This window comes from Dendrobates tinctorius, unplaced genomic scaffold, assembly GCF_039654945.1.
Source record: "Dendrobates tinctorius isolate UK_male_01 unplaced genomic scaffold, ASM3965494v1 ptg000001l, whole genome shotgun sequence".
NCBI classification, from domain to species: domain Eukaryota; kingdom Metazoa; phylum Chordata; class Amphibia; order Anura; family Dendrobatidae; genus Dendrobates; species Dendrobates tinctorius.
The window spans coordinates 13,170,654-13,314,832 of NW_027361669.1; the positions used below are offsets into that span (position 1 = coordinate 13,170,654).

General features: G+C 45.1%; 1 long non-coding RNA gene across 1 annotated transcript; it reads left to right on the plus strand.

Moving 5' to 3' along the window:
• Positions 1-11,417: 11,417 nt before the first annotated feature.
• Positions 11,418-118,119, plus strand: LOC141082757 (uncharacterized). Its single transcript, XR_012230583.1, has 5 exons — positions 11,418-11,550; positions 63,899-63,986; positions 91,693-91,764; positions 116,026-116,082; positions 117,883-118,119. It is a non-coding gene; the product is annotated as an uncharacterized lncRNA (long non-coding RNA).
• The last annotated feature ends 26,060 nt before the right edge of the window (positions 118,120-144,179 follow it).

Below are 144,179 nucleotides of genomic sequence, written 5' to 3' on the forward strand. Positions count from 1 at the left end.
TAGCAGTTTCGTCAGTCAGCTGTGAAACACGCGTCGAGGTGCTAGTAGCATGTACATATTTTCCAATATATCAGCAGGCAACTAATTATACTAGTAACTATACATATGGTAAATTCATGACCAACCAGCATGTTTAGTGATATGCACGGTAGTACATAGATCCATTCCTTACTGGACCAAAGACAACACTTACTGTGGTAGAGATTCATTGTGCTTCTCTTTATAGTATATCTATGTTGCCATCTGGGTGATGTTTATTGTTATGTAGCAGTCTTTTGTGATATCTTATGATACAATTACCTTGCTATTATAATATACAACTATCTAGGTTCCTGTATCTTTGGCAGTGATGATATGGCTCATGAAATAGGTTTCTTCCTTCCATTATGTTGCTTTTAGCGGCATGCAGTCACTTTATTCTATACTTTAATAGATACAGTTGTGCTCAAAAGTTTACATACCCCCGCAGAATTTTTGCTTTCTTGGCCTTTTTTCAGAGAATATGAAAGATAACACCAAAATTTTTTCTCCACTCATGGTTAGTGATTGGGTGAAGCCATTTATTGTCAAACTACTGTGTTTTCTATTTTTAAATCATAATGACAATCCAAAACATCCTATCCAACAACCATTAGTGAAGAAAAAGTATTGGTGTTATCATTCATAGTCTCTGAAAAAAAGACCAAGAAAGCAAAAATTCTGCCGGGGTATGTAAACTTTTGAGCAAAACTGTAATGTACTATGCATATTATGACTATTGCAACATGACTGCCATTTTGGGATGTTTAACTGTGTTTCTGTTTATTTGTGTTTAAACCCTACCATTTGTACGTGATTTTATTGTGTCTATAGTCCTTCTATTATGTTTTATTTATTATAATATATTTTCAATAAAAATGTTTTGTTTGAGCACACCTCAAGCAGTGGTGGAAGAGTTGATAAACAATAGCAGTGGCTCCCCACAATTCTTCCAGGCAGCAATGTCCCTTTTAGATATCATAGTCAATGTTGACCACATCACCAGAGTGACCAGTTTTGAAAAGTATATAGAAAAAGGCAAACCTGTATTTTTGGACTGTAAAATGCACTTTTTAGCAAGAAAGAAATCTTGCTAAAATGTGTTTGCATATTATAGTCCAGAGGCAACTTCCTTTGATCAAGGAGAACATTGGCAGTGCATTTCCTGATCACAAATGTAACTGCTCTTTCTCCTCCTGCATAATCTACAGTACATCATTGGTGCATGGCTGGAGAGAATGCTACTAGGACTTTCACAGATATTTGATATCCTGAGTAACCGGAGGGCCTCTCAGGTGATCAGCTTGGATGAAACTTCAAAATGTGTTATTGCATATATTATGTTGTGTATGTATGCAGAAGTGCCGTATGTGCATATAGTAGAGCTACATGTGCATGTAACAGAGCGACGTGTGTATGTTGCAGAGCTGTGTGCATGTAGAATAGCAGAGCAGTGAACATGAAGCAAAACTATGAACAGTACATGTTTAGAAAGGTTGTGTGAATGTAGCAAAGCTGTGTGTGTATGTTGCAGAGCTGTGTGTTTAAAGGGAATCCGTCACCTATTTTTTTCGCATATAAGATGCGGCCACCACCATCAGGGGCTTATCTACAGCATTCTGTAATGCTGTAGATAAGCCCGCAATGTAACCTTAAAGATAAGAAAAACGAGTTAGATTATACTCACCTAGGGGCGGTCCGGGTCCGGTTTTGGTCCAATGGGTGTCGCGGTCTGGGTCCGGTGCCTCCCATCTTCATGCAATGACATCCTTTTCCTTGCTTACCGTCGTGTCTTTGGCACAGGTGTACTGCTCTGCCCTGTTGAGGGCAGAGCAGAGTCCTGCAATGCACAGGCACCGGACCTCTCTGACCTTTCCCGACACCTGCACACTGCAGTACTCAACAGGGCAGAGCAGTACACCTGTGCCAGAGCCGCGATGGGAAGCAAGGAGGACGACGTCATTGCTACAAGATGGAAGGTGCCGGACCGAGACAGCGACACCCATCGAACCCAGAACGGACCGCCCCCCGTAAGTATAATATAACTTGTTTTTCTTATCTTTCAGGTTACATGGGGGCTTATCTACAGCATTACAGAATGCTGAAGATAAGCCCCTGATGGCGGTGGCCTCATCATATGTGCAAAAAAAATAGGTGACAGATAGGAGAGGTGTGTGTGTATGTAGTAAAGCTGTGTGTGACTGTAGCAGAACTGTGTGTTTATTTGAGAATGTGTGTATGTGGCAGATCTGTGTGTGCATTTGTATATATAAATACCGTATATACAGTACATATATATATATATACTAGCTGAAGAGCCCGGCGCTGTCCGGGCATAGTAACTAACTGTGGTTAGTTATGGCAAATTATAATTATCCTCCATCCCATAGTCCCGTGCCCATATACCCATCCATCACACATCCTCCATCCCATAGGCCCGTGCCCATATACCCATCATACATTTCCTCCATCCCAAAGTCGAGTGCCCATATACCCATCACACATCCTCCATCCCATAGTCCCGTGCCCATATACCCATCATACATATTCGCCATCCCATAGTCCGATGCCCATATACCCATCATACATATTCGCCATCCCATAGTCGAGTGACCATATACCCATCACACAGCCTTCATCTCACAGTCCCATGCCCATATAGCCATCATACATATCCTCCATACCATAGTCCCGTGCCCATATACCCGTCATACATATCCTTCATCCCATAGTCCTGTGCCCATATACCCGTCATACATATCCTCCATCCCATAGTCCAGTGCCCATATACTCATCACACATCCTCCATCCCATAGTCCCGTGCCCAAATACCCATTATGACATCATCATCACCATGGCAACCGTTATGACATAACCGTCACCATTGCAACCTATGATGAACCAGCGTCGCCATGGCAACAATTGTGACATCATAATGAAGGGCGGGGCTTGATGCACACACACTTTTTCCCCATTATGTAGATAGGGGCAAAATTGTTTGGTGAATTGGAATGCGCAGGGTTAAAATGTCACCTCACAACATAGCCTAGGACACTCTCGGGGTCCAGACGTGTGACTGTGCCAAATTTTGTGGCTGTAGCTGCGACGGTGCGGATGCCAATCCCGGACATACGCACATGCATACATACATACATACATACATACACTTGAGCTTTATATATTAGATATATATATATAGTTGTGTCCAAAAGTATTGACACCCCTTCAATTCTGTCAGATAATACTCAGTTTCTTCCTGAAAATGATTGCAAACACAAATTCTTTGGTATTATTATCTTCATTTAATTTGTCTTAAATGAAAAAACACAAAAGAGAATGAAGCAAAAAGCAAAACATTGATCATTTCACACAAAACTCCAAAAATGGGCCAGACAAAAGTATTGGCACCCTCAGCCTAATACTTGGTTGCACAACCTTTAGCCAAAATAACTGCGACCAACCGCTTCTGGTAAACATCAATGAGTTTCTTACAATGCTCTGCTGGAATTTTAGACCATTCTTCTTTGGCAAACTGCTCCAGGTCCCTGATATTTGAAGGGTGCCTTCTCCAAACTGCCATTTTTAGATCTCTCCACAGGTGTTCTATGGGATTCAGGTCTGGACTCATTGCTGGCCACCTTAGAAGTCTCCAGTGCTTTCTCTCAAACCATTTTCTAGTGCTTTTTGAAGTGTGTTTTGAGTCATTGTCCTGCTGGAAGACCCATGACCTCTGAGGGAGACCCAGCTTTCTCACACTGGGCCCTACATTATGCTGCAAAATTTGTTGGTAGTCTTCTGACTTCATAATGCCATGCACACGGTCAAGCAGTCCAGTGCCAGAGGCAGCAAAGCAACCCTAAAACATCAGGGAACCTCCGCCATGTTTGACTGTAGGGACCGTGTTCTTTTCTTTGAATGCCTCTTTTTTTCTCCTGTAAACTCTATGTTGATGCCTTTGCCCAAAAAGCACTACTTTTGTCTCATCTGACCAGAGAACATTCTTCCAAAATGTTTTAGGTTTTTTCAGGTAAGTTTTGGCAAACTCCAGCCTGGCTTTTTTATGTCTTGGGGTAAGATGTGGGGTCTTCCTGGGTCTCCTACCATACAGTCCCTTTTCGTTCAGACGCCGACGGATAGTAGGGGTTGACACTGTTGTACCCTCGAACTGCAGGGCAGCTTGAACTTGTTTGGATGTTAGTAGAGGTTCTTTATCCCACAGCCGAACAATCTTGCGTTGAAATCTCTTGTCAATTTTTCTTTTCTGTCCACATCTAGGGAGGTTAGCCACAGTGCCATGGGCTTTAAACTTCTTGATGACACTGCGCACGGTAGACACAGGAACATTCAGGTCTTTGGAGATGGACTTGTAGCCTTGAGATTGCTCATGCTTCCTCACAATTTGGTTTCTCAAGTCCTCAGACAGTTCTTTGGTCTTCTTTCTTTTCTCCATGCTCAATGTGGTACACACAAGGACACAGGACAGAGGTTGAATCAACTTTAATCCGTGTCAACTGGCTGCAAGTGTGATTTAGTTATTGCCAACACCTGTTAGGTGCCACAGGTAAGTTACAGGTGCTGTTAATTACACAAATTATAGAAGCATCACATGATTTTTTGAACAGTGCCAATACTTTTGTCCACCCTCTTTTTTATGTTTGGTGTGGAGTTATATCCAATTTGGCTTTAGGACAATTCTTTTTGTGTTTTTTCATTTAAGACAAATTAAATGAAGATAATACCAAAGAATTTGTGTTTGCAATCATTTTCAGGAAGAAACTGAGTATTATCTGACAAAATTGCAGGGGTATCAATACTTTTGGCCACAACTGTATATATATATATATATATATATATACAGTCATATGTAAAAGTTTGGGCACCCCTATTAATGTTAACCTTTTTTCTTTATAACAATTTTGGTTTTTGCAACAGCTATTTCAGTTTCATATATCTAATAACTGATGGACTCAGTTATATTTCTGGATTCAAATGAGGTTTATTGTACTAACAGAAAATGTGCAATCTGCATTTAAACAAAATTTGACCGGTGCAAAAGTATGGGCACCCTTATCATTTTCTTGATTTGAACACTCCTAACTACTTTTTACTGACTTCCTGAAGCACTAAATTGGTTTTGTAACCTCATTGGGCTTTGAACTTCATAGCCAGGTGTATCAAATCATGAGAAAAGGTATTTCAAGTGGCCACTTGCAAGTAGTTCTCCTATTTGATTCTCCTATGAAGAGTGGCATCATGGGGCTCCTCAAAACAACTCTCAAATGATCTGAAAACAACATAGCTTTTCAGGGGAAGGATACAAAAAGTTGTCTCAGAGATTTAACCTGTCAGTTTCCACTGTGAGGAACATAGTAAGGAAATGGAAGAACACAGGTACAGTTCTTGGTAAGCCCAGAAGTGGCAGGCCAAGAAAAATATCAGAAAGACAGAGAAGAAGAATGGTGGGAACAGTCAAGGACAATCCACAGACCACCTCCAAAGACCTGCAGCATCATCTTGCTGCAGATGGTGTCACTGTGCATCGGTCAACAATACAGCGCACTTTGCACAAGGAGAAGCTGTATGGGAGAGTGATGCGAAAGAAGCCGTTTCTGCAAGCACGCCACAAACACAGTCGCCTGAGGTATGCAAAAGCACATTTGGACAAGCCAGTTACATTTTGGAAGAAGGTCCTGTGGACTGATGAAACAAAGATTGAGTTGTTTGGTCATACAAAAAGGCGTTATGCATGCGCTGTATTGTTGACCGATGCACAGTGACACCATCTGCAGCAAGATGATGCTGCAGGTCTTTGGAGGTGGTCTGTGGATTGTCCTTGACTGTTCTTCTCACCATTCTTCTCTACCTTTCTGATATTTTTCTTGGCCTGCCACTTCTGGGCTTAAAAAGAACTGTACCTGTGTTCTTCCATTTCCTTACTATGTTCCTCACAGTGGAAACTGACAGGTTAAATCTCTGAGACAACTTTTTGTATCCTTCCCCTGAAAAGCTATGTTGAATAATCTTGGTTTTCAGATCATTTGAGAGTTGTTTTGAGGAGCCCATGATGCCACTCTTCATAGGAGAATCAAATAGGAGAACTACTTGCAAGTGGCCACTTAAAATACCTTTTCTCATGATTTGATACACCTGGCTATGAAGTTCAAAGCTCAATGAGGTTACAAAACCAATTTAGTGCTTCAGGAAGTCAGTAAAAAATAGTTGGGAGTGTTCAAATCAAGAAAATGATAAGGGTGCCCATACTTTTGCACTGGTCAAATTTTGTTTAAATGCAGATTGCACATTTTCTGTTAGTACAATAAACCTCATTTGAATCCAGAAATATAACTGAGTCCATCAGTTATTAGATATATGAAACTGAAATAGCTGTTGCAAAAACCAAAATTGTTATAAAGAAAAAAGGTTAACATTAATAGGGGTGCCCAAACTTTTACATATGACTGTATATACACATACAGCTCTGGCAAAAATTTAGAGACCACTGCAAAGTATTATAAAAATCAGCTTCTCTATATGTCTGACAGCCATTCCATTCCAGTGTCAGTTGAATTCCAACCAGAGGACACCTCATTCTACTTAATGTGCTTCTGATTAGGTGATCACCTGAACCAAATCTTATTTGACAAAGTATAAAAACCCTGCTGTGGTGTTCACAATCCTCTTGCAATAGAACAAGGTGGATGACAAAACAAGTGCTAGTAATATCCCAAAAGTAATAGGAATGAAAAAATAACTTTTAACCATGTCAAAGGAGTTGAAAAGAAAAGTCTTGTGTGAGGAAGGCTCAATTCTGGGTTTACTAGCGGAGGGATACAGGGAGCATTTTTTCGGTCCTGTAGATACATTGGTGGTATCATGCTGTGCCTTTCCCTTCTCTTTTTGGAGGTTTTGTTGCCCTGTCCTTTTAAAACTTTTATTATGATGGATTTTACTATGAATGAATAAAATTTGCTTTTAATTCTATTTTTTGAGCTGGAATCGCTTCTTGTCTAGTGGGAATACCACAAAAGAACAATTGATGCATATGATTTGTAGTGTCTAACAATTATGATATCTTGGGACACACTGTATTCATCCTTACTAGTGCCAAATGTTCCCTAACCAAATGACACACACAAACTGGCCACCTTTTTACAGTGCCCTATGGTTTAGTTGTGATGTACATCTACTTATTCTAAAACACTTTTGGTAGGGGTCAGCCAGCACACACCGACTGATCCAGAAGCGGACTAGACAGTTAGATCAGGCAGAGATACAAAGCGAGGAATGTGTGACCAATCGCCAAGAGTGGAGAATTGGAATATTGAACTTGGGGGGGCGTAAAGGTGCACCGAGCCTCATTTACATATTTAATAAAACAGGGGTTTTTCTTAAACACATTTACTAAAATCTACAATACCAGTATCATTTTTACAGAGGTTACAACTAGAGTTGAGCGATACCGTCCGATACTTCAAAGTATCGTATCGGATGGTATCGGCCGATCTTTAAAAAAAGTATCGGTATCGCCGATTCCGATACCGGAAGTCCCATTCAAGTCTATGGGACTTCCGGTATCGGAATAAGAAAAACCCTTTCCTGCCCTTGTACAGCCTCTCTGGGGTCTGTACGGGCCTTTCGGGGGGCTGTGCCGGCCTGCCAGGGGGTCTGTGCAGGCTCCGGTGGTCTGTGCTGGCCTGCCGGTGGTCTGTGCAGGCTCCGGTGGGCTGTGCCGGCCTGCCGGGGGGCTGTGCCGGCCTGCCGGGGGGCTGTGCAGGCTCCGGGGGGCTGTGCCGGCCTGCCGGGGGGCTGTGCCGGCCTGCCGGGGGGCTGTGCAGGCTCCGGGGGGCTGTGCCGGCCTGCCGGGGGGCTGTGCCGGCCTGCCGGTGGTCTGTGCAGGCTTCGGGGGTCTGTGCAGGCATCGTCCGATGGGACTACAAGTCCCATCGGGCGATGCCTGCTACCATGACAGTGATTGACACATTAGCCAATGATGGGACAGTAGTAGTCCCATCATCCGGCTAATGTGTTAAATGTAAAAAAAAAAAAAAAAAAAAAAAAATTACATGCTACATACATACAACATGCATACTACATACATGCTACATTCATACTACATACTACATACATGCTACATTCATACTACATAAATACTACATGCAACATACATACTACATATATACTACATACATACTACATATATACTACATGCATGCTACATACATACTACATGCTACATACTACATACATACTACATGCATGCTACATACATACTACATGCTACATACATACTACATATATACTACATGCATGCTACATACATACTGCATGCTACATACATACTACATATATACTACATGCATGCTACATACATACTACATGCTACATACATACTACATATATACTACATGCATGCTACATACATACTGCATGCTACATACATACTACATATATACTACATGCATGCTACATACATACTACATGCTACATACATACTACATATATACTACATGCATGCTACATACATACTGCATGCTACATACATACTACATACATACTACATGCATGCTACATACATACTACATGCTACATACATACTACATATATACTACATGCATGCTACATACATACTGCATGCTACATACATACTACATATATACTACATGCATGCTACATACATACTACATGCTACATACATACCACATATATACTACATGCATGCTACATACATACTACATGCTACATACATACCACATACATACTACATGCATGCTACATACATACTACATATATACTACATGCATGCTACATACATACTACATATATACTACATGCATGCTACATACATACTGCATGCTACATGCATGCTACATACATACTACATACATACTACATACATTCCACATATATACTACATACATACAATACATTCATACAATACATACATAGACATACAGTACATATAACATAGAGTAACATACTTACCAATACTTGTCACATTGTTCCCCGAAGCCATTGTCGTCTACGGAATAAATATTAACATAACAAACCACAAAAATACTCACCCACGATCCGAAGCAGTCCACGAGTGTGTCCCACGACGATCTTGGGTAGAGAACTGCAGCATCAGATGATGCTGCCGTTCTCTACGGGCTGCAGGAATCCAATGACGGAAGGTAGGTATCCTTCCGCACTGTATTCCTCCGCCACTTAAAAAAAAAAAAGTCCCTAGTCTCACTTTATGCCATTGCTGCGTGGGAAATTCCCACACAGCAATGGCATAAAGTGAGACTAGGGACTTTTTTTTTTTTAAGTGGCGGAGGAATACAGTGCGGAAGGATACCTACCTTCCGTCATTGGATTCCTGCAGCCCGTAGAGAACGGCAGCATCATCTGATGCTGCAGTTCTCTACCCAAGATCGTCGTGGGACACACTCGTGGACTGCTTCGGATCGTGGGTGAGTATTTTTGTGGTTTGTTATGTTAATATTTATTCCGTAGACGACAATGGCTTCGGGGAACAATGTGACAAGTATTGGTAAGTATGTTACTCTATGTTATATGTACTGTATGTCTATGTATGTATTGTATGAATGTATTGTATGTATGTAGTATATATGTGGTATGTATGTAGTATGTATGTAGTATGTATGTAGCATGCATGTAGCATGCAGTATGTATGTAGCATGCATGTAGTATATATGTAGTATGTATGTAGCATGCATGTAGTATATATGTAGTATGTATGTAGCATGTATGTATGTGGTATGTATGTAGCATGTAGTATGTATGTAGCATGCATGTAGTATATATGTAGTATGTATGTATGTATGTAGCATGTAGTATGTATGTAGCATGCATGTAGTATGTAGCATGCATGTAGTATATATGTAGTATGTATGTAACATGCATGTAGTATATATGTGGTATGTATGTAGCATGTAGTATGTATGTAGCATGCATGTAGTATATATGTAGTATGTATGTATGTATGTAGCATGTAGTATGTATGTAGCATGCATGTAGTATGTATGTAGCATGCATGTAGTATATATGTAGTATGTATGTAGTATGTATGTGGTATGTATGTAGCATGTAGTATGTATGTAGCATGCATGTAGTATGTATGTAGCATGCATGTAGTATGTATGTAGCATGTAGTATATATGTAGTATGTATGTTGCATGTAGTATGTATGTAGTATGTATGTAGCATGTATGTAGTATGTATGTAGCATGTAGTATGTATGTAGCATGCATGTAGTATGTATGTAGTTTTTTTTTTTTTTTTTTTTTTAACATTTAACACATTAGCCGGATGATGGGACTACTACTGTCCCATCATTGGCTAATGTGTCAATCACTGTCATGGTAGCAGGCATCGCCCGATGGGACTTGTAGTCCCATCGGACGATGCCTGCACAGACCCCCGAAGCCTGCACAGACCACCGGCAGGCCGGCACAGCCCCCCGGCAGGCCGGCACAGCCCCCCGGAGCCTGCACAGACCACCGGCAGGCCGGCACAGCCCCCCGGCAGGCCGGCACAGCCCCCCGGAGCCTGCACAGCCCCCCGGCAGGCCGGCACAGCCCCCCGGCAGGCCGGCACAGACCCCCACAGGGTGCACAGACCACCGGCAGGCCGACACAGCCCCCCGGCAGGCCGGTACAGACCCCGGGCAGTCCACACAGCCCCCCGGCAGGCCGGCAGAGACCCCCGGAAGGCCCGAAATGACGGCGCATCATGATGCGCACACACCGCGCATCATGATGACGTCAGTCTGTCAATCAACTTTGAACTTCCGATTCCGATGCCGAATTCCGATATTGAAAAAATATCGGAAGTCGGTATCGGAATTCCGATACAGCAAGTATCGGCCGATACCCGATACTTGCGGTATCGGAATGCTCAACACTAGTTACAACCCAATAGGAAGGCCCAGACACTTCAGCTTAAGTTTTGGGGAGACAGACACCCTTTAAAACATGTGATCCAGAACTGGGGTATTGTCTATGCATGACCAAAGCCCTGTGTAATGAGAAGATCTTATGTTTGTACAAATATTATTTACAGACATATTAGACTATTTCCAATATGACGTGTTCAATAAAAAAAATGATTTATAACCCTTATTGCTTTCCTAAAAGATCACCATTTCACCAAATGCATAGATAGGTATGATAGGTAGATGGCATGAAGCCTGGGATCAAATGATCAGGCAGTTAAATTAGGTATACATCCGACAGCACCCTTGGTCTCCTATGTTTGCGAAAGGTAAATGGGGGGAAAGCATATTGGTATAGATCAAGAATACAAAATAGGGTTAGTGTAGAATCAAATGCATTGTTCCACGACGTGTAAGGAGCCAGCAATGTAGGTGTTAATAGTAGTAAGAGCCATTCTGTTGATTGGCCTTGTACAAGCATGTGATGGCTGAGAACCTGCCTGTGCTGTCTGCTAGCTGGGAGCATAGGAATCTGTAAGAAGAATGCAGAAGAGAGCCAGCAGGAAACCTTAGGAGGACACGCTGCCTTGCAGGTAAGGATGCTGCAGTCCTCCCACTGTGCAGGTAAATGCTTCATGATGGACTGTTAGTACTAGGCTTGATATTAAGATATGTAATGATTTGGTTCAGAAATATGTATGTAAGGAGCCAGATATACAGAGACAAATGATTCTGCACATGTATGTAAGACAGCCTGCAGCATTGATGAGATTGCACATAGCTTTGTGCTGCTGAAGCTTTCTCTAGAGTTCTCCATCACAATACATTAGCAAACAAGCATGTCATCTAAATTGATAAGCGGCAGCCCCTCCATTCTCAGCACCGCCAGCACCCCTGCTGCTATATGTACTTAGTGGATGAGGGAGACTCATCAGCTGGCATTCCTCTATATCCACTTACACTATGGGAAATATTAGCTTCAAATGAAAATTGGTTATCAAGGAACACGTACAGGATTTTTTTTAATTTAAAAAAGAGAATTTTCTTTTAATTCCCTACTGTCATAATAGACTTTGTACTATGGAGTGAATCAGGTTCCTATGTGATCCGGAGCTCATCTGAAAATACAGTTCACATTGACCTGGCTATGAAATGATTGGTTACAAAGCACGTCTAAAGGCCTGGAAATAAGGGATAAATGAAATTATGAATAATAGATAACTGTCAAGAATTGAAAAAAAGATCATGCATTGTTAACCCTATACTGTTATTGGAGGCGGCCTTTATTCATAAGAACATGGGCACGTAACCTTGTTGGTCATATAACATGTTGCAAAGGTTGCACATCACCAATGCATTTCAAATATTTTCGAGATTAGGTGACAGACCCATTTTGTGGTAAAAATGTACTTCGTAGATATTTGCCACACCTTAGCCTTACTATTACAAGCATATGTAATCCTCTACAGAGCACCATTTTAGTTATTAGCATTTTACCCAATATATTAAAATGTAAGCAACATCTATATTGGGTTTCTAGATTACATCAATCTGACCATTAGTTTAAGCAATTAAATAACTAAAAAAATTTTGTTTGTTTTTTAAGAGTTTGTCTCTAGTGCTGAGCGAGCATGCTGAGATAAGGTGTTGTCCGAGCATGCTCAGGTGCTAACCGAGTATCTTGGACATACTCGAAAAATAGATTCCAGACCTCGAGGCTGCATGTCTCGCGGCTGTTTGACACCAGCAACTCATGCAGGGATTGCTTGTTTGTTAGGCAATCCCTGCATTCGAGCATGTTCGCTCATCCCTATTTGTCTCACAAAAACAGCCTGATTCCATATACAGTGGGGGGGGGGGAAAGTATTTAGTCAACAAGTGTGCAAGTTCTCAAACTTAAAATGATGAGAGAGACCTGTAATTGACACCATAGGTAGACCACAACTACGAGATTCAATATGAAAAAATAAATCCAGAAAATCACCTTGTCTGATTTGGCAAGATTTATTCAGAAAATTATGGTGGAAGATAAGTATTTGGTAATTAGCAAAAATTCATCCCAATATTTTGTTATATATCCTTTGTGGGCAATGACAGAAGTCAAACATTTTCTGTAAGTCTTCACAAGGTTGGCACACACTGTTGATGGTATGTAGGCCTATTCCTCCATGCAGATCTCCTCTAGAGCAGTGATGTTTTGGGCCTGTCGCTGGGCAACACAGACTTTCAACTCCCTCCAAAGGTTTTCTATGGGGTTGAGATCTGGAGACTGGCTAGGCCATTCCAGGTCATTCATATGCTTCTTATGAAGCCACTTCTTCATTGCCCTGTCGGTGTGCTTGGGATCATTATCATGCTGAAAAACCTATCAATGTTTCATCTTTAATGCCCTTGCTGATGAAAGGAGGTGTGCACTCAAAATCTCACGATACATGGCTCCATTCATGCTTTCATGTACACGGATCAGTCATCATGGTCCCTTTACAGAGAAACTGCCCCAAAGCATGATGTTACCACCCCCATGCTTCACAGTAGGTATGGTGTTCTTTGGATGCAATTCAGCATCCTGTCTCCTCCAAACATGATGAGTTTTGTTTCTACCAAACAGTTCTACTTTGGTTTCATCAGACTATATAACATTCTCACAATACTCTTCTGGATGATCCAAATGCTCTCTAGCAAACTTCAGATGGCCCGGACATTAAATGGCTTAACCCCTTTATCCCCAAGGGTGGTTTGCATGTTAATGAACAGGCCAATTTTTACAATTCTGACCACTGTCCCTTCATGAGGTAATAACTCTGGAGAGCTTCCATGGATCCCGGTGATTCTGTTTTCTCATGACATATTGTACTTCATGATAGTGGTAAAATTTCTTTGATATGACTTGAGTTTAGTTGTGAAAAAAACGGAAATTTTGGAACCAAATTTTTTTTGTTAGGAAGTTATAAGAGTTAAAAGTTAAACAGCGATTTCTCATTTTTACAACACCATTTTTTTTAGGGAGCACATCACATTTGAAGTCACTTTGAGGGGTCTATATGATAGAAAATACCCCAAAGTGACACCATTCTAAAAACTGCACCTCTCAAGGTGCTCAACACCATATTCAAGAAGTTTATTAACCCTTCAGGTGCTTCACATGAATTCTTGGAATGTTTAAAAAAAAGAACATTTAACTTTCTGTAGCAAAAAATTTATTAAAGATCCAATTTGTTTTATTTTACCAAGGGTAACAGGAGAAATTGGACCCCAAATGTTGTTGTACAATTTTTCCTGAGTACGTTGATACTCCATATATGCAGGTAAACCACTGTTGGGTGCATGTCTGCTCAAAAGGGAAGGAGCGCCGTTTGACTTTTCAAAGCAAAATTGATTGCAATTGAGATCGGATGCCATGTCGTGTTTGGAGAAACCCTGATGTGCCTAAACAGTGGAAACCCCCCACAAGTGACACCACCTAAGAACTTATCTAGATGTGTGGTGAGCACTTTGAACCCCAAGTGCTTTACAGAAGTTTATAATGTAGAGCCGGAAAAATAAAAAATCATATATTTTTTTCACAAAAATGATCTTTTTGCCCCCAATGTTTTATCTTCCCAATGGTAACAGGAGAAATTGGACTGCAAAAGTTGTTGTGCAATTTGTCTTGAGTATCCTCATACCCCATATGTTGGGGTAAACCACTGTTTGCGCGCATGACAGAGCTCGGAAGGGAAGGAGCACAGTTTGACTTTTTCACCTCAGAATTGGCTGGAATTAAGATCAGACGCATGTCGCATGTGAAGAGCCCCTGATGTGCCTAAACAGTGGAAACTCCCCAATTCTAACTCCAACCCTAACCCCAACACACCCCTAACCCCAATCCCAACCCTAACCCTATTTATAGCTTTAGCCCCAACCCTAACCCTAATTTTAGCCCAAACCCTAACCAAAATTTTAGCCCCAACTCTAACCCTAACTTGAGCCCCAAGCCTAACCCTAATGGAAAAATGGAAATAAATACATTTTTTTATTTTATTATTTTTCCTTAACTGAGGGGGTGATAAATGGGGGTTTGATTTACTATTTATAGCGTGTTTTTATAGTGGGTTTTTATGTTTGGCAGCTGTCACACACTAAAAGATGCTTTTTATTGCAAAAAATAGTTTTTCATCACCACATTTTGAGAGCTATAATTTTTCCATATTTTGGCCCTCATGTCAAGTGAGGTTTTTTTTTTGCAGGACAAGTTGATGCTTTTACTGGTACCATTTTTGGGCACATGACTTTTTTTGATCGCTTTTTATTCTGATTTTTGGGAGGCAGAATGAACAAAAACCAGCAATTCATGTATTTCTTTTTTGGGGGGAGGGTGTTTATATCGTTCCACTTGTGGTAAAATTGATAAGGCAGTTTTATTCTTTGGGTTAGTACCATTACAGCGATACCTCATTATATTTTTGCACAAAAGAGAAAAAAAAAGTGATGGCACTCATCGTTCTGTCGTGAAAATTCTTTATTAATTAAAAGGCATTGGCATGGGAGGAACGCACAGAGAGTGGACAACGGCCGTTTCACGCACTTGCGCTTCAGCGGGTCCTGCAAGTGCGGGAAACGGCCATTGTCCACTTTTTTTTCTCTTTTGTACAAAATCAGATTACACGTTTGCTTTTCTGGATTGAGCACCCGTTCTGACAGTATTTTGGCGGTCGGTCCAGGTGTGTGATTTTCGACTTGAATAGCAGTCATGGAACTGCTTTGGGGTTAAGGAGCAGTGCCGAATCTTCTGTCTTTCTTATGTATCTCATTTATATTTTTTCATGTTTTGGTGCTGTTATGCAATAAAAACTATTTTATATAAAAAAATAATTATTTTTGCATCAATTTATTCTGAGAGCTATAACTTTTTTATTTTTTTGCTGATGATACTGTATGGAGGCTTATTTTTGCGGGACAAGATGACATTTTCAGTGGTACCATGTTTATTTATAACCGTATTTTTGATCGCGTGTTATTCCACTTTTTGTTCGGCGGTATGATGATAAAGCATTGTTTTTTGCCTTGTTTTTTTATGGTGTTCGCTAAAGGGGTTAACTAGTGGGATAGTTTTATAGGTTGGGTCGTTAAGGATGTGGCGATACTAAATATGTGTACTTTTATTGTTGAAATTTTTTCTTAAAATATTGATTTAATGATACAATAAATATTTATTTTTTAATATTATTTTTTATTTTTTTTATATTTTTACAATTATTTTAATTTTTTTTTTTTCATTCTTACCTTTACACTTTGTCCCACTATGGGACACTCCTTTTGTGAAGGCTGATTGCTTCTATAGCATGCAGATCTGCATGCTATATAAGGTGTCAGCGCTGCATGGATTTTACACTGAACTGAGAGACTTCCTGATCATCAGTGCACATGACAGGAAGTCTATCAGGTCTGGAGACCTGGATGTCATCATGACAACATCTGGTCTCCATGGCCGCGATCGGGACCCCGCGTCATGCTGCGGAGTCTCCGATACAAAGACAGAGGGGCTATCAGGGTTCCGAGGGTAAAGTGCCGGGAGCGGTCTGTGACCAATTGTCAGCTGTTAGAATCAGCTGACACCCGGCCGCGATCAGCGGCTCTCCCCCGTAAGCGTGGCTAACCGCCTTTGACATCCTATTCTGCTCATAGGAATTAAGTCCCAAGGCACATGGATGGAATAGTAAGTCTAAAGATGGGGGCTGCAGTAGGGCACAGCCTGAGGGGAAGCCCCCCATGACTGCAATGGGTGGGAAAGTTTTCAAATTTGTTGTGGTCTCGGTGACCTGAATGGCTGGGATGGGGTATGGGAGGAGTTTTGGGTGGGGGCAGCCTGGGGTAGTGGGGAGAATGTGCGGGAAAACTGCATTCTTTATAGGGAAGCAGGAAATAGAAGAACCCACCTCGGCAGCGCTGAAAGAATGGAGACCGTGGATGCGCTTATGTCCAGGCTCCAGGACGTGGCCCAGTCCAGGAGGGGAGGATGGCTCCAATCACAGCTGTCCTCTCTCTTCAGGGCAGCTGACAGACCAGGAACAAGCCAGCGGGGCAGGAGGACCAGGCCCCCGGAGAGATTGTCACCAAAGGTGACGGCGCGCAGTAGGCGCAGGCTGCGGAGCCCCTCCAGGGACCCTGCGGGTGATGCGAGTACTGGTGCAGCTTCCCCCCAAAGCGCCCGTCCCGGCAGGAATCCGCCCAGCCGGCCTGCGGGAACTGGAAGCCAGGGAGCGGGAGCCGCGCCAGAACTGCAGGCCGGTCAGGAAAGGAGGAAGTCATGGGCTGAAACGGAGGTATTGCGGGACTCGGCGGTGCCAGGACGGCCCTCAGGCGTAGGAGCAGGTCGCGGCAGGCCTGCATTACAGCATAGGGAAATGAAGCGGACGGAGGCGGCGACGGCGAGGACAACGACAGCGGCATACACGGCAGGTGCTCCCGGGGAGGTCCGCTCCGGGGGGTCTGCCAGACGGGGTGCCAGGCAGAGCACTATAGTGGGCAGGAGTGGGCAGTATGAGGACGTCCTGCCAGGCCTCAGCACTTCATACGCGGCGGGGAGAGTGGCGGGCAGTATGCGCAGCTGTCCGGCAGTCGGTCGGATGGCGCTGCGGACCGGACAGGCCGGTCTGGGTCTGGGGATCGATATAGGTCACGCTCGGGTCGGAGATCGATGGAGAACCATGGTTCACGTGCTCAGGTCCCCCCTAGTGACGAGGAGATCAGGGACGCGGGCTGGGAGCAGCAGAGAGTGTCGGATGGATCTGACTCGGACAGTGAACATCAGGATAGTGGAGGACGTCGGGACTCCGGACATACAGCTGGCGGGGACACAGCACCCGTGCAGCTATGTGAGTAATAATATGTCACAAATTTTGAGGAGACTTGAGGGGGGAGTAATAGGGGAGGCAGCCCCATCTCCGGTGGGGGCATGGTTATTGGGACAGGGGTCCGGCACCCAGACAGAAGGGGAGGTGTTGCGGCCGGTTGAGTGTGATGGAAAGACATCTGTGGGGGTATCGGTTTCGGTTCAGACAGAGACAGACAAAGGTGACAAGATAAAGCTGGACGATAGGGCTAAGGGAGAGGTTTATGTGTGCTTTGAGGGGCCTTTGGGTGCCCATTTAAAAAAAGAGGTAAAGGAAAAGATTTGGCGGGATGAGTATGTTGAGATATTCTCCCTCCTTCCGTTGGAGAAATTTAACTTAGATAAGGGGAAAAAAGACGATAGTAAAAAAGAAGAGGAGGAGAAGACGAGGTGGCCGCTGATTCCACAGACGTTTGTAAACTGGATGCAAGCATTCGCTATTTTGGCGAGTGTCACAGGTGAAAAGTTTCCGGAAAACTGTTCGGGTCTGTTTTGCTATCTGGACGCTATTGGGGAGGCACATCGTGTTTATGGGGGTCAAGCGTGGCAACTATGAGCAGTTTAGACAGAGGAAGGCGGTGTGGTCAGAGATAAAATGGGATCAGAAGGATCAGAAGGCGGCCGACATGGGTTGGTCGGCTTCTAAGGTGAACAAATTTGTGGCGGGTTTGGCATTTGGCTTCAAATTGCAGGGATCGACGGATGTTGCAAAACAATTTTTGGTTAGACAGGTGTTGCGAGGTTTTCGCAGGGGCAATAAAACTTTTGACAAGCGTAGGCCTATTTCGTTCAGTCTGTTGGAAGGGTTGGGTAGAGTCTTGGAGGGTATTTGTAGTTCTGGGTTTAAGTTGGCATTGTTTAGGTTAGCTTTTTCTTTGGTCTTTTTCAGAGCAATGCGAATCAATGAGGTAGTGTCCCATATCAGGGACAAGGCCGGAGGTGTGTTGGCAAATGATGTGGAATTTTGGGCGGGGGAAATTGCCTTTTGGATTCGACGTTCAAAAACAGATCAATTGGGAAGAGGTAGGCGGGTAGTGTTGGGGCGAGTTGAAGGATCGCTAATGTGCCCACGGAAGTGTTTGGAGTTGTATTGGGTTGAGTGGTCAGGTAGAGTGGGCCCTTTGTTGTGCCATGCAGATGGTACCTATTTGTCTCGTTTTCAGTTCATCGCGGTCTTGAAGAAGGGATTGTTGGGACTTGGCCTCTCCCCGGGCATGTACGCGTCCCATTCTTTTAGGATCGGGGCTGCGTCGGAGGCTGATAGTCTTGGTTTGGGGGCTGAGGTGATCAGGAGAATTGGCAGGTGGAGGTCGGATCAGTATTTATTGTATGTTTGGCATTAATTATGGTTGTTGAATGTTAAGGAATTTGTTTTGCATATTCTGCTATGTTTTTTCGGGTGGCGACCCTTTTCTGGCCTGGATATTTGGACATCTGTACGTGTATTGGGGTGCGCTACGAGCTGATGCAAGGCCGGATGGTAGGCAGTTGGGCTTTAGGAGGGAGCAGGTGGTGATTCGTTGGCTGGGTTTTCAAGGTATGGTGTGGAGTAGAGTGCTCCCAGAATTGGCCAAGTCCCCTCGCCTTGATAGACCTCCTGACATTCTTGTCATACATGTGGGCGGTAATGATTTAGGGGTCAGGCCTGTGAGGGAATTGATCAGGGACATACGATTTGACTTTCTGAGGTTGTGGACGTTTTTCCCGAATGCGTTGACCGTGTGGTCAGATATTGTACCCAGAAAGAAGTGGATGCAGGCGAGGTCTTTCAAAGGGATTAACAGGGCTAGGGTAAAATTAAATCAAGCAGTATCTGGATTTGTATCTAGGAATGGGGGTATTAGTGTTAGGCATTTTGAGTTGGAATCGGGTGTCGGTAATTTTTGGTGGGATGACAGGGTTCATTTAAATTCAATTGGTATTGACTTGTGGATGTTGGCAATACAGGAAGGGATAGAGAGGGCCTTGGTGGCTTTGGGGCACTCATGAGCCTGAGGTGGTCAGGGCTGTTCGTGGTTGGCAGGGGGTGGGGTTCTTGGAGTTGACGAGGATTGGTCGGGGAAGGAATTGGAAGTAAAATTCCCGGCAGTTTTAAAATGATATGGGGGATCTGGCTTTTTGGTTATGAGCTCTGGACGGGGTTTTTACCTCGGGAGCTCTGGTGGTTAGTCTCCCGGAACGGGAGTTACGGTGCCCTCGAGCTGGGGATGGACGGCTGAGGATAACATGGTGGTCGAGTTTTTCCCATTGGTTTTGGGCCAAAATGTTTTAGCCAGATCTTTTAGCTCCAAGAACCCTCCCCTCATATTTTACATTATGATTATATATTATTGCTTATTGTTAAATGTTATTGTTTATTAATAAACTTGGCCGCTGTGGCCAAAATTATAAAAAGAATTCAAGTTATAGCGTGTTTTTTATTTAGGAGCAGGAATATCGGTGGGAGTCGGTTTAGGATTGGAAAATGGCAAAGGGAGAAAGCTAGACTCGCCATATGCGGTCATGTCAGACAGGGGTTAAGCAGGGGGAAACGTCTGCACTGCAAGATCTGAGTCCCTGGTGGCGTAGCGTGTTACTGTTGGTAGCCTTTGTTACGGTGGCCCCAGCTTTATGCAAGTCATTCACTAGGTCCCCCCATGTGATTCTGGGATCTTTGCTCACCGGTCTTGTGATCATTTTGACCCCACGTGGTGAGATCTTGCGTGGAGCTCCAGATCAAGGGAGATTATCAGTGGTCTTGTATGTCTTCCATTCTCTTATTATTGCTCCGACAGTTGATTTCATCACACCAAGCTGCTTGCCAATTGCAGACTCAGTCTTCCCATCCTGGTGCAGGGCTATGATTTTGCTTCTGGTGTCCTTCGACAGCTCTTTGGTCTTCACCATAGTGGAGTTTGGAGTGTGAGTGAGGTTTTGGACAGGTGACTTTTATACTGATAACAAGTTCAAACAGGTGCCATTACTACAGGTAATGAGTGGAGGACAGAGGAGCCTCTTAAAGAAGAAGTTACAGGTCTGTGAGAGCCAGAAATCGTGCATGTTTTTAGGTGACCAAATACTTATTTTTCACCATAATTTGCTAAATAAATCTTGCCTGGGCAAAAGTTTAAAGTTGGGCCCCATATTGCACCATCACACAAACATTTTGGTTGTATTTACATGTGCTTAGTTCAGGTCGCCAAATTAGCATGATAATATTGAAGCTGGCTTAGAAACAATGATGGGTACAGAATGATCACTAGTAAATCAATCTGGCCCAATACCGGATGAGCAGGTTACACCAGGTTAAGCTTCTGAGAACAATAATTTTTGTTTCGGCATAAACAATCCAATCACTCGATGAATAGGCAGCATTTTGCTTGTTTAGTATAATACACCCCATAATCCTCCACATAGTATAATGCACACCATAGTCCTTCAAAATGTATAATGTACACTCCACAGTCCTCCATACAGTGTAATGTGGCCCATAGCACTCCATATATTATAATACATTCCCCATAGCCCTCGATATAGTATAATGAACACCCCATAGTCCTACATACAATATAATGCACACCATAGCGCTCCATATAGTAAAATAAATATTATATACAGCCACTAAATAGAGTATAATGCAGCCCCCCTCATAAAGTATAATGCATCTACCACAGAAGAGTATAATGCATCCACCACATATAAAATAATGCAGCCACCACATAGAGTATAATACAGCCACCCCTTGGAGTAAAATACAGCCCACTCAGAGTATAATGCAGCCCCCCTCATAGAGTATATAGCAGCCCTCCATAGAGTGTCATGCAGCCCCCATATAGTATCATGTAGCCCCCCACATAGAGAATAATGTAGCTCCACAGTCCTGTAATATTATGGCCATTATGTACTCACTGATATATATACGGTATGTATATATATATTGTAAGGTAGCGCTCATTGAGTGTATTGGGGACACTCACTTGGCTGCAGATAAACCAGGTCCGGCACAGGCTTTTCCACAAAAAACGTCCATACGGTTTATTATACACGGCATAAACCATAGCAGCATGAAGAAACGATCACAGTCTTACAGCAGACCAAGCGAATATTCACAGTGGAGCACCACTCCCTTAGCCCTGTGTTCACACAGGCGGCGCTTTGTCCAGCAATCAGGCTCTACAGTCTCTCAGTTAATTCCCCCTGTCTGGGGTTACCTCTTAGCTGCTTCTCAGTCCTGACATCCCTTCCCTCCTGGGGACTGTCCAGTACTCACAGGCTATTACACACAGGCCACACATGGTCAGCAGCGTCCACATGTGCGCTTCAGGAAGGTAGCACACCTTCTAGCACGTTGGCCTTCTGGGACCTTCCACACAGACCAATCAGATCCAGGCATTCACTCATGTGACCTACCCTGGTCACCTTACATGGTCCATAGCCACACCCACAGCATCACATGGCTATGACCTCATTGCAGGTCCTTCAGATTCACAACCACACACATAGGCTTTACTTCAGACACACGCCCCTGGGTGGGTTTGTAGGTGACTGGTCCCACCCATCTCACCAGCCACCTCAAAGCCTTCCCTGATACTTTGTAACAAAACCCTGAGCAGTACCTCTGCTGATTAACACACATTCAAGCTTCCATCCCGGGGCCACCCACCCTGGGATACATAACGGTCATTTACCACTCTGCCGTTCATCCTATTTCCATTACCACAATGGACATGCCTGTATGCCTGTCCAGCGGACACAGTGGTCACAGCACCACATACCTCCCCCCTCTGTTCAAACTTGTGGGGTTGAACACATGACATCACCCAGGGGTCTCGAGACCAGGCATCGATGTCACCTTGCCCTAACAGTTGAGAGGACCGTCTCAGTCTGTTTTGGGTGTCATATGGCATAATTTTACGTTAGGCCTCCCCCGCCCCCAGAGGTCAGTATATCGGTTTTGGGCTTTGGTCTTCCAGTCAAAGTCGTCTGCGTCACCAGACACTCTTTAGTCTCCACCTTTCTGCAGTGCACTCCGTCACCCGACCTTTCTCTCACTGGCCTGCGCTCCCAGTGGGTACAGTCAGAAGTCCCACTTACAGTCGCGTCAACTGTGTGGCCTGACCCATTTAGTGTCTCACAGGAGCTAAGGTCTCTCAGTTTCGTATTGCCAGTAGAATTGCCACTTGCTGATTTTTGATGTTTTTGCCTTACTAACAGTCTTCGGCCACCTGCCATTTCACTTTTTGGAGGAACCCTTCGGGTCTGTATACAGTGGGTCGAAGGCTGCCGCCATCTGATGTTCCGCATCTCTTTATTGATCTGCAGTCGGTCAAGTCTCAACTGCTCAATCTCCAGCAGGTACGTCACTTGGTATTCCAGGAGCATCCGGAAGTTCCTTAGGCTTTCCATGAAACCAACCACAAAGATGGGAATCATGCCCTCTTCACCAGATACCTGGACTTCATCATCAGGAGGGATCCTCACCCTATCCACACCGGAGATATCCACAAGGTTTTGCATCACTTTACTGTGCCTTCCAACGACTCTCTCCACCAGATATTTGGGTACCGGAATTACATCTTCCCCAGCCGATTCTTAGCTTCCCTTACCAGCTCTAGACGTCGAGCAGATTTCACATTACTCCGCCTGAACATCTGTTTAGCGTGGAGACATTGCAGATGCATATCTGTCATGACAGCTACCCGCCTTGCTGTGTCTTCCCTGGCTGATAGTACCACCAACTGCCGAGTCTTAGGTGCCCAGTGCACCCTACACGCTTTGACCGCCTTTTTAAAAGCCTCATGCACACCTTCACCGGTACAGGCTTCTTGCACGTCTTCGAGTACCTCGATCACGCACTTGAAGGTCGTGGACTTGCTCTCTTCCTGGACAGAAGGCTCTGGGTTTACTACAGACACTTCCCTCAAAACAGTTGTCCCGACCGGGGGAATATCTTTTCAGCTTTCCACTCCAAATCCTCAGGAGATTTTACCTCTTTGAGACCCCTTGCCAAGATGGGTCCTGGCAGTTCTGTCTTGTCATCACTCGGGCCCGGCCGCTATAAGTCTTCGTCCACCAACTTCTTCTCTCGCAGAAGACCTCTTACAGTTTCTTTAAGCACTTCCACATCTTCTCTGAGGGTCTTATTCATATTTTGCCACATTGACAGGTGACCTCTGAGCTCCAAGACTTCTTTCTCCAGCTCATCCACTCTGTGCTCGGCCGTTTGTCTCAGGGCCTTGACTGCCGGGAGCTCGGACTCTAGGTGGCACAGCCGCTCCAACTGCGTGGAGTTGGCTACTTCCATACTCGCCACCTTTAAACATTCTTTCGCCAGCTGTTGACAGATCTCTTTGCGCTCTCTCTCCGAGTTTCGTATGTGCGCTTCTACCTGGTGAAAACTGTCAACTCGCTCTTTCCACATGCAAACTTCCTTGGTCAGGTTGTCAACTTGACCCTCTAGCTATCGGGTGATAGCGGTCAAATTGGAGTCACCACTCACCCTGTCATCCAGGACTAGCAAACCCCCACTCACACAGGTGTCAGACCCCTTTCCTGGAGGTACCCCGTTTCCTACGGTCACATGTTTAGTCACCCCAGCCAAATCCCCAAGTTGGTCACACCCACACTTTCTCTTGGTCACCCGGAGCTCTGGATTATTGTTCTTAGGTGGTGCTACCTCCTCCTTTGAGCCACCCCACACTTCATCAACTTCCCATGCATCTTCAAACAAGACAAAGTCCCGGCCCTTCTCAAAGGGATACACTAAGTTTGGTGGTATACTGCCACCTTGGCAGTCAACCCTTTTGGACACCTCAATCATTACTCTGTCCACAGTATAGTCCACAGTGACCCGATGGTGGCAGCGAACCTTGACCTTTTTCTCGGTCAGACAGAAAACAAGAGTTTCTGTCAGAGTCACCTGACTCTGAGTCCAGTCGTCCAGAGACTCCTTCATGGTGTAGCATCATGATACACACCTGTGGCCCTTCGTCATCTGGAAAGAATGTACCGCACTCAGAAAAAGTCAGACACAAACACTGCTGTTCCCCAGACATGTCCACTGAGGTAACCAGTGCTGCCCCTTTTGAAAACTCCGCCCCTTTTTGGACCACTAACCCTTTTTTGGACTTCGCCTCCCCCTGGGACTCCACCCCTTTTTGGGTTACCACCCTGATTTGGGTCACCACCCCCTTTCGGGATTTCCCCATGTCCCTTCTACAGGCCTTTTTAGACCAAAGTTCACACTATACAGTTTATATCTTTTGGGCTTATACTGGCCCTTTAAGCACGACACCACACCAGCTCCTACTGGCACTGCTACAGCTCCTGCTGTCTTGTCTTCGTGGACCCGCCGATCCACAACAACCTTCGTAACCCCGCCGAGTTACAGTCAGCCGATTGTCACCTTCGTAACCCCGCCGAGTTACAGCAAGCTGCTTGTCACCTTCGTGACCCCACTGGGCCACCGCAAGCTGACTTGAGAGGGAGAAGAAAAAAAACAACACAAAAACACACGTGGCCTGTCTGTGTGCTATTCAGGACGTCCGTCCCTACTTTGGAACTGTCCAACAGACCGGACTCACCAGGTGCTATTCAGGGATCCGACTCTCCTCCCAGGGTTTCCCAACACACCGGTGTTAGGCATCGGGTTCCTGCAGCGTCTCAGCGGCAATCCAGAGCCTCACATTCTGCGGTCTCTCATTGTCTATCTACCGCAGAGGAGATTGTTCAGCAGTCTCAGCATCCCGGACGCTCTGCCCAGACCTGCTCTGTGGGTCTGGCTGTTGCTGCCACCTTTGGGTCAGCAATAGCAATGCAGGCTGCTTTGCAGCAAAATGCTCCAGAGGTGAAGTCCTCTTGTCGTGCTTCTGGACATGCTCACGAGACGATCTCACATTGGAGATCGGGAGTCACGTGCTCAGGTCCTTCTCCTGATGTGATTGGTCCATCTCAGAGATCTGGAAGGTTCCAGAAGCACACGGCTATAAAAGGCCCGCATGGCCGCTCGGCCATGCGCTAGTATAGTCTCTAGTTGCTACTGTGTGAATGATGATGGATGCATGAACCTGCAAATGACTCATTAAGATCCCCTTCCTCTGATATTACGAGTGTGTATAGGGACTTAGCTTTAGAGGCTGCACCAGCCAGTGGCAAGCTACAAGCCACAACAGCATCCTCCACAGTGCTAGCATCCGGCAGTGCGCCTGCTACTGGGCATTGTCGATTAGCGGCGGTGTCTGTCGCCACGCTGCAGCCTGCAGCTCCTGTGACCACATACCGTGCGTGCACTTCTCTGTGACCTGTGAGTCCAACAGGCTCAGTATTTATGTTAATGCCTTTGGCGTCTCTGTGAAGCCAACAGAGTACGCCCAGTGCACACCGGGTGACGTCCAACCCGCGTGCAATAATACCGCCATATTTAGTGTTCGCCATTATTTAGCATCAGTGTTAACACCTTCTGCACGGTGGACCCCGAGCGGCGAACACACTTTATTATTTATTTATTTAGTGCATTCTGCCGTTAGTAACTTTATACTAGCGCCAGGGTCTGGCTAATAATGGCGGACCAGCAGCAGCTACAGCGGTACATTCGGCAGCTGTAGGACAGGTTGGCGACCCTCGATAGTTCCACCTCGGCAGCGGATGCTGCTGCGGTCGCTGCTCAGACACTTGCAGAAGCTGTATCCCGTGCGTCAATGTCCACGCCCATGCCGACAATTTCCCGCCTCCCGTTGCCCGATACATTTTCTGGTGACAGCGCCACCTGTAGGAGTTTCGTGAGCCAGTGCTCTATCCAGCTCGAGTTACTGGCCACGTGATTCCCTGCAGAGCGGGCTAAGGTGGGGTTTATCATCAACCTCCTGTCAGGCAAGGCGTTGGAATGGGCTACACCACTCTGGGAGCATGATGACTCTGTGGTACTGAGCGCTGCTAATTTTCTAAAATCACTAAGGCTAATTTCACACTTGCTTTTTTTTGCAGCGCGTTTTTCCCGCAAAAAAACGCATTGAAAAAACGCATACATAAGCATACAACTGCTGCGTTTTTTTCAAGCATTTTTATGAGCATGCATGAAAAAAACGCAGCGTTTTTATGCGTTTGTATGCGTTTTTAGTGCGTTTTTACCGCGTTTGCGTTTTTTTCCAACATTTTTAGGTGGCCCCTCACACTACCCAAACCATGACTTTACTAACCCTAGCCCTGACCCTAACCCTAACCCTAACCCTGACCCTAACCCTTAACCAAATCATACTTAAACCTAACCCAAACCCTAAACCCTAACTAACCCTAACCCTAACCCTAACCCTGACTCTAACCCTAACCCTAACCCTAACCCTGACCCTAACCCTAACCCTAACCCTGACCCTAACCCTTAACAAAACCATACTTAACCCTAACCCTGACCCTAACCCTAACCCTAACCCTAACCCTGACCCTAACCCTTAACAAAACCATACTTAACCCTAATCCTGACCCTAACCCTGACCCTAACCCTAACCCTAACCCTAACCCTGACCCTAACCCTTAACAAAACCATACTTAACCCTAATCCTGACCCTAACCCTGACCCTAATCCTTAACAAAACCATACTTAACCCTAACCCTGACCCTAACCCTAACCCTGACCCTAACCCTAACCCTAACCCTGACCCTAACCCTAACCCTAACCCTGACCCTAACAAAACCATACTTAACCCTAATCCTGACCCTAACCCTGACCCTAATCCTTAACAAAACCATACTTAACCCTAATCCTGACCCTAACCTTGACCCTAACCCTAACCCTAACCCTAACCCTGACCCTAACCCTAACCCTAACCCTAACCCTGACCCTAACCCTTAACAAAACCATACTTAACCCTAATCCTGACCCTAACCCTGACCCTAACCCTTAACCAAACCATACTTAACCCTAACCCTGACCCAAACCCCAACCCTAACCCTGACCCTGACCATAACCCTAACCCTAAACCCCCTTAACTAACCCTAACTCTAACCCAAACCCCTAAATTCCATGGTTTAAAAAAAAAAACGCATATGCAAAAAAACGCATACATGAGCATGCCAGTGCGCACATATGCGCATCCATAGGCTATAATGGCCATTTTTAGCGCAAAACATGCGCATATGTGCGCATGCGCTTTTTTGCAGGGCCAAAAAATGCAACATGCTGCGTCTGGAAAATACCAACGCACACCCCAAAAAAACGCAGCGCATGAAAATCGCATACATGCGCTAACCAGCGCGCAGGTATGCGCACCCATGTTAAATATAGGGGAAAAAACGCATGCGCAGGTATGCGTTTTTTTCCAGCGCTAAAAAACGCAAATGTGAAACCAGCCTAAAGCAGGTCTTTTTGGGGCCCCGGGTCACTCACGACACCTCTCTCCAGTTACTTGTGTTAACGCAGGGATCCCTGTCGGTCAGTCAGTACGCCGTCCGTTTCCGGACACTGGCTTCCGAGCTGGAGTGGCCTGATAAAACACTCATCCCTGTGTTCTGGAGAGGGTTGGCAGAGCATGTCAAAGATGATTTATCTACCATGAAGATTCCCGTAAGTCTGGAGGAGTTGATTGCTATTTCCACCCGTATTGACCTCCGTTTACGGAGTGCGGGCTGGAGCTTACTCAATCCAGACAGAAGCTTAGGCTGGCCCCCGACTTCTCTGAATTTCTTGAACCCCCTGATCTGGAAGTCATACCTCCTGAGCCCATGGATGTGTCTCGTACCGATCCCAAACCGCATCCGGCACAGGGCTCCACATGCTGTTACCTGTGTCGCCAGTCTGGCCACCTGGCTAACAGGTGTCCGCAGGGATCGAAAAAATGTTCACCTTCAGTAGTAGTTGGTGGGGATCTACCTAATATGAAAACTTTCTCCTCCAAACCGGTATTCTGAGGGACGTTAGACAGTGGAGCTTCCACCTGGGAGGTAGAGGTCATGGTGAACTCTGGGGCAGAAGGAAATTTTATGTCTTCGGCCTTCGCCCAAAAGCACGCTATTCCACTGGTGCCACTCCCTCACCCCGTGATCGTCAGGGTGGTCAACGGATCTACCTTACCATCTCAGATTACCCACCAGACAGCACCCCTGGGGTTTTCTATCTCCCCATCTCATCACGAGAAGTTGTCCCTGCTCATTATGCCAAAGGGATAAGGCCAAGCCAAGGGCATCGACCAGGTGCTTCTCGGACTTCCCTGGCTCCGTTGCCATTCCCCTCATATAGAGTGGTCCTCGGGGAGTATACTGGGCTGGAGCAAGGACTGTGTGGAAAGGTGAATGGGGGGCAGTGTACAAGCAGCCTCTGCGGAGGTGCCCGTGGGTCTTGCCGCGCCCTCCACTGGGAATCTGAGGTCCACGGTTACGGTCGCCCTTGAATCAGTGCCGTTGGCCAAGACCTTTGTCCCGCCTCACCTGCGGTCAAAGGTTCTCGTGTGGGCACACATGTCCAGGATGGGTGGTCACTTTGGTTACAAGCGGACCACAAAACTCCTGGCAAGGTCTTATTAGTGGCCGCACAGGGCTCGGGACACTAAAAGATACATTCAGGCATGCGTCTCTTGTGCTCGGAGCAGCTCCTCTAAACAGAGGCCGGCTGTGGTAGACCGGGCAATAGAGGTTCGCGACTGTTTGGGTTGCACCCCGCATGTCACTCAAGCCTCTAAAGAGAGAACGAAGACGCCCGCTGACACATATCGGCGCCCCGCTCCAACTTTTGCTCCTGGCGACTTTGCCATCCCTGATGCTTTCCACATGTCCTGGTTTTCCAAGTCATCTGCCGGGACATCAGACTTGTCTTCGGACGAGTCTGAGGCCTATGCCTCTATAGGACGCAAGGTGGTACGTGGCAAAAATTTTTTTTGATGGATTGGAAGGCTCAGGGGGGAGGGGACCCTAGGAGGGGGGTAATGTTAGCATCGGGTTCCTGCAGCGGCTGAGCAGGAATCCAGAGCCTCACATTCTGCGGTCTCTCATTGTCTATCGACCGCAGAGATTACTCAGCAGTCTCAGCGTCCCAGACACTCTGCCCAGACCTGCTCTGTGGGTCTGGCTGTTGCTGCCACCTTTGGGTCAGCAATAGCAATGTAGGCTGCTTTGCAGCAAAACGCTCCAGAGGCTAAGTCCCTCTACTGAGCATGCTCACGAGACGATCTCCCATTGGAGATCGGGAGTCACGTGCTCAGGTCCTTCTCCTGATCTGATTGGTCCATCTCAGAGATCTGGAAGGTCCCAGAAGCGCACAGCTATAAAAGGCCCGCATAGCCGCTCGACCATGCGCTAGTATAGGCTCTAGTTGTTACTGTGTGAATGATGATGGATGCATGAACCTGCGAATGACTCATTAAGATCCCCTTCCTCTGATATTATGAGTGTGTATAGGGACTTAGCTTTAGAGTCTGCGCCAGCCAGTGGCAAGCTACAAGCCACAACAGCATCCTCCACAGTGCTAGCGTCCGACAGTGCGCCTGCTACCGGGCATTGTCGATTAGCGGCAGTGTCTGTCGCCGCGCTGCAGTCTGCAGCTCCTCTCGGCGTCCACAGTTACGACGTCGCATGCACGGTAGGTCTAGACGGACTCTGACCCTCTGCCTAGGGTCCAGCTCCTGTGACCACATACCGAGCGTGAACTTCTCTGTGACCTGTGAGTCCAACAGGCTCAGTATTTATGTTAATGCTTTTGGCGTCTCTGTGAAGCCAACAGAGTACACCCAGCGCACACCGGGTGATGTCCAACCCGCGTGCAATAATACCGCCATATTTAGTGTTCGCCATTATTTAGCAGCAGTGTTAACACCTTCTGCATGGTGGACCCCGAGCGGCGAACGAACTTTATTATTTATTTATTTTGTGCGTTCCGCCGTTCCTAACAACTGGCCTCACCAGGTCCACAGTCTTTCTCACTGACCCGGTCAGTACAACACGGACACCTGTCCATTACCTGATGGTGTCGGCCACACAGGTTTCCGGACGCCTCTTCTCCTCAGAGGTATCCCACAAATTATCAACAGTTTCTTTTTCTGACCTCGGTCAGCATAACTCCCGGTTTTCACGACCGTTTGCTCCCCTGGCTCAGAGTCACCAGCACTGCAACATGTGCTTCTTGGAACCGTGGCGCTTAGCAACCGAGATTTGCAGACCTTGTCCATTGCCCCTAGCAACAAGGCTACAACAGTGCCGTTAGCATTTTCCACCAATTGTAAGGTAGCGCTCACTGAGTGTAATGAGGACACTCACTTGGATGCAGATAAACCAGGTCCGGCACAGGCTTTTCCACAAAAAGAGTCCATACGGTTTATTATACACGGCATAAACCATAGCAGCATGAAGAAACGATCACAGTCTTACAGCAGACCAAACAAATATTCACAGTGAAGCACCACTCTCTTAGCCCTGTGTTCACACAGGCGGTGCTTTGTCCAGCAATCAGGCTCTACAGTCTCTCGGTTAATTCCCCTTGTCTGGGGTTACCTCTTAGCTGCTTCTCAGGCCTGACGTCCCTTCTCTCCTGGGGACTGTCCAGTACTCACAGGCTATTACACACAGGCCACACACGGTCAGCAGCGTCCACATGTGCGCTTCAGGAAGGCAGCACACCTTCTAGCACGTTGGCCTTCCGGGACCTTCCACACGGACCAATCAGGTCCAGGCATTCACTCATGTGACCTACCCTGGTCACCTTATATGGTCCGTAGCCACACCCACAGCATCACATGGTTATGACCTCATTGCAGATTCACAACCACACACATAGGCTTTACTTCAGACACGCCCCTGGGTGGGTTTGCAGGTGACTGGTCCCATCCAACTCACCAGCCGCCTGGAAGCCTTCCATGATACATTGTAACAAAACCCTCAGCAGTACCTTTGCTGATTAACACACATTCAAGCTTCCATCCCAGGGCCACCCACCCTGGGATGCATAATGGTCATTTACCATCCTGCCGTTAATCCTATTTCCATTACCACAATGGACATGCCTGTATGCCTGTCCTGGGGCACCCGCACAGTGCCCCTAGTGGACACAGTGGTCACTGCACCACAATATATACAGTATATATATACACTGCTCAAAAAATGGAACACAAAAAACAGAATATAACTCCAAGTAAATTAAACTTCTGTGAAATCAAACTGTCTAATTAGTAAGCAGGAAAGATGTATGTTTTTGTACCGTGTTAGCCAGTAGATAGAAAAATATTCAGAATTGAGAGTCCTCAGTGGTTGATACCGTTTAATGGCTAACTGAAAAGATGGTAACAAATTGCAAGCTTTCGAAACTACTCAGGTCTCTTCATCAGGCATTGACTAATACAAAATCTGAAGAATCACTTATTTATGCACAACACAGCACAGAAAATATGGAATAGATAAGACAATTGACGTGAAGCAGAATTATCATTACGGGAGAGGGATAGACATAGATATTGGAATAGTTCATAGATAAGGAGTCTGGATGTTTTATTGTCCTCTGATTGCGGTCTGGTTCTGTGTTGTGATGCCCCCACAAGGTCTTAGGAGCAAATTCCTTAATTGATGTAAAAAGACATAAATCCATTCAACACATTCATTCCTGCTTTGAGAGTGTCAAAGGTCATCATGAATTTGTACTCACAGACTCTTGTCTCTCTCTGAGATGTGAAGTTACCTTTCAATACCAGTAATTTCATATCCATGGTGCTGTGATCAGGCATACAAAAATGTTTTGCCACAGGTAGATCCATTCTTTTTTCTCTTATTGTGTGACAATGAGAATTCATCCTTGTTCTAAGCTTTTGCCCTCTCTCCCCCACATACAGACCCCCAGTTGGTCATTTAGTACAAATAACATAGTAACATAGTTTTGAAGGCTGAAGGAAGACCTTATGTCCATCTAGTTCAGCCTATTTTTAGTGCAGCTGTTCTGCATTGTTGATCCTGGGGAAGGCAAAAAACCCACAGAGTAGAAGCCAATTTTCTCCATAGGGAAAAAAATTCCTTCCCCTAAGCTGGGTCAACCATCTACCTATAATATTATGTTATTCATAACCTTCTATACTGTTACTTACAAGAAAAGCATCCATTCCTTTCTTAAATTCATTCAGTGAGTTGGCCATCATTAGTGTTGAGCATTCCGATACCGCAAGTATCGGGTATCGGCCGATACTTGCTGTATCGGAATTCCGACACCGACTTCCGATATTTTTTCAATTTCGGAAGTCGGCATCGGAATCGGAAGTTCAAAGTTGATTGACAGCCGAAATGACATCATCATGATGCGCGGTGTGTGCGCATCATGATGCTCCGTCATTTCGGGCCTTCCGGGGGTCTCTGCCGGCCTGCCGGGGGTCTCTGCCGGCCTGCCGGGGGGCTTTGCCGGCCTGCCGGGGAGCTGTGTGGACTGCCCGGGGGTCTGTACCGGCCTGCCGGGGGGCTGTGCCGGCCTGCCGGTGGTCTGTGCACCCTGTGGGGGTCTGTACCGGCCTGCCGGGGGGCTGTGCTGATGTCCGGGGGTCTGTGCAAGCATCGTCCGATGGGACTACAAGTCCCATCTGGCGATGCCTGCTACCATGACAGTGATTGACACATTAGCCAATGATGGGACAGTAGTAGTCCCATCATCCGGCTAATGTGTTAAATGTTAAAAAAAAAAAAAAAATACTACATACATACTACATACATACTACATGCATGTTACATGCATACTACATGCTACGTACATACTACATATATACTACATGCATGCTACATACATACTACATGCTACATACATACTACATATATACTACATGCATGCTACATACATACTGCATGCTACATACATACTACATGCTACATACATACCACATATATACTACATACATACTACATGCATGCTACATACATACCACATACATACTACATACATACTACATACATACTACATGCATGCTACATGCATGCTACATGCTACATACATAACACATATATACTACATGCATGCTACATACATACCACATGCTACATACATAACACATATATACTACATGCATGCTACATACATACTACATGCTACATACATACCACATACATACTACATACATACTACATACATACTACATGCATGCTACATACATACTACATGCTACATACATACTACATATATACTACATGCATGCTACATACATACTGCATGCTACATACATACTACATACATACTACATACATACTACATGCATGCTACATACATACTACATACATACTACATGCATGCTACATACATACTACATACATACTACATGCTACATACATACCACATATATACTACATACATACTACATGCATGCTACATACATACTACATGCTACATACATACCACATATATACTACATACATACTACATGTATGCTACATACAATACATACATAGACATACAGTACATATAACATAGAGTAACATACTTACCAATACTTGTCACATTGTTCCCCGAAGCCATTGTCTTTTACGGAATAAATATTAACATAACAAACCACAAAAATACTCACCCACGATCCGAAGCAGTCCACGAGTGTGTCCCATGACGATCTTGGGTAGAGAACTGCAGCATCAGCTGTGTGGAAATTCCCACACAGCAATGGCATAAAGTGAGACTAGGGACTTTTTTTTTTTTAAGTGGCGGAGGAATACAGTGCAGAAGGATACCTACCTTCCGTCATTGGATCCCTGCAGCCCGTAGAGAACGGCAGCATCAGCTGATGCTGCAGTTCTCTACCCAAGATCGTCGTGGGACACACTCGTGGACTGCTTCGGATCGTGGGTGAGTATTTTTGTGGTTTGTTATGTTAATATTTATTCCGTAAAAGACAATGGCTTCGGGGAACAATGTGACAAGTATTGGTAAGTATGTTACTCTATGTTATATGTACTGTATGTCTATGTATGTATTGTATGTAGCATGCATGTAGTATGTATGTAGTATATATGTGGTATGTATGTAGCATGTAGTATGTATGTAGCATGCATGTAGTATGTATGTAGTATATATGTGGTATGTATGTAGCATGTAGTATGTATGTAGTATGTATGTAGCATGCATGTAGTATGTATGTAGTATGTATGTAGTATGCATGTAGCATGCAGTATGTATGTAGCATGCATGTAGTATATATGTAGTATGTATGTAGCATGTAGTATGTATGTAGAATGCATGTAGTATGTATGTAGTATGTATGTAGTATGTATGTGGTATGTATGTAGCATGTAGTATGTATGTAGCATGCATGTAGTATATATGTGTTATGTATGTAGCATGTAGTATGTATGTAGCATGCATGTAGTATATATGTGTTATGTATGTAGCATGTAGCATGCATGTAGCATGCATGTAGTATGTATGTAGTATGTATGTAGTATGTATGTGGTATGTATGTAGCATGCATGTAGTATGTATGTAGTATATATGTGGTATGTATGTAGCATGTAGTATGTATGTAGCATGCAGTATGTATGTAGCATGCATGTAGTATATATGTAGTATGTATGTAGCATGTAGTATGTATGTAGCATGCATGTAGTATATATGTAGTATGTATGTAGTATGTATGTAGCATGCATGTAGTATGTATGTAGTATATATGTAGTATGTATGTAGCATGCAATATGTATGTAGCATGAATGTAGTATATATGTAGTATGTATGTAGCATGTAGTATGTAGTATGTATGTGGTATGTATGTAGCATGTAGTATGTATGTAGCATGCATGTAGTATGTATGTAGTATGTATGTAGTATGTATGTGGTATGTATGTAGCATGTAGTATGTATGTAGCATGCATGTAGTATATATGTAGTATGTATGTAGCATGCATGTAGTATGTATGTAGTATGTATGTAGTATGTATGTGGTATGTATGTAGCATGTAGTATGTATGTAGCATGCATGTAGTATATATGTGTTATGTATGTAGCATGCATGTAGTATATATGTGTTATGTATGTAGCATGTAGCATGCATGTAGTATGTATGTAGTATGTATGTAGTATGTATGTGGTATGTATGTAGCATGTAGCATGCATGTAGTATGTATGTAGTATATATGTGGTATGTATGTAGCATGTAGTATGTATGTAGCATGCAGTATGTATGTAGCATGCATGTAGTATATATGTAGTATGTATGTAGCATGCATGTAGTATATATGTAGTAAGTATGTAGCATGTAGTATATATGTAGTATGCATGTTGCATGCATGTAGTATATATGTAGTATGTATGTTGCATGTAGTATATATGTAGTATGAATGTAGCATGTATGTAGTATGTAGTATGAATGTAGCATGTATGTAGTATGCATGTTGCATGTAGTATATATGTAGTATGTATGTTACATGTAGTATGCATGTTGTATGTATGTAGCATGTAATTTTTTTTTTTTTTTTTTACATTCAACACAGTAGCCGGATGATGGGACTACTACTGTCCCATCATTGGCTAATGTGTCAATCACTGTCATGGTAGCAGGCATCGCCCGATGGGACTTGTAGTCCCATCGGACGATGCCTGCACAGACCCCCGAAGCCTGCACAGACCACCGGCAGGCCGGCACAGCCCCCCGGAGCCTGCACAGACCACCGGCAGGCCGGCACAGCCCCCCGGAGCCTGCACAGCCCCCCGGCAGGCCGGCACAGCCCCCCGGAGCCTGCACAGACAACCGGCAGGCCGGCACAGCCCCCCGGAGCCTGCACAGCCCCCCGGCAGGCCGGCACAGCCCACCGGAGCCTGCACAGACCACCGGCAGGCCGGCACAGCCCCCCGAAAGGCCCGTACAGACCCCAGAGAGGCTGTACAAGGCAAAAACAGGGTTTTTCTTATTCCGATACCGGAAGTCCCATAGACTTGAATGGGACTTCCGGTATCGGAATCGGCGATACCGATACTTTTTTTTAAGATCGGCCGATCCATTCCGATCCGATACTTTGAAGTATCGGACGGTATCGCTCAACTCTAGCCATCACCACTTCCTCAGGAAGAGAATTCCAGAGTCTCACTGCTCTTACCGTGAAGAACCCTCTTCTATGCTGGTGCAGAAATTGTCTTTCCTCCAAACGAAGAGAATGCCCCCTTGTTCTTGTCACAGTCCTTGGTGCAAACAGTTCATTGGAGAGATCTCTGTATTGCCCTCTGATATACTTGTACATATATATTAGATCTCCCATAAGTCTTCTCTTTTCTAGAGTAAATAGACCCAATTTGATAACCTTTCTGGGTATTGTAGTGAACCAACTCCATTTATCATTTTAATAGCCCGCCTTTGAACCCTTTCAAGTTCAGTAATGTCTTTCTTGAGCACCGGCGTCCAAAATTGCACACAATACTCCAAGTGTGGTCTGATGAGTGATTTGTACAGAGGGAGAATTATGTTTTCATCTCGTGTCCCCAGACCTCTTCTAATGCATCCCATGATCCTATTTGCTTTGGTGGCAGCTGCCTGACACTGGGCACTCCAATTTAGCTTCTTATTGACTAAGATGCCTAAGTCTTTTTCCATGTCTGATTTCCCCAGCAGTTTCCCATTTAGTAAGTAATTGTAGCATCTGTTTCTCCTTCCCATGTGCATAACCTTACACTTATCTGTGTTAAACCTCATTTGCCATTTTTCAGCCCAATTCTCCAATTTACTCAAATCTGTCTGTAGTTGCAAACTGTCCTCCTTTGTGTTAACTACCTTCCATAGTTTTGCATCATCAACAAATACTGATATTTTACTGTGTAAGCCATCCACTAGATCATTAATAAATATATTAAATAGTAGGGGGCCCAATACAGAACCCTGTGGTGCCCCACTAGTAACCCTGGCCCAATCTGAGTATGCACCATTAATAACCACTCTTTGTTTTCTATCACTAAGCCAGCTACCTACCCATCTACACACATTTTCCCCTAGCCCAAGCTTTCTCATCTTACTTACCAATCTTTTATGTGGGACAGTGTCAAATGCTTTAGAGAAGTCGAGATAAATGACATCCAATGATTCTCCTTGGTCCATTTGAGAGCTTACATCCTCATAGAAGCTGATCAGATTAGTTTGACAGGAGCGATCCTTCATAAATACATGTTGATATGGAGTTAAACATGTTTTTTACACATTTAGTTTTTTTCTCTATAACTTTTTAATGCTTCTTCATTGCCTTCTTGTTTTAGCTTCTTAAATGCCTTGTTCTTTATTGCCCTTTTTACATCCTTATTTAGCCACATTGGTGTTCTCCTGTTCCTAGCCCTTTTATTTCTGTACGGTATGGCTAGCTCGCAGTGGGTGTGTAAAACTGATTTAAATATTTCCCATTTATTTTCTGTGCTCCTATTTTTGAGGACATTGTCCCAATCAATTCGGCGAAGGTCCTCTCTAAGATGATCAAACTTTGCTTTCCTGAAATTCAGCGTTTTTGTAACCACCACACCACATTAGATGTGATGCAGCTGAAAGTACCTGGGATCTTGTAGTCCTGATGTGAATTGGGGATCTTTATCTTGTCCGTGGTCATTATAAATGGACACGTTTTACATTTTTTCTGGTTGCAAGGAAAGGTTCCTGCAGCTGGTGGAGAGGACAGGGAGCTTCTGACAATGATGCTTCTTAGATTTGGGGGCTGCCTAAAGCACAGTACTGGGGGGTCTGGAAAAATGGATTGTAATCAGGCATCTTTTTGTAGTAGAGGTTGTAATTTCTGTGCAGCTCCCCTTAGCACTTCCAGATTTGGGTTGTAGGTGACTACTAGAGGCACCCGGTTATTTTCTTTAGCTTTGTAATGTAGCAGGTGATTCCTTGACATTCTGGTGGATCTTTGGTTTTGAATTGTTCTTGGATGGTAGTCTTGATTCAAAAAGATCTCTTTGAGATGACCAAGGTGTTCAACTCTATCCATGGGGTTGGAACATATACGATTGTATCTGATGGCTTGGCTGTAGATAATAGAGTTCTTTATGTGTTTTGGATGGAAACTGTCCCATTTAAGTTATATTGGATGGTCGATTGGCTTCTGATACAGGGATGTCTCTATTTCATTGTTTTTTAGCTTAATGATGGTGTCCAAAAAGTTAATCTCAGTGCTGGAGTAGTTGAGTGTTAAGTTGATGGTGGGATGAAATTGATTAAACTGTTCGTGGAACGTCTTTAGCTGTTGCTCAGACTCCGTCCAGATGATTAAAATATCATCAATGTAGCGGTAGTAGGCCAGAGGCCTGATGGGACATGAGGACAAAATGTTGCTTTCAAGCTTGGCCATGAAAAGATTTGCATATTGTGGAGTCATTTTACTTCCCATAGCTGTGCCAGTCTTCTGTAGATATATCTTGTTGTCAAATTCAAAGTAATTGTGGGTGAGGATGAATTTTATAAGTTTCAACACAGCATCAGCCCCTGTGTTTTCCATGAAGAATTTGCAGGCATTTAATTGGCACAGAACACCAGGATTGGCAAATTCGTCACTGGCGCCCTGTGCTCTTCACAGATGAAAGCAGTTTCACACTAAGCACATGTGACAGACGTGACAGAGTCTGGAGACGCCGTGGAGAGCGATCTGCTGCCTGCAACATCCTTCAACATGACCGGTTTTGGCAGTGGGTCAGTAATGGTGTGGGGTGGTATTTCTTTGGAGGGCTGCACAGCCCTCCATGTGCTCACCAGAGGTAGCCTGACTGCCATTAGGTACCGAGATGAGATCCTCAGACCCCTTGTGAGTCCATATGCTGGTGCGGTTGGCCCTGGATCCCCTAATGCAGGACAATGCCATACCTAATGTGGCTGGAGTGTGTCAGCTGTTATGAATGAGTCACCGTAGGAGGCAAAAGCAGAAATACAAGCTAAGTCCAGAAAACCAGAGAAGTTGGCAACTATCAGATTGCAGACCCCTGAGCCTATCAACACAACTAGCAGTAGCCGTGGGGGGTTCCTACGATGCCCTAGACCCCTCGATCACAGCCGGAGAAATACATAGGCCTAAAGAAAGAAAGGGGAAATCTAAACTGCCCCAGAGCAGACCCCAAAGCAATAGGCAGCCCCCAACATATAATGACGGTGAAGCAAGATGAAAATACTAACACAGACAGAAAGATAGACTGAGCAAAGACGGGGCCCCAAAACTACCTAGATAGGAAAGGACAGGAAGGCTGCTGTCTGCAATCTGCCAAAACCCTATCAAAGACATAAGCCAACCAGCTGATATGAAAAAGGCCCTGAAGCAGCTAGGCTTCAAAAACTGAATCAGCACTCAGGTATTTTCAGAAGACAGAGCTAAATGAATTCAGCACACCCCAGCAGGGAATGGCAGAAATCAAGAAAAACAAAGTCAAGCACAAAAGCAAAAGGCCGAGCAGCAAACTTAGCTTTGGAGGAGCAGGAATTCAGACTGGTCTCCAAGGATCCCACAGAGAAATCACCCGCAGGGCAGAAGGGCATCGGCAGCATTATATCCAGTCCGTAACTCCACTCAGCCAGTCACAATCATCAGCCTCAGGTGTTTGACAATCAGGCTCACTACCTTTCTTTACCAGAAGAGGGAGTTCCTCGGGCCTCAGTAATGAAGGGGAAAATGAACTCACAACAGTCAGCAGTTCCTGCAAGATGAAGGCATTGGAGCTATGGACTGGCCCACCCAATTCCCCAGACCTGAATCCGATTGAACACATCTGGGACATCATGTCTTGCTCCATCCACCAACGTCACATTGAACCACAGACTGTTCAGGATTTGGCGGATGCTTTAAGTCCAGGTGTGAGAGGAGATCCCTCAGGAGACCATCCGCAACCTCATCAGGAGCATGCCCAGGCATTGTAGGGAGGTCATACAGGCACGTGGAGGCCACACACAATACTGAGCCTCATTCTGACTTGTTTTAAGGACATTACATTCCACATTAATTTTGTGTGTGACTCTAAATCCAGGCCTCCATTGGTTAATGAATTTGATTTCCATTGATGATTTTTGTGTTATTTTGCTGTCAGTACATTCAACTTTGTACATAACAAAGTATTCAATGAGAATATTTCAGTCATTCAGATCTAGGATGTGTTATTTGAGTGTTCCCTTTATTTTTTTGATCAGTATATATACTGCTCAAAAAAAATAAAGGGAACACTACAATAACACAACCTAGATATCACTGAATGATATGAGAGCAATGACAAAATGCAAAAGACCTAAACTACAGGCAAAAAGGATGAGAACAAAGAAATGGTTTGTGGTCACCCCCTCTTTTATAGGGGGGTTACATTGTTGTTTAAGTGTTCCCTTTATTTTTTGAGCAGTTATATATATACTAGCTGAAGAGCCCGCGTTGCCCGGGCATAGTAACCAACTGTAGTTAATTATAACAAATTATAATGATTATATTGCACATAAAAACATTTCACATCATATATTCAACACTACATATTTGCAACACAAATTAACTAAACGATTACCCAAGTATTGATAGTATTTTATTTTCAACTCATTCAAGATTTTTGTTTCTTCCTTTCGGTGCAAAGATGAACAGATTTTTGGCAGTTCCAACTCTTGAACAGCTCACGTAAAGTTGACCATGAGAAAAGCATGAATGAAAATGTCCTCTCCTTTGGCACATCCTGTTTCTGAGCTATGTATCTAACCCTATCCTGTGTGATAATGTCTGCTGAGCTGTGTACCTAATCCTATCGTGTGTTACTGACTGCTCAGCCATGTATCTAATCCTATCCTGTGTGATACTTACTGCTGAGCATTGCATCTATTCCTATCCTGTGTGATACCGTCTGCTGAGCCATGTATCTAACCCTATCCTGTGTGATACTGACTGCTGAGCCGTGTACCTAATCCTATCATGTGTGTTACTGACTGCTCAGCCGTGTATCTAATCCTATCCTGTGTGATTCTGACTGCTGAGCCATGTATCTAATCCTATCCTGTGTGATACTGACTGCAGAGCCATGTATCTAATCCTATTCTGTGTGATAATGTGTGCTGAGCTGTGTATCTAATCCTATCCTGTGTGATACTGACTGCAGAGCCATGTATCTAATCCTATTCTGTGTGATACTGTGTGCTGAGCTGTGTATCTAATCCTATCCTGTGTGATACTGTCTGCTGAGCCATGTATCTATTCCTGTCCTGCGTCATACTGACTGCTGAGCTGTGTATCTAATCCTATCCTGTGTGATACTGACTGCTGATCCATGTGTCTAATCCTCTCCTGTGTGATACTGACTGCTGAGCTGTCTATCTAATCCTATGCTGTGTGATACTGACTGCTGAGCCGTGTATCTAATCCTATCCTGTGTGATACTGACTGCTGAGCAGTGTATCTAATCCTATCATGTGTGATACCGTCTGCTGAGCCATGTATCTAACCCTATCCTGTGTGATACTGACTGCTGAGCCGTGTACCTAATCCTATCATGTGTGTTACTGACTGCTCAGCCGTATATCTAATCCTATCCTGTGTGATTCTGACTGCTGAGCCATGTATCTAATCCTATCCTGTGTGATACTGACTGCAGAGCCATGTATCTAATCCTATTCTGTGTGATACTGACTGCTGAGCCGTGTATCTAATACTATTCTGTGTGATACTGACTGCTGAGCCGTGTATCTAATACTATTCCATGTGATACTGTGTGCTGAGCTGTGTATCTAATCCTATCCTGTGTGATACTGTCTGCTGAGATGTGTATCTATTCCTATCCTGTGTGATACTGACTGCTGAGCTGTGTATCTAATTCTATTCTGTGTGATACTGACTGCTGATCCATGTGTCTAATCCTCTCCTGTGTGATACTGACTGCTGAGCTGTCTATCTAATCCTATGCTGTGTGATACTGACTGCTGAGCCGTGTATCTAATCCTATCCTGTGTGATACTGACTGCTGAGCAGTGTATCTAATCCTATCCTGTGTGATACCGTCTGCTGAGCCGTGTATCTAACCCTATCCTGTGTGAGCCTGACTGCTGAGCCGTGTACCTAATCCTATCATGTGTGATACTGTGTGCTGAACTGTGTATCTAATACTATCCTGTGTGATACTGACTGCTGAGCCATGTGTCTAATCCTCTCCTGTGTGATACTGACTGCTGAGCTGTATATCTAATCCTCTCCTGTGTGATACTGACTGCTGAGCTGTGTATCTAATCCTATCCTGTGTGATACTGACTGCTGAGCCATGTATCTAATCCTATCCTGTGTGATACAGGGCTCCCCTTGCAGTCTGTGTCAGAGGGTGGTCTGTGTTGGCACGGTAATAAATTGTGTTATTTCCAGCTTTACAGAAGGATGATAACACAATAGAAATGATAAGAATAATAGGCAAAATTGTTTGGTGAATTGGAACGTGCGAGGTTAAAATTTCGCCTCACAACATAGCCTATGATGCTCTCAGGGTCCAGACGTGTAACTGTGCAAAATTTTGTGACTGTAGCTGCGACGGTGCAGATGCCAATCCCGGACATACACACACACATAAATACATACATACATACACTTTTTCCCCATTATGTACATAGGGGCAAAATTGTTTGGTAAATTGGAACGCGCGGGGTAAAAATTTCACCTCACAGCATAGCCTATGACGCTCTCGGGGTGCAGACGTGTGACTTTGCAAAATTTTGTGGCTGTAGCTGCAACGGTGCAGATGCCAATCCCAGACATACACACATAGACACACACATTGAGCTTTATATATTAGACTAGCTGAAGAGCCTGGCGCTGCCCGGGCATAGTAACTAACTGTGGCTAGTTATAGCAAATTATAATTATCCTCCATCCCATAGTCCCGTGCCCATATACCCATCATACATATCCACGATCCCATAGGCCCATGCCCATATACCCATCATACATATCCTCCATCCCATAGTCGAGTGCCCATATACCCATCACACATCCTCCATCCCATAGTTCCGTGCCCATATACCCATCACACATCCTCCATCCCATAGTCCCATGCCCATATACCCATCATACATATTCGCCATCCCATAGTCGAGTGCCCATATACCCATCACACATCCTTCATCTCATAGTCCCGTGCCCATATACCCATCATACATAGCCTCCAACCCATAGTCCCGTGCCCATATACCCATCATACATATATGCCATCCCATAGTCCCGTGCCCATATACCCATCACACATCCTCCATGCCATAGTCCCGTGCCCATATACCCGTCATACATATCCTCCACCCATAGTCCAGTGCCCATATACCCATCACACATCCTCCATCTCATAGTCAACCATTATGACATCATAATGAGCGGCGAGGCTTGCAACCTATGATGACATCAGAGTCACCATGGCAACCATTATGACATCATAATGAGGGGCGGGGCTTGATACACACACACTTTTTCCCCATTATGTAGATAAGGGCAAAATTGTTTGGTGAATTGGAATGCGAGGGGTTAAAATTTCACCTCACAACATAGCCTAGGACACTCTCTGGTCCAGACGTGTGACTGTGCCAAATTTTGTGGCTGTAGCTGTGACAGTGCGGATGCCAATCCCGGACATACACACATACACACATACATACATACATACATACACACATTTGAGCTTTATGTATTAGATATATACAGTCATATGTTAAAGTTTGCAGGGCAGTGGAGCTGCAGAGAGGCGCTGCAAACATTGGAGCAACGGGGGAACAGGGAGAGGTAAGTATTGTATTTATTTATGTATATATATACAGCCATATGTTAAAGTTTGGGCACCCCTATTAATGTTAACCTTTTTTCTTTATAACAATTTTGGTTTTTGCAACAGCTATTTCAGTTTCATATATCTAATAACTGATGGACTCAGTTATATTTCTGGATTCAAATGAGGTTTATTGTACTAACAGAAAATGTGCAATCTGCGTTTCAACAAAATTTGACCGGTGCAAAAGTATGGGCACCTCAACATAAAAGTGACATTAATATTTTGTAGATCCTCCTTTTGCAAAAATAACAGCCTCTAGTCGCTTCCTGTAGCTATTAATGAGTTCCTGGATCCTGGATGAAGGTATCAATAAACCTCATTTGAATCCAGAAATATAACTGAGTCCATCAGTTATTAGATATATGAAACTGAAATAGCTGTTGCAAAAACCAAAATTGTTATAAAGAAAAAAGGTTAACATTAATAGGGGTGCCCAAACTTTAATATATGACTGTATATATATACATAAATAAATACAATATTTACCTCTCCCTGTTCCCCCCGTTGCTCCAATGTTTGCAGCGCCTCTCTGCAGCTCCACTGCCCTGCACACCAGGGCGCGTGATGAAGTGATGTCATCTCGTGTGTAAGAGGCAGAGTGGGAATGATGGAAGAGGGAGCGTCCTCTGACAGTCTCTCCTCCATCATTGCCTTCCAGTGCTGATATAGTTGAATGAAGGGCTCCATAGCGGCTGCTTGGAACGATACTGGCTGGGCACACCTGAGGGAATGGGGGCCCTAGGCAAATGCCTAGTGTGCCTGCCCCTAATTCCTGCCCTGATAAGACCTATATGTGCTTTTATGAATAGACCTTAGAGAAAAGCAGAGAAGTGGTGTATTATGTATTATCCGTATAGCAACATTTTTGGCCGTATGTCATAGGAATGTACAAACAGGAAGATACTCCCAACCTAGAAAAAGTTTTATTTCAAATAGTGACCCATTACTCCTCAAGATGAACACAATCCCTCAAAACAAATGCAAACCACTCATTATCCATTAAATTAACAGACATAAAGACCCTCTAAATTAGAAACCCATAGCCCCTAAATAAATGCATAGCCTAAACCCAACCGCACAAAAAATAACAATATACAGTCATAGCTGAAAGTGTTGGCATCCTTGAAATTGTTCCAGAAGCATTTCTCCCAGAAAATTATTGCAATTACACATGTTGTTATAAATTTTTGTGTATATTGGATCAATGCAAAAAAACAGAGAAAGAAAGGCAAATTGGACATCGTTTCACACAAAATCCCAAAAATGGGCCGAACTAAATTATTGGCACCCTCAACTTAATATTTGGTTCCACATACTTTGGAATAAATAACTGCAATCAATCGCTTACTATAAGCATCAACAAGCTTCTTACACCTCTCAACTGAAATTTTGGACCACTCTTCTTATGCAAGGTGCTCTAGCTCTCTCATGTTTGAATGGTGACTTCTCCGAACAGCAAGTGTAAGATCTCTCCACAGGTGTTCAATGAGATTTAAATACAAACTCATTGTTTGCCACTTCAGAACTCTCCAGTGCTTTATTTCCATCCATTTCTGGGTGCTTCTTGAAGTATGTTTGGGGTCATTATCCTGCTGAAAGACCCATGACCTAGGACACAAATGCAGCTTTCTGACCCTGGGTGCTACTATGCGACCCCAAATCCTCTGGTAATCTTTAGATTTCATGATGCCTTCCAGATAGTCAAGGCAGCAAAACAGCCCCAAAACTTCTTTGAACCTTTACCATATTTGACTGTAGGTACTATGTTTTTTCTTTGTAGGCCTCATTCCATTTTCGGCAAACAGTAGAAAGATGTGCTTTACCAGAAAGCTCTATCTTGGTCTCATGTGTCCAAAAGATGCTTTTCAAGAAGGATTTTGACAAACTGAAGTCTAGCTTTTTTATGTTTTTGTGTCAGCAGTGGGGTCCTCCTGCCTTAGCTTTGAATTTCATGCAAATCTCAATGGATAGTTTGCTCTGACACTGATGCATCTTAAGCCTGCAGAATAGCTTGATTTTCTTTAAAACTTGATTGGTGCTTCTTATCCGCCAACCGGACTATCCTGCATTGCAGCCTATCATCAATTTTTCTCTGCCATCCATGTCCAGGGAGATTAGCTACAATGCCATAGGTTGTAAACTTTTTGATTATGTGCACACCGTGGGCTAAGAGCTCTGCAAATGGACTTGTAACATTAAGATTGTTGATATTTTACAATTTTGGATCTCAGGTCCTCAAACAATTCTCTTCTGTTGTTTCTGTATTCCATGCATAGTGTGGCACGCACAGACATACAATGCAAATATTGAGTCAACTTCTCCCTGTCATGATCCAGGTTGGATAATGACAGTTAAAAGCACATGTAACCTTTTTTTTTCCTGAAGCTGTGTGCTTTGGTGTGGTTTTTGCCACCGGTGGACATTGGGATTATTGCACTGTGGTGTCCTTTGTTCTAAGTTTGCCCCGGTGGTGGTGAGCGGCATTGCACTCTGTTTCTTTAGTTTAGTGCACATGATTAATGCGGGTGTGATTGCTGGCTCTGCCATAAAAGAGTCACAGGTGTTGCAATCAGCATTGGTGATAGTATTCATTTCCAACCATCCCTGGTGGAGGAAGGAGCTGGAGAGAGCTCCTTGCAGCACGGTCAGAGTCCTGGTGTGGAAGGAGTCAGAGGGGATTATCTTGTAGCTCTGACTTAGCTTGGTGGCAGCGTTTCAGCAGGAGAGCTGCATTCTGGTGGTGGACTCTGTTGCCAGGAGCAAGGGCAACAGAGTAAAGCTAAGTGGTGTTTCCCTGTGTGTGCCTTTCCTTTATCTGTGTTTCAGTGCAGTGGTGGGATTAGTCTCTGCATCGGCCATTTCACTAGAAAGGGGTAGGTGCAGGGCGAGCTAGGGTTTAAAGGTATCCTGAGCGGCGCCCGGTGGGGAACCGGCCTAGGGATCGGTAGGAGTGTAGTGACACTGACTCAGGGGAGTGCAGGAGGTCTCCACGTCCCCATTCCCTATCGCAGGGCCCACCATTGTTATTGTTTCCCTGGTGTTTCCCCTTATTTAAATTCGCCCTGCTGGAGGCGGTGTATCCGTTTTAACATGTATTTCTGAAATTCGCCTGCTGGAGGCGGTGTATCCGGCTGCACGTCTTATTATTTAAATTCGCCTTACTGGAGGCGGTGTATCCAGGGTCGCGTGTGTCATATAAATTCGCCTTACTGGAGGCGGTGTATCCAGGGTCGCGTGTGTCATATAAATTCGCCCTGCTGGAGGCGGTGTGTCCAGTCACACGTTGATCATGACACTCCCCTTTTTATCTGGTTTCATGTGTGATTTTCATATTGCCCATACTTGTTACTTGAAACTGACGAGTTTGAACAAGCGTCACATGCTTGAAATAAAGTTGTTTACCCACAATTTTGGAGTGGTACCAACAATTTTGGCCAGCCGATTTTTGAGGTTTTGTGTGAAATGATGTCCAAATTGCTTTTTTTTTGTTGTTCCAATACACACAAAGGAAATAAACCTGTGTATAACAAAACATATGTAATTGCAATAATTTTCTGGGATAATTACTCACTTTTCTGGAATAATTTCAAGATTTCCAACACTTTCGGCCATGACAGTAAATATAGGTCCTAGACCAGGTACACTAAACAGACCCCAGAATAAACCCTAAACTAGACCCTTTAAAGAAATGCAGTATACCATTAATAAAAACTTTCACCTACAAATTAATACACACCCCAGACCAAGCTTCCCTTTATACAGGAGCAGGTTAGACCCCCATTATACAGAGCCAATGTCAGAACACATACAGTCCTGCTCATCGTTATTTGCATCCATGAATCTTAATTGCATAATGTGGAATATCTCCTGAAAAAAATAATCAAGTGAAAGTTTTTTTTTATAGAGCACACATGTTAAATACAGAAGAGAAAATTATAAACCATAATTTATAACAAAAAATAATGACAGGGAAAAATAGAAAAACCTAAATTCATTGTCAGTGCCCATGTGACATGAATTAGCCAATGAATAATTACTTCAGTGTTTTAAAAAGCCGCATGGCAGGCCCTGTTCCTTTGTCACAATGGTGAAGAAAAAGGAGTCTGAGGACATCAGAACTGCTATTATTAGAAAACCCAAGAGTTCCAAATGGTATAAGACCATCTGAAAAGACCTTAGTATTCCAGTTTCAACAGTGTGCAATGTTATTAAGAAGTTTGCCAAGCATGGCACCATCAAGGGCCTCCTTGGACCTGGGGGAAAGAGGAAAATGGACAAGAGATGTCTTTGAATGTTGGTGCAAATGTTGAAAAAAAAAACCACGTCAAACATCCAAAGACCTTAAGGCCAACCTGGAACAGTCTGGGGTCATGGTTTCAACAAGTTCCATACCCCACACGCTAAACCAAGCAGAGCTTTATGGGCGAAGGTCAGGGAAGAAACCATTGCTGAAGAAAAGACATAAAAAGGAATGACTGATCTTTGTCAAAGAGTACCTTGACAAACTACAATCCTTGTGGGAAAATATTCTGTAGGCAGATAAAAAATAGAGTTTTTTTGGAAATGCAAAGTAACAGTTTGTTTACAGACAGTGCGATGAAGCTTATAAGGAAAGAACAATCTACCAACAGTTAATCATGGTAGAGGATTCATAGTGCTGTGGGGTTGATTTTCTTTGTGTGGTACTGGAAGCCTTTACTGTATCACAGAAATCATGAAATCAGAGAATTATCAAAAGATTTTAAAGCGAAATGTCCTACCCATTAATTATTGTATTGTTAATGTCGTTACTTATGACTGTTGTGTTTGAAACTGTTCAACTGTAAAGCGCTGCGGAATATGTTGGCGCTATATAAATAAAGATTATTATTATTATTATTACCCAGTGTAAACTTGGTTTAAGTCAAAGATCATGGGTCCTCCAGCAAGACAATGACCCAAAGCACACATCCAAAAGTACACGGGAATGGATAAAAAAAGAAAAAAAAATCGACTTTAAAAGAAAATGTCCATCAATAAAAGAAAATGTCCATCAATGAGTCCTCACCTTGATGACATTCAAAATCTCTGGGGTAAACTGACATCTACCATTAGGAAAAAGAACCCTGCAAACATTCAAGAGCTTGAACAAACTGCAAAGGAAGAGTGGGAGAAAATACCAGCTGAGAAGTGAAAGGAGCTTATTGATGACTACAAGACACATTTGGAGGCTGTCATCAATGCCAAAGGATATGGAACCAAGTATTAATTAGGAGCTCCTTTATTGATGCACATGCTGTCTATTCTGTTTCTTCTTTGAAATTGCGTCATGTACCGTAAGTTGAAAAACAATGTTTTATTTTTTTATTTCTGAAGATATTGTACAGTTTATGAAAAAAATGAAGGGGTGCCAATAATGGTGAGCAGCACTGTACTATGATTCTGTCTGTGTGTGAGGAAAAGTGTAGGAACAGGGCAAGGTGAGTATAACATTTATACTGCCACCCACTCATAGCATTCCAGGAGATCTCCTCTTTGTCTAGGAGTCTTCTGGGAGAGTTGGAAAGAGTGAATATTAACTACTTTGATATCAATGAAACAAAATGGAAGTGTTGACATCATAAAGTGTCCAGTTCTTTTAATATTTGCTGCACTTCTCAAGATATGCAAGTTAAATTGCTCCTAAGTGTCCTTGACATCCTGTGATATTAGTCCATATCATAGCTTAAGTGAAGCGTCTAGTACATTCCCTTTGATAAGACCCTGCCACATTTTGCATTCAGGAGTCTAGCAAGGTTAAAGATTTGCTGCCAGTGGAGGCTGAGGATGATACTCCCACTGAAAACATCTGAAATTCATGCCCACAACCTTGTCTAGGTTTAAAAAATACAGACATGTAAGACAAGTAAGCTTCTTTGGCTTGATGTAATGAATAATGTAGGAGCTAAATGCACGCCTGTGATTTTCTTTAGAGGTTAACAGTGTAAGATATTTCAATGGAAAAAAATACCCAAAATATATTTATTATGAATGTTTTGTATTTCCTTAGTAACGTCAAGCAAATTTGTAAACAAATCTGTCCCTTTATGAGCATTTTGCTATTTTCTTGTGTATAAATCCAGTTATTACTGCATCACCAGAAACAATAAGCGCCAAGGCAGCCTTTGCATTATATGAGAACTATCAGTTGGGCCTTCATCTTATTAGAGTTGCTCCACATCTGCACAGTATCTACATAAGGGAAAGTGCACGAGAGCAAAAACTTAATAGATACCCCTAATGTTGCTTTTCCATCAGTGCACCGTCCTACTTGGACAGTTTTGAGGCTCCTATGGATGAGGACATATGTAAGGTGGACAAGACAAACATCTGTTTTCTTCAGTTCCCAGTCAACCACTCACACACACATATATACAGTTGTTAAAAAAGTATTTGCCCCTTCCTGATTTCCTATTCCCTTGCATGTGTCTCACACTTAAATGTTTCAGATCACCCAAAAAATTAAATATTACACAAAGATAACACATGTAAACTCAAAATGGAGTTATTAAATGAAGGTGTTTATTATTAAGGGAACAAGAAATTCAAATCTAAAGGGCCCTGTGTGAAAAAGTGATTGCTCCCTAAACCTAATTGTTAGGAACGGCGGAACGCACTAAATAAAAGTAAATAATAAAGTGCGTTTGCCTCTCGGGGTCCACCATGCAGTAGGTGTAAACACTGCTGCTAAGTAGTGACAGACGAGCAATATGGCGGAAATGCACACGCGGGTTGAACGTCACCAAAGTGCGCTAAGCAATCTCTGTTTGCTCACAGAGATGTCAGCAGAAGTAAACACAAAAGGCTGAGCCTGTTAGTGTCACAGGTCTCAGGTAAATGCACACATGGTATCAGGTCACAGGAGCAGGACCCAAGACAGAGGAGCTGCGTCCGTCTAGACCTACCGTGCGTGCAGCATCACTACTGCGGACGCCAAAGAGGGCTGCAACTGCAGTGCGGCGTAGGACACTGCCGCTAGTCGACAAAGCAAGGAAGCAGGCGCAATGTCGGACGCTAGCTCTGTGGATGATGCTGTAGTGGCTTGAGGCTTGCCACGCGCTGGCGCTGACTCTAATCTAAGTCCCTGTACACATTCGTAATATCAGAGGGAGGAGATCGTAATGAGTCATTCGCAGGTTCATACATCCATCATCATTCACACAGTAGCAACTAGAGACTATACTAGCGCATGGCCGAAAGGTCATGCGTGCTTTTTATAGCCGGGACCTTCCAGAAGCTTCCAGATCTCCGAGATGGACCAATGAGAGCTGGAGCAGGACCTGGGCACATGACTCCCGATCTCCAATGGGAGATTGTCTCATGAGCATGCCTAGTAGGAGAACAAAGCGACTTAGTCTCTGGAGCGATCTGCTGCAAAGTAATCTCCTCTGAGGTAGATAGACAGCAGGAGACCGCAGAATGTGAGGCTCTGGATTCCTGCAGAGCAGATGCAGAAACCTGACGCCTGACATTACCCCCCCTCCTAGGGCCCCCTCCCCTCTGAGCCTTTCAATCCACCACCTTGTGCCCATCAGAGGCATAGGCCTCAGACTCGTCCGAAGGCAAGTCTGATGTCCCGGCAGGTGACACGGAAAACCGGGACATGTGAAAGGTATCAGAGGTGGCAAGATCGCCAGGTTTAAGAAGGGACACGTGGGAGACAACGGGAGCGGAAAAATCGCCAGGAGCAGAAGCTGAAGTGGAATGCCGCAGTGTTTCGGCGGGCGTCATCACTCTCTGTTTAAGGAAACTATTCCGAGCACAAGAGGCACATGCCCGAATATACTTTTTAGTGTCCTGAGCCCTGTGCGGCCACCAATAAGACCCTGCCAGGAGTTTTGTGGTCTGCATGTAGCCACAGTGGCCACCCGCCCTGGACTCGTGTGCTCACGCGAGAACCTTCGGCCGCAGGCGAAGGGGGACAAAGGTCTTGCCCGGCGGCACCGAGTTTGGCCATTGCAGGGCCCTGTTATCCTGGGGAACAGAGAGCTGACAGTGGTAACCGCGAGTGGAGCTTAGTGCCAGACGTGCCTCGAGACTGGCACGCGACACCTCCATGGGCTGTGGGAGTGAACACTCTGGCTCGGGTAATTCCAGAGGTTCAAAAAGGTTGTGAGCCGAAGTAACCTACCGTCTGGTTTGACCACGCTTCAACCCGCGCTCCGGAAAACGGAGATCAATGCGGGTGGCAATGGCAATCAGCTCCTCCAGACTTACAGGCACCTCTCTGGTAGACAGAGCATCCTTAACATGCTCCGCTAAACCTCTCCAAAACACAGGGATGAGAGCTTTATCAGACCACTCCAGCTCAGAAGCCAGTGTCCGAAAACGAACGGCATACTGGCTAACCGAGAGAGATCCCTGAGTTAAAGCAAGTAGCTGAAGAGAGGTATCGTGCGTGACCCGTGGTCCCAGGAAGACCTGCTTGATAGATGTTAAGAACTGAGCAGCGGTCCGAACCTCTGGGTTACCACGCTCCCATAGTGGCATGGCCCACTCCAACGCCCTGCCCGACAGTAGGGAAACAATAGACCCCACCTTATCCCATTCCGTAGGGAATCGCGCAGCCAGTAACTCCAGCTGGATAGAGCACGGGCTCACAAAACCCCTACAGGAGGCACAATCGCCAGAAAATTTATCGGGCAACGGGAGGAAGGAAACTGTCAGCGCGGGGGAGGACGTGGACATACGTGAAACCGCCTCTGCGATTGCCTGTACAGCAGCCTCAGTAGACTTCACAGCTGAGATAGCACTCTCAAGAGTAGCCAACCAGCCCTTTAGCTGCCGAATGTACTGTAGGAGTTGCTGCTGATCTGCCATTGCTAGCTAGACCCTGGTGCTAGTATAATGATAGGAATGGCGGAACGCACTAAATAAAAATAAATAATAAAGTGCGTTCGCCGCTCAGGGTCCACCATGCAGTAGGTGTAAACACTGCTGCTAAGTAGTGACAGACGAGCAATATGGCGGAAATGCGCAAGCGGGTTGAACGTCACCCAAGTGCGCTAAGCAATCTCTGTTTGCTCACAGAGATGTCAGCAGAGGTAAACACAAAAGGCTGAGCCTGTTAGTGTCACAGGTCTCAGGTATATGCACACACGTTATCTGGTCACAGGAGCAGGACCCAAGACAGAGGAGCTGCGTCCATCTAGACCTACCGTTCGTGCTACTGCGGACGCCAAAGAGGGTTGCAACTGCAGCGCGGCGTAGGACACTGCCGCTAGTCGACAAAGCAAGGAAGCACGCACAATGTCGGACGCTAGCACTGTGGATGATGCTGTAGTGGCTTGAGGCTTGCCACGTGCTGGCGCTGACTCTAATCTAAGTCCCTGTACACATTCGTAATATCAGAGGGAGGGAATCTTAATGAGTCATTTGCAGGTTCATACATCCATCATCATTCACACAGTATCAACTAGAGACTATACTAGCGCATGGCCGAACGGTCATGCGGGCTTTTTGTAGCCGGGACAATCCGGAAGCTTCCAGATCTCCGAGATGGACCAATGAGATCTGGAGCAGGACCAGGGCACATGAGTCCCGATCTCCAATGGGAGATCGTCTCGTGAGCATGCCCAGTAGGAGAACAGAGGGACTTAGTCTCTGGAGCGATCTGCTGCAAAGTAATCTCCTCTGCGGTAGATAGACAGCAGGAGACCGCAGAATGTGAGGCTCTGGATTCCTGCAGAGCAAATGCAGAAACCTGACGCCTAACACTAATAACTGGTTGGGGCAACCTTAGCAGCAACAACTGCAGTCAAGGTTTTGTGATAACTGGCAATGAGTCTTTTACAGAGCTCTGGAGGAATTTTTGCCCTGTCATCTTTGCAGAATTGTTGTAATTCAGCCACATTGGCGGGTTTCCAGCATGAATAGCCTCTGCCACAGAATCTCAATCAGATTAAAATCAGGACTTTGACCAGGCCAGTTCAAAGTCTTAATTTTGTTTGTCTTAAGCCATTCAGAGGTGGGCTTGCTGATGTGTTTTAGATCATTGTCCTGCTGCATAAACCAAATGCTCTTTAGCTTGAGGTCAGGAACAGATGGCTTGACATTCTCCTTCAGGATTTATTGGTAGAGAGCAGAATTAATTTACCATAGCAAGTCTTCCAGGTTCTGAAGCAGCAAAACAGCCCCAGACCATCATACTAACACCAACATATTTTACTGTTGGTATGATGTTCCTTTTCTGAAATGCTGTGTTACTTCTATGCCAGATGTAATAGGACATAGAAGTTCCAAAAAGTTCAATTTTTGACTCATCAGTCTACAGTGTATTCCCACCAAAAGTCTTGGGGATCATCAAGATCATTAGGATTATGTTTTTCAAAAATTGTACCAATGCCCTCCTTGAATTTTTTTTAGTGAATCAACCATTATAATATTATGTGCCGTAACTTCTGCTCAAAAAATAAAGGGAAGACTTAAACAACAGAATATAACTCCAAGTAAATCAAACTTCTGTGAAATCAAACTGTCCACTTAGGAAGTAACACTGATTGACAATCAGTTTCACATGCTGTTGTGCAAAAGGAATAGACAACAGATTATTATTATTATTATCCATTTATATAGCGCCATTTATTCCATGGCGCTTTACATGTGTAAAGGGGAAATATAGACAAGTATAATAAACATGTGTAAGACAAGGGACCCACAAGTACATAAGGAGAGGGGACTCTGCCCGCGAGGGCTCACAGTCTACAGGGATGGGTGAGGATACAGTAGGAGAGGGTAGAGCAGGTCATGCGGTGGTCCAGTAGACCGAGGATCATTGCAGGCTGTAGGCTTGTCGGAACAGGTGGGTCTTCAGGTTCTTCTTGAAGGTTTCCGTTGATTGTGAGAGTCTGAAGTGTTGCGGCAGAGAGTTTCAGAGTATGGGGGAAGCACGGGAGAAGTTTTATGATTGAGTCACCGTAGGAGGCAGACACAAAAATAGAAGCTACGTCCAGAAAACCAGAGAAGTTGGCAACTATCAGATTGCAGACCCCTGAACCTATCAACACAACTAGCAGTAGCCGTGGGGGGTTCCTACGATGCCCTAGACCCCTCGATCACAGCCGGAGCGCTAAATAGCCTAAAGACAGAAAAGGAAATCTAACTGCCCCAGAGCAGACCCCAAAGTAAAAGGCAGCCCCCAACATATAATGACGGTGAAGCAAGATGAAAAAACACTCACACAGATAGAAAGATAGGCTGAGCAAACGATGGGGCCCAAGCTAGCTAAACAGAACAGGAAAGGAAGGTTGCTGTCTGCAATCTGCCAAAACCCTATCAAAGACATAAGCCAACAAGCTGATATGAAAAAGACCCTGAAGCAGCTAGGCTTCAAAAACTAAATCAGCACTCAAGTATTTTCAGAAGACAGAGCTAATGGAATTCAGCACACCCCAGCAGGGAATGGCAGAAATCCAGAAAAACTAAGCAAAACAAAGTCTAAGCACAAATGCAAAAAGCCGAGCAGAAAACTTAGCTTTAGAGGAGCAGGAATTCAGACTGGTCTCCAAGGATCCCACAGAGAAATCACCCGCAGGGCAGAAGGGCGTCAGCAGCCTTATATCCAGTCAGTAACTCCACTCAGCCAGTCATCATCATCAGACTCAGGTGTTTGATAATCAGGAAATATTTTTGAGCTTGAGGCGGCAGGAGGAGGCAAGGGCTTGGATATGTGGTTTGAAAGAGAGAGCAGAGTCGAGGATCACCCCAAGACACCGAGCGTGCGGGACTGGGGAAAGAAAGCAGCCTTTGACATTGATGGATAGGTCTGGTGGAGGGGTAAAGTGAGATGGGGGAAAGATGATGAATTCTGTTTTGTCCATGTTCAGTTTGAAAAAGCGAGCAGAGAAGAAGGCTGAGATAACAGACAGACATTGTGGGATTTCAGTCAGTAAGGAGGCGAGGTTGGGTCCAGATAGGTAGGTCTGCGTGTCATCGGCATAGAGGTGATACTGCAAACCGTAGGATTCTATGAGCTGTCCCAAGCCAAAGGCGTAGATGGAGAATAGTAGGGGTCCTAGGACAGAGCCTTGAGGAACACCAACAGACAGGGGGCGAGGTGAGGAGGTGGTATGTGAGATTGAGATGCTAAATATTCGGTCTGTTAGGTATGATGAGATCCAGGATAGGGCCAAGTCTGTGATGCCAAGAGATGAGAGAGTCAGTAGCAGGAGGGAATTGTCTACGGTGTCATAGGCAGAGGACAAGTCCAGGAGAACGAGGGCAGAGTAGTGTCGCTTGATCTTGGTGGTTAGTAAGTCGTTAGTGACTTTAGTTAGGGCAGTTTCAGTTGAGTGATGCGGTCGGAAGCCAGATTGTAACCAGTCAAAGAGGGAACAGGAGGAGAGGTGGGAGGACAGTTCAAGATATACATGCTATTCCAGTAGTTTAGAGGCGTAAGGGAGAAGAGATATTGGGCAACAGTTAGACACAGAGGATGGATCAAGGGAGGGCTTTTTGAGGATGGGTGTGATTGAGGCATGTTTGAAGGATGAGGGAAAGACACCATTTGTAAGTGAAAGGTTGAAGAGGTGTGTTAGAGATGGGATGAAGACTGTGGCCAAGTTAGGGATGAGGTGAGACGGGAGTGGGTCGAGGGCACAAGTGATGAGGTGTGATCTTGACAGAAGGGTGGAGAGCTGATCTTCTGTCATGGTGGAGAAGCTGGCTTTTGCAGAACAGGGCTGAGTGGCTAAGAGGGGCATTGGGGGCTGCGGGCCAAAGTTTTGCCTGATCTTGTCGATCTTCTGCTTAAAGACGGAGGCAAAGTCTTCAGCAGAAATGAGAGGAGGGGGAGGAGGTGCTGTGGGACGGAGTAGAGAATTGAAAGTGTTGAAGAGTTGTTTAGGGTTGTGAGACAGGGAGGATATGAGAGATGCGAAGTAAGTTTGTTTAGCAGCAGAGAGCATGGACTTAAAGCTGGCAAGGGACTGCTTGTATGCGCTGAAGTGCTCAGTAGAATGGGTTCTCTTTCATCTCCGCTCAGCGGCCCTGGAAACCCGTCTCAGTTCTTTGGTCAGGCTGGTCAGCCAGGGCTGCCTGTTGATTGTGCGAGTTTTGCTCTGCGTGAGGGGGGCAGCCGAATCAAGTGTTGCTGTTATTGTGGTGTTATAAAAAGTGGCAGCAGCATCTGTGTCATGAAGGGAAGCTATGTCTGTAAGAGGAAGAAGGGACTCAGCGAGTGATTGTAAATTGAGGTGTTTGAGATTCCTGCGAGGGTGAGCGAGTTTATGGAGCTGGGGTTGCGCAGTAGGAGAGGAGAGGGAAGAGAATGTCAGTAGGTTGTGGTTAGACAGGGGGAGGGGTGAGTTATTGAGATTAGTGAGGGAACAGAGACGGGTGAAGGTAAGGTCCAGCGTGTGACCATCTTTGTGAGTGGCGGCAGAGGACCATTGAGTGAGGCCAAGGGAAGCCATGAGCGATAGATGTTTAGAGGCAGCTGGAGTGGAAGTGTCAATGGGGATGTTGAAGTCGCCCATGATGATGGTGGGGATGTCAGCAGAAAGGAAATGGAGTAGCCAGGTGTTGAAGCGGTCGAGAAAGGTGGAGATGACTAGTTCTGGGGGCGGTAGATGACAGCCAGTTGGAGGTTGGAGGGGAAATAGATGCGGACGGAGTGCACCTTGAATGAGGGAAGAGTAGCGGAGGGTGGCAAAGGAATTGGGGTAAAGGAGCAGGTTTCGGAGAAGAGCAAGCCAACTCCTCCACCACGTTTGTTGCTGGGGCGAGGGGTGTGAGAGAGATGGAATCTGCCATAGGAAAGCGCAGCTGGAGAGGCTGTGTCAGAGGGAGTGAGCCAGGTTTCAGTGATGGCAAGGAAGGAGAGTTTGTTGGTGATAAAGAGGTCATGGATAACCGATAGCTTGTTGCAGACAGAGCATGCGTTCCATAGTGCTCCAGGTAGGGGGACTGGGGGAGTGGGAGCTGGATGAATAGGTATGAGGTTGTCATGGTTGCCAAAAAGTGTAGAGGATCGTGGCAGGATGTTAGAAATGAGTGTGGGGATGTGTTGAGGAGGTTCAGGATTTGGGGATACATCGCCAGCAATGAGGAGTAGTAGACAGAGCATTAGAAGGTGGGAGCAGGATAGGACATGATGTGGCAATGTGTGTCTGGAGATAAAGGATTGTATGTGGAGGAACAGTTGTGACGAAGAGGTGAGATGGCTGGGAAGGATGGAGGGGGAAATGACTAGTCCCTTACTGGGTGGAGGGATTGCAGGAGTTAGGGAGAAATAGAGTAGTATGGGGGTGATTGTTGTGAGTTCATTCTTTGGTTCACCAGTTGTGAGTTCCCCTTCTGGACTTCCTCTGGTGGTGATGGGAGGTGGTGCGGCTGGTTTGATCGGTGGAGATCTGCCACCTGAGAATGAGGATGACGATTGGATATGCCCTATTCAGTTGCTGGTGATTCCTTCTGGCTTGTCAGCTCTTGGTTTTCAGCTCTGTTCCAGTCATCTAAAGCTAAGTTTTTCTGCTAATGTTCACACTTGATTTTGTTGGTCTATTCAGTTTTTTGTGTGGTCTGCCAGCCCCGGCTGGGGGCTGAGCTGAATTTCCACTCTTATTTATCAGTATTTTGCCAATTGGCTTTTTGTCCCTTACTAGTTCGATCTCTTTTTGCTCTGTCTCAGAATATTTCAGAGTGCTGATATAGTGGGTGAAGTCTAGTGACTTCAGGGTTAATTTTGCTATCAGAAGTGTTGGACATTATTTTTGTAGGGTTTTTTGCAGGTTGCAGACAGTGTCTTCCCTTTCCTTTCCTGTCTATTTAGTTTGGGCCCCATCATTTGCTCAGTCTATTTTCCTGCCTGTGTTTGTGCCTTCATGTTGTTTCACCGTCAATACATGTGTGGGGGCTATCTATTCCTTTGGGGTCTGCTCTGGGGCAGTTAGTTTTCTGTTATGAATGGGTAGCCGAGGAGGAAATAAAAAACAAACAAGCTAAGTCTCAGAAAACCAAAGAGGTTGGTAACTATTCAGACAGCAGACCCCTGATCGTAACACGCAACTAGCAGCAGTCGTGGAGTGTTCCTACAGTGGTCCTAGACGCCTCGTTACAACCGGAGAACTAAATAAGCCTAAAGTAGGAAAAGAGGAAAACTAACTGCCCCAGAGCAGACCCCAAAGGAGAGACAGCCCCCCACATGTATTGAAGGTTAAACCTGATGAAAACACAAACAAAGGCAGGAAAATAGGCTGAACAAACGATGGGGCCAAAATAACTAGAAAGGACAGGAAAGGAAAGAAACTGTCTGCAATCTGCCAAAAAACCCTACAAAAATGTCCAACACAACTGATAGCAGAATTAACCCTGAAGTCACTAGACTTCTCCCACTATATCAGCACTCTGAAATATTCTGAGACAGAGTAAAAAGAGGCCAATCTAATAAGGGACAAAATAAAGACAATTTGGCAAATAAGTGTGGAAATTCAGCACAGCCCAGCCGGGCTGGCTGACCACACAAAAAACTGAAATGACCAACAAGAGCAAGTGTGAACGTTAGCAAAAACAAACTTATTTTGAGATGACTGGAACAGAGCTGAGTCATAGCCCTGAGAAGCAGACTGAATCACCAGCACTAGGATAGGGCATCGGCTCTCTTATATCCATTCTGATCCTCCAGAGATCCAATCGTTATCTTCCTCACCAGGTGGCAAATCACTACCAATTAAACCAACCTCTCTACCTCCTGTCACCACCAGAGGGAGAATGGAAGGGGAACTCTCAACTGGTGGAGCAGAAAATGAGCTCATAACAGTTTTCTCTTTTCTTGCTTTAGGCTTATGTAGTCCTCCGGCCGTGATGAGGCGTCTAGGTTCATCATAGGCACGCTCCACGGCTACTGCTAGTTGTGTGGTAAGATCAGGGATCTGCAATCTGCATAGTTACCAACCACTCTGGTTTTCTGTGGCTTAGCTTGTTTTGTTTTTTTCTCCTCGGTGACCCATTCATAACAGGTGATAGTAAAAAGAAGGTGAAACATTGTTGTGGTGTTATAGTCCGTTACCTTACAGTCAATTCTAGAATTCTAGTCTAATTCAGAGTACTTAGAAATATGTACTTTGAAATATGGATTTTGAAGTAGATGGAACCGACTACGTCTGGAGCAGACCCATGGTGCTGAATATATGTGCAGCTAAACACAATCAGCTGTGAGTGAAAGTGGGGTGTGACTGACCAGGCCAAATGCACAGAGTTAAGCAAAGGTCATAAAAGGGGGAAGGGGTTATACAGACCACTTAGATGTGTGGCAGAGATAACAAGAATGGAGTACAATTATGGATACAAGAAGATGGGTAAGCAATGCATACCATATAACAAAAATACAATGCAGTTCACATGGGGCACTCAGGAGCATGGGAGAGAGAGGTGGAATTCAGCAATGCATACCATATAAAAAATACAATGCAGTTCACATGGGGTATTCAGGAGTATGGGAGAGAGGGGTGGAATTCATCAATGCATACCATATAAAAAATACATTGCAGTTCACATGGGGCATTCAGGAGTATGGGAGAGAGGGGTGGAATTCAGCAATGCATACCATATAAAAAATACAATGCAGTTCACATGGGGCATTCAGGAGCATATGAGAGAGGGGTGGAATTCAGCAATGCATACCATATAAAAAATACAATGCAGTTCACATGGGGCATTCAGGAGCATGGGAGAGAGGGGTGGAATTCAGCAATGCATACCATATAAAAAATACAATGCAGTTCACATTGGGGCATTCAAGAGCATGGGAGAGAGGGGTGGAATTCAGCAATGCATACATTGAAATATGGATTTTGAAGTAGATGGAGCCAACGACATCTGGAGTAGACCCATGGTGCTGAATATATGTGCAGCTAAACACAATCAGCTGGATGGAAATTATTGGCAAATATCAAGACACAGTCAATAAAGGAGTGGTTCTGCAGGTGGGGACCACAGACCACATCTCAGTACCAATGCTTTCTGGCTGATGTTTTGGTCACTTTTGAATGTTGGGTGTGCTTTCACACTTGTGGTAGCAAGAGAAGGACTCTATAACCCACATAAGTGGCTCAGGTACTGCAGCTCATCCAGGATGGCACATGAATGCGAGCTGTGGCAAGAAGGTTTGCTGTGTCTGTCAGCATAGTGTCCAGAGGCTGGAGATGCTACCAGGAGACAGGCCAGTACACCAGGAGACGTAGAGGGGGCTGTTATGATTGAGTCACCGAAGGAGGAAAAAACAAAAATACAAGCTAAGTCCAGAAAACCGGAGAGGTTGGTAGCTATCGGATTGCAGACCCCTGATCCTATCCACAACAACTAACAGTAGCCGTGGGGGGTTCCTACGGTGCCCTAGACCCCTGGATCACAGCCGGAGAACTAAATAGGCCTAAAGAAAGAAAGGGGAAATCTAAACTGCCCCAGAGCAGACCCCAAAGCAATTGGCAGCCCCCAACATATAATGACGGTGAAGCAAGATGAAAACACTAACACAGATAGAAAGATAGGTTGAGCAAACGATGGGGCCCAAGCTAACTAAAAAGGACAGGATAGAAAAGCTGCTGTCTGCAATCCATAAAAAACCCTACTAAAAAATGTCCCAACCGTCTGATGGGAAAAACAGGCCCTGAAGTTGCTAGGACTTCAAAAAGACTATATCAGCACTCAGGTAAATTCTGAAGACAGAACAAAGACACAAACTGAACAGAGACAAAAATTGAACTCAGCACACCCCCGACCGGGGATGGCTGAACTCCAAAAAACAAGGTAAACAAAACAAAACTAATAAGTTCAATAGCAGAGCAAAAACTTATCGTTGGGAAGCAGGAATCAGACTGGTCTCCAAGAATCCAGCAGAGAAATCACCAGCGACTCAGAAGGGCATCGGCTGCCTTATATCCAGTCAGCAGTTCCTGTTACCCTGTCATCATCTACCAGATCAGGTGTTGGGTAATCAGCCTCACTACCTTCCTTCACCAGAAGAGGGAGTTCATCAGACATCGACGGTGAAGGGGAAAATGAACTCACAACAGGGGGCCGTAGGAGGGCAACAACCCAACTGCAGGACCGCTACCTCAGCCTTTGTGCAAGGAGGAACAAGAGGAGCGCTGCCAGAGCGCTGCAAAATGACCTCCAGCAGGCCACAAATGTGCATGTGTCTGCACAAATGGTTAGAAACCGACTCTATGAGAATGATCTGAGTGCCCGACATCCACAGTTGGGGGTTGTGCTCACAGCGCTACACCGTGCAGGACGCTTGGCATTTGCCACAGAACACCAGGATTGACAAATTCGCCACTGACGCCCTGTGCTCTTCACAGATGAAAGCAGGTTCACACTGAGCACAGACAGAGTCTGGAGATGACAGAGTCTGGAGATGCCATGGAGAGCGATCTGCTGCCTGCTACATCCTTCAGCATGACCGGTTTGGCAGTGGGTCTGTAATGTGTGGGGTGGCATTTCTGTGGAGGGCCACACGGTGTTGGGCTGTGAGCACAACCCCCATCTGTGGACGTCGGGCACTCAGACCATCCTCATGGAGTCGGTTTCTAACCGTTTGTGCAGACACATGCACATTTGTGGCCTGCTCGAGGTCATTTTGCAGGGCTCTGGCAGTGCTCCTCCTGTTCCTCCTTGCACAAAGGAGGAGGTAGCGGTCCTGCTGCTAGGTTGTTGCCCTCCTACGGCCCCCTCCACGTCTCCTGGTAGGGCCTCCTGCCTCTGATCACTACGCTGACAGACACAGCAAACCTTCTTGCCACAGCTCGCATTGATGTGCCATCCTGGATGAGATGCACTACCTGAGCCACTTGTGTGGGTTGTAGAGTCCGTCTCATGCTACCACGAGTATGAAAGCACAACCAATATTCAAAAGTGACCAAAACATCAGCCAGAAAGCATTGATACTGAGATGTGGTCTGTGGTCCCCACCTGAAGAACCACTTCTGTATTGAGGGTGTCTTGATAATTGCCAATAATTTCCATCTGTTGTCTATTCCATTTGCCCAACAACATGTGAAATTGATTGTCAAACAGTATTGCTTCCTAAGTGGACAGTTTGATTTCACAGAAGTTTGATTTACTTGGAGTTATATTCTGTTGTTTAAGTGTTCCCTTTATTTTTTTGAGCAGTGTATATATGTAGAAAAATCGAGTTGAATGATGCTTTGCATCTCATTGCTAGGAATTCATTTAGAAAGCTCAATGTTCCACATGTCCAAATTCTAGAATGTTAAAATGATAATCAAGCTCTCAGCTCAGTATAATGAGTAACACATTATATAGACATGTCCATAAGATGATTATCACCACCACAGCTTTAGTCAACAGTAAATACACTCCATCTCATTTGTTCTTCAGAACTGTATAATTGTAATAGACCTTTTTTAATTCTTCTCATTGAAAGGAAAACGTCCCTGTCTGGACAAGATAAGTCACGCTGGTTACATAATTGGCCCCGTTGTGAGACTGTCGGCTTGGAAATGGACTCAAAGGTGAGCGAGGTTACAGATATTAATCAAGTAACAGTGACACAAAGGAACCAGTATCCTCACATTTATTATACATTGCCAGAATATTATCTAGAATAATCCTTTAGGAAGAATCATCATCTCTGAATAATTTGAAGACTAATGAGTTTTTAATGAAGGAATTTAATTCCAACCGATTCTTGAGGTAATTTGCTGTAAATATTTAATGATTGGATTCTGTATATACATCTGTCAGTGATATGAACAAATATTGGAAGACGGAAGGTAGATTTGTGTGCTTCAAATACAATTATTACCAGGTTATTGAAGACATATGATATTGTAACCTAAGGTTAGTAAGTTGCTGTTAAAGGAGTGACTAATGACTGGTATGCTGTATGTGATAGGTAACCAGTTCCTGAAAGAGAGGGAGAGGTGGTGAGAAATAATATATATATATATATATTTATATATATATATATTAAGAGCCTGAGAACTGTGTTCTCTACCCGAGAGCCACAAAAAAGTGCACTAGGATTCAGTCAGTCGTAGCCCTCTCCAACAGGAGCAAAGTCCAACAATAACCGATATCTTCCCATCTAAAGCAAGGACACCTCAGCAAGAGTCAGGGAATGATACTTCCTCTAACTAAAGTCAAGGGAGACCCAAACTTATTCCCAGTGTGTGCCCAGACTGCCACCCAAGCCATCTAGGTTGGCTCCCCTCCTGAGAGAGGAGAGTTAGGGGTTTTTTTTTTGGATGAGCAGAACCTGATGAGCTCACTTCCCCCAAGACTGATCAAGATGGAACCCATAAAGGATACACACCCTGAAAAGTCCAAGTAACAAAGACATGTGCAAATGGTGACACACAAGTGAATACAATTAATGAAATATTACATTGCTTCATGGAGTATCTACTGTATAAACCTAGCTGGCAGTAGGTTGGATATTGGTGTGTGCAGTACCTTTTAGTGAAGTTATACTACCTTATGGCAAGCTTTGATCATTATTAGATCAGTTTCTGGACACTTCGTTATATTGGGTGGATCAGACAAAGGTGCATTCAATCATGCATTTTCTTGCTCCTCTCAGTAGATTAAGTCTTACAGGTAATGCTCCTTACTAGGAAAAATATGTAAATCAGTTCTTCAAAAGAAAGAGAACAGTTTCTTTAGTGCCACCCATTAGAAGTTGCTACCCAATGATCAACCCTTTAAAGTACAACTGTGGCGCCCCAAGGAGTATGGTCGCCACAGTGGCATTACCTTCCTCCTAGGTAGTGTGATGTCATGCTTGGAAGCAATGAAGGGTCTCTCCATCAGGGAAATACAACACACAGCACAGTTCTCACTCCAGGCCAGCAGAGGGAGCTCTGAACCAAAACTGGGGGAAGGGCGGCTCTCTGGGGGCAAGGAAGGGGAAATTAGTCAGTTTGTGTGAGGAGAGAAACGTGTGTGGACATGAGGAGAAGAGCTGGAAGATTGAGCGGAGTTCAGGCTCACTTATAGCTGTAGCGCATGGTCTGGAGTCCGGTCTCCAAGGTTGTACGGATACTGATGTTCCTGCAGCAGAAACCAGAGGAATAAGAAGCTGTAAATGCTCTGTTCCCACATAAGACTCGGAGGCACAACAGCAACGTGTGAGCCAGAAGAAGAAGGCTACAGCTGTCTGCCATACGAGGGAGTTCTAAAAGAGAACAAGCAAGTGGAACTTCAGTGTAACACAGTACTGCAAGTACCTCAGATAAGCGCTAGAAAGGAGACTACACAGCCCATCTGCATAGAGAGATTCCTAAGTTGCTTCCAAGCTAGCCAGCCTCTGTTCCATCTGTAATCTGGACCCTGGACTGCACTTACAAAGCACAGTAAAGGTAACGGAAATTGCACCCTGTTGTGTCATTGCATTCTTCCTGCAAACCCTCCAGCACTGCTACGTCACTGTGCCAGACACTACACCCTCTTCCTCAACACCTATTACCACTGCCCTGGGACCACAGCTCCACCTGTGGGGAGCTATTACATCTTGCTGCCTTATACCATCTATCCCAGAGGATCTGTCTGCAGCGTCGGCTTAACCCCTTTATTGCCGATCACCACAGGTGGCGTCACGTATCATCCACTTATAAACTTTAACCAGCCACGCTTAACCCCTTTTACATGGACGCCCAGGGCCACGGACCGGGTCACTGCTACTGTGACACTTCCCTCTGATACCGGCCCGGTACCGAGTACCCCACTGCCCTGGCGGGCGACCCACAACTATCATTTTGGATTTTTTTTTGTATTACAGTGACTGCATAGTGTTATTTATCAATGGAGTTCAGGGTCCTGAGACCCCCAATGATTGTGTAGGGTCGGTGGGCCGAGCTGGGGGGGTGGTCCCTCGATATACCGCGCAGTGACGTACAGACACACGATGAGTCAAGTTTCGGGTAGAACAGGTCCAAGTTTATTCTCTTGCCGTCCACCTGACGGCCTCCGAAGTACACCGCACTTCAATTCACTTTACTTCACTTCACTTATCGGCCCCCAGTTTCCAGGGCCGCTTCCCGCACACCGTACTTTACACCAGGGACGTACATTTACGCACCGTCCCCTCTTCACTCTTCGACCCTCCTGTCAGATCCGTCACTGTGGCCGCCTTAGGCCCGTAAACCAACAGCACTTTTACTGAACAGTCGTCTCTCTCTCAATACGGTTTGCGTTACCTCAGTGCCTCATCTATACTGCGGTACTCTGGTGTCAGGACCACCCCCTGGCTTTCTCTCTCCTCAGTCCCCCTGATTCGGTTTTCTTCACAGTGCACAAACTGTCGTAGTCCTCCTGTCACTGGAGCTCCCTCTGGGGACTGGAACTTTCTGGAACCCTCCTTCAAATTTATATCTTTCCCGGTTCCCTGTAACTCCGCACCCCATGACCAACGGTTTCCTAAGCCCTAAGCTGATGTCAAGTCCTTTGCTCACACTCCTCCCTGCCCTCTAATGGTCAACCCAAGGTACTGCACGTCCACTACACTTTCCACTTTCTCAGCTGTTTCCCCACTGTAGTAACTGACACCTGTCTAAACTCTGCAAACCTTTCCTTCTCTATTCTGATACGTCCGTCCGTCCGTCAGGTCACCTTCCCTACACTCACCCTTCCTTTGTCTATTGTTGTCCTCGACAATCGTAATCCCTGCCTTTGTCGTTCTGAAGCTTCACCTACACTCTGTTGTCGAACCAGTTGTTGGGCCAAACCCACTACCTGTGGGGGCCGAACCATACTGGGAGCACCATGCTCTGAGCAGCCTACTGCTACTCACCAGCGCGCATGCCACATGACAATGTCTTTCAAATTGGGCTAGGTACACCCATATTCTCTCTATGGCGTGTACCTTCCCCTACTCTCCCCTTCTGTTACCTTCCACTGTCCGGTACGCCATGATCGAGGCCTCACACCTACCAGATCATTGCCGGTGTCCACCTTCCTCCCTCAGGGGTGTCCGTGGTGTCGAGGACCTGACCTAGGACGGCTGTCTTTCTCACGTCTTCCATCCCTTTTACCTTTCTTTCAGTTACATGTCATGGTAGGCGTCTCAGTTTCCCAGACCTTCTCCACACATAGACCCCTTTCGGATCTCACACTTCCCTTTGGTCCCTCAGACCTTCTCTTACCCGGACCTGTTGCATTTTCTTGTGCATATTGTACAACAAAACAACTTTACAATATCACAAGTACCCCATTTTTTTATATATTTTTTTTTCATTTTCTTTTGCTTTCAAAAATCAACATACAACAATAAAACATCACATGTTCTCCTCCCCCCTTCCTTGGACATGGACACTCCCTCTGCTCTTCGTATCCCCACTCTGTCAGGATATAACATTTTCAAAAAACACATTTTCTATTACCATGGGTGTAGAACTGTCCTGTGAACTGCACAATGGTGCCTTATACTCCCGACAGTCTAATCCACTTTTGGTGGTCAGAAGTGAGGGGCTCCACAGCCGTGGAGCTCCTGGAATACCGAGGGTGTCCACACAAGTCCTCTTCTATGGGGGTTCGCATTCTTCTGGCTCTGCAATTACAGCCACCGCATAATAACCGCGGGGGCAGTATTCTTTTTAATAAGATACTACGTCTCCTTCTTGCAGAGCCTGGCCGTGACGTACGGAGGTCACATTTATATAGACTTTTTGACCAGTCTTATCCCGGATGAAGCCGTAACCTTTTGCAATGTTAGTGTACACCAGCCGTCCCCTCGATCTCTTAGCCGCCATACCTGCCTCTCCCTTTTCATGAAGCAGGTTCCATATCTCTTGCTCCCGTGCCTTCTTCCCCTTAATAACCTCCGCAACCCAAACGGAGGGTACAGCGCAGGCTCTAGAGTCCGATGGGCGGGGCTCCACCGAAGAAGAGAGCAGGGCAGAGGCAGCTGCTGGAGCCGAATGGCGGATGGGAACAGCCGTGTTCTTGGTAGGATGGGTCACAGGGTCGGCCAAATAGGACGTTGCCGGTCCCAGTACCGGCATAACCGTGGCCACCGGGTAGGCCGCACTTGACGTTTCAGCTGGGGCTGGGGTAGTGACCGATTTTAGAGCTGGGGTCATCAGCGGCAGGGGAAGCGCAACAGCACCCTCTGGGATCAGGCTCCGCTCCGGCGGCACCGTGCATGGTGTCTTCGGGCTGGGTGGTGCAGGACTCGGAGCGGGGGTTCCGCTCAATTCAGCAAAGAGGGGTGGGCCTCTTGTGACCGGTCTCTCGGGTACACAGGCTGCTGCGCGCTGCAGCCGAATGGTGGGGGCCGCTTGCGGAGCCACTGTCAGGGCCGGAGGAACTCTCACCTTCCCCGGCGCCGCGGCCTCCATTACGTCATCACGCGGCTCCTTCTGCAGTTTCCTCTCTTCACCCCACCGTCCGGCGGGGCTAACCTCCGGGCTCAGGGGTTCCACAGGGAGGCTTTCTGCTGGCAACTTCTGTAGCTGCTCCCACTGGTTCCGCACCGGCTCTGCTTTCCCGCTCACCGTCCTGCTGCCTGCTCGTGACTCTGGAAGGAATGTTTCCTGGCGTGTCTCGACCTCCCGGCGCCACTGCCACTCCAGGCGCCCGATGCCCCGACATCCACAGCATCTCATATCGTCCGATGGGCAGCACTCGAATGGCGCCAGACAGCCGCAGCCAACCTTTTTCCCTGTGCCACTCCCTCTGCTGGGTGGGGCATTGGCAGGCCTTTACACCCACTTGTCAGGGTCCAGTGGGAGCATCGGCCTCCCTGTACATAGCGCTGGCCCCCAGGGTACTAGAAGGGGGTCCCAGTCCATTGAGAACTACAGCAAACACCTGGATCTCTCCTCTGCACTGAAGCAGCACTGCCATCTTGCACCAGTCCTGGTACCTCCCCGGATCTTCTGCTGGCGACGCAGATACGCCGCAGCGCTCCCAAATTGTAATCCACAGGTGGGTATTTTGTACTCCACAGGTGTTTGTAATCCAAGCAGTGTAGTCCAAATCTTTAGGGCAGGCCTGCCGCAAAAGATGATGTATTAGCGGCGTTGATCCTGCTGACTACGCCAAGTGAGGGTCGGCGGGCCGAGCTGGGGGGGTTGTCCCTCGATATACCGTGCAGTGACGTACAGACACACGATGAGGCAAGTTTCGGGTACAACAGGTTCAAGTTTATTCTTTTGCCGTCCACCTGACGGCCTCCGAAGTACACCGCACTTTAATTCACTTTGCTTCACTTTGCTTCACTTCACTTATCGGCCCCCCCGTTTCCAGGGCCGCTTCCCGCACACCGTACTTTATCTGGGGACGAACATTTACGCACCGTCCCCACTTCACTCTTCGACCCTCCTGTCAGATCCGTCACTGTGGCCTCCTTAGTCCCGTAAACCAACAGCACTTTTACTGAACAGTCGTCTCTCTCTTAATACGGTATGCGTTACCTCAGTGCCTCGTCTATACTGTGGTACTCTGGTGTCAGGACCACCACCCTGGCTTTCTCTCTCCTCAGTCCCCCAGGTTCGGTTTTCCTCACAGTGCACAAACTGTCGTAGTCCTCCTGTCACTGGAGCTCCCTCTGGGGACTGGAACTTTCTGGAACCCTCCTTCAAATTTATATCTTTCCCGGTTCCCTGTAACTCCGCCCCCCATGACCAACGGTTTCCTAAGCCCTAAGCTGATGTCAAGTCCTTTGCTCACACTCCTCCCTTCCCTCTAATGGTCAACCCAAGGTACTGCACATCCACTACACTTTCTCAGCTGTTTCCCCACTGTAGTAACTGACACCTGTCTAAACTGTGCAAACCTTTCCTTCTCTATTCTGACACGTCCGTCCGTCCGTCAGGTCACCTTCCCTACAATTGGTTAGACCACTTCTTTGAAGTGCGAAACTCCTGCATGAGCTGCCCACATAGAGCAGTGAATGGGTTTAGCAGTAAGTCTATAGGTCCATACGCTGCTCAATTAGAGTGAATGTGCAGACCAATAGATAGAGTTAATATCGAGCCCATATGCTGCTGTGCGCACTTCAGAATGATGTTTTGACCAATCGTTGGGGGTCTTACGCCAAGATTCCCACCGGTCATCAACACTATGCACTGCCTGAACTATATAAAAACTTTTACAAAATGACAGTTACACTTTAATAAGGTTTGCAATGTCTGCAGCGTCTCTGCACCTTGCAGGCTTCCCTAACGCGGCGTCTGTATTTTACACAGGCGGCCGCTGCAGAGCTAAATATAGACGTTAGTCACCGGACGGGACAACGTCTTCTATTAGTGATCCTGTTCACTTGGAGCCAAGAATATAGTAACTATTTCATTTTGGAAAGTTCATGAGTTAGACTTCTGGATTTCCTGTCTGCTAAACAGCGTTCCTGGGACTTCAGCGCCATTATGCTAATGCCTGCCTAAAAGGTAATACACCCTTTATTCTAGTCCCGCATAGAGACATTAATCTCAGCACATGTTAATTGGGTTTTCGGAGCTTAATCCTTAAGGTTGTCAGGAACACTGCACTGAACTTGCTCACTGAGCCAGTGCGCGTGTCCTGAGTAAAGCGAACAGTGCTCAAAGATACCTGTGGAGCGGGCAGCAGCCGAGAAGATGCGTACTGCAGAGCCGCAGGACCTGTAGCACGTGACTGCTAGGGGCGTGGCCTAAACTCCACAGAGCTTGGAGCTGCAAGATAACTCCTAGCAGGGTAACTGCGAGACAAAGTTACCAGGGGGCATAGACAGGGAGAATAGTCAAGACGTAGCCAATGAGTCACACACAGAGATAGCTGCAAAGGTACAAGAGGGGCGAGCAGAGAGTAGTCAGGTCACAGGCAATGAGTCACACACAGAGATAATAACGCAGTACAAAATCAACAGGCAAACTCACCACGGGAAACAGAACTGGGTCAGGACCATAAAAACAAACTATAGCAACAAACAGGCACACAGGGGTCAGCACACTAGGCCAAAGGCAAAAGTATAACTGGCAGGGATTGAAGCTTCCCAGGGGTTTAAGAAGCTCTCCCAGAACCAGAAAGAGGCCACAATCATTAACCCCAGGTGTGCAGGTCAAAACCTGCACCGAGCTCCAGACATTAACTCCAGGTGTGCAGCTCAAAAACCTGCACTGGGATCATGACAAAGGTACACACTTCAGGGTGAGTTTTTAGTTTTTTCTTTTAAATTATTATATTGGACAGATTGAGTGGTTTTGTCCTTGAAACTTGCTGCTTTTGTGATACATGTACCACGTGCAGCGCCGATTGTCTTTTTTCTGATTTTATCAAGGTTTGCAATGTGACTAGAAATATTAGCCAACTAATACGTTTGTCGTCTTGGAGTGAGTTTATGGCATAAGCTAAGTGGATACTGGGTGTTATATACTTAAAGTAAACCTGTCTTTAGGATTTTGCTCAGTAAACTACAGACACTGTCAGGTTGGCGCCATTACACTTATTAAAATGATATCTTGGCTGATGAAATCCGTCTTGTGGTGGTTGTTTAATCTTTATTTGCAGTTTTCAGTGAATGAGATTCTCGTCCTCTGGGGCAGTCAGTGGGCGAGGCTTTTTTGGGGGCTCTGTTCTCATATTCATCCTTACTGGCTTAAATGACAGGTCACTGAGCCTTCAGTGACCTGTCTCCTATTTTAAATACTGCGCCTGTGCAGTTCATATTGTGGCATTTTTTAAAAAAAATATATAACTACAGCAAAATGGCGCCGGTGGCGGCGCATGAGCGGAAACATCTCTTGCTTGCACCTTCCCACCTGCTTGCTTTCCCTCTTTCTCAGTCCCCTCTTCTTTGATTGACAGCTCCAGAGAAGGTGGGATATAGAAGGAAAACAAGTAGGTGGACAGGTGCGCAAAAATGATTGGCCACACCAAGGGTACACCGAGCGCTTGTGCTTGGTTTGAACAGTCATTCTGTGCTACAGACTAAAGGCCCCGTCACACACAGTGATCTCGCTAGCGAGATCGCTGATTTTGTGATGCCACAGCGTTCTAGCAAGCGAGATCGCTGTGTGTGGTGGGGATCAGCGACTGGCCGCCCGCCGGGTATTGCTGATTGTGCACTATCGTCCTGGGCCATTTTTTGATCATTGCTCTCCCGCTGGCCAGCGCGCATCGCTGCATGTGGCAGCGGGAACCAACGATCAGCGAGGCTCCCAGCGCTCTAAGCAGGCGCTGGGAGCTGGTATCTAAGGTAAATATTGGGTTACTAAGTGGCGTGCGTCACTAAGTTACCCGATGTGTACCTTAGAAACCTGCGTACTCGCAGCTCCCGGCGCAAGGACGCAGGTTTCTAAGGTACACATTGGGTAACTAAGTGACGTGCGCCGCTTAGTAACCCGATATTTACCTTAGATACCAGCGTCCTCGCTGGTGCTGATCGCTGGTGAAGCTGCCTGTTTGGCAGCTCACCAGCGATCATGTAGTGATGCACCAGCGATCCTGACAAGGTCGTATCGTTGTCGTGATCTCTGGTGCATCTTTAAGTGTAACAGTACCCTAACTTTATTGTAACTACTGGTAGTTTAAGGGCAAGTATTATGATTATTCTTGGGAAATGATTAGTCAGGTTACTCCATAGAACATTTGAATGACAGCAGACATTTCTTTGCGACTTCTTTGGACTCCTTTGTCTAGTTCTATTAAAGAGAGTAGGACCCCACGCATACACTCATTTATGAATATTATTTGTAAATCTTGTGCAGGAGACTAAATAGAGAGAAAACAAAAGAACGCTTCCTAAGCACAGTAAAAGTGTTAAAGGTGTTGGTACTGTAATACGTGTGTGTAAGCTAACCTGAGTTGGTTGTGCAAGATAGGCACAACGCTGGACTGGGCTTTGCAGATGGGTGGCATCCTCCACTATGGTATGCTGCTTATCCAAGATGTTTAGTGATGTGCTTATCATGGTGTAACCACAAATCCAAGTGGAAGTCAACAGACAGATTCCGGAGACTCTTCCTTCTAGCAGCTGGGATCCCAATTGATCGTCAATTTTACAACATACCTCCAGTTATCAATTGGAGAGATAAAAAAACGCTTTTAGTGCGCTGGATGAAATAATTTATTCCGAAAGGTTGCAGACATCAAGGATATCCTGCACACCAATGAATGGAGTACAACTTTATGAATATTATTGCTTAACTCTAAGACCCAAAAAGCTTTATATGTTCAGACATCAAGAGTAATTTATCAACTATTTATGAAAGGAATGTCAGAACAAAATCATCAGAAGCAATGGGATAAAGTCATGTATGAAGATTTAGATGCCCTCATTGGTGAACAGAATTAACATATCACTGTAGATATCAATTGGGTACAAGCATTAAAAAAATAGGTTGTAAATACAGAGAAATCAGCATATGTGTGAACTGTATTGGGATTCATGATGACATTTCTATTCATTTATTTACAGATGTAACATCAAAGTGATTAATTTTGTGCTAAAGGTTCCTGCATTAAAAAAAATAGCTTCCATTCTGGAAGATTAAATCCTAATATTTGTTTTTCTTTTTTTTTATTACATTCCGAATATCTTTGTTCAGTGTTTATATCAGCTTCATACGTTATATGTCTGTTGCACAGAAATGATTACCTGTGTGGCATAATTGCTCCGCTTTTCACTGGCTTGCTATGAGGACAGAATATGAAATATGTAAACTGCGTACTGAGACCAATTTTCGTCTTCTTGAAGAGTCTGTTCCGAGTTATCAGCCATTTCAGGTTAGGGATAGGCTGAATGTAATGTGGGATTAATAGAAGGACATGTAAACAATGTTCTTATAGACTTAATGTGTAAGACAGCTGGTGGGTTAAGCTTGGGGGGTGAACACATCTGAGTAGGCCCCTAACCAAGGTGATGATTTTTACAGCTACGATGGAGCACCCTGATAATTGTTTATAGGGCAACCTCAGCACATGACAATACAGTTATCACTACACAAAGACTAACATCGATGTTACTGCCATAGATGACTATTTAGAGGTAGATACCAGTCCTGCAGAACATGTTAAGAGGTATTGAGATTTTGGTTTTGGCTTTTATCATAAGGCACGTGGCAAGGCTCATTGGAGGGTCGATATTGACTTTTAGGTTTATTACTTCCAATAGGTGGCACTAGAATTCTAGTCCTCTTCCTCTCTGAAGAGATCATTTGCATATTTCTTAGAGGAGCATTGCAAGGCTTAAAGGTCTCCTGATCTTGTCATGGCAGGCTTGACATGTCACTATCCACAAGGAGAAATGTTACCCCTTGGATATCAGTAATAGATAAAGACTTAAATCTGATGTTCTGCAAGTGTGATATAGTTATTGCAATCACCTGTTAGGTGCCACAGGTAAGTTACAGGTGCTGTTAATTACACAAATTAGAGAAGCATCACATGATTTTTCGAACAGTGCCAATACTTTTGTCCACCCTCTCTTTTATGTTTGGTGTGGAATTATATCCAATTTGGCTTTAGGACAATTCTTTTTGTGTTTTTTCATTTAAGACAAATTAAATGAAGATAATAATACCAAGAATTTGTGTTTGCAATCATTTTCAGGAAGAAACTGAGTATTATCTGACAGAATTGCAGGGGTGTCAATACTTTTGGACACAACTGTATTGTAAAATGTCCTGTTTCGTCCCATTTGATAGTGACATTACGCCATAGAAAATATCAATGCCCACTGTGAGTGCAATGTAATAGCGCCCATAATTTTACAGTCTAGATAGTAATAGATAGTAACCATGCCTCCTGTGTGTCCATTATCCTATAATGTAATGCCTTTTAAGTGCCCACTTAATATTTAATAGTGTTACCTGAGTGCCCCTAAAAAGTAATAAAGTCCTCTGAATGTCTCCTTAGCAATTAATATTGCCCTGAGTGCCTCATCAATAATAATAATAATACCCTGAGTTTTACACATATATTAATAATGCCCCTGGGAACCACAAATATAGTAATAATGCATTCTGAATCCCCCCACAAACAGTAATAATGTGCCAAGTTCCAACTTGCATAATAATATTCCCTGAGTTCCTGTACGTAAAGTAGTAACCATACCTGAGTTCTCCACATACAGAAAGACCCCGGAGTCACCCCATGTACAGTAAAAATTGCCCCTAAGTCACCAACATACAGTAATAATGACCCAAAATGCCCCCCACCAACAGTAATAATGTCACTTGAATCACTCACATATACAAATAATGCATCCGGAGTCACCCACATAAACAGTAAAATAGATCATGTATATACTCCACTAACCCTCTGATCCTAGCGAGTTCACTGCCACAGTTAGTGCCTCTTTGTGGGCACAGCAATACATGAAGTAGTTGTACCACCTTCACCGAGACTCTGACATCTAGTGCATGTGCCATTCTACAGGCCTCTGGCCTAAAACCATCTGCAACCTACAGAACTGCTTTTCCGCATAGTTTTAACCGTACGCCAATACAAATAGAAAGAGCGGCTGCTCTGTTTGGGCCCTACCATATGAATGAAGCCTGGAGACCTTCACCTCTTCACCCCCCCATAGCTACCCTAATGGGCTAGAGTGTATGTGCTATGGAAAGGACCTCTTAGGAGCCTATGTGTTACTAAATTATATGCTTACCTTTCAATGGTCCACCAGTGCTGTCCAACGTTAGATGAGATATCCCTCTGTCCCGGGAGGTCAGCGCTATGTCCAGACTTCAGCTTTGCCCTCAGCTGAAGTCAGGACGGACTGTGCAGCACAGTGATGTCTTCTACTCTCCGGGACATGCAAGCTGCTGTAATTGATCAGTTTCTCCTTGAACAGCATGAAGAAATGTAGCCACAATAAATTTCCTTTCCTTGACACTACAACCAGTGGTTAATACCAAAAATGCTGCCTACCATGCTAGAGAGTGTAAGTTTGAATCTCAGAAAAAACTAGATTATATATCAGGGATATAAATAATATATCAATTGTGAAATAAAAAAGTAAAGCGTTCCCACCTCCAAAAAGTTATTTTTTGTTTCTTAGAAATGTACTTCTTTACATTTTAAACCCCTTTGCGACATACGCCGTACTAGTACAGTCCATGTGGCATCTCCCCCTTTGATGTGAGCTCCGGCCGTGAGCTCACATCTTTCCCGGCACATGTCAGCTGTTTTGAACAGCTGACATGTGCCCGGAATAGCTATGGGTGGAATTGCGATCCACCTGCGGCTATTAACCTGTTAAATGCTGCTGTCAAACTCTGACAGCAGCATTTAACGTGCGCTTCTAGCCATCAGGGCAGAAATCCACCCACCAGTCACCTCAGTCACGTGATCGCGGGTCACTGGTGTGTTGGCATGACAACCGGAGGTCTCCTGGAGACCACTATGGTTGTCACTGCCGGCTTGCTGTGAGCACCGCCCAGCGCCTAAATGTAGCAGAGCCGATCGGGTTATAGCAACTTCTAGTCTCCCATGGAGGCTATTGAAGCATGCGAAAAGTAAAAAAAAAAGTTTTAAAAAATATTAAAAAAAGGGAAAAAATATAAAAGTTCAAATCATCCCCCTTTTGCCCCATTCAAAATAAAACAATAAAAACAAAATCAAACATAGACATTTTTCATATCGCCGCATTCAGAATCACCCGATCTATCAATAAAAAAGGATTAACCTGATTGGTAAATGGCATAGCGAGAAAAAAAGTCAAAATGCCAGAAATGCGTTTTTGGTCACCGCGACATTGCATTAAAATGCAATAACTGGCAATCAAAAAATCATATCTGCACCAAAATGCTATCATTAAAAATGTCAGCTTGGTAAGCAAAAAATAAGCCCTCACTTAACCTGAGATCACGAAAAATGGAAACGCTACAGGTATAGAAAAAGGGCACAATTTGTTTTTATTTTTTAACAAAGTTTTCACCACTTAGATAAAAAATAACCTAGACATGTTTTGGGTCTGTGAACTTCTAAGGACCTTGAAAATCATAATGGCAGGTCAATTTTAGCATTTAGTGAACATGGTAAGAAAAAACAAATTCAAAAAACAAGTGTGGGATTGCATTGCACTTTTTTTTGCAATTTCACTGCACTTGGAATTTTTTTCCTGTTTTTGATTACAAAATATGGTAAACCAATGGTGACGTTCAAAAGCACAGCTCGTCCCGCAAAAGACAAGCCCTCAAATGACCATATTGACAGAAAAATAAAAAAGTTATGGCTCTTGGAAGAAGAGGAGCGAAAAACAGAAAGGCAAAAATGAAAATGGGCTGTGGCATGAAAGGGTTAAAGGGGTTGCGCAGAAAAGGTTGCAGGCACTCTATGTGGTTGCAAACTACTTAATTGTGACAGTATGCGGTGTGCAAGCTGTTATGACTTCCTGGTATTGGCAGTGTGAGCAGGCAGTCTTGTCACCACATGTATGTAATTCGTGTACTTGGGGTCACGTTTCAGGAAGACACCTTCAGCTTCTCTCCGTATAACTGAATTGAAAGAAGCTGGATGAGTCTAGTTGGCGTGTGACCTTTAGTATGCAATTTGCATACATGAAGTCACGTGACAGCCTGCTTACATCGACAATTCCGGGGAATCATGACAGTGCACGCACTGCACACTGTCACAATTCAGCAGACTGCAATCAAATAGAGGACCTGCAGACTATTGACCCAAATCTAGACAAACCCTTTAATCCATTGCCTCCATAGCCAATTTTTGCTTTTATGGCTTGCATTTTCCCCTCGCCTTCTTCCAAGATTTATAACTTTTTTATTTTCCGTCTACATAGCACAGCTCGCAGTGGTCTCGGATACAGCAATCACAATTTAGTGGAGCTGTCCTGCCATCATTGGAGGTCAGGACCAGAGGTGTATCTAGGTTTTTGGCATCCGGGGCAAGAATTCAGTTTGGCGCTCCCCGCCCCCAAGCACAAATGTGATTTGCACACTTAGTCACGTGTCGACGACCTGCTTACCCTAAGTATTTGTTCATTGAAAAACTGAGAGAAGAAGGAACTTCAGAAGAAGAGCTAGTTGTCACGTGACCGTAAGAATGAAATTTGCATATGAATGAAGCGGCCATGTGATGTGATGTGAGAGCTTCATTTTATAATTAAAGGGCTCGTTCAGGTTTGAGATGAAAGTGTGCAGTGGCTGAAGGCCTCTGAATTCTCACAGCATATTTACTGCACACTTTTAGGATTCTCCCTTGCACAAGTATGCGATTTGTATACGTCTGGTCATATTTCGACTAGACGTGTCCGGCCTCATTCAATTCATTTTCAATGAGTTAGGCCATGCATGACTAGTCGGCATGTGACCAAATGTATGCAAATCGACGGCATGAGAGAATCCTGACAGCGTGAATTACGCACTGTGAAAATTCAAATGTCTGCAGACAGAATGACTGCAGACTCATCACAAACTTTGACAACTCCTTTAATGCTCCTAATGTAAATAAAAATATGAGAATTAGTCAGTATAACAAAAAACATTTACATCCAGGTACCTGATAGATGACATTGTCTCTGGAGGCATTCTCTTTCTTTTCTTCTTCATCTTGCCCAGACGCCATGTTGACTTTTCTCATCCACAGCTCGTCTTTGCAGACTTCCATCTTCTCCGGTCTTCTGCAGCATATCTCCACACGACGCCCCTAAAGATAGCAGTGTCATTATTATGCTCCTGAATAAAAATATCTGCCCTTTGCTGAACCCCAGAATAAATAATTACCCCTCACTATATTCCCTGCACAGAATATGACCCCCACACTGTCCCTCTCATGACACATGCTCTCCACACTGCCAACTCCTTTCCATACTGGGACCCCTCTCTTCACACTGGGTCCCCCTTTGTCTCTACACTATGTCCCCTCACCACACTCCCACTTCTTGGTATGCTATGCTCTTACACTGTTCCTCCATGCTAACCCCCACTACTCTAGTCTCTATTCTGATCCCACTCACACTTTTCTTCCCACATACTGTCTCCTTGCACTGTTCCCCTCAATAGTCTCCTCACATGTTTCCCCCTCCCTCCTCATGCATTTACCCTCTCACTTTCCATGCTCACTCCTCACACATCCCTACAACTCCACATGCTGAGTCTACACACATCCCATCACCCTCGCTCCCCATACTTTGTTCGCATATATATTTACCCCTCGCTCCTCATACTGTGGCCGTACACATACCCCCACTCACCATACTGTGTCTGCACCCATTCCCCCAGGCAGTAAATTTCCCCCTTCCATCTTCGGTGTCTTCAGCTCCACTAACATGAAGCACATACCGCCTATGCTCTCGGCGCCGGTGAGAGACATCAGCAGCTTGATCACATGACCTGATCATACTGACATCGCTCTGACCTGTCGGTGAGAGCTTCAGTTGTACTCTTGATTACTGGGAACCGATGCGCTGAAGCTTCTCTGCCAACAGAACTGCCAACTCCCAGTCTGGAGGGCGGCAGAATGCAACTGCCGGCAGAGATGCTTTGGACCGCCACATTAGGTGGCCCGACTGACCCCATCTTCTTGCTGTTCACGGGTAATGCCTCAGCTGCCCCCCTAGGTATGCCTCTGGTCAGGGCAATATCCCAACTTCCACTCACTCTGTGCAATGTATCTCCTGCCTTCTTCACTTCTAGTTCATAGTTTCTCCTCCCCTGATTCTGTGGGGCGGGACCAGCATCTCTCTGCTCTGTACATACTTATATGCAATGCAACAACTCATTCTTCTCTCTTCTTGAGATTTGGTCTCACCGGGATTTCAACACGCAACATGTTTTAATGAAGGCAGCAGCAAAAGCTATAAAGCACAGGCTGCCCTGACATGTGGCAGAGGATTTTCTCAACGTCTGAATGAGCATATTATGCTCCTAAATTACAGACAGATTGACTTGTTACATAGAGCTACATCTCTATGTACAGTACATTTCTAAATATCTGTACTCTAGGAGAAAACTTAGTCAGATTTCCCCCGGCAGAGATGCCAGCGTACTCACCTGCACTGGCCAGTCCACACTTACCAGTGCTCATCAGTATATCTGCCGGTCCAGTCCGTATTTGCCAGTGCTCATCAGTGTATCTGCCGGTCCAATCCACACCTGCCAGTGCTCATCAGTATATCTTCCGGTTTAGTCCGCACCTACCAGTTCTTATCTGTACGTCAGTGGGTACAGTCCATATCTGTCATTCCTGTGTTCCTACAGTGCCTGCCTGCATCTTCTGTTCTTTCCTTTTGGGCCATCTCGGCTACCAATCTCTAGGGCGTCACCTGCTATCTACCCAAGGTCAGTCCTAGAGTAGCACCCGGTCCCACCTCCTTTGTTTCTCCTCGTATCATGGTATTGTTAGCCACTGTGTATCCGAGGTCGGATTTGGTGAGGCACCTAGTTACGCCCTTCCAGGGTTTCCTTGGTCCTCAGCACAGTGGTTTCACTACCCAGCTTGATACACACTGTATGTACACCTATGTTTCCTGAATAAGAAATCCCCTACATTGTGCTGCTGAATACAGGCATGGACTTACCATTAATATATGATTAGATATCATGCAAACCATCATTACAAATACAGTGAGGAGCAAAAGGGTAAGTGTTTTGAACTTTTGACTTTCAGGCTCCATATCTCATAATCCATTACTGCTTTGAACGTGAGACAACTATCATTTTATACACAATTATCTGGGCTACCTCATACATAAATTTGACTTGCAATTGTTTATCATATGATTAAATATGCAGATTCTTGTCATGTCACTGTATTGTTACTGTTTTGCTCCAGGTGGTGGAAAGTCTTAATTTCCCTGTATACTACAAAATACAACATGTTCTCACATTCCCTAATAGCTCTCTGTGTTATTAGGTTGACTCCCAAATGTAAGCTCACTTGTTTAAATCCAGGAGCATCCATGAAGAAGATTTCACAAGAAAAGAAAAACAGAATCAACCAGCTCATCGATTGCAGTCTCTTGGCCAAAACAATTGCCTGCCTAACTGCATCATGTGAGTGCCATGGCAGTTGGAAGAATATGAAATGAAGTCCATCCATCTATTCAAAAGCCAAGAGGTGGACATCCAGGCAAGTCATTACAAGTTGTATCAGTTCTAGCGTGACAAGAAGTGGCTCATATGCTTCATAATAGTGAGACCACAGACATCCATGCAAGCACTGTGCAACACACACAAATCTGGAACGGTGGCTTGAAAAAAGGTGAAGAAGCCTCAACTTAATTGCCACCATAACAAGGCTCGAGTTTACAAAAAAGTCCGAAAAGTGAGCAGTAGAAGATTGTAAACGGGTGATCTGAAGCAATGAGACAAAAGTCAATAGACTAGGATATGATGGGTGCAAATAAGTCTGGAAGAAACAAGGGAAAAACTGGTTGGTGGAGGAAGCCTCATGATATGGAGTTGTTTCACAGCCCAAAAGCATTAGATACTTGACCAGGATCAATGGTGGTCTCAATACTGAACTATATGTGAGTATCCTACAAGACGAGTTACTTTGTACCCTCGAGTACTCTGGGTATGAAAAGTACGACATAGTGTTCCTGCAGGACATCAAGTCAAAAGTATTTGTCGAGAATGGCGAATAAATGGTTCAATGACAGTCAAGTAAAGGTGCTGGATTGCCGCCACTGTCCCCAGACCTCAACCCAAGCGAGCACTTAGATTTTTAGAAGCAAAACAGTAATGCAGTGGCAAGACTCATATGCTAAATAATTGCAAGTCAAATTTATGATTGAGAAAGCCAAGATGAGTGTCTATAAAATGGTGGTAGTTTCACATTCGAAGCAGTAGTGGATTACCATCCACTGCTGCTATGGAGCCTTATATGGAGCATGAAAATCAAAAGTTTAAAATATTGTTAACCTTTTGCTCAGTAGATCAACTTTCTTAAGCCATCTATACGAGCATGTAGGTCATGGGAAGCTGAATAAAATGTTAGCTTGATAATTGCAATCTGATGTTTTCTTCCAGAGATATCCATGCTTTTATACGTAAATGAGCTGATCCAAGCTATGGGCCGAACACTGATTTGCATGAGAATCAGCCTTCAGTGATTATTGTTGCTAAAAGGAGGCATAATATTGTGAGACATGTAACTGCTAACTAAGAACAGGAAAAATTAATTGTATTACTACAAACACATTTTCTGGGGCTCTCGCAGCTCTACTGTATTGCAACACATATGGTCTGCAGTGAGATCAGGAGAGCAGCCATTATACATCACACAGGTAACGCCCACCCTTCATGTAAAATAATTGATGAATTCAGATTCTCATACAGATCTGTGACCGGCCCATAGCCTGGAACAGATCAATTACATATAAGAAAAACATGGATATCTCTGCAATAAGACATCAGATCGCAGATAACAAGATTTCACTTTATTCAGCTTCCTATGACCTATAGTACATGCCCATATAGACTGCTTAGTAGGGTTGATCCTACTGACAGATTCCCTTTCATTCATTATAATCTCATTATAATTTCCTATCTCCCATCCCACTTTATTAATATTATTGAAAAAAATATTTTTAATACGATCACCTGCAGTTCCACTTCTTTTTGAGGCCTTCGCATACATGCTGGCGCCAGTTGATAACACTGGTGCTGGCACAACACAGAAAAGATGACTCAAGCTCCCCTTGATCTGTGCTGCCATTCTATATTTCCGGCAGCAGAGCTCCAGGAAAGCACCCTTCCTGGCGATAAGTGCCAATGATGGTGGCGAACATAACATTATAATGAGGACAATCTGGCCATGGGCCCTGGTCTTTAGCACAGATTGTGCTCATTATAATCATCCTATGCTGCAGGCAGGATCCACAAGGAGCCCATACTTTGCTAGATTGTATTGCAAGCCGGGACAACCTACCAGGAGCCCATACCTTGATAGATTGTATTGGCTGTAGGAGGTCCTCCAAGGAGCCCAAACATTGCTAGATTGTATGAGTTGAAGGAAGCACCTCCTAGGAGCCCATACATTGCTAGATTGTATAGCCTGTAGGTAGGACTTATTAACAGCCCATACACTCCTAGATTGTATTGCTTGGAGGGGGAAACTATCAGGAGCACAAACATTTCTAGATTGCATTTGCTACTGGAAGGTCTTCTTTGGAGCTGATCTCATACATTGCTAGATTGTATGGGCATAAAGAGGACTTCCTAGAAGCCAGTATAATGCTAGATTCATACATCCCAACTTTAAAAGAAAAGAAAAGTGACAAACTATAAGTGCATGTAGCTTGCCGTGGCAAAACTTTGGACCATGCCCTTACTACATCTACCTAGGCAAAAACAGACTTTCTGAATCACACACACCTGTCTTTTATTTTGCCCAATACATACAGGTACTTTATATAGAAATGTACTTGTGTATTGACATTAGATATAGAGATAAACATGACATTGCTTTAATCCTTTCATGCTCCATGACATATATCCATCATGGAGCTGGTCATGAGCTGAGCCCGCTCTATAGTGGACAATCCTTAGATGTGTTACTGTGTTGCTGGCACCTGACTCTAACCGCAGTTAATATTAGTATTTATTATTATAGTGCCATTTATTCCATGGCACTTTACATGTGAAAAGGGGTATACATAACAAGAAACAAGTACAATAATCTTGAATAAAATGAGTCACCGCCTGGTAGAGGATGAGAGAGGAATCTGCCCGTGAGGTACTCACAATCTACAAGGGATTGGTGAGGAAACAGTAGGTGACGGTTGAGCTGGTCATGTAGCAGTTTGTTGGAACAAGGGTTACTGCAGGTTGATTTTCAGGTTCCTTTTGAAGATTTCAACGGTATTCGAGAGTCTGATATGTTGGGGTAGAGAGAGTTTCAGAGTAGGGGGGATGCACTGGAAAAATGTATGTGATTGTGAAAAGAGGAGATAAGAGGTGAGTAGAGAAAGAGATCTTGTGAGGATCGGAGGTTGCGTGCAGCTAAGTACAGGAAGTCAAGGTCACAGATGTATGGAGGAGACAGGTTGTGGATGGCTTTGTATGCCATGGTTAGGGTTTTGAACTGGAGTCTCTGGGCAAAGGGGAGCCAGTGAAGGGATTGACAGGGAGGAGAGGCCAGGGAATTGCGGGGTTTAGAATAGATTGGAGGGGGTGCGAGAATGATAGAGTGGAGGCCACAGGAAAGTGCAGTAGTCGAAGCAGGAGATGGAGGCATGCACTAGTGTTTTTGCGGACTCTTGGATGAGGAATCATAGAATCATAGAACTATAGAAATGTTAGAATTGGAAAGGGTCCTCAAGGGTCATTGTCTCCAACCCCATACTCAGTTCAGCGCAGGATTCATTGAACCATCTCAGACAGATGTCTGTCCAGCCTCTGCTTGAAGACTTCCATTGAAGAAAAACTCACCATCTCTCGTAGCAGCCTGTTCCACTCATTCATCACCCTCACTGTCAAAACGTTTTTTCTAATATCTAATCTGTATAATATTTATGAATTGGAGTCGGCAGGAAGTGAAAAGGGTTTGGATGTGTAGTTTGAAGGAAAGATCAAAGTCAAGGGTTAGCCCGAGGTAGTGAGCTTGTGGGACTGTGAGCAGCCATTGACTTTGATGGATAGGTCAGTTGGGGGGGGGGTTGAATGTGATGGTGGAAAGAAGATGAATTCTGTTTTATCCATGTTAAGTTTTAGAAATCTAGCAGAGAAGAAAGATGAAATAGAGGACTGACATTGTGTGATTCTGGTTAGTAAGGAGGTGATATCAGGTCCAGAGAGACTCTATGAAGTGTCTGAGGCCGAAGGTGTAGATAAGAAGAGAAGGGGTCCTAGAACTAAACTTTGGGGGGCACTGACAGATAGGGGGAGAGATGAGGAGATGGTGTGTGAGTGGGAGATGCTGAATGTCCGATCTGTTAAGTATGAGGAGATCCAAGATAGGACCAAGTCTGTGTTGTCAAGACATGAGAGAATCTGTAGTTAGAGGGAATGGTCCACTGTGTCAAAGGCAGAGGACAGGTTCAGGAGAAGAGGACAAACTAGTGTCGCTTGGATTTGGCAGTTAGTAGGTCGTAAGTGACTTTACTGGACTTTTACTGGAGTTAGCTCTGGTGGATGATAATTTACCATTTAAAAATAATGTATCATCAATAAAATATAAAAAGTAAAACAATTTAAAAAATGTATTAACATTTAAATTTTTAATGCTTTTTCTTTTATGATTTGTTTGTGCAGAAAGTCTGCTATATTTAACTCTCCAAGCAAAAAGCAAAATGGAGTAATTTCAAAAACTCTGAGTACTGTGCGTCTAAAGATGCTGTTGAATTGTGCATTTTTTTCTATATGCTTCTGAGGAGCCTGAAAAAATGCTTGGAAAGAAAGCATGAAACCGTAAGGCTATGTGCACATGCTTCGGTTTTTTGCTGCGGTTCCGCTGCGGTTTTGACCGCAGCAGAACTGCAGCAGTTCTGCAGACAGTGTACAGTAGCATGTTATCCTATGGGATTTACATTCTGCTGTGCACACGCTGCGGATTTTTAACTGCGGAAAAGCTGCGGTTTTGAATCCGCAGAAACAATTGACATGTCAATTATTTCTGTGGATTCTGCTGCGGTTTGCCACCTATACCATTGTCCAGGTGGCAAACCGCAGGGCAAAACCGCAGGTATTTTACCTGCGGTTCTGCAGATAAAATTCCGCAGACCAATCCGCAGTGTGTGCACTTAGCCTTACTTTTTCAAATTGCAGAATTAACGCGTTTCTGTAAGATAAAAAATACATCAAAAATGTTGCTTCAAAACTGCACCAAAAATGCATCAAATATCAGTGCTGCATCTTTCTGCTCTGCACACACCTACATTAATTAAATAAACAATTATCTTCTTTTCTTGTGATCCGGTCTCACCGGGATTCGAATATAATCAAATCTATATAATTATAGGCAGTAGCAAAAGCTATGAGCCTCACCTGCACTGACAAGTATGGGAGAATCTTCTATACTTGAATATATAAGTGATACATCTGTACATAGCAGTGTATGTCTAAGTACCTGTGATCCAGAGGTGAAGGAAAAGTCCAATTTTTTTTTCTGCCTGCAAAATTACTAAAAAAAATTGAAAAACAATTACAAAAATTTCATTTTTAATGCGTTTTGTTAAAAAATAATAAACATCACAAACCAGCAAAACACATGGACATATTTGGTGTCCCTGTTATTGTAACAGCCTGTACAACACAGTGATCAACACAATAATGACATTTTTAATACACTTTTTTAAAAAATTAAACACAAATCCGCAAATAACAGAAATTGTTGCTATCACATTAATCATAGCAACCTGCAAATACAGTTAACTTCTTTTTTACGATGATTGGTGAATGGCATAAAAAAAGTTGGGATAGATTTTTTTCTCTCCATTAAGTGTGGCGCCCTATGTCTTTACCGCCACAAAGGGTTAAATATGTACTGTTTTGCATGTGTTTTGTAAGCAATGGGAGTTATGCTTTCTCTGCTAGAGACCACAACACACACACACATAATTTACCTCACTCCCTTACTTGTCTGAAGCTTAGAGCTTTGCAGACAAACCCTAACTGGGAGGAGGAGCAGAGTTGTTGTTTTCAGTGAAGAGGAAGAAGAGAGAATGGAAAACATTCTTGGACACCATGACATGTCCTCCCTCCAGGAGCAAAGATAGAAGAATCAGGGAGTCAGCCCCTAGGCCATCCATGCTTTCAGAGCAGGGTGGTAAGCTGAGAGACTGTGTGAGTTTATACAACCAACAGCACAGTGTTTTCCCCGGGATGACAGCAGCAAACTAGGATCAGTGAAGGATTGTGCAAGAAGGAACTCGAGCTTCACACAGGATCCAAGCTGCAAGTTGCCAGAGGAGGAATACACAGTGAGTAGGGGCTATACAGGAAACTTTGGTCCCAGAAGGGATTAGAATAGCAGGAAGCTTACACCGAGTGACAGCAGAGTGAAGGATAACTCCCATTCTGCAGAGCAGACTGTAACCTGGTGAGAGATGTAATACTGTATCTTCTCTGAACTGCACCTGAACTACAGTAAATAATAAAGTGACTTTCCTTGTCTCCTGCCTTATTACTCCATGCCTTCTACTTCCATCACAATCTTTGGGGGTCAGCCCTGATTGGAGAGGCTTAAACATCTGCACTGCCATCACCATCTACTCCCCCAGGGATCATCTGCAGTGCCGGCTATACTACAGTCGAACACTTCAACTGGCGTCACGAATCACTACATAAACTTTATCCCTAATCAATACTCCCCTTTTACATGACCGCCTGGGGCCATGGACTGGGTCACCGCCACTGTGACACATCCCTTTAAGACGACCGGCCTGGTACCGAGTATCCCACGGCCTCTGGGGCGCATCATAAGCCCATAAAAAATGTAATAGAAATGTAACACTGAGGTCTTGTTCTCACATAGCATAAATGCAGCATTTATTTCACTGCTTTTTTCTGCATCACACAACAAAATAACACACAATACTTAAAAAACAGTGTGGGGACCCATCTATTCTTGAGAACCAACCTTGATGAAGCTGACAGCTGAGGGTTGCAGCCCCCAGCTGTAAGATTCGCTTGGTTGGTTCACAAAATGAGGGGGACCCCACGTTGGGTTTTCATTCATACTGCTCTCCTGCCAGCAGAGCAGGAGAGAAGAATCACAGCCGCGGTCAGCACCAGCCGCCGGGAACAGCACTTACTGTAGCGCTTCTTCCCGGCAGCGTCCGTGTGGTCCTGATGCAGCTCACATGCTGCACACGGTTGCCACACGGAGGTGCCACTTGTCCACATGGACATACGGATATGGATAGCTCAGGTACCGGTTTTTCTGGTACCGGAATAATCTGGACGTGTGAAAACTTGCCTAAGATAGCAACCTGTGCTATACTATTCGAGACTCGAATAGTGTCTTGAATAGTGAGCATTCCAAAGTGCGAACGCTTGCGTTCCACGAGCAGGAAATGATGACACTGGCCAGGTGACAGGTACAGGAAGTGAAGCAAACGGTTCACAGCAGAACCTTTGCATTCCATAAGCCGGAAGTGAGAAGACCAGCGTCTGGAAACATGCAGGTTGCCGCGGCGTGTTTGAACTTATATAAGGCAAGTGTAACGAACATTATGCGCGCTATTTTTCATACAGCAAAATAGATGTCACAATTCCCCTGATGAGTCAATTTATGAAGAAGCGCGTTGGGAGACATTATTCGAGGTAGAGGCCACTCAGCAAGCCAAAGGTGCCATGGTTCATGCTGAGGTTGGTACCCCTCCATAAGAACTCGACTGCAGGCATCGATGTCCAAATTCATGATCCTCCAGATGAGTATAACAATTATTATTTGATATGAGCTCACCATGAGAGTTATGTGAATGTTGGTCCTGGTTTGTAAGACAATTGACAATCAGGGCACAAAATCTTCATAGGTGAGAGTTTTTTCAGACATTGATGATTGGGACAACAAGTAATATGTCCCAGGGCTGTATGATGTAAGAATATTGAGAACTGCCATTCATTTATTATTAAGGACATGCCTCAATATATGCTCTTTTGGTGGTTGTATGTGAGTCTACAATGCTCTTTCAGTTGGTACATAACCACGTTAATATAGACCTTATGTAAATGTATATTCTATGAAATTACTATCTTGCAATCCAAAAAGCAAGATTGGACTGTGTATATAAGTCAAATAAATCTGTTGGAAGCAAGATATATTTTGAACAACGACTTAATAATTAAATTAAGGTTGATTGGTTCTTCTGACAGAATAGGCAGTATAGCACAGGTTGCTATTTTACTTGCACTTTTTCTTGGCACGGGCACTTTTATTCGCACTTTTGGCACTTGGATGATATTTTAATATAATAATAATAAATGTTATTTCTATAGCGCCGACATATTCCGCAGTACTTTACATTTCAGAGGGGACTTGTACAGACAATAGACATTACAGCATAACAATAATCACATAGATCATAACAGATACCAAGAGGAATGAGGGCCCCGCTCGCAAGCTTACAATCTAGGAGGAAAAAAGGTAGACACAAAAGGTGGGTCTTCCAATTGTGACAAAAACAGAACATATCTAGATTGGGTACATTGGGTTCCTGCTTGGTATATCATTTTTTAAATAAGGCTGTTTTGATTTGATTACTTCCTGTTACTTAACATTGATAAAACTTTATTCATAAAGTCATGTGCAGATGGCATGCATTACTAGAGCATTTCCTATGCAAGAACAAACTAAAAACATGGATTTTCCTCACCCCAATCATGTCTATTTGGATAATCCTTAAATAAAATACATAATTACTGCAAAAGAAATTGACATTCTGTATTTGTTGAGGTAGCCGACAAGGAAGTAGTGAGAGAGGGGGTGTCCTTTGAAGGGCTTTTTGATATCATATTGATGTTCCCTCATGCGATATAACAAGGCCCTCTTAGTACGGCCAATGTAAATCTTATTACATGGACCTATTGCATAAATAACTCCTCAAGTGAAGCATGTAATAAAATAATTTATAGAGAAGAGGTACTTACCGTATATACTCGTGTATAAGCCGAGATTTTCAGCACATTTTTTTGTGCTGAAAATGCCCCCTCGGCTTATACACGAGTCATTGTGCAGAAACCAGCAGGGAAGGGGGAGCAGAAGGAACGTTCAGCGATGGCACAGCAGGGTGAGTATGGACAGGGGGAAGCACGGAGGAGGATGAGGGAAGCATGGAGGAGGACAGGGGAGCATGGGGGAAGTACGGGGGAGCATGGAGGAGGACGGGAGAAGCACGGAGCAGGAAGGGGAAGCAGGGAGCAGGATGGGGGAGCACAGAGAAGGATGGGGGAAGCATGGGGGAGCACTGAGCAGAATGGGGGAGCATGGAGGAGCACAGAAGAGGATAAGGGGAGCACAGAGGAGGACTGGGGGAGCACAGAGGCGGATGGGGGAAGCGCGAGGGAGCACGGAGCAGGATGGGGGAGCATGGAGCAGGATGGGGGAGCATGGAGGAGCACAGAAGAGGATAAGGGGAGCACAGAGGAGGACAGGGGAAGCACGGAGGAGGACGGGGAAGCACAGGGGGCATGGAGCAGGATGGGGAGCACGAAGCAGGATGGGGGAGCACGGAGGAGCACAGAGCAGGATGGGGGGAGCACAAAGGAGGACAGGGGAAGCATAGATGAGGACAAGGGAAGCACGGGGGAGCACGGAGTAGGATGGGGAAGCACAGAGCAGGATGGAGGAGCATAGAGGAGCACAGAGGAGGACGGGGGAGCACAAAGGAAGACAGGAGAGGACAGGGAGCTGAGCCATACATAGAAGGATGGGATGGGGGAGCCAAGCCATGCATACTGGGAGGGGGGAGAGACACACAGAGTAGGACAGGGATGAGGGGACATAGGTCATACAGGCTTTAATTTCTTTACAAACTATTGAGAATTTTTATTTCTTGTATTTTATTAATATTTAAATTTAATTTTTTAACGGAATAATTATAAATGTCTATTTTGAGCTCACAAACTCCTGAATGATTGTTTTTTTTTTAGATTTTAATCATGTCACTCAAAATTGGTCTCCAAACAAGAGAAAAATGAAAGCTATGGCTATTGTTTTGAGGAAGGAGGGACACAGTTTCAGAGAAATTGCTAGGAAGATGGGTGGTGGAGTCACTGCTTCTGGAGTGCAAAAGCTGTCTTCACGTTTTGCTGATAGTTGCAGCATCAAAAGAGGGGAAGAGGAAGGAAAAAGGCAACAACTCCAAAATCAGACAGAAGAATTGTTAGGTTAGCCTTGCAAGACAAAAGAGCATATGACAAGGAATTCAACCAGTTCTTGCACGATGGAGGAGTTTCGGTGTCGGATAGAACAGTACGTCGCTGATTACTTGATGCCAGTCTGAAAGCACAAACACCAAGGAAAAAGCTATTCCTAAATCTTAAACAGAGAAGTAAGAGTGTTTCCTGGGCCAAAGAACATCTTAGCTGGACAACTGAAGCAACAAACACCCGGGCAGCCGAACCAGAACAGTAACACGGACTTCCTGGTGAAGTGCATGATCGGTGTCCATGCCCGAACAGTAGGTGTTCGTGCAGACGACGAAATTTACTGTTTGGGTTCGCCCATCTCTAGTGTTTAGGAAACAGACTAGGAATATACTGAGCAGATATGTGACAACCTTAGATAAGTCAAATGTTCATCTTCATTAACAAATCAATGTATATTTTAGAAAAGCCAATTGTCTTCTAATTGTTTGTCTAGTCTTAATCTTACAACATTGAATTCCTTGTGCAGGCATCTTCTCCCCAGAAGCATGCAGTGAAGGGGCGGTCAAAATCCACAGAAGAAATACAGCAAGCAAAAAAGGTGAATTTCCCATTTGTGAATAACTTTAAATGTTCTAGCAGAGTATTTTAATAAAAACAACATGCTAATATTAAATAATATGTTAAACGGTTTCTATTGTTCTATAAAACTTTTTGATGATTTTTCAGAACGTTGGAGGAGTAGGGTTTGGGTGCTAAGCAGGGCCCCCAACCATCGAGAAATTCCTTGAAAAGCTTTAAAATTATTGCACTTATTTCCCATGTCCGTTAAAAATTTGATGCGTCCATGATTAATTTCAAGCTGGAGAGACTTGAACAAATTTTTTTGACTGTATTTGTCACCATTTTACAGTCACAATGAAAGATGCTGAATGCTGATGTCTTATTCTTCATATTATTATTATCATTATTATTTATTATCATAGCACCATTTATTCCATGATGCTTTACATGTGAACAGGAGTATACATAATAAAAAACAAAGACAATAATGTTGAACAAAACGATTCACTGACTGGTACAGGAGGAGAGAGGACCCTGCCCGCGAGGGTTCACAATCTACAAGGGATGAGTGAGGATACAGTAGGTGAGGATTGAGCTGGTCGTGCAGTGGTTTGGTGGAACGGGAATTACTGCAGGTTGTAGGCTTGTCAGAAGAGTAGGTCTTCCTGTTTCTTTTGAATGTCTGAAGGTTTCCATGGTAAGCGAGAGTCTGAAATGTTGTGGTAGAGAGTTCCAGAGTAGGGGGGATGCACAGGAAATATAATGTAAGCAATTACGGGAAGAGGAGATAAGAGGGAACTAGTGAAGTTGGGTGCAGGTAAATACCGGGAGGCTAGATGACAGATGTATTTTGCAGAAAACAGGTTGTGGATGACCTTGTGTGCTATTGTTAGGATTTTGAACTGGAGTCTCTGGGCAATGGGGAGCCAGTGAAACAATTGACAGAGAGGAGAGGCCAGGGAATAGTGGGTGGATAGGTGGATTAGTTGGGCAGTGGCGTAGGATAGATAGGAGAGGTGCGAGAGTGTTGGAGGGGAGGCCACAAAGCAGGGGGTGGCAGTAGTCGAGGAGAGAAATGATGAGGGCATGCACTAGTGTTTTTGCAGATTCTTGTATGAGAAATGTATGGATCCGGAATATATTTTTGGGTTGGAGTTGGCCGAAAGTTGAAAGGGCTTGAATGTGTGGTTTGAAGGAGAGATCAGCATCAAGAATTACCCCGATGCAGCGTGCTTGCGGGACTGGGAAGAGTGGGGAGCCATTGACTGTGATAGATAAGTCTGTTGGGGGCGTTGATTGATATGGTGGAAAGATAATGAATTCTGTTTTATCCATGTTAAGTTATATTAACCTAGCAGAGAATAGCTGTTTACAGTTGTGAGACAGGGAGGATGTGAGAGTTGATAAGTGGGTTTGTTTTACTGCAGTGAGTGTAGACTTGAAAGTAGTGAGGGACTGTTTGAATGCAATGAAGTACTGATTGGAGAGGGATCTTTTCCATCTCCGATCGGCAACCCTGGATGCCCTCCTCAGTTCTTTAGTCAGGCTGGTATACCAGGGTTGCTCTTGTGAATTCATTTTCTGGCCTCCCTCTGGTTATTACTGAAGGTAGTGGAGCTGGTCAGATTGACAGAGGGGTTGCGAGTTCTCTTTCTTGGCTCCCTCTGGTGGTTACTGGAGGTAGTGGAGCTTGCCACCTGATAATGAGGATGACGATTGGAGATCTGGGGCATCAGATTGGGATTTAAGACAGCTGACTCCCTCTATTACTGCTGGTGATTTACTTCCTGTGCCTTCTGAGGTCTGATGTCTCCTGCTCTGTCCCTGCATGGTTCAGCTAAGTGGTTCATTTGCTATTCTGCTTGCATTTGTCTGTTTCTGCTTTGTTCGGGTCAGCCAGCTCCGGCTGGGGCTATGCTGAATCACCGCCCATATGTTACTGCGTGTGCCAGTTTGTTTTGTCCCCTGTTATATTGGTCTCTTTTTGCTTTGCTTTCAGAATATACCAGAGTGCTGATATAGTGGGGGCGAAGTCATGCGATTTCAGTGTTTTTTGTGCATCAGACGTGTTGAACTTTTTGCAGGGTTTTTTGCGTGATTGCAGACAGTGTCTTTCCTTTCCTGTCCTGTCTAGTCAGTGTGGGCCCCATCATTTGCTCAGTCTATTTTCCTGCCTACGTCTGTGTTTTCATCTTGTCTCACCGACAATATATGTTTGGAGGCTATCTATTCCTTTGCGGCCTGCTCCGGGGCAGTTTAGATTTCCCCTTTCTTGCTTAGTTAGCTCTCCGGCTGTGCCGAGGCGTCTAGGATCTTCGTAGGTACGCTCCACAGCTACAGTCATGGCCAAAAGTTTAGAGAATGACACAAATATTATATTTTCACATGATCTGCTGGCCTCTGGTTTTTATGTGTGTTTGTCAGATGTTTTTATCACATACAGAAATATAATTGCAATCATATTATGAGTAACAAAAGGTTATATTGACAGTTAGAATGAGTTAATGCAGCAAGTCAATATTTGCAGTGTTGACCCTTCTTCTTCAGGACCTCAGCAATTCTCCCTGGCATGTTCTCAATCAACTTCTGGATCAAATCCTGACTGATAGCAGTCCATTCTTGCAAAATCAATGCTTTTATTTTGTCTGAATTTGAAGGTTTTTGTTTGTCCACCCGTCTCTTGATGATTGACCACAAGTTCTCAATGGGATTAAGATCTGGGGAGTTTCCAGGCCATGGTCCCAAAATCTCTATGTTTTGTTCCCTGAGCCATTTAGTTATCACATTTGCTTTATGGCAAGGTGCTCCATCATGTTGATAAAGGCATTGTTGATCGCCAAACTGCTCTTGGACGGTTGGGAGAAGTTGCTCTCGGAGGACATTCTGGTACCATTCTTTATTCATGGCTGTGTTTTTAGGCAAGACTGAGAGAGCCCATTCCCTTGACTGAGAAGCAACCCCACACATGAATGGTTTCAGGATGCTTGACAGTTGGCATGAGACAAGACTGGTGGTAGCGCTCACCTGGTCTTCTCCGAATAAGCCGTTTTCCAGATGTCCCAAACAATCGAAAAGGGGATTCATCAGAGAAAATGACTTTACCCCAGTCCTCAGCAGTCCACTCCCTGTACCTCTTGCAGAATATCAGTCTGTCCATGATGTTTTTTCTTGAGAGAAGTGGCTTCTTTGCTGCCCTCCTTGAGACCAGGCCTTGCTCCAAGAGTCTCCACCTCACAGTGCATACAGATGCACTCACACCTGTCTGCTGCCATTCCTGAGCAAGCCCTGCACTGCTGGTAGCCCGATCCCGCAGCTGAAACACTTTTAAGAGACGGTCCTGGCGCTTGCTGGTCTTTCTTGGGCGCCCTGGAACCTTTTTGGCAACAAGGGAACCTCTCTCCTTGAAGTTCTTGATGATGCGATAGATTGTTGACTGTGTACAATCTTTCTAGCTGCGATACTCTTACTCTTCCCTGTTAGGCCATTTTTGTGCAGTGCAATGATGACCGCACGTGTTTCTTTAGAGATAACCATGGTTAACAGAAGAGAAACAATGATGCCAAGCACCAGCCTCCTTTTAAAGTGTCCAGTGGTGTCTTTCTTACTTAATCATGAAAGATTGATCTCCAGCCCTGTCCTCATCAACACCCACACCTGTGTTAATGGAGCAATCACTGAAACGATGTTAGCTGGTCCTTTTAAGGCAGGGCTGCAATGATGTTGAAATGTGTTTTGGGGGATAAAGTTCATTTTCTAGGCAAATATTGACTTTGCAAGTAATTGCTGTTAAGCTGATCACTCTTTATAACATTCTGGAGTATATGCAAATTGCCATTAGAAAAAATGAAGCAGTAGACTTTGTAAAAATTAATATTTGTGTCATTCTCTAAACTTTTGGCCATGACTGTACTGCTAGTTGTGTGGATAGGATCAGGGGTCTGCAATCCGCTTAGTTACCAACCTCTCTGGTTTTCTGTGGCTTAGCCTGGGCCTGCTATCCTCGTCAGTGACCCATTCATAACAGAATCACCAGCCTAACTGTGGACTCTAGGGTACTCTAAAGAATTTTAAAAAAAAAGTGTCAGAATTTTTTTTATATATATTTTTTACTCTTTTTTTTTCTGGGGCTGTAGGAGGATATTTTTTGTCTAAATGGAGACTAAGCTATTGTCTGATCGTGTTGAGCAGCTCACTGCTGAAGTGCGGGGAATTTCTGCCTATCTCGCTCAATCATCTGCTGCTGAACCAAAAATCCCTACTCCTGATGTGTTTTCTGGGGATCAGTCTAAATTTTTGAATTTTAAGAATAATTGTAAACTATTTTTTGCTTTGAAACCTAACTCATCGGGGAGCTCTGTGCAGCAGATTAAAATTGTCATCTCCCTGCTGCGCGGCGATCCCCAAGATTGAGCCTTTTCTTTGACACCTGGAGATCCTATTCTGGCTAATGTGGACATGTTTTTTCAAGCCTTGGGGTTGTTGTATGATGAACCTAATGCTATTGATCAAGCTGAGAAAACCTTATTGGCATTGAACCAGGGTCAGGATTTTGCAGAGTTATATTGTCAAAAATTCCGAAAGTGGGCGGTCCTTACTAAATGGAATGACGATGCCCTAGCAGCTCTCTTTCAGAAGGGTTTGGCAGAAACCATAAAAGATGTTATGGTGGGATTTCCTGTTCCCTCTGGTCTTGACGACTCTATGTCATTGGCCATTCAAATTGATCAGCGTTTACATGAACGTAAAACTACACGAGAGGCGTTGCCGCCTTTCAAACAAACTTCTCAACCCATGCAATGCGATAGGGTTTTCTCTAGGGCACAATGTCAGGAGTTTAGAAGGCGTAATAAATTGTGTTTTTTCTGTGGGTACGCGTCATACTATTTCTATCTGCCCTAAACGAGAAAAGCGTTTTGCTTACACATTTGAGCTGGGCAGTGTACAGCCTAAGTTCTTTTTGGCAATTACCCTGATCTGCTCCTTGTCTACATTTTCCGCTAAGGCTTTTGTCCATTCAAGAGCAGCTTTGAATCTGATGGATTTAGACATTGCTAAACGTTGTGGTTTTCCCATGATACCCCTGCGGACTGCTATCCCTTTGAGGGGTATTGATGCTGCTCCTTTGGCGGAGAATAAACCCCAGTTTTGGACCCAGGTGATAATGTGGGTCGCACTGGACCACCAAGAAAATTGTAAATTATTGGTGTTGCACAATTTGCATGATACTATTGTTCTGAGTTTTCCTTGGTTGCAAACTCATAATCCTGTTTTGGATTGGAAATCTGTGTCTGTGGTGAGTTGGGGTTGTCAATGTGTCCTTAGTGACACTCCTGTTTTCTCCACCTCTCCCCAGTCTCATGATATTCGTGACTATTTGGCTGATTTTTCTGATGTATTTAGTGAGAGTAAGTCTGCGTCTTTGCCTCCTCATAGGAGTTATGACTGTGCAATTGAGTTAATGCCCGGGTGTAAATTTCCCAAGGGTCGGCTTTTCAACTTATCGGTACCCGAACATGATGCTATGCGATCTTATATCAAGGAGTCGTTGGAGAAAGGTCATATTAGACCATCCTCTTCACCTTTTAGGTGCTTCTTTTTTTATGGCCAAGAAAGATGGTTCGTTAAGGCCATGTATTGACTATCGTTCCCTTAACAAAATCACTGTTAAGATATCAGTACCCGTTACCCCTGATGTCTGATTTATTTTCCAGAGTTAAAAGTGCCTGTTGGTTTACCAAGCTTGACCTCAGGGGGACATATAATCTTATTCGCATCAAGCACGGGGATGAATGGAAGATGGCGTTTAATACTCCGGAGGGACATTTTGAGTACCTGGTGATGCCTTTTGGGCTCACTAATGCCCTTCTGTCTTCCAATCTTTTATGAACGATATTTTCCGGGACTTTGTGGATAAGTTTTTGATCATTTATCTGGATGATATTTTGATCTTTTCCAGTGATTGGGATTCTCATGTGGAACATATCCGGACTGTGTTCCAGGTTTTGAGGGAAAATTCTCTGTATGCTAAGGGATCAAAGTACCTCTTTGGTGTACAGAGGATTGAATTTTTGAGATTCATTTTGTCCCCGTCTGCTATTGAAATGGACCCGGCCAAGATGCAGGCCATTTAAGATTGGGCTCAGCCCACTTCTTTGAAGGCTCTCCAGAAGTTTTTGGGTTTTGCTAATTTCTACCATAAATTTATAAGTAATTTTTCTGGTATTGTTAAACCACTGAATGATTTGACCAAAAAGGGCGCTGATGTGGTGAGTTGGTCTCCAGAGGCAGTCTCGGCATTTCAGGAGCTTACGCGAAGATTCACTTCTGCTCCGGTTCTACGGCAACCTGATGTCTCACTCCCATTTCAGGTGGAGGTAGATGCTTCTGAGATTGGTGCAGGAGCCGTTTTGTCCCAAAGAGATCCGGTGACTTCTAAGATGAATCCCTGTGCCTTCTTTTCTCGAAAATTCTCCCCATCTGAACGTAACTATGACGTGGGGAATCGGGAACTGTTGGCCATGAAATGGGCATTTGAAGAGTGGAGACATTGGTTGGAGGGAGCTAGACATCAAGTTGTGGTCCTCACCGACCACAAGAATTTGATTTATCTTGAATCAGCCAAACGCTTGAATCCAAGACAGGCTAGGTGGGCCTTGTTTTTCACGCATTTTAATTTTGTGGTCTCCTTTCTTCCGGGCACTAAGAATGTTAAGGCGGACGCCCTTTCTAGGAGTTTCTTTGCAGATTCTCTTGATGTGACCGAGCCTACTACTATTCTAAATGAGGGTGTAGTTCTTTCCGCCATCTCACATGATTTGAGACGTGCCCTGGAGGAATTTCAGGAGGACAAACCTGAATGTTGCCCTATGGGAAAATTGTATGTCCCTGACCAGTGGAGGAAAAGAGTAATGTCTGAAATTCATTGCTCCGCGTTGGCTGGTCATCCAGTTATTTTTGGTACCAGAGATTTGGTGAGTCGGTGTTTTATCTCGTGATGTCAGGATTTTTGTGCAGTCCTGTGGGACTTGTTCTCGGTCCAAGCCCTGTTCTCGTTCTAGTGGGTTGTTGATGCCCCTGCCGGTGCCCAGGAGGCCATGGACCCATATCTCAATGGATTTTATTTCTGATCTTCCTGTCTCTCAGAGAATGACTGTTATCTGGGTGATCTGTGATAGATTTTCTAAGATGGTCCATCTTGTACCACTCCCAAAGTTGCCATCTTCTTCTGAGTTGGTGCCCTTGTTTTTACAACAGGTGCTTCGGTTGCACGGGATTCCTGAGAACATTGTGTCGGACAGAGGAGTCCAGTTTGTTTTCATATTTTGGAGAGCTTTTTGTTCCAAACTGGGAATTCAGTTATCTTTCTCCTCTTCATTTCATCCTCAGACCAATGGACAGGCTGAGAGAACAAACCTGACTTTGTAGTCCTATTTGAGATGTTTCATATCTGCTGATCAGGATGACTGGGTCTCATTTTTACCCTTGGCCGAACTCGTGCTAAACAATACAGCTAGTTCTGCCGCTTTGATGCCGCGCTTTTTCTGTAACTTTGGGTTTCATCCTCGATTTTCTTCAGGGCAGGTGGAATCTGCCAAAGTGTGGATTCTGTGGTAGAGAGAATGCTGCAGATTTGGGACCAAGTGGTGGATAAGTTGTCCCATTCTCAGGAAAAAGCCCAATGGTTTTCCAACCGGCATAGGACCATTGGTCCCCGGTTTAAAATGGGTGATATGGTTTGGTTGCCTTCAAAGAATATTCCTGTGAAGGTTGCGTCTCCAAAATTCAAGCCAAGATTCATTGGACCTTATAAGATTTTTGAAATCCTTAATTCCTTTTCTTTCCGTTTGGCTCTTCCAGTTACGTTTAAGAGTCATAACGTGTTTCATAAATTTTTGTTGAAAAGGTTTGTGGAGCCAGTAGTTCCCATGGCGGCACCTCCTGACCCTGTATTGGTTAAAGGCAATTTGGAGTATGAGGTAGAGAAAATATTGGATTCTCGTTTTGCTAGAAGGAGACTCCAGTACTTGGTCAAATGGAAGGGTTATGGCAAAGAGGATAATTCTTGGGTCTCTGCTTCTGACATTCATGCCGAAAGATTGGTTTGTGCTTTTCACCGAGCCCATCCTGACCGGCCTAGTGGCGTGGATGAGGGTTCGATGACCCCTCCTCAAAGGGGGGGTACTGTTGTGAATTTTCTTTCTGGCCTCCCTCTGGTTATTACTGAAGGTAGTGGGGCTGGTCAGATTGACAGAGGGGTTGCGAGTTCTCTTTCTGGGCTCCCTCTGGTGGTTACTGGAGGTAGTGGAGCTGATCTGATTGACAGATGCTTGCCACCTGATAATGAGGTTGACAATTGGAGATCCGGGGCTTCAGATTGGGATTTAAGACAGCTGACTCCCTCTATCCCTGCTGGTGATTTTCTTCCTGTGCCTTTTGAGGTCTGATGTCTCCTGCTCTGTCCCTGCATGGCTCAGCTAAGTGGTTAATTTGCTATTCTGTTTGCATTTGTTCTGGTTTTGTCTATTTCTGCTGTGTGCGGGTCAGCCAGCTCCGGCTGGGGCTGTGCTGAATCACCGCCCATATGTTACTGCTTGTGCCAGTTTGTTATATTGGTCTCTTTTTGCTTTGCTTTCAGAATATACCAGAGTGCTGATATAGTGGGGGGAAGTCGTGCGACTTCAGTGTTTTTTGTGCATCAGGCGTGTTGGACTTTTTGCAGGGTTTTTTGCATGATTGCAGACAGTGTCTTTCCTTTCCTGCCCTGTCTAGTCAGTGTGGGCCCCATCATTTGCTCAGTCTATTTTCCTGCCTACATTTGTGTTTTCATCTTGTCTCACCGACAATATATGTTTGGGGGCTATTTATTCCTTTGCGGGCTTCTCCGGGGCAGTTTAGATTTTCCCTTTCTTGCTTTAGGATTAGTTAGCTCTCTAGCTGTGCCGAGGCGTCTATTATCATCGTAGGTACACTCCACGGCTACTGCTAGTTGTGTGGATAGGATCAGGGGTCTGCAATCCGCTTAGTTACCAACCCCTCTGGTTTTCTGTGGCTTAGCCTGGGCCTGCTATCCTCCTCGGTGACCCATTCATAACAGGTTGCCTGTTGATTGGGAAAGCTTTCGTATGTATGAGGGGGCAACCGATTCAAGAGCTGCAGCTGATGAGGTGTTATATAAAGCAGCAACAGCACGTTTGTCTGTAAGAGGGAGAAGGGATTCAGAGAGTAAGTGTACGTTGAGGTGTTTGAGATTTCTGAGAGGGTGTGCAAGTTTGTGGAGTGGAGAATGTGCACCTGGACAGGAGAGGGAAGAGAATGTAAGTAGATTGTGGTCAGAAAGAGGGAGAAGTGAGTTAGAGAGGTTAGCTAGGGAACAGAGGTGGGTGAAGATGAGGTCCAGTGTGCAGCCGTCTTTGTGAGTGACTGCGGAAGACCATTGAGCAAGGCTGAAGAAGGAAATGAGAGATAGAAGCTTAGAGATATCTCAGTGAGAAGTGACTATGGGGTTTTTGAAGTCACCCATGACAATAGTGGGGATGTCAGCATAAAGGAAATGAAGTAGCCAAATGGTGAAGTGGTCGAAGAAGGTGGTGGCTGGTCCCGGGGGACGGTAAATGACAACCAGTTGGACGTTGGAGGGGGAGTTGATGCGCACCCAGTGCTCCTCAAAAGTAGGAATTTATGACCATCTAATTGAATGTACGTGATTTTTTTAGCAGATTTTTTGAGAAGTCCAGAAAAAGTACAAAATCAAGTTGGCAACCATGATGCTGAGACTTTAAGTGATAGAGGACTGAAAGAGGCAGCTAAGCTCAGCTGGATGCTTTGTTCCTTTGAACATCTGTACTTGGAGAGTTTAGTGCCAATCACTGGACGCATCATTACGTCTTTTTGCAGTTAGAACTAGAGTTGAGTGACTTTTGTTTTTTTAGGGTCGCGTTTCGTTTCGTGAAACCCGACTTTTCCAAAAGCCGGGTCGAGCAAGATCGTCCGATTATAGGGAAAAGTCGGGGTCGTCCCAAAACACGAAACCCAATGTAAGTCAATGGGGAATAAAAGTCGGCAGTGAGAGGAGGACAGGAAACACACCTACAGTGCCCATTTGAATGCCAAAAGCATCAATTCTTCTTTCTTAAGCTTGTCAACCTTAATTAACTTCATAATACAAGTTACGCACTGAAAAATGGGGGTTATTTGGCTACAAACTGTGGGGGGGAGGGCTGGCTCCAGGTTTTCATGTGCCCTGGGCGAAAGAGCGCCCCTTTAACACATACCACAACTCATCATGCTCCGATACGGCAGAGAAATAGCGGTATAGTCCAATGAAAAATACCTCACTTTTTACATCTCATGACGAGGCCCATCTATTTCTCCATACAGATTCATTGGTCCCATATAATGTTTGAAACAGTATATGATGAGCTCCACATAATGCTACAGTATATGTTGGTCCCCATGGATGAAGCTCCACTGTCTTATGGGCCCAAATAATGCTCCAAACATAATGGGCCCCATTTCTAATACTCTAGTGTATAATGGGCCCTGTAAATGCTGCTCCAGTGTCTGATGTCCACCTTTGGAATGTTCCAGTGTATGGTGGGCCCCATCTATCATTCTCCAGAGTATAGTGCTCCCCAAAAATTGCTGTCCCAACATTGAAAACAATCAAATAAGTCTCCTCGCTAGGGAATCCCTGTACTTGTCTGGACAGGTGCTGTAGCTTGCTTAACAGCTCGCCAGCCGTTCTCACGCCCAGTATGGATTACACGTGATTGCACAAAGGTGAGAAAGGGTACCGTATCCCCAGATAACATGTATGGATAGCGTACACATTCAAAATATATGTCTCAGGAGGCAGGCTCAGACGGTGTTAGGCCCAGTATGGATTGCACGTGATTGCACAAAGGTTAGAAAGGGTACCGTATCCCCGGATAACATGTATGGATAGCGTACACATTCAAAATATATGTCTATACAGCATGAGGCAGGCTCAGACGGTGTTAGGCCCAGTATGGATTGCACGTGATTGCACAAAGGTTAGAAAGGGTACCGTATCACCGGATAACATGTATGGATAGCGTACACATTCAAAATATATGTCTATACAGCATGAGGCAGGCTCAGACGGTGTTAGGCCCAGTATGGATTGCACGTGATTGCACAAAGGTTAGAAAGGGTACCGTATCCCTGGATAACATGTATGGATAGCGTACACATTCAAAATATATGTCTCAGGAGGCAGGCTCAGACGGTGTTAGGCCCAGTATGGATTGCACGTGATTGCACAAAGGTTAGAAAGGGTACCGTATCCCTGGATAACATGTATGGATAGCGTACACATTCAAAATATATGTCTATACAGCATGAGGCAGGCTCAGACGGTGTTAGGCCCAGTATGGATTGCACGTAATTGCACAAAGGTTAGAAAGGGTACCGTATCCCCGGATAACATGTATGGATAGCGTACACATTCAAAATATATGTCTATACAGCATGAGGCAGGCTCAGACGGTGTTAGGCCCAATATGGATTGCACGTGATTGCACAAAGGTTAGAAAGGGTACCGTATCCCCAGATAACATGTATGGATAGCGTACACATTCAAAATATATGTCTCAGGAGGCAGGCTCAGACGGTGTTAGGCCCAGTATGGATTGCACGTGATTGCACAAAGGTTAGAAAGGGTACCGTATCCCTGGATAACATGTATGGATAGCGTACACATACAAAATATATGTCTCAGGAGGCAGGCTCAGACGGTGTTAGGCCCAGTATGGATTGCACGTGATTGCACAAAGGTTAGAAAGGGTACCGTATCCCCGGATAACATGTATGGATAGCGTACACATTCAAAATATATGTCTATACAGCATGAGGCAGGCTCAGACGGTGTTAGGCCCAGTATGGATTGCACGTGATTGCACAAAGTTTAGAAAGGGTACCGTATCACCGGATAACATGTATGGATAGCGTACACATTCAAAATATATGTCTATACAGCATGAGGCAGGCTCAGACGGTGTTAGGCCCAGTATGGATTGCACGTGATTGCACAAAGGTTAGAAAGGGTACCGTATCCCTGGATAACATGTATGGATAGCGTACACATTCAAAATATATGTCTCAGGAGGCAGGCTCAGACGGTGTTAGGCCCAGTATGGATTGCACGTGATTGCACAAAGGTTAGAAAGGGTACCGTATCCCCGGATAACATGTATGGATAGCGTACACATTCAAAATATATGTCTATACAGCATGAGGCAGGCTCAGACGGTGTTAGGCCCAGTATGGATTGCACGTGATTGCACAAAGGTTAGAAAGGGTACAGTATCCCTGGATAACATGTATGGATAGCGTACACATTCAAAATATATGTCTATACAGCATGAGGCAGGCTCAGACGGTGTTAGGCCCAGTATGGATTGCACGTGATTGCACAAAGGTTAGAAAGGGTACCGTATCCCCGGATAACATGTATGGATAGCGTACACATTCAAAATATATGTCTATACAGCATGAGGCAGGCTCAGACGGTGTTAGGCCCAGTATGGATTGCACGTGATTGCACAAAGGTTAGAAAGGGTACCGTATCACCGGATAACATGTATGGATAGCGTACACATTCAAAATATATGTCTATACAGCATGAGGCAGGCTCAGACGGTGTTAGGCCCAGTATGGATTGCATGTGATTGCACAAAGGTTAGAAAGGGTACTGTATCCCCGGATAACATGTATGGATAGCGTACACATTCAAAATATATGTCTATACAGCATGAGGCAGGCTCAGACGGTGTTAGGCCCAGTATGGATTGCACGTGATTGCACAAAGGTTAGAAAGGGTACCGTATCCCCGGATAACATGTATGGATAGCGTACACATTCAAAATATATGTCTATACAGCATGAGGCAGGCTCAGACGGTGTTAGGCCCAGTATGGATTGCACGTGATTGCACAAAGGTTAGAAAGGGTACCGTATCCCCGGATAACATGTATGGATAGCGTACACATTCAAAATATATGTCTATACAGCATGAGGCAGGCTCAGACGGTGTTAGGCCCAGTATGGATTGCACGTGATTGCACAAAGGTTAGAAAGGGTACCGTATCACCGGATAACATGTATGGATAGCGTACACATTCAAAATATATGTCTATACAGCATGAGGCAGGCTCAGACGGTGTTAGGCCCAGTATGGATTGCACGTGATTGCACAAAGGTTAGAAAGGGTACCGTATCCCTGGATAACATGTATGGATAACGTACACATTCAAAATATATGTCTATACAGCATGAGGCAGGCTCAGACGGTGTTAGGCCCAGTATGGATTGCACGTGATTGCACAAAGGTTAGAAAGGGTACCGTATCCCCGGATAACATGTATGGATAGCGTACACATTCAAAATATATGTCTATACAGCATGAGGCAGGCTCAGACGGTGTTAGGCCCAGTATGGATTGCACGTGATTGCACAAAGGTTAGAAAGGGTACCGTATCCCCGGATAACATGTATGGATAGCGTACACATTCAAAATATATGTCTATACAGCATGAGGCAGGCTCAGACGGTGTTAGGCCCAGTATGGATTGCACGTGATTGCACAAAGGTTAGAAAGGGTACCGTATCACCGGATAACATGTATGGATAGCGTACACATTCAAAATATATGTCTATACAGCATGAGGCAGGCTCAGACGGTGTTAGGCCCAGTATGGATTGCACGTGATTGCACAAAGGTTAGAAAGGGTACCGTATCCCTGGATAACATGTATGGATAGCGTACACATTCAAAATATATGTCTCAGGAGGCAGGCTCAGACGGTGTTAGGCCCAGTATGGATTGCACGTGATTGCACAAAGGTTAGAAAGGGTACCGTATCCCCGGATAACATGTATGGATAGCGTACACATTCAAAATATATGTCTATACAGCATGAGGCAGGCTCAGACGGTGTTAGGCCCAGTATGGATTGCACGTGATTGCACAAAGGTTAGAAAGGGTACAGTATCCCTGGATAACATGTATGGATAGCGTACACATTCAAAATATATGTCTATACAGCATGAGGCAGGCTCAGACGGTGTTAGGCCCAATATGGATTGCACGTGATTGCACAAAGGTTAGAAAGGGTACCGTATCCCCGGATAACATGTATGGATAGCGTACACATTCAAAATATATGTCTATACAGCATGAGGCAGGCTCAGACGGTGTTAGGCCCAGTATGGATTGCACGTGATTGCACAAAGGTTAGAAAGGGTACCGTATCACCGGATAACATGTATGGATAGCGTACACATTCAAAATATATGTCTATACAGCATGAGGCAGGCTCAGACGGTGTTAGGCCCAGTATGGATTGCATGTGATTGCACAAAGGTTAGAAAGGGTACTGTATCCCCGGATAACATGTATGGATAGCGTACACATTCAAAATATATGTCTATACAGCATGAGGCAGGCTCAGACGGTGTTAGGCCCAGTATGGATTGCACGTGATTGCACAAAGGTTAGAAAGGGTACCGTATCCCCGGATAACATGTATGGATAGCGTAGACATTCAAAATATATGTCTATACAGCATGAGGCAGGCTCAGACGGTGTTAGGCCCAGTATGGATTGCACGTGATTGCACAAAGGTTAGAAAGGGTACCGTATCCCCGGATAACATGTATGGATAGCGTACACATTCAAAATATATGTCTTTACAGCATGAGGCAGGCTCAGACGGTGTTAGGCCCAGTATGGATTGCACATGATTGCACAAAGGTTAGAAAGGGTACCGTATCCCTGGATAACATGTATGGATAGCGTACACATTCAAAATATATGTCTCAGGAGGCAGGCTCAGACGGTGTTATGCCCAGTATGGATTGCACGTGATTGCACAAAGGTTAGAAAGGGTACCGTATCCCTGGATAACATGTATGGATAGCGTACACATTCAAAATATATGTCTCAGGAGGCAGGCTCAGACGGTGTCAGGCACAGTATGGATTTGACGGCCCAGATTGCACAGCGGAGGAGCAGGGAGAGGTAAAGATTGCAAATGCTGGGGCCCTGCCCAAGCAAGGGGGGCCCACTCGTGGGCGTCGGTACTGGCACTGGGCCCCTCATAGTACAGCGGTGTGATTGACGGCGGGTGTGCACCACCACAGAGACACTTGATTGCGCTATGAGGGACCCTGTGCCAGTGCCCGCGCCCAAGAGTCGGCCTACCCACCTGTCCAGGGCAACGGCACTCGCACGGTGTCGTGCGGTAGGTGGTGACCCCGGCCATGGGGGGGAGGCAGCACAGTTAGGGAGTTTTAGAAAGTGGCATATGTTGATGTTGGACATTCAGCTGATGCAAAAGGCGAAATAGGTGAAGTACCAGGAAGAGGTGGACCAAAGCAAGCCATTTTTCTGTCACCCTATGTGTCATCAGGGGAAGGTGGGACAAAATCCTTGGAAACCCATGCGTGGTTCATTTTAATGAAGGTTAGATCATCCACATTTTGGGTTGACAGACGGGTCCTTTTTTCTGTCAGGATTGATCCAGCTGCACTTAAGACTCTTTTCGATAGCACACTTGCAGCTGGGCAAGCGAGCTCCTGTAAGGCATATTGGGCCAATTCAGGCCAGGTGTCCAGTTTAGCGGCCCAATAGTCAAAGGGGAATGACCTGTGTGGGAGAACATCGATATGGGAGGAAAAGTAGTTTGTAACCATAGTTGACAACTGCTGTCTCCTGTCACTTTCCATCGATGCAGTATTACCAGTTGTGTGAGCGGTATTTGAAAAATCAATCCAAAACATTGTCATGAAACCCCTGTCTCCAACGCTACTTCTGCTGTGTGCACCACGAACACCTCTGCCAAGCTGCCCCCGGCCCGTACGGCTTGTGTGAGAACCATCACCGCTGCTGTGTGCTGGGAATGCCTCAAGCAACCGATTTACCAGAGTTGCTTGTTTATTAGCCAATATTAGGTCAAGGTTCTCCTGTGGCATGATGTTTTGTAATTTGCCTTTATAGCGTGGATCCAGGATGCTGGCCAACCAGTAGTCATCATCGTTCATCATTTTGGCAATGCGGGGGTCCCTTTTTAGGATCCGCAAGGCATAATCTGACATGTGGGCCAATGTTCCCGGTGTCAATGATGCACTGCGAGTGCTGGGTGGAGGAGCACTTTCTGGCAAATCCACATCCCTCCAGTCACGCACAAACCCTGTACCAGACCTTGCCACGCCAACATTTTCACTTGCCCCACGAGATGCATCCTCCTCCCCTAAGTAATCATCCCCATCATCATCCTCCTCCTCCTCTTCTTCCTCCACCTCGTCCAGGAGAGGTCCCTGAGCAGACAATGGCTGAATATCATCAAGGATTCCCTCCTCCTCTTCCTCCTCATCAACATTGGCTGCAGACGCCTGCTCCTTAAGGTGCGTAAAAGTTTGCATGAGCAGACGCATAAGTGGGATGCTCATGCTTAGGATGGCGTCGTCTGCGCTTACCAGCCGTGTGCATTCCTCAAAACACTGAAGGACTTTACAAAGGTCTTTCAGCTTCGACCACTGCACACCTGTCAACTCCATGTCTGCTCTCAAAGTGCCTGGCCGTGTATCCTCCCACAAATGCATTATGGCCTGCCTCTGCTCGCACAGCCGCTCCACCATGTGCAGGGTGGAGTTCCACCTTGTTGCAATGTCGATAATGAGGCGGTGGTTGGGAAGGTGGAGCAATCGCTGCAGCTTCTGCATACGAACGGAGTGTACAGGCGACCGGCGGATGTGCGCGCACAGTCTTCGCAACTTCTGGAGCAGGGCTGTTAACTCCGGATAATTTTTGAGGAAGCACTGCACCACCAGGTTCAAGGTGTGAGCCAAGCAAGGTATGTGGCTGAGTTTTGAAAGGGCTATGGCTGCCACAAAATTACGGCCGTTATCACTAACTACCTTGCCTGCCTCAAGATGTACACTGCCCAGCCATGACTCAGTTTGTCGCTTCAAGTACTCGGCCAGCACCTCGGCGGTGTGTCTGTCGCCCAAACACATCATCTGCAAAACAGCCTGCTGACGCTTTCCACTAGCTGCTCGATAGGGGGACACATCATGTGCAACAGTGGCAGCTGCAGATGGAGTGCTCGTACGACTGCGCTCTGTGGACGAGCTTTCGCTTCTGGAGGAGGAGGAGGAGGAGGATCGAACGTCTACAGCCAACTGTTTCCTATACCGTGGGCTAGGCAGCACTGTCCCACCAACGCTGTCCCCTGTGGACCCTGCATCCACCACATTAACCCAGTGCGCAGTGATGGACACGTAACGGCCCTGGCCATGCCGACTGGACCATGCATCAGTTGTGAGGTGCACCTTTCCGCTCACTGACTGCTTGAGTGCATGGACAATGCGGTCTTTCACATGATGGTGGAGGGCTGGGATGGCTTTGCGAGAGAAGAAGTGGCGACTGGGTAGGTCATAGCGTGGTACTGCATAGGCCATAAGTTCACGGACAGCTGTGCTTTCCACCAACCGAAAGGGCATCATCTCAAACGAGATTAGTTTGGCAATGTGGGCGTTCAAACCCAGTGTACGCGGATGAGAGACTGAGTACTTTCTTGACCTACTCATAGTGTCTGGGAGGGTGAGCTGGACTTGAGAGCTGCATATGGTGGAAGTAGCGGTGGACAGGGTGGACTGAGAGAGGGTTGATGATGGTGATGGAGTTTGTGTTCTTTCTGATGGCCTAGAATCAGTCTTTCGTTGATATAACAGTGGGATTCCCTGACTGCTGTGGTCTTGCAACAACACCTCAACATTTGCTGCTGTGCTAACCGGTGGGCTTACAGTGGGGGAAACAATGTAGCGTTGCTGACTACCTTCGTTGTGATCAGTTGCACATGTGGCACTTGAGGTTTGGTGTTGTGTCCACGCTTGCAAGTGCATGCTGGTTAAATGTCTAAGCATGCAACTGGTATTCAAATTTTTCAGATTTTTCCCTCGGTTAAAAGTCTTTGCGCACTTCTTACAGATAACCTTGGCCTGATCATGAGGATTTTGTTCAAAAAAGTGCCACACTGCACTCTTCCTACTTTGGCAGACATTTTGCGGCCTAGCACGCTGTGATCTTTTGACCCTCTGGACAAGCTGTCCAGCAACTCTTTTGATGTTTGGAACCTGTCTTTGGAGTGCTCCGGGCCTGCCAGATAACAACTGTTGCGATGTCGATGTCTGCTGTGGATGCTCCTCATCTGAGCTATTGGAAGCAGCACCCTCTTCCCCCAATGGATGCCAATCTGCGTCAACAACTGGGTCATCCATCACCTCCTCTTCTATGTCATGTGCACCTTCCTCTGTGTCACCGTGTATGGTGGTATAGTGTGCGGGAAGGGGCACCTGAGTCTCATCAGGGTCAGAATCTGGCTCTGTACACTGCGAGGACAATGTAGTGCTCTGAGTGAATGTACCAGCAGAATCATCCATCAGCGGCTGTGCATCAGTGCACTCCATGTCAGATTCATCTTGGCCTGGGTAATTCACCATTTGACTTGATAATCCAGGCATGGTATGTGAAAACAGCTCCATGGAGTAATCAGTAGTATGGCCTGCGTCATCCTTCAATCTTGGTTGGGGTGAAGGACACAAGGAAAGGTGTGGTTCATGAACATGAGCCTCCAATGACGACTCAGTGCTTTTACTTTTTAAAAATGAAGAAGAGGAGGCGATAGAGCTGGAGGCTGAGTCAGCAATGTAAGACAAAACTTTTTCCTGATGCTCTGGCTTTAAAAGCGGTTTGCCAACTCCTAGAAAACTAAGCGTTCGAGGCCTTATGTAGCCAGACGATGACGCAGGGTCAGCACCTCCTGCATTCGGTCCTATTTTGCTCTTGCCACTACCATCAGATCCACCACCAACACCATCATTACCAGCTGCCAACCCCGGCCCAATTCCACGGCCTCTTCCACCAGCCTTCCTCATTTTTGGTAGAAATGTAGACAAAATCCAACAAACTATATAGTAATGTAAAACAAGGTACAAGGTGTCTATAGGACAGGGGAGATTTTGAATTTCTGCACACACTTTTGGACACTGGACACTTTTGGATTGTGTGAGGCCCACTGATATCTGAGCGCTATGTGACAGGCTCGATGGCACAGCTGTGACCAAAGTGACGAGAGGATAAGGGAGATTTTGAATATCTGCACACACTTTTGGACAGTGGACACTTTTGGATTGTGTGAGGCCCACTGATATCTGAGCGCTATGTGACAGGCTCGATGGCACTGCTGTGACAAAAGTGACTAGAGGATAAGGGAGATTTTGAATATCTGCACACACTTTTGGACACTGGACACTTTTGGATTGTGTGAGGCCCACTGATATCTCAGCGCTATGTGACAGGCTCGATGGCACTGCTGTGACAAAAGTGACTAGAGGATAAGGGAGATTTTGAATTTCTGCACACACTTGTGGACAGTGGACACTTTTGGATTGTGTGAGGCCCACTGATATCTGAGCGCTATGTGACAGGCTCGATGGCACTGCTGTGACAAAAGTGACTAGAGGATAAGGGAGATTTTGAATATCTGCACACACTTTTGGACACTGGACACTTTTGGATTGTGTGAGGCCCACTGATATCTGAGCGCTATGTGACAGGCTCGATGGCACTGCTGTGACAAAAGTGACTAGAGGATAAGGGAGATTTTGAATATCTGCACACACTTTTGGACACTGGACACTTTTGGATTGTGTGAGGCCCACTGATATCTCAGCGCTATGTGACAGGCTCGATGGCACTGCTGTGACAAAAGTGACTAGAGGATAAGGGAGATTTTGAATTTCTGCACACACTTGTGGACAGTGGACACTTTTGGATTGTGTGAGGCCCACTCATATCTGAGCGCTATGTGACAGGCTCGATGGCACTGCTGTGACAAAAGTGACTAGAGGATAAGGGAGATTTTGAATATCTGCACACACTTTTGGACACTGGACACTTTTGGATTGTGTGAGGCCCACTGATATCTCAGCGCTATGTGACAGGCTCGATGGCACTGCTGTGACAAAAGTGACTAGAGGATAAGGGAGATTTTGAATTTCTGCACACACTTGTGGACAGTGGACACTTTTGGATTGTGTGAGGCCCACTGATATCTGAGCGCTATGTGACAGGCTCGATGGCACTGCTGTGACAAAAGTGACTAGAGGATAAGGGAGATTTTGAATATCTGCACACACTTTTGGACACTGGACACTTTTGGATTGTGTGAGGCCCACTGATATCTGAGCGCTATGTGACAGGCTCGATGGCACTGCTGTGACAAAAGTGACTAGAGGATAAGGGAGATTTTGAATATCTGCACACACTTTTGGACACTGGACACTTTTGGATTGTGTGAGGCCCTCTGATATCTGAGCGCTATGTGACAGGCTCGATGGCACTGCTGTGACAAAAGTGACTAGAGTATAAGGGAGATTTTGAATATCTGCACACACTTTTGGACACTGGACACTTTTGGATTGTGTGAGGCCCACTGATATCTCAGCGCTATGTGACAGGCTCGATGGCACTGCTGTGACAAAAGTGACTAGAGGATAAGGGAGATTTTGAATTTCTGCACACACTTGTGGACAGTGGACACTTTTGGATTGTGTGAGGCCCACTCATATCTGAGCGCTATGTGACAGGCTCAATGGCACTGCTGTGACAAAAGTGACTAGATGATAAGGGAGATTTTGAATATCTGCACACACTTTTGGACACTGGACACTTTTGGATTGTGTGAGGCCCACTGATATCTGAGCGCTATGTGACAGGCTCGATGGCACTGCTGTGACAAAAGTGACTAGAGGATAAGGGAGATTTTGAATATCTGCACACACTTTTGGACACTGGACACTTTTGGATTGTGTGAGGCCCACTGATATCTCAGCGCTATGTGACAGGCTCGATGGCACTGCTGTGACAAAAGTGACTAGAGGATAAGGGAGATTTTGAATTTCTGCACACACTTGTGGACAGTGGACACTTTTGGATTGTGTGAGGCCCACTGATATCTGAGCGCTATGTGACAGGCTCGATGGCACTGCTGTGACAAAAGTGACTAGAGGATAAGGGAGAATTTGAATATCTGCACACACTTTTGGACACTGGACACTTTTGGATTGTGTGAGGCCCACTGATATCTGAGCGCTATGTGACAGGCTCGATGGCACTGCTGTGACAAAAGTGACTAGAGGATAAGGGAGATTTTGAATATCTGCACACACTTTTGGACACTGGACACTTTTGGATTGTGTGAGGCCCACTGATATCTCAGCGCTATGTGACAGGCTCGATGGCACTGCTGTGACAAAAGTGACTAGAGGATAAGGGAGATTTTGAATTTCTGCACACACTTGTGGACAGTGGACACTTTTGGATTGTGTGAGGCCCACTCATATCTGAGCGCTATGTGACAGGCTCGATGGCACTGCTGTGACAAAAGTGACTAGAGGATAAGGGAGATTTTGAATATCTGCACACACTTTTGGACACTGGACACTTTTGGATTGTGTGAGGCCCACTGATATCTCAGCGCTATGTGACAGGCTCGATGGCACTGCTGTGACAAAAGTGACTAGAGGATAAGGGAGATTTTGAATTTCTGCACACACTTGTGGACAGTGGACACTTTTGGATTGTGTGAGGCCCACTGATATCTGAGCGCTATGTGACAGGCTCGATGGCACTGCTGTGACAAAAGTGACTAGAGGATAAGGGAGATTTTGAATATCTGCACACACTTTTGGACACTGGACACTTTTGGATTGTGTGAGGCCCACTGATATCTCAGCGCTATGTGACAGGCTCGATGGCACTGCTGTGACAAAAGTGACTAGAGGATAAGGGAGATTTTGAATTTCTGCACACACTTGTGGACAGTGGACACTTTTGGATTGTGTGAGGCCCACTGATATCTGAGCGCTATGTGACAGGCTCGATGGCACTGCTGTGACAAAAGTGACTAGAGGATAAGGGAGATTTTGAATATCTGCACACACTTTTGGACACTGGACACTTTTGGATTGTGTGAGGCCCACTGATATCTGAGCGCTATGTGACAGGCTCGATGGCACTGCTGTGACAAAAGTGACTAGAGGATAAGGGAGATTTTGAATATCTGCACACACTTTTGGACACTGGACACTTTTGGATTGTGTGAGGCCCACTGATATCTGAGCGCTATGTGACAGGCTCGATGGCACAGCTGTGACAAAAGTGACTAGAGGATAAGGGAGATTTTGAATTTCTGCACACACTTTTGGACAGTGGACACTTTTGGATTGTGTGAGGCCCACTGATATCTGAGCGCTATGTGACAGGCTCGATGGCACAGCTGTGACAAAAGTGACTAGAGGATAAGGGAGATTTTGAATCTCTGCACACACTTTTGGACACTGGACACTTTTGGATTGTGTGAGGCCCAATGAATATCTGAGCGCTATGTGACAGGCTCAATGGCACAGCTGTGACAAAAGTGACTAGAGGATAAGGGAGATTGGATTGCTTTTAAAAAAGCAGTTTGCGGAGCAGTGGGTAAACAGCAATGCCAGCCTGTCAGGAAGCCTTAGAAGGCAGCCCAACAACCAACACCACTGATACACCACTATATAGCCTCCCCTTGCACTGCACACACAGTGACTGGTGTGTTGTGCAGGCCAAATTGCTAGCAGCAGAAGCAGTTTTTTTTTCTTCTCAGCAGGACAAAAAAAAAAATTGGGATTGCTTTTAAAAAAGCAGTTTGCGAAGCAATGGGTAAACAGCAATGCCAGCCTGTCAGGAAGCCTTAAAAGGCAGCCCAACAACCAACACCACTGATACACCACTATATAGCCTCCCCTTGCACTGCACACACAGTGACTGGTGTGTTGTGCAGGCCAAATCGCTAGCAGCAGAAGCAGTTTTTTTGTCTTCTTCCCTGCCTAACGCTCTCCCTACAGAATCAGCAGCAACCTCTCCCTATACTAAGATCGGCAGAAGTAAGATGGCGGTCGGCGTGCACGCCCTTTTATACCCCCTGTGACGCCCACCAAAGCAAGCCAATCACTTGCATGCCCTTCTGAAAGATGGTGGTGACCCGTGCCTATGTCATCACGTTGCCCACAGTGTCCGTGGATCCTGATTGGCTGAAAAAGAGCGCAAAACAAACTTTTGAAACGCGACTTTGGCGCGTAAGTCGCCGACCTCGTGGCCGACCTCATCCTAGGGTCGGGTTTCGTTTCATGAAACCCGACTTTGCCAAAAGTCGGCGACTTTTGAATTTTTTCGACCCGTTTCGCTCAACTCTAGTTAGAACACTGCAGTTGGGATCAAATGGCAAATTTGCATTTTGGTGCGAAAGCAGGACACTTTGATGGTAATTTACTTGCAGCATAGAGGAATGTTTGCTCCATCTAATCAATTAACCTTGGAATAAAGCCCACAATTGGATGTGTTAAAAATATTCCTGTGCTGAGAAAATCTAATCAATCTGTCCTTGCTATGTCCTGTGTAATGGCCATGTCTGACTGTGCAGGGACATGGTCTGATGATACCATATCTCCTGGCCAGGGGAGAAAACAAAAGAGGGCATACCAATATAACACCAGATCAAAATTGATACTTTTTGTGACATAAAGCTTTTATAAGCTTGTTTTTAAACAAGTTTTACTTCTCAGAAAGCAGCAGCCTTAATCCCCTACTATCCTGTCTGTATACTGTCTTTTGCCTTCCTCACTTTGTACAGGAGCTGTGGTATGATCAGACCATGTTCCTGCACGGTCAGACACAGCCATTACACAGTGCACAGCAGGGGCACATTTATAAGAGTATCTCAGAGCAGGAAAAAAAATTAACACATTCAATTGTGGAGCTTATTTTTCATCCAAGATCTATTCATTAAAATTTACTTTGTTCGTGGGACAACTCCTTCAAGCCCCCTCTGGTGAAAAAGTACTTTTCCGCTTGTCTGCCAACTCATATTTTAAGCTGATTCATGTTTATGCTCTTAAAATCACAGTCTGTTATGCTTAAAAGTTGACTACAACCTGTCTCTGCTTGGTAGGACTGACAGCTTAACTTTGCTCACAACTCTCTCACAGCTATGCCACCATCTTTCTACTTTTTGTCACAAAGAGTGACTGCCTTGTTTAAAAGGCTTAGATCATCCCCTCATCAGGAACAATGTGACCCCAAGCTAATGTGTATGCACATCAGAATAGCATCAGTTACTCTACTTACCATAAGAGGAACCCAAATATTTCCTGATAACAATACTGTTCTATCTACTTTTAGGCATTTCACACTCCTCAGAAGTCTCTCCCAAGCACAGGAGAGGAGAGCAGCACCCAGGTAAGAATATTATAATGAACATGAATGAGCACATTTCAGGGCCCCTGGCATGATGTCTGGGTCGCCCTCCCAGGGCTGCGGGGTTACTCGGTACCGGGCCGGTCTCAGTGGGTGGTGTATCACAGCAGTGGTGACCCGGTCCGTGGCCCTGGGCGCCCAAGTAATGGCGGGATAATGCTTATGGTGGAATGTAGTTAATGGAATAGTTCGTGACGCCACCTGTGGTGTTCGGCAAGTGGGATGTTAGGCCGACGCTGCAGACAGATCCTCTGGGACAGATGGTGTGGTGCAGCAGTGATGTCATAGTCCTCCACAGGCAGGGCTGTCGTCCTAGGGCAGAATAGGTGAAGTGACACTTAGATGGTGTAGTGTCCGGCGCAGGGGATGCAGCATTGCCAAGCAGGCGGATGCAGGAAGGAATGGAGGACACCAGGGCATGTACAGTAGTTCCAAAGCTTTACTCACAGTCTGTAGTGCCCGCTTCCGTGCCTTGTCCTCCGGATCAGGGACTCAGTCAACCTCCAGGCAAGATGGAATGCTCCCTTCCAACACTCCGCCAACTTATGTACCTTTTCTGAACGTCTCCTCTATAGCGCCTTTAAGTGTGAAGATCTCCTAGTACTGAGTTACACTGGAGTTCCTCCTATCAGATGTTCCCAAGAACTCTACTCGTACGGCATACAGCTGTAGCCTGCTTCAGGGACTCCCTACTCCTGAGTCCCGGCTCTCTATCCGTGTTGCTGTTGTGCCCCCTAGTCTTAGATGGGAGTAGTGCATTTACAGCTCACTACTCCACCGGTGTCTGCTGCAGAACCATTAGTGTCCATACAACCTCGGGGACCGGGTCCCAGGCCTTGCGCTTAGAACTTCTAGGCAGGGTTCTCTCCTAACCCACGTCCTCTGTGTTCCCTTTTCTCCAATGTTCTGTACTTTCTATCTTGTGGAAGCTCAGGCTTCAGTTCAATATCTTTCTCTTTCTTTCCTTTCCTGTGCCAGCAGACCCGGGTCTCTCAGGCCTGCTGCAGCACTCCTTCCTCCATCCCTCTTCCAGGGATCCCGACTCCTCTCCGAGTGGCTTCCTCTCTCCGACTCTCCTTCAGACTGAGCTCTAATCCTAAACCTTGCCACTCTTTTATATATTCTCAAGTCCTCCCACCTCCCAGCACGTTTAGTGTTCTGAGCAAGGAACCACCAAAGGTGCTCTGCTTCTCTCTAAGCAAGGAGCCGCAATGTGGTTTTGCTGAACTACTCTATTGTGTGGGGTGCGAGTGTTGGAGTGTGGTCAGGAGTTCCCACCTTACCTGGATGGTGGGGCACCACACCTTAGGAGAAGGTGCAGTACCTCTGTGGCGACTGAGCCTCAGGGGCGCCACATGTCTTTATGACTCATTTTTAAGTGTTCCTCCCCAAATCTTCAGGGCTAAATTATAAATGTTAATGTGGAATCAATAGATGATATTTCACAACAGACCAGATCAAAAATATTGCAAAGCTAAAGTGGAAAAATTACTCACCACAGCAAATCAAATTTGTTTAATCATTTTATATATTTACTGCACCCCCATTTAAGTAATTTCCTGGCTTTGGAAGCTACTTTGAAAAATATCGGATTTATTGCAGAAAAAGCACCATGCTTATTATGGCCGGCATTGCAGCTCACCCCTATTCAAATACATAAAGCCAAGAAGCCTATGGTCTGCTTGCGCTGTTGCTGTTTTTCCTCTCTGCCTAAACTTGTAAACCTTGTTTATGTCCTGGATAATACTATCACTACCACACCGCATGCTTGATTTTTTTTAGGATTCTGCAGAAGCTACAGAAGAGAATACTCCAAAGGCGAGGACAAAGGAAGGTCAAACACAGAATTGATTTGAGGAAACAAGTGTCAAGAAATCAGCTATGAGGCCTCCCAGTCCCAATCTCTTATCATATGTCTGTTTGCTCCCTGCTGTAACTTTGTGTATGCGTGTGTGCCAGTAGATATGGGTGTATGTGCTTGTCTGGTTGTTTCATGTTTATAAATCTACATCTACAACATATGGTCTGTGTGTTTCTTGTTCTACTGAGCCCATATGAAATGGTCTATCACATGTGAAGAGTCTGGATCCAGGAGCATATTTTACATAATAAAGCCAAAATTAAACATTAGGTCAAAATAATAAATCGAGAATACAGATTGTATCTCATTCACCAGTGAGATATGCATTTGCCTTTACAACAAGTACTGTTCTATTACATTTGATGTTATGCTTTAAAAATGTAATAAAAAGAACATTGAAAAGAAAAGATGAGGGAATTCATTTCCTCATTAGCAGCATTAATCCACTTCAGTTTTTCATGGACAGGTAGTTGTTGCATTTCACCCCATAACTGGGGCTCTGACTCAGGTAGTGTAGACCACGAGACTTTGTTATCCCTCGAGACCGTGACATCTCGCGGTCATTCGTGCAAAGGATCACTGGGACCGGAGCGTGGAGAGAGGCAGGATGGCTGAACGGGACGTCGGAAGGTGAGAATAACTATATTTTTTATTTTGATTCTATTTTTTACAGCGATGGCAAGCGATTGGAAAACCCCTGATGTACCAAAACAGTGGAAACCCCCCACAAATGACACCATTTTGGAAACTAGACCCCCCCAAGGAACTTATCTAGATGTGTGGTGAGAACTTTGAACCCCCAAGGGCTTCACAGAAGTTTATAACATACAGCCGTACAATTAAAAAATCATATTTTTTCCATAAAAATGATCTTTTCACCCTCAATTCTTATTTTTCCAAGGGTAACAGGACACTAAAAGTTATTGTGCAATTTGTCCTGAGTACGCTGATACCCCACATGTGGGGGTAAACCACTATTTGGGCGCATGGCAGAGCTCGGAAGGGAAGCAGCGCCATTTGACGTTTTTGGCTGGAATTGAGATCTGACACCATGTCGCGTTTGGAAAACCCCTGATGTACCAAAACAGTTGAAACCCCCCACAAATGACACCATTTTGGAAACTACACCCCCACAAGGAACTTATCTAGATGTGTGGTGAGCACTTTGACCCCTCCAGTGCTTCACAGAAGTTTATAACGCCCGGGCGTGAAAATAAAAAATACTTATTTTTTCCACAAACATGATCTTTTAGTCACCAATTTTTTTTATTTTCCCAAGGGTACCAGGAGAAATTGGACCCCAAAAGTTGTTGTCCAATTTGTCCTGAGTACGCTGATACCCCATATGTGGGAGAAAACTACTGTATGGGCACACGACGGGGCTCGGAAGGGAAGTAGTGATGCTTTGGAATGCAGACTTTGATGGAATGGTCTGCGGGTGTCATGTTGCCTTTGGAGAGCCCTTAATGTACCTAAACAGTGGAAACCCCAACAAATGACCCCATTTTGGAAACTAGACCCCCTAAGGAACTTATCTAGATGTGTGGTGAGCACTTTGAACCCCCAAGGGCTTCACAGAAGTTTATAATGCCCGGGCATGAAAATAAAAAAATCGTATTTTTTCCACAAACATGATCAATTAGTCCCCAATTTTTTTATTTTCCCAAGGGTAACAGGAGAACTTGGACCCAAAAGTTATTGTCCAATTTGTCCTTAGTACACTGATACCCTATATGAGGGATAAAACTACTGTATGGGCACACGACGGGGCTCGGAAGGGAAGTAGTGATGTTTTGGAATGCAGACTTTGATGGAATGGTCTGCGGGTGTCATGTGCGTTTGGAGAGCTCCTGATGTACCTAAACTATTGAAACTCCCCACAAGTGACCACATTTTGGACACTAGACCCCCCACGGAACTTATCTAGATGTGTGGTGAGCAGTTTGAACCCCCAAGTGCTTCACAGAAATTTATAACGCCTGGGCGTGAAAATAAAAAAATAACTTTTTTCCACAAAAATGATATTTTTGCCCCCAATTTTTTTTTCCTAAGGGTAACAGGAGAAATTGGACCCCAAAAGTTGTTTTGCAATTTGTCCTGAGTAGGCTGATACCCTACATGTGGGAGTAAAACCCTGCTTGAGCGCATGGCAGAGCTTGGAAGGGAAGGAGCACCATTTGACTTTTTCAATTCAGAATTGGCTGGAATTGAGATCAGATGCCATGTTGCATTTGGAGAGCACCTGATGTGCCCAAACAGTGGAAACCTCCAATTCTAACTCCAACCCTAACCCCAACACACCCCTAACCCTAATCTCAGCCCTAACCCTAACCCTAGCCCTAACCCTAACCCTGTTATGGAAATATATATGTATTTCATATAGATCTCACTTGCCTGCTATAGGCTATATACTCATGTACTCTTATATAGGCTATATACTGGTAAATACTCATATATACTGCACACAGATACATATTCACAGTTTGAACCTTGTAACTAGTTGGTGGAAATGACCTACTGCCCCCCCATGAGAGAGTCTGGGGAGCAGATGGTATCTTATGATAGCATTGTCTTGTGATATTTGTCCCAGACATAGAAAGAGGAAGTTTAGGCCAGATGTGCCAGCCGATACCAGAACATGCTGACACTGTAAAAACAATAGGCTGTAAATTATATTGCTAGAATCAGCTTTTTGGTAAACTCTTCCATATATGTTCATGTACTCAAACTGACCAATTACACTAGAAGGTCAGCCTTTATGTTAATGAGTAACCACTCCTTTCTGTACAACTGATAAAACCAAGTATATTCAATAAACTTCCAGAGTTTTGCTGGGAGGTATTGCTGCCAACCAAGTCTGGCGTCTTTCCTTCTTTGAGCGCTCAATAAGACTCTGTCTAATTTGGGCAGGCCACAGTACGCACAGGGGTAAATTTACCCAACTATAAATTTCCACATCAATTTGGCGCCCAATGTGGGGCTTTGGACGAAACACACGGGAACCCAGCTGACCGGAAAGACGAGGGTGCCTGTTGTGAGTTCATTTTCCCCTTCACTACTGAGGCCCAAGGAACTCCCTCTTCTGGTGAAGAAAGGTAGTGAGCCTGATTGTCAAACACCTGGGGCTGATGATGATGACTGGCTGAGTGGAGTTAATGACTGGATATAAGGCTGCCGACGCCCTTCTGGCCTGCGGGTGATTTCTCTGTGGACTTCTAGGAAACCAGTCTGATTCCTGCTCATCTAAAGCTAAGATTTCTGCTTTGCCTTTTTGCATTAGTGTTTTGTTTTCCTTGCTTTTCTGGATTCTGCCATTCCCTGCTGGGGTGAGCTGAATCTCCTTTTGCCTTTTGCTCTGTCTTCAGAATATTCCTGAGTACTGACATAGCCTTTTTTGAAGCCTAGCGTCTTCAGGGCCTTTTTTACTGTCAGTTTGTTGGCTCTTATTTTCATAGGGTTTTTTCACGGATTGCAGACAGCAGCCTTCCTGTCCTTTCCTATCTAAGCTAGCGTGGGCCCCATCTTTGCTCAGTCTATCTTTCTGTCTGTGTTTTGTTCTTTCTTCTTGCTTCACCGTCATTATATGTGGGGGGCTGCCTTTTGCTTTGGGGTCTGCTCTGGGGCAGATTAGATTTCCCTTTCTGTCTTTAGGCTATGTAGTCCTCCGGCTGTGATCGAGGGGCCTAGGGCATCGTGGGAGTCCCCCACGGCTACTGCTAGTTGTGTTGATAGGTTCAGGGGTCTGCAATCCGATAGCTGCCAACTTCTCTGGTTTTCTGGACTTAGCTAGCATTTCTATTTTTGCCTCCTACGGTGACTCAATCATAACAGAATCACCCGCCATACCGCAGATCCTAGGGTACTCAATTGCAGGAAAGAATTGTAAAAAAAAAAAAAAAAAAAGGTGTGTATATTTTTTCCTCTATATCCCTGAGGCCGTAGGGGGAATTTTTTTTTTTCTCTCAATGGAGATAAAGCAATTGTCTGATCGTGTGGAGCAGCTTGCTGCGGAAGTGCGGGGAATTTACGCCTACCTTGCTCATTCACATGCTGCTGAACCAAAGATTCCTACACCTGATGTATTTTTTGGGGATCGGTCTAAATTTTTGAATTTCAAAAATAATTGTAAATTATTTTTTGCCTTGAAGCCTAACACGTCAGGGAGCTCCGCGCAGCAGGAAAATATTATCATCTCTTTGCTGCGTGGCGATCCCCAGGATTGGGCGTTTTCTTTTAAACCAGATGATCCTATTCTGACTAATGTGAACGCGTTTTTTCAGGCCTTGGGGTTGTTGTATGACGAACCTAATGCCATTGATCAGGCTGAAAAGACCCTGCTGGCATTGAACCAGGGTCGTGATTCTGCAGAATTGTACTGTCAAAAATTCCGAAAGTGGGCAGGACTTACTACCTGGAATGATAATGCCTTGGCTGCTCTCTTTCGGAAGGGGTTGTCAGAAGCCGTAAAAGATACTATGGTGGGATTTCCTGTTCCCTCTGGTCTTGACGATTCTATGTCTTTAGCCATTCAGGTTGAACGGCGTTTGCGCGAACGCAGAGCTGCACGAGAGGTGTTGCCACCTGTTGAACAGATGTCTGAACCTATGCAATGTGATAGAGTTTTTTCTAGAGAGCAGCGTCAGGAGTTCAGAAGGCGTAATAAGTTGTGTTTTTTCTGAGGAGATGCCTCACATATTATTTCTGTCTGTCCTAAACGCGAGAAACGCCTTGCACACACGTTTTCTGTTGGTGGTGTTCAACCTAAGTTTCTTCTGGCTATTACTCTGATCTGCTCCCTGTCCACATTTTCCGCCAAGGCTTTTGTGGATTCGGGAGCAGCTCTAAACCTAATGGACTTGGATTTTGCTAAACGTTGTGGATTTCCGATGACACCTCTGCAGACGCCTATCCCTTTGAGGGGGATTGATGCTACTCCTTTGGCTAAAAATAAACCTCAGTTTTGGACCCAGGTGGTAATGCGGGTTGCCCCAGACCATCAAGAAAATTGCAGGTTTTTGGTGTTACATAATCTGCATGATACTATTGTTCTGAGGTTTCCCTGGTTACAGATTCATAATCCAGTTTTGGATTGGAAATCTGTGTCTGTGGTGAGTTGGGGTTGTCGGTGTGCCTTTAGTGAGGCTCCGGTGTTTTCCACCTCTCCTCAGTCGCATGATGTTCCTGATTCTTTGGCGGACTTTTATGATGTATTTAGTGAGAATGAGTCTGTGTCTCTGCCTCCTCATAGGAGTTATGACTGTGCAATTGAACTGAGCCCGGGGTGTAAATTTCCCAAGGGTCGGCTCTTCAATTTATCTGTACCCGAGCACGAGGCTATGCGATCCTATATTAAGGAGGCGTTGGAGAAGGGTCATATTAGACCATCCTCGTCACCCTTAGGTGCCGGTTTTTTTTTTGTAGCCAAAAAGGATGGATCATTAAGACCTTGTATTGATTATCGTGCTCTCAACAAAATTACTGTTAAATATCAGTATCCGTTACCCCTTATTTCTGATCTATTCTCCAGAGTTAAAGGTGCTTGCTGGTTTACCAAGCTTGACCTCAGGGGGGCGTATAATCTTATTCGCATTAAGCATGGGGATGAATGGAAGACGGCGTTTAATACTCCGGAGGGACATTTTGAGTACCTGGCTCACTAATGCCCCTTCTGTCTTCCAGTGCTTCATGAACGATATTTTCCGAGATTTTGTCGATAAATTTTTGATTATCTATCTGGATGATATTTTGATCTTCTCCAAGGATTGGGATTCTCATGTGGAACATATTCGGACTGTGTTTCGGATCTTGAGGGAGAATTCCCTGTATGTCAAAGGATCTAAATGCCTTTTTGGAGTACAGAGGATTTTTTTTGGGGGATTTATTTTGTCCCCGTCAACTATTGAAATGGACCCGGCCAAGGTACAGGCCATTTACGATTGGTTTCAGCCCACTTCTTTGAAGGCCCTCCAGAAGTTTTTGGGTTTTGCTAATTTTTATCGGAAATTTATAGCAAAATTTTCTAGTATTGCCAAGCCATTGACTGATTTGACTAAGAAGGGTGCTGATGTGTTAAATTGGTCTCCGGAGGCTGTTTCTTCCTTTCAGGAGCTGAAGCGAAGATTCACCTCCGCCCCGGTTTTGCGGCAACCTGATGTCTCACTTCCGTTCCAGGTAGAGGTGGATGCTTCTGAGATTGGTGCAGGAGCTGTTTTGTCCCAAAAGGATCCTGTAACATCTAAAATGAATCCCTGTGCTTTCTTTTCCCGAAAGTTCTCTCCATCTGAACGTAACTATGATGTGGGGAATCGGGAACTGTTAGCCATGAAATGGACATTTGAGGAGTGGAGACATTGGTTGGAGGGAGCTAAGCATCAAGTCGTGGTCCTCACTGACCACAAGAATTTGATTTACCTAGAGTCGGCTAAGCGCTTGAACCCTAGACAGGCTAGGTGGGCCTTGTTTTTTACACGTTTTGATTTTGTGGTTTCTTTTCTTCCTGGAACTAAGAATGTCAAGGCTGACGCCCTCTCTAGAAGCTTCTTTGCTGATTCTCCTGTGGTGACCAAGCCTGCTACCATCTTAGGCGAAGGGGTAGTTCTTTCTGCCATCTCGCCCGATTTGAGACGTGCTCTGGAAGAGTTCCAGGAGGACAAACCTGAGCGTTGTCCCAGTGGAAAGTTGTATGTTCCTGACCAGTGGAAGAAGAGAGTGATGTCTGAAGTTCATTGCTCTGCTTTGGCTGGTCATCCAGGTATTTTTGGTACTAGAGATCTGGTGAGTCGGTCTTTTTGGTGGCCCTCCTTGTCTCGTGATGTCAGGAATTTTGTGCAGTCCTGTGGGACGTGCTCCCGGTCTAAATCGTGTTCTCGCTCTAGTGGGTTGTTGATGCCTTTGCCTGTCCCCAAGAGGCCATGGACCCATATTTCAATGGATTTCATCTCTGATATGCCTGTCTCTCAAAGGATGACTGTTATTTGGGTGATTTGTGATAGGTTCTCTAAGATGGTTCATCTTGTACCACTCCCTAAGTTGCCGTCTTCCTCTGAATTGGTGCCCCTGTTTTTACAACAGGTGGTTCGCTTGCACGGGATTCCTGAGAACATTGTATCTGACAGAGGAGTCCAGTTTGTGTCTAGATTTTGGAGAACTTTCTGTTCCAAGCTGGGAATTCAGTTGTCCTTCTCCTCTGCTTTTCACCCTCAGACCAATGGGCAAACAGAGAGAACAAACCAGACCTTGGAGTCATATTTGAGATGTTTTATTTCTGCTGATCAGGATGATTGGGTTTCATTTTTGCCCTTGGCCGAATTTGCTTTAGGGTGGTTTCACATTAGCGCTTTTTAAGCGCACGCACGGCCGGGGGTAGCTCTGCCCCCGAGCCGGCTCTCTGCCCAGCGTGCCCGCCCCTTGCTTGTCGCGCCGCCTCCTAGCGGACAGCGGCGCCTGCGATCGGCGCACCCTATCTTTAGCATAGGGTGTGCAGATCGTGCGCAGGCCGTGCGCTAGTTGCGCTTTGACCTGCGCTGCGCACTTTTGACGGTGCGCCGTGCGCGCCAAAATCCGAAAAGTTCGATTTTGGCTCACACGGCGCACCGTCAAAAGTGCGCAGCGCAGGTCAAAGCGCAACTAGCGCACGGCCTGCGCACGATCTGCGCACCCTATGCTAAAGATAGGGTGCGCCGATCGCAGGCGCCGCTGTCCGCTAGGAGGCGACGCTACAAACAAGGGGCGGGCACGCCGGGCAGAGAGCCGGCTCGGGGGCGGAGCTACCCCCGGCCGTGCGTGCACTTAAAAAGCGCTAATGTGAAACCAGCCTTAAATAATAGAGCTAGTTCTGCCACTTTGATGTCACCTTTTTTTTGTAACTTTGGGTTTCATCCTCGATTTTCTTCAGGGCAGGTGGAGCCCTCTGCCTGCCCAGGTGTTGACACTGTGGTGGAGAGAATGCACCAGATCTGGGACCAAGTGGTGGATAAGTTATCTCTCTCCCAGGAAAAGGCCCAGCGGTTTTCCAACCGACATAGGACCATTGGTCCCCAGTTTAAGGTTGGTGATATGGCGTGGTTATCATCAAAAAATATTGCTATGAAGGTGGCTTCTCCTAAGTTTAAGCCTAGATTTATTGGACCTTACAAGATTTTGGAGATTATTAATCCGGTCTCTTTTCATTTGGCTCTTCCTGTCACATTTAAAATCCATAATGTGTTCCATAAATCTTTGTTGAAGAAGTTTGTTGAACCTGTTGTTCCGGGGGTTGCACCTCCAGACCCTGTATTGGTTGAAGGTAACATGGAATATGAGGTAGAGAAAGTACTGGATTCCCGTCTGGCTAGACGGAGACTCCAGTATTTGGTTAAGTGGAAGGGTTATGGTCAGGAGGATAATTCCTGGGTCTCTGCCTCTGATATTCATGCCAAAAGATTGGTGCGTGCCTTTCATCGGGCTCACCCTGATCGCCCTGGTGGCGTGGATGAGGGTTCGGTGACCCCTCCTCAAGGGGGAGGTACTGTTGTGAGTTAATTTTCCCCTTCACTACTGAGGCCCGAGGAACTCCCTCTTCTGGTGAAGAAAGGTAGTGAGCCTGATTGTCAAACACCTGGGGCTGAGTGGAGTTAATGACTGGATATAAGGCTGCCGACGCCCTTCTGGCCTGCGGGTGATTTCTCTGTGGACTTCTAGGAAACCAGTCTGATTCCTGCTCATCTAAAGCTAAGATTTCTGCTTTGCCTTTTTGCATTAGTGTTTTGTTTTCCTTGCTTTTCTGGATTCTGCCATTCCCTGCTGGGGTGAGCTGAATCTCCTTTTGCCTTTTGCTCTGTCTTCAGAATATTCCTGAGTACTGACATAGCCTTTTTTGAAGCCTAGCGTCTTCAGGGCCTTTTTTACTGTCAGCTGGTTGGCTCTTATTTTCATAGGGTTTTTCACAGATTGCAGACAGCAGCCTTCCTGTCCTTTCCTATCTAAGCTAGCGTGGGCCCCATCTTTGCTCAGTCTATCTTTCTGTCTGTGTTTTGTTCTTTCTTCTTGCTTCACCGTCATTATATGTGGGGGGCTGCCTTTTGCTTTGGGGTCTGCTCTGGGGCAGTTTAGATTTCCCTTTCTGTCTTTAGGCTATGTAGTCCTCCGGCTGTGATCGAGGGGCCTAGGGCATCGTAGGAGCCCCCCATGGCTACTGCTAGTTGTGTTGATAGGTTCAGGGGTCTGCAATCCGATAGCTGCAAACTTCTCTGGTTTTCTGGACTTAGCTAGCATTTCTATTTTTGCCTCCTACGGTGACTCAATCATAACAGGTGCCGTTACGGGCCTAGCACACGGTGCGGAGGCTGCAGCTCCATAAGTAAGATAAGAAAATTCTGTCATCTTGCCTGAATGTCCTGTGTCCAGCCCGGGTCCATACCCCTAGCCGGTCAGGTGTGGTCACCACCGTATCCCAGGTAAAGTGTAAAAAGTCCACCCTTATCCAAACCCTGGGATAAGCTAAGTGTCTGCTGTGGTTCTGTGTGTCTCAGATCTGGGTGAGAGAGGTGGTGGAAAATTGTGACAGAATTGTGCTTGTGGTTGCTAGGGGACCGATAAAAAACACTGAGTCTCTCTGACTAAGTCAAATCACGTCCCCGCACCACGTGGAGGTTTTGACTTAGACGGGATATCACAGGTGGTTTCCTCTGAAAAGCTGTCACGATCCCCACACACATACACGGAGGTGTCAGCTTCAAGGAGGTATCACAGGTGAATCCCTCGGCTGTCATCACGTCTCCGCACCACGCGGAGGTTGGCAGACAGGAGAGATATCACTGGCCGATCATTGGAGAGGTTATCACGGTTCTCGGGTGCACACGGAGGGGTGATAAACTAGAGGGATATCACGGCTCCCGTCTCCCAGCAGACGGAGGGTGATAAGTCCCAGCGTCAACCAAAACGCCACAGGTGATTGGCATTGGCAGTTATCGGTTACCAGCAGCTGTTTCACGTACGCGTCACAAAACAAGGGCTTTCGGATCTCTCTCCCCGGACGTCTATATGTGAATTTATTGCAGGTTTCCGCAAAGATTTGAAGCAGAAAGAGTTTTGCCTTTTATTATTGTAAACTTCCTCTTTTGCCTGCAGGGTGTGCCCCTGATATATACATATTTTCATATTGTTATATTTTTGTTTTACACTCTGCTGTTTGCATAATTTTATCTTGCATTTTTTTTTTTGGTAGTGGTCTTTGCCTGCAGGGTTAGAAGTTTTGGGAAAGCTGAGTGTGTATAGCTCTGAGTCTGTGGGCACTTCACCCCTCCCTCCCATTACATTGTTCTCAGATTTTGCAGAGACGCAGGCATAAAAAGAGGAAGTTGAGTGCCTGCATTCTGAATTAACACTTTTTTTTATTGTTGGAGGCTGTATTAATTTTTAGATTTTTATTTTTATTTTTGCAGCGTTTTACCAAGGTTTAACAACGTTTGTGTTTTTTCTTTCTTCTTCTTTCCCTCCATTTTTCCATATATTTGGTCTTTTTGGTTTTTCTGAGTGGATTCTTTTTTCAAAGTTTATATACGTTTTGATCTTATCAACTTTTTGGTTTATTATCCTTTGAAAATCTTTAAAATTTTTTTCCTTTTTTCCTTTTTTATCTCTTTTAATTTTTCTTCCGAGTTTTTCTTCCACGTTTTTTGTGACATTTTTAGGTTTAGTTTTCACTTCTTACTTTCAGTTTTGTTATAAAGAGAATTTTTACCTGCGTTGGGTTATTCACTAAATATTCTTGTTTGTTCTCTTTTAAGCAGGTCAAAAGGGATTGCAAAGTGTTTAGCCCCTTCACCCCCAAGGGTGGTTTGCACGTTCATGACCGGGCCAATTTTTACAATTCTGACCACTGTCCCTTTATGAGGTCATAACTCTGGAACGCTTCCATGGATCCCGGTGATTCTGACATTGTTTTCTCGTGACATATTGTACTTCATATGTTACTGGTAAAATTTCATTCAAATAACTTGCGTTTATTTGTGAAAAAAACGGAAATTTGGCAAAAATTATGAAAATTTCGCAATTTTCCAACTTTGAATTTTTATGCCCTTAAATCACAGAGATACGGCACAAAAAAACTTGATAACTAACATTTCCCACATGTTTACTTTACATCAGCACAATTTTGGAACCAAAATTTTTTTTTGTTAGTAAGTTATAAGGGTTAAAAGTTGACCAGCGATTTCTCATTTTTACAACACCATTTTATTTTTAGGACCACATCACATTTGAAGCCACTTTGAGGGGTCTATAGGATAGAAAATACCCAAAAGTGACACCATTCTAAAAACTGCACCCCTTAAGGTGCTCAAAACCACATTCAAGAGGTTTATTAACCCTTTAGGTGCGTCACAGGAATTTTTTTCAATATTTAAAAAAAAATACTTCAGGTTCAATTTTTTTTATTTTACCAAGGGTAACAGGAGAAATTGGACTGCAAAAGTTATTGTGCAATTTGTCCTGAGTACGCTGATACCTGATTTGTGGGGGGGAATGACTGTTTCGGCGCATGGCAGAGCTCAGAATGGAAGGAGCGCCGTTTGACTTTTTCAATGCAAAATTGGCTGGAATTCAGATCGGACGCCATGTCACGTTTGGAGAGTCCCTGATGTACCTAAACAGTGGAAATCCCCTACAAGTGACCCCATTTTGGAAACTGGACCCCCCAAGGAACTTATCTAGATATGTGGTGAGAACTTTGAACCCACAAGGGCTTTACAGAAGTTTATAACGTACAGCGGTACAATTAAAAAATCATATTTTTTCCACAAAAATGATCTTTTCACCCTCAATTCTTATTTTTCCAAGGGTAACAGCACCCTAAAAGTTATTGTGCAATTTGTTCTGAGTACGCTGATACCCCACATGTGGGGGTGAACCACTATTTGGGTGCATGGCAGAGCTCTGAAGGGAAGCAGCTCCATTTGACGTTTTTGGCTGGAATTGAGACCAGACACCATGTCGCGATTGGAAAACCCCTGATGTACCTAAACAGTGGAAACCCCCCACAAATGACACCATTTTGGAAACTAGACCCCCTAAGGAACTTATCTATATGTGTGGTGAGAACTTTGAACCCCCAAGGGCTTCACAGAAGTTTATAACATAAATCCGTACAATTAAAAAATCATATTTTTTCCACAAAAATGATCTTTTCACCCTCAATTCTTATTTTTCCAAGGGTAACAGCACCCTAAAAGTTATTGTGCAATTTGTTCTGAGTATGCTGATACCTCACATGTGGGGGTAAACCACTATTTGGGCGCATGGCAGAGCTCGGAAGGGAAGCAGCGCCATTTGACGTTTTTGGCTGGAATTGAGATCGGACACCATGTCGCGATTGGAAAACCCCTGATGTACCTAAACAGTGGAAACCCCCCACAAATGACACCATTTTGGAAACTAGACCCCCTAAGGAACTTATCTAGATATGTGGTGAGAACTTTGAACCCCCCAGTGCTTCACAGAAGTTTATAACGCCCGGGCATGAAAATAAAAAATTCGTATTTTTTCCACAAACATGATCTTTTAGTCACCATTTTTTTATCTTCCCAAGGGTAACAGGAGAAATTAGACCCCAAAAGTTGTCCAATTTGTCCTGAGTATGCTGATACCCCATATGTGGGAGAAAACTACTGTATGGGCACACGTCGGGGCTCGGAAGGGAAGTAGTGACGTTTTGGAATGCAGACATTGATGGAATGGTCTGCGGGTGTCATGTTGCCTTTGGAGAGCCCCTAATGTACCTAAACAGTGAAAACCCCCCACAAATGACCCCATTTTGAAAACTAGACCCCCTAAGGAACTTATCTAGATGTGAGGTGAGCACTTTGAACCCCCAAGGGCTTCACAGAAGTTTATAATGCCAGGGCATGAAAATAAAAAAATCGTATTTTTTCCACAAACATCATCAATTAGTCCCCAATTTTTTTATTTTCCCAAGGGTAACAGGAGAAATTGAACCCCAAAAGTTGTTGTCCAATTTGTCCTGAGTAAGATGACACCCCATATGTGGGAGAAAACTACTGTATGGACACACGTCAGGGCTCGGAAGAGAAGTAGTGACGTTTTGGAATGCAGACATTGATGGAATGGTCTGCGGGTGTCATGTTGCCTTTGGAGAGCCCCTAATGTACCTAAACAGTGGAAACACCCACAAATGACCCCATTTTGGAAACGAGAACCCCTAAGGAACTTATCTAGATGTGTGGTGAGCACTTTGAACCCCCAAGGGCTTCACAGAAGTTTATAATGCCCGGGCATGAAAATAAAAAAATCGTATTTTTTCCACAAACATGATCAATTAGTCCCCAATTTTTTCATTTTCCCAAGGGTAACAGGAGAAATTGGACCCCAAAAGTTGTTGTCCAATTTGTCATGAGTACGCTCACACCCCATATGTGGGAGAAAACTACTGTATGGACACACATCGGGGCTCGGAAGTGAAGCAGTGCCATTTTGGAATGCAGACTTTGATGGAATGGTCTGCGAGTGTCATGTGCGTTTGGAGAGCCCCTGATGTACCTAAACTATTGAAACTCCCCACAAGTGACCCCATTTTGGACACTAGACCCCCCCACGGAACTTATCTAGATGTGTGTGAGCACTTTGAACCCCCAAGTGCTTCACAGAAGTTTATAACGCTCGGACGTGAAAATAAAAAAATCATTTTTTCCACAAAAATGATATTTTTGCCCCCAATTTTTTATTTTCCCAAGGGTAACAGGAGAAATTGGACCCCAAAAATTGTTTTGCAATTTGTCCTGAGTAGGCTGATACCCTACATGTGGGGGTAAAACACTGTTTGGGCGCATGGCAGAGCTTGGAAGGGAAGGAGCACCATATGACTTTTTCAACTCAGAATTGGCTGGAATTGAGATCAGACGCAATGTTGCATTTGGAGAGCCCCTGATGTGCCCAAACAGTGGAAACCCCCAATTCTAACTCCAACCCGAACCCCAACACACCCCTAACCCTAATCTCAGCCCTAACCCTAGCCCTAACCTTAGCCCTAACCCTAACCCTAGCCCTAACCCTAACCCTAACCCTAGCCCTAACCCTAACCCTAACCCTAGCCCTAACCGTAGCCCTAACCCTAGCCCTAACCGTAGCCCTAACCCTAACCCTAATGGAAAAATGGAAATAAATACATTTTTTTAATTTTATTATTTTTCCCTAACTAAGGGGGTGATAACGGGGGGTTTGATTTATTATTTATGGCGGTTTTTATTTTTGGCAGCTGTCGCACGCTGAAAGACGCTTTTTATTGTAAAAATAGTTTTTGCATCACCACATATTGAGAGCTATAATTTTTCCGTATTTTGACCCACCGAGTCATGTGAGGTCTTATTTTTTGCGGGACGAGTTGACGTTTTTATTGGTACAATTTTCGGGTACGTGACATTTTTTGATCGCTTTTTATTCCGATTTTTGGGACGCAGAATGAACAAAAACCAGCGTTTCATGAATTTCTTTTGGGGGGGTGCGTTTACACCGTTCCGCGTGCGGTAAAATTGATAAAGCGGTTTTATTATCCGGGTCAATACGGTTACAGCGTTACCTCATTTAGGTCGTTTTTTAATGTTTTGTCGGTTTTATGCAATGAAAACTATTTTACATAAAAAATAATTACTTTTGCATCGCTTTATTCTGCGAGCTATAACTTTTTTATTTTTTCTCTGATGATGCTGTGCTTGGCTCGTTTTTTGCGGGACAAGATGACGTTTTCAGCGGTACCATGGATATTTATATGCGTCTTTTTGACCGCGCGTTATTACACTTTTTGTTTGGTGGTATGATAATAAATCATTATTTTTTGCTTCGTTTTTTATTTTTATTTTTTAAGGGGTTCCCTAAAGGGGTTAACTAATGGGACACTTTTATAGGGCTGGTCGTTACGGACGTGGCGATACCTAATATGTGTACTTTTATTGTTTTGGGTTTTTTTTATTTTCAAAAAATGAATTTATTGGGGAATATTTTTTTTTTTTTTTTTTACTAATTTATTTGGCGATTTTTTTAAAATTATTTTTACACTTTTTTTTATTTTTTTTTACTTTATTACATAGTCCCAGGTGGGACATCACTGTCCTGTGACAGATCGCTGATCTGTCACATCACAGATCACTGTGACAGATCAGCAATCCGTCACAGGCATTGAAGAAGACTTCCTCTTGCCTGCACTTTGCAGGCACTGAGGAAGCCAGCTTCCTGCAGGCCCCCGAAGGCCCCCGTCGCCATCTTGGATTCGAGGGCCTGGAGGAAAGGAGTCCCCCGCAGCAGCGCTGCACATTGCGCTGCCGTGGGGGGCTCAGGGAAGCACGGAGGGAGCCCCCTCCCTGCCGATGCTTCCCTTTAACTCCCAGTACACCGCGATCGTGTTTGATCGCGGTGTGCAAGGGGTTAACGTGTCGGGGGCGGTCCGTGACCGCCCCTGACACATTGTGCCGGGTGTCAGCTGTGATAATCAGCTGACACCGGGTCGCGATCAGCGGCGCTCACCACGTGGGCGCCGCTGATCGCGGTAGACGTACTATCCCGTCCATGGGCATAGGGGCCCGGGTCCCATGGACGGGATAGTACGTCTCATGTCAGGAAGGGGTTAAAGTGTTAATCACCTTTTTCAGTTTCAAAACAGACATAGTACGTGTTTTTTTCCTTAAGCTGTAGCATGACATGATGTACTGAAAAGAAAAGGGAAGTAGCTAGTTATTGCCGTCTGCATTTCTTAAAGTGACAGAGGAATTTAACGCCACAGACAGTGATAGCAGATAGTGTGAACAAGAAAGGATTGTTTTTTTTTAATTTTTTTTACATATAGGAAAAGTGTTTCCAGCGGCATACTAATCTGAGCCGGCTGAGAAGGACCACAGGTCCAAGAATGCCCTCTGTAACGGACAATAAGGGGAAGCCATCCGCTCCCCCTCCCATCTCCACTCTTCCCTCAATCTCAGCTATTCTCACAACCTCCTCCCCTCTCTCATCTATCTCTCCTCCTATCCCTTCTCCTCCTCCTCCTTCTCTCTTTCCTATCTCTCCTCCCTCTCCATCTTCAACACCAACGCCCACCTCTCATCCCCCTCCTCTTTCCTCCTCCTCCTCTTTGTCTTCGCCATCTCCTCCTCTTCTGTCTCCTCCCCACTCTCCTTCACTATCTCTCACTTCTCCTCCTATTCCAAATCTCTCCTCCACCCTTCCCCCTCTTTCTTTTTCTCACCCATCTCTCAGTTCATCGTCACCTGCTGGCCTAGTGCCAGATCCAGACAATGAAGTGTCCCTAGTTCCACAGGGGACTCTCTCTAAAGAGACAGTTATGACACCAGGAGAAGAAAGTGAAGCCCTCCCGATACAACAGATAGCAGAAGGGAGGTGTGGGCCATCAGACACTGCACTTGCTGAGACTGGAGATCCTATGTGCCAAACGGAGCTGCAGTCTCAGAAGGGGGGAGTGCTACACACACACAGAAAGACAATCACACAATGGCACAGTTCCTCCTCTGATGAAAATGAAGGAGGGACATACATGCTACCTAGCACTAGGAGAAACTCACAGACACCAAGTAGGCAGGGGCAGATAGAGCCAGAACTCTTACATTATGTGCCCTTCACCCCTAGTCAGGTGTTCAGTATTCTAAAAAACCTGCCAGACCCAGATATGGACCCCATGCCATTTTACCGAAGAATGCAGCAGAGCCAGCAGACATATGCTGCAACCTGGAGCGATCTCTGGTCCATAATGGAGATTAAAGCAGGTGAAACACTCTGGCCAATCATGAAGGAACATTTCAAGCTTCCATCAGAATTAGATGTGCTTTCCTGGGAATCAGGATCAAAGCTAATTGAACAGCTTAGAGAGGGGCCAACGCCAGACAAGCATTCAGCCTGCATAACATGAGCCAAGCCGAGACAGAGTCTGTAGACGAGTTTCATGGCAGAGTGAGGCAAGTATTACAAATTTTAGGCTTCACTATTCATGATCAGGTACACGGACAAATGTTGGCACAGGCCTTTGTGCATGGACTAGGAGAACCAATCAAGAAACTACTGATAGTGGCCAGACCTGAGTACAGGACAATAGCAGTAGATGTCCTGCTTACAGTAGCCAGAAGAATTGAGTCCCTCCCAGGAGTACGGAGGACAGGCCCTCCCGTGATGGCCACTGATGTGGATGAGCAACTATCACACAGAGTTAGGAGAGCTGGCAGGTGTTTCAACTGTGGCAACTTTGGCCATTTCCGGAACCAGTGCACAGCACCCCGGCAACCCAGGTCATCCTGCAGAGGAGTAGGCCAAGAAAGAAACACAGAAGACAATGAAGAGCCCTGTCCATAGGACAGAGGCAAGCCAGGTCCGCCAGACGTCACGCCCCTGACATGTGAAACCCCATCAGCGGACCCAATACCTCAAATCACTGGGGGCTGTCATATCTTTCTTTGTGGACACTGGTGCAGTCAGAAGTGAAAATCCCCGACCCCACCAGTCTATCAGAACACTCTGTGTCTTGTAGAGGGATTTAAGGTCAAGACAGACGTTCCCCAGCTTTCAAGCCCCTGAGCATGTGGACACAGCCAGGACACTCCATCCTGTTCCAGTTTATGGTGGAGACCTGCCCACCCCACCTGATGAGTGCAGACCTACTGCAGGAACTGAAGGTGACCAAAGTGTCCCATGAAGATGTGACCTTGACCTCTTCTCCACCTCAGACCCAAGAAGAATCAATCATGCTGGTGGCCCTACAAGAGCCTTGCTCGAACAACCGGTGCAAGCCTACCCAAGGAGGTGCTGGACATAGCACCCAGAAGCCTATGGCCCAAGGGAGACTGCAAGACGCGCCAGTGCGGGTGTCACTCAAGTCTACAACCCCGGACGCTCCGAAGGCCCAGCATCCGTAGCTCATCACCCAGAGCTAAACTGCCTCTGACCAACTGGAGGTCTAAGTGGAACTGCTGTTCAAAAACAGCATAAGAACTTTGGCATGGGCCAGGAAAACTCTCAACCCAGAGAGACCACACCCGCTTCGTGAAATGGCTGCACTGCTTCCGGCTCCAGCGCCAGAGGATCATCTTGGACAAGATTCTGAAGGGGCTCCCAGAGGTTAATCCAGGCCCTGGACCAGAAGACAGCCACTCAGCTCCTCCAATTGGTTAACAAGATGCTGACCTGAGATCAAGCTGGGTGAAAGGAACTGCTGCTGACTGGTGAAGAAGACGCCCCGGCAAAAAGACCCCCTGTGAGAGCAAGAAAGCTCAGCTGGACGTCATCTCTGATGCAGAGGACCTCAGCAAATGGCTGGTTCCCTGCCAGCCCTGTGCCAGAAGATGGGAGTCACTCATGGCACTGTGAAAAGCAAGGCCAGATTGAGCCGCCTCACCCACGGGAATCATCATGCGGTCCCAGCTTCTCTCGATCAAGAGGAAGACTGTGAAATGAGAACCAGACCAGATTGGATGGTGCATAACCTGAGGACCGTGAGCGAAGCAACCGTGTTTGAAACCCCAGTTGTGCCAGATCTGCACACTCTGCTGACAAACGTGCCAGCCACAGCAACGGTGCTCACGGTGATGGATCTGCCCGAAGCTCCCCTCAATGTTCCCCCTCACCTGGACACCCAGTTCCTGAAAAACGCACAAGGGGGGGTGCGGAAAAAATGGACAGTGAGATCCAAGAGGGCCCAGAACAGCTCTTTCACAGCTCGCCAGAGCATTGCCCTCCGTCCCCACCAACTGGATTGCGGAGCATGCAGAAGTCATCGACACCACTACCAGCACAGCGTTTTCCATGCCTCCTCTACACTGCCTGACGGAGCAGCAACGTAAGTTCTGCAAAAACAGAGTCCAGTGGTGTCAAAAGCAAGTTCCCGAAGACACCGTATCGCCCACTGGACGAAACACTTGACAGATGACTGGAAGACCGCGGAGGAGAAGATGGCTCCCTCAACAACTCCGAAGATGCAGGCCTTCCTTAGTCTAGTCTCATACTGCAGAACTTGGATTCCTGGTGCTCCAGACTTAATGCAGCCTCTGTACAATTGCATCAACGCATTGCAACCTTCATCTCGTACAGGAAACTGAAAGACTTCATAGTCTCTGCGCCAACTCTAGGCCTCCCTGACTACGAGAAGCCATCCCGTCCTGACCAAAATGGAAAAAGAAGGACCAAGATGGAGAAGGTCATGCTACTGGCCAGGCTTAAAACAGACCCACGGAGGAAAACCAGAGACCTTTAGACTACCTCTCAGCCGGCCTGGATCCAGTTGCAAGGGGGGGCCCTCCTGCATGAAAGCAATACCCGCAGCACATGCCCTCCTGACAGGGCTGCTCTCCACCACTCTTCAGTGCTCGCAGCCGTTACCTGTCTCTACTCCCACTCCCAAGGGGGGATGCGGATACGGACCCTCAGATGAAAAATCTGCACGGACCCTCAGATGACAAATCTGCAAGATACCGTAGATGGCTCCAGTTTTGCAGATGATGAAGGAAGGTTCCACACGGGATGTGCAACGACCAGCAATCAAGACATTCTATGGTCCAGAAGGTCGTCAGCCCAAGAGCCCAAGAAGTGGAGCTAATAGAGCTGACGAAAGACCTGCCAGATTGCGAAGAACAAAAACTTCCAGGTACTCGCGTGACATGGCACCCGACTTCGGACCCATCTGGGCTGCAAGAAACTTCATCACAGCAAGCGGATCAACCATGAAGCACCATGGAGCCATCAGAGACCTGCTGGGCACTCTTCAACTACTAAAAGTGGTGGCAGTGTTGAAGGTCAAGGCACACGGAAAACTGGACACAGTAGAGACACGGGGCATCAACATGGCAGACGTGGCAGCCAAAAAAGCAGCCGGAGGAAGACAATATGGAAAATGGGAGAGGTCGTAGAGCCGGACGTCTACTACATGACGACTGAAGACGAGAAAACCTGGCAAACAGAAGTCAATGGGAAAACCGTTGAAGATGCCATCTCTGAATTGGACAGAAGTGCTGCCTCCTCCTCCACCAGCCAACAAGCTGAATCACTTCCAGGATGAAGACTCTGACGTGGATATGAATTCTGAGGCAGAAGAATGGTGCCCACCTTTACCAGAAAGGACGTATTTGATGGAGAACATTCCAGAAGATTGTCCTCCACCACCCTCTCGTGGGGAAGCTTCTCCTCCAGCACAGTCCTACGATTGGCAGTCCACGGCAACACTCCCCGAGACGAGCTGCATGAGTCCGAAGGCATCTCAAGGCTACGACAGTTTGACCTTCCCCCTCATCCCCGGAGAATACCGGCTGGAACGGTACCAATGCAAAGAGTCCCAAGTCCTCCTCTGACACAGTCTAACCCGAGTCTTCATACAGAGGGAGGCGCGGACATAGACGGAACCTCAGCTAAAATCCCACAATCAGCTCAGAGAATGTCAATTACCACAACCCAGTCACTAAACCTGACAAAATGACTTCTTGAAACCTGTACAAGAAGTAACAGGATCAGACTCGGAAGGAGGAGAAGAAAAGCTGGATGCTGAAGGCCAAAAGCACTGGGCTCCAAGAAACCGTCTACATCAAAACGTCTACCTCAAGACAGACCTAGTCTACCTCAAACTGTCTACCTCAAAACATCTACCTCAAGACAGACCCAGTCTATTTCAAAGTGTGTATCCTACGGTGGTTCAATGGGCACATGGCCAACACACAGAATTGAAGGCACAGATGAATGACCTGATTGGACTCAACTCACACCTCAACAGCGAAGATTCCCGGCAGCTGTTCGGCCACCGACAAATTTAACATCGGACAAGCGGGAAAAGTTCCCCCACATCGTCTCGCCTGAAGACTTCCCAGTAAGGAACCAGTTGGCGAAGACTACTGCAAAGAAGCTACTCTCAAAAATAGTGTGCAGATATGGGGTTTCCAGAAGCAATAGCAAGTGATCAGGGACCCGCATACACAGCAAACCTGACACAAGAGACCTGATCAGCAGTAGGGTCAGACTTAGGCCTACACAGCTACTCACCATCCCACACCATAGATTAGGTGGGACACTTAAGAGCAGCATGCTAAAAAATTTGCCCAAGAGACAGACAAACCCTGGCATTAGACACTCCCGTAGGCTCAGAAAAAAAGCTGTCACCAATATGAGACTTTATTTGTGTCCAAACCCATTTTAGGGGTGTTCTTCGGTTAGCAGTTGACTATGCAATATGATACTTTGTCTGCATGTGTAATTGAATTTATCAAGAATTTTGCTAATGTCCATTCTCGAGTTTCTCTCCTTCATTGCCAGGTCCAGATTCGGTGCCTGGTATACACGTCCTGAAGTCAGGAGACTGAGTGTGGGTGGAGAAAGTCTGTAAAGAGAAGCACTCGATCCCAGATCCGATGGCCCTTCACCAAGTGCTGACGCCGCCGACCTGGAGAGAAAACCCCACCTGGATCCACGCATCGCATTGCAGGAAAAGGCCTTCATACCAGAAGATACACCTGAGCTGGAATGATGCTGTGGATGACCTACCTGACAGAATAAATTACCTACCTGACAGAGAATACACATGCACTGACTGCATAGACTGCTAACTAAGAGACTTTGATTACATTGCACCACACCCCCTTTAGGGACAGATCTCCTGACTGCCCATTTGTACAGAGGAGGATGTATGCACTAGGCATATGTCAGTCCATTGGCAGCATAAAAGAGTTGCAGCGCTTTGGGCCAGGTGCAGGATTTTAGGGCAAGTGTTATCTATGGGGGGATTGTTATGGAAATATATATGTATTTCATATAGATCTCACTTGCCTGCTATAGGCTATATACTCATGTACTCTTATATAGGCTATATACTGGTAAATACTCATATATACTGCACACAGATACATATTCACAGTTTGAACCTTGTAACTAGTTGGTGGAAATGACCTACTGCCCCCCCATGAGAGAGTCTGGGGAGCAGATGGTATCTTATGATAGCATTGTCTTGTGATATTTGTCCCAGACATAGAAAGAGGAAGTTTAGGCCAGATGTGCCAGCCGATACCAGAACATGCTGACACTGTAAAAACAATAGGCTGTAAATTATATTGCTAGAATCAGCTTTTTGGTAAACTCTTCCATATATGTTCATGTACTCAAACTGACCAATTACACTAGAAGTTCAGCCTTTATGTTAATGAGTAACCACTCCTTTCTGTACAACTGATAAAACCAAGTATATTCAATAAACTTCCAGAGTTTTGCTGGGAGGTATTGCTGCCAACCAAGTCTGGTGTCTTTCCTTCTTTGAGCGCTCAATAAGACTCTGTCTAATTTGGGCAGGCCACAGTACGCACAGGGGTAAATTTACCCAACTATAAATTTCCACATCAACCCTTGCCCTGGCCCTAACCCTAGCCCTGGCTCTAGCCCTAACCCTCATGGGAAAATGGAGATAAATACATTTTCTTTTAATTTTATTATTTTTCCCTAACTAAGGGGGTGATAACGGGGGGTTTGATTTACTATTTATGGCGGTTTTTATGTTTGGCAGCTGTCACTCGCTAAAAGACGCTTTTTATTGTAAAAATAGTTTTTGCTTCACCACATATTGAGAGCTATAATTTTTCCGTATTTTGACCCACCGAGTCATGTGAGGTCTTATTTTTTGCAGGACGAGTTGACGTTTTTATTGGTACCATTTTCGGGCACATGACATTTTTTGATCGCTTTTTATTCCTATTTTTGGGACACAGAATGAACAAAAACCAGCGTTTCATCAATTTCTTTTGGGGGGTGCGTTTACACCGTTCCACATGCGGTAAAATTGATAAAGTGATTTTATTCCTTGGGTCAGTACGGTTACAGCGATACCTCATTTAGGTCTTTTTTTATGTTTTGTCGGTTATATGCAATGAAAACTATTTTATATAAAAAATAATTATTTTTGCATCGCTTTATTCTGCAAGCTATAACTTTTTTATTTTTTCTCTGATGATGCTGTGCTGTGGCTCGTTTTTTGCGGGACAAGATGATGTTTTCAGTGGTACCATGAATATTTATATGCATCTTTTTGATCGCGCGTTATTGCACTTTTTGTTTGGCGGTATGATAATAAATCATTATTTTTTGCTTCGTTTTTTACTTTTATTTTTTAAGGGGTTCGCTAAAGGGGTTAACTAATGGGATAGTTTTATAGGGCAGGCCGTTACGGACACAGCGATACCTAATAAGTGTACTTTTATTTTTTATTTTTTTTATTTCCAAAAAATAGATTTATTGGGGGAATATTTTTTTTTTTCAAATATATTTGGCGATTTCTAAAAATTATTTTAACACTTTTTTTTTTAACTTTATTACATAGTCCCAGGTGGGACATCACTGTCCTGTGACAGATCGCTAATCTGTCACGTCACAGATCACTGTGACAGATCAGCGATCTGTCACAGGCACCGCTGCAGACTTCCTCATGCCTGCGCTTTGCAGGCACTGAGGAAGCCAGCTCCCTGCAGGCCCCCGAAGGCCCCCGTCGCCATCTTGGATTCGGGGGCCTGCAGGGAAAGAGCCCCCCGCAGCAGCAAAGCACATTGCGCTGCTGTGGGGGGCTCAGGGAAGCATGGAGGGAGCCCCCTCCCTGCCGATGCTTCCTTTTAACCCCCGGTACACCGCGATCATGTTTGATCGCAGTGTGCAAGGGGTTATCGTGTCGGGGGTGGTCCGTGACCGCCCCTGACACATTGTGCCGGGTGTCAGCTGTGATAATCAGCTGACACCCGGCCGCGATCAGCGGCGCTCACCGCGTGGGCACCGCTGATCGCTGAGATGTACTATCCCGTCCATGGGCATAGGGGCCCGGGTCCCATGGACAGGATAGTACGTCTGATGTCAGGAAGGGGTTAAAGAAAGATTAGTCACAAAAGTATATTCTTAGAAATATGGTGAAGATTATGATGCCACATTGTAGAGCACTCACAGTGTGCATTGATATTTTCTATGGGGCAATGTCATTATCAAGTGGGTACAAAAGGGACATTTTACTTTATACAGTGGGCACGGAAAGTATTTAGACCCCTTTAAATTTTTGACTTTTTGTTTCATTGCAGCCATTTGGTAAATTCAAAAAAGTTCATTTTTGGCTTGCCACAATTCTATCTCTGAGCTCCTTGGCCAGTTCCTTTGACCTCATGATTCTTATTTGGTCTGACATGCACTGTGAGCTGTGAGGTCTTATATAGACAGGTGTGTGCCTTTACAAATCAAGTCCTATCAGTTTAATTAAACACAGCTGGACTTCAATGAAGGAGTAGAACCATCTCAAGGAGGAAATGGACAGCATGTGACTTTAATACGAGTGTCTGAGCAAAGGGTCTGAATACTTACGACCATGTGATATTTCAGTTTTTCTTTTTAAATACATTTTTTTCAGTCAAGATGGGGTGCAGAGTGTACATTAATGAGAAAAAAATGAACTTTTTTTGATTTACCAAATGGCTGTAATGAAACAGAGTGAAAAATGTAAAGAGGTCTTAATACTTTCCGTACTTACTGTACATGACTCAACCTGAGGGTTATATCAAAGAGGGTGAAGAGAATCTCATTTGCAAACTACGAAAATCTCTCTATGGAATTTGTAGTTAAAACTCCGCGCTGCCACAGGGATAAAAACCTGGAGAGAGGTGTCTTGAATTCACAGTGGCTTTATTCAATGCGTTTCAGGGGTCTCATGCCACTTCATCAAGAAATACCAGGTGGTATTTCCTGATGAAGGGGGCATGAGACCCCTGAAACGCGTTGAATAAAGCCACTGTGAATTCAAGACATCTCTCTCCTGGATTTTATCCCTGTGGCAGCGCGGAGTTTTAACTACAAATTTCCACTGAATACATGATTACTTCTCGTCCTTGAGGATTTGTGGATCTGCAGCAGCCGCCTGACTATATGCTCCAATCTCATCCTAACCTGGTGAGCAAGTTTCTTGTTACATTTTGTCCTTTGTAACGTGGATAAGACCCTATTGCGCTTTTTTGTCGCCCCCTTCCTTTGCAATAGTTGTTCTCTATGGTATTAAGCATTTGGCAAGAGAATGGAACACCAAAATTAACAAAATCTGATTGGAAGACAAATTTAAAATAGGTCAAGCAGATCCATGTTTATACACAAAATATACAGACAGAAAGTGGATGTATATTCTCTTATATGTGGATGATGTGATCATGGATCATCAAGAGGAAACCGAAATTAAAAAGATGACTACAATTTTGAATCAAGCATTTTGAAGTTAAAGACCTTGGAAATGTGACATATTATTTAGGAATACAGGACCGAAAAAAAAAAGATGATGGAAGATGGGACCTTTCTTCTAAACCAAAGTGCAGAAATCAACTCATTTCTGAATCAGTTTGGAATGTCAGAAGCCAAAGGTGTATCAACCCCAAATGAAACCATCCAATAAGAAATACAGACAGACGGTGGGGCATTTCTATACATAGCAACTGTGACTAAAGCGAATATTGCAGCAACAATTGGAATTCTCTGCATATACAGTGGGGCAAAAAAAGTATTTAGTCAGTCAGCAATAGTGCAAGTTCCACCACTTAAAAAGATGAGAGGCGTCTGTAATTTACATCATAGGTAGACCTCAACTATGGGAGACAAACTGAGAACAAAAAATCCAGAAAATCACATTGTCTGTTTTTTTTCATTTTATTTGCATATTATGGTGGAAAATAAGTATTTGGTCAGAAACAAAATTTCATCTCAATACTTTGTGATATATCCTTTGTTGGCAATGACAGAGGTCAAACGTTTTCTGTAAGTCTTCACAAGGTTGCCACACACTGTTGTTGGTATGTTGGCCCATTCCTCCATGCAGATCTCCTCTAGAGCAGTGATGTTTTTGGCTTTTCGCTTGGCAACACGGACTTTCAACTCCCTCCAAAGGTTTTTTTATAGGGTTGAGATCTGGAGACTGGCTAGGCCACTCCAGGACCTTGAAATGCTTCTTACGAAGCCACTCCTTCGTTGCCCTGGCGGTGTGCTTTGGATCATTGTCATGTTGAAAGACCCAGCCACGTTTCATCTTCAATGCCCTTGCTGATGGAAGGAGGTTTGCACTCAAAATCTCACGATATATGGCCCCATTCATTCTTTCATGTACCCGGATCAGTCGTCCTGGCCCCTTTGCAGAGAAACAGCCCCAAAGCATGATGTTTCCACCACCATGCTTTCCAGTAGGTATGGTGTTTGATGGATGCAACTC